Source organism: Drosophila hydei, unplaced genomic scaffold (genome assembly GCF_003285905.1).
Source record: "Drosophila hydei strain 15085-1641.00,03,60 unplaced genomic scaffold, DhydRS2 tig00000211-arrow-pilon, whole genome shotgun sequence".
Taxonomy (NCBI): domain Eukaryota; kingdom Metazoa; phylum Arthropoda; class Insecta; order Diptera; family Drosophilidae; genus Drosophila; species Drosophila hydei.
In genome coordinates this window covers 2,365,533-2,509,711 of record NW_022045685.1, presented here as the reverse complement: position 1 = coordinate 2,509,711, position 144,179 = coordinate 2,365,533, and the positions used below count along the sequence as shown (strand labels likewise).

Sequence of the window (144,179 nt, the reverse complement as noted above, 5' to 3'; positions counted from 1 at the left end):
CGACCTCATCTGCGCGAACGTATCCCAGTGTGTGTGCGTGTGTGTGTGGGCTGTCTGTCTGTTAGCTATTTGAAGCACATGCTACCTGTCCGTGCGTTGGCTCGTTCGCTCGTTTGTCCGCCCGTGCTGGTCTGTGTATTGTAATTTATTATCCTGCATGGCAAAAGGGATTTTCATCAATTAATCATGCTGACGATTCAGCTGCAGTTGGACAACCAGAACAACACACTGCTGGCCTCACATTAAATCGGCCGAGAGTTGACCCAAAGATGAGTCTATGTATGTTCCGTAGCTACGTACGAAATCCGCCCGTAGTTAAATTACGGCTATTAACTCTTTTATCTTATTTACGTTCAATATTTGAGCATTTTAGAGCAATGCTGATGTTGGTCTGCAACTCATTAAGATGGCTATCTCATTTAGGCAAGACTTCCGCCTGCTAGATATTAAATAGATGTTGATGAGCGTACACGGTTACCCACTGCATAAACTTCTTTTCATATAAATATATATATATGTATTTTAAGACTGCTTCGAGTATATTCAAAAGATATCAATCACTGCTCCAAGTGAACTGAAAATCAGACCAGACCTTTCGATTTGAATTTTGAATAGCCAACCAGCCAGCTCTGGCTTGGCTTGGCTTCTGGCAGCGTCCCAACTAGAGAAACCACCTACGCCCTCGGCCCTAGCCGGAGGTGACTGTGCATGACCCGGCTGCTTGGAGTGCGGGCATTAAAGTGATTTATGGACTGGCCGGCACACTGCCAAAGAAGAGGCCTCCACGCATAGTCGTGTTCTCTAACTATTTCAGCCAGAGCTGTTGCTGTTCTTTTGTGTTCAGCTTTAAATGCATCTTTGGGCACTTCTCGGTTGCGCTTGCATCAATTATTAAGCTGACCAATGCCTGCCTGCTGTAAAAGCACAGCAAAATTTGACTGAGTTCTTCGATTAGTTTATTATGCAAAATTTAATTTGAATAAACAAGCAATCAATTGCAGGGGAAAAAAGGGAGGGGGTGTTGTTGGTGCTGGGCTGTTATATATTGTTTAGCCATTTGTATTGGCTGCAAAGACCATAAACGCCTTGATTGACTGCGCTTTAGTCATGCTTGCATGAGTGTGCATGTGCATGTGTGTGTGTGTGTGTGTGTGTTTACCTGGCTATGGCATTGACGTTTACGTTTGAAAGGTGCAGCCAGAGCCTGTTTGAACGCTAAGCTGCACAAGGAGCATGCCCACGAATCAAATAGCCTGATCCGGCCGGAACTTGGCTGACTTGGCCAGTCTAAGCCAGTCCAGTCCAGCCCAGCATTTCCAGCTAATAAGCTGACAAAAGCTTTGGTCAAGGCCTTTACACATTTTGCTATGTGATTTATTTTCAATTTTATTTAGTTTTTGTTTTTGGCTAAACATTAAATATATTTCTTTCATTTTTTCTTTTATGTAGGTAAATAACGAACATTCACTGTCATTTAGCTATATTTATATATATATATATAATATCAATTACATTTGGTCATTTATTCACAATTTGTGTGATGCAGTAATTAGTCAAATAGCAATTATCAAATTCAGCAAATGCAAAGTATTTGAAACCGAAAGAGCAACAACAACAACAAATAAATTCAGTTAAATAATACAACAAATTTATCGCATAAACAATTATCGAAACACAGATTTTTAAATATTTATAAATTATATAATTGATGGTAATTGCATAAAATAAATTGGAAACTAATCCAAAGTCTCTGATTCAATATAAAATAACTTAATCTATGCAAATGATATGATTTGATTGTAAAGAAGCTTGAACGGAACCCATGAGATGTGGGTCTTCAGGGTCTACTGTTTGCGTACAAACAGGCAGAAGGAGGCATGGCCGAAGTATATAAATATTTTTAATCAGGGCGACGATGCTGTCCGTCATTATCGTAGATTGATTGGAATATGATCTGGGACTCAGGGTGTCTTCTAGTCTAAATTAAATTAAAATTTAAGATATAATAATGCTTAGATTACATCTCGTCATATTGAAATTTACGCATTCATTTCGTTTTTAGATTCTCATATTTCATATCTAAATTCTTAGCCAGCTTCGTAGCTTATGTGAGCTATTAATTTGTGGGCTGCTGCTGCAACTCAACGATTCAAGCTGCTGCGGCTTGTAGCAGCTAACGTCTGGTCTGCAATGTGATGTAATGTGACACCAGCTGCTTAATGTTTTGGTTAAAAGCATTTTAAGTGAAATGCAACACACATACACAGAATGAGAAAAAGAGCCAGAGCGAGAGAGCGAGAGAGAGAGAGAGAGAGAGAGAGACAGAGAGAGAGTGTGTGTGTGGCAGAAGTTGGCTTGCCATGAAAGCAGCTCCAGGTTCACTTTGCTATTTTGGGAAAACGCTGCTGTCGCTGCTTCCATTGCACGAGTACAATAACTCAGCGCCTTTTGCTGGCCACAAGTACAAGGCAGTGCCGCAGCGCCAGCAAACACAAACGCAAACGCAAACTCATCAAGGCACACACACGCACACGCTGGCAATTTGCTTAAGCGAAAGGTTGCAACATATGAGGCAAAAAACGATGCAACAAGCAGCAACAGCCAGCACAGGATGCCAACGAGCAGCGAGCGCGGCGACCAGTTTCACAGTGGTTAACAGTCAGCTCAAGTTTCTTGCCTAAAAAGTAGTCAAACTTTGGGCCTTGTTAGACTTTGCTTAGAACTGTGAGAATCTTACAAAATACGATTCAAATTAAAAGAGGAGGCTCGATAGCCTTCGATATGGACAAAGTAACATTTATAAGTTAGTCTGGAAAGCGAAATTGAATTTGAAATGTTTTCTTTCAGCGTTTGGCCACTGTGCAATGCTTAAGGCGCAGCCCGAGCAGGATGTTGCATCGACAAAAAGTAGCGACTGCACAACATCATCATTCATTTGCGCTCAGGTGCGTTTTTGTGCGCACTTCTGACTACACACACCCAACACACACACACACATTGTAAAGCTGGTTTCGTTTACCATTTAGTTGTGTTTGCGTTTGGTTTGTGGCGGCTGTTGCATACCTCCAGGCGCGGCGCATTGCCAGACAGGGCATGCAAGTCAGCGCCTTAGGTAAGAGAGTAACTCCCATGCATAACTCGCCAACAACAATTCCGAGGACAGAGCACATTTGGCGGTTGTTTGTCATTCTTACAACTTACAACTTATGCCACATTCTGCTTGACTGTCTGAGTCGCCGTCTCAGCGCTAGCTCCGCCCAACCTTGACCTTAGCACGACTTTACTTAGTTCTATTAGTCGCTGTTTGGCCATGGCAAACATAGTCGAATATTTTTGGTTACAGCTGCTGAAAATGTAATGATCACCGAAGCTCCAGCTAAATACATATTTAACCATTTGTGAATCTAATTCAATAAGGCGGGTTTCTTTCTCTACTGACGAACATTCAATATTTATACTTCAGTTCTTTTATTGGACGAGCAAAGAGGCATAGCTGTGTTTGAAAAAACTTATCTATTTTTATATTGCCTTGTATATTTTTAAACTGTGAACCAGATTCAAATTTAAAAATAATTCTACGAATGGTATATTAGCTTGTCGATCTTATAAAGTTCCAGTTGCTTTATAATCTAAGCATGATATGATTGAGGTAGATAATTTAGATAGTGTAGCTTGTGGAAGCTTTTAGAGCGGGCCATAAAAAAAATACAAAAAAATAACTTAATAAATAGATGAGATATGACTATCTATACCCTTGAGATAGCCTTTTTTAGTTGAAGCTCGTCGTCTTTGCGCCGCTGCTCCTTGGCAGTCAGCACTTGTTGAATGCTGGGCAGAAAGCCGAGCCTTTCGTATTGGGCATAGACGCGCTGTTGCAGCAGCGGCTGATAGCGCCAGATGCTGTCATCTATGATTGGATCGATGAGGCGCGTCTTGTTGTCCGGCTCCCGGTAATGCTGCAGCTGGGCATACTTGATGGGCACTGATTTCGCTTCGCATTCACCGTTTTCTGCCCGAAAGAGTGGAAAGTGATTGTGCAGTCCAATCACATAACGTGTGGAGTGCAGGCATTTGACTGCCGCATACCGATCACAGTGCTCGGCAACGCGTTCCACATGCTGCAGCATGTAGTAGAAGCCGGGCAGCTTCTTGTAGACCTTGGGCCGTTCGGGGTAACTGGGGAAGTAGACATTGCGAAAGCAAAAGCTGGCCCATTCGTCGCATTTCCAAGTCTCCCTTTCATAGTCGGGCACCCTGTATGCCAGCTCGACGAGGTCCGACCATTTGGTGACATTGCCCAGCGGCATGATCACCTCATCAGTGTCGAACACGCCAATGTAGTCGTATTTGTACATGTTGCGATAGAAGCAGTCGTTGTAGGGTATCATTTCGTTTAGTATACGATTGAAGCCGTCAGCATCCATGGCATAGTGTTGAAAATGTGGGCCCGAGTGCGGTTCACCGCGGGCCATGGACAAAGGGCGCACCTCTACAAAGCCTGGACTCGTTTCCATGTAGTCGTTCAGCACTCGCGTCATATTTGGATGCATCTGTGCATCGTAGAAGACCACCTTTCCGGCGCCCAGCAGACGCATCAGTTCCAGCCATTCAATTAGCCGCCAAGACAAGTCTTTATAGATAAAGTCCATGGCCTTTACGCAGACCATAAAACGCAATGGTTTCTTCTGTAGCTGCGTGCTATTGTTTTGCTTGGATTGCTGTTGAGGAGGATCTGTTACAGCTGTACTCGCCTCGTCCGGTTCGTAAACAACGCGCACCAGATTCCTGGCCTTGTCGCAGCGCTTCGTTACCAACGAGACCATTTCGGGCGCCTCCTGCGCCTTGGTGTCGTTTGTTTTCGGCAAGCAGCAGCTGAGGAGCGTGGGATAGACCATGGTCGAGCCGCCGCCCCAGATCCAAATTATCTTGTAGTCTGTCACATTCACTACAACGGGCTCGATGCGATTCCTGAACCAGAGCTGACAAAAGGTTTCCGGATGCTTTACAACGTCACGCTTGCCATAGTGATTGATCATGGTTAGCACGCGGACCAGCGGCGCCTCGATCATCTTCTCTCTGTTGTCGTAGTACGCACCAAAGATGTGATAAGTGAGGTTAGCATTGTTCAAGGTTTGCCAATAGTCGTTGCTGAAATCGATGCCCAATGCAGCAGGCACTTTGCCGCATTTCGGCTCGCCTAGCGGTCGACGGTGCAGCTCCTCGAGCGGAAATGAGGGCATCTCCTTTCGTATCAGAGCCAGTCGCTGCTCCCAGCTGGGCTCTGGAACATGGCTCAGTTCAATTACTTAATTAAAGATCATGACATTGTGACCTACCGTCGCTTTTGTCCACTAGCAGCTCATCGATGAAAACCATTGACTGTTCCGGAATATCCTCAACGGAATTGTTGTAGCCGAAGAGCACGAGCACGATGAACAGCTTTATGGCGATGATCACGAATAGTATTTTGATTAGGCGCACATGACTCGCCTGCATATTGCGCTCAGTTAATGTCCACTTAGTCCGTTAGCTGTTGGATAGATGCGAACTGTCTGGCTCCTTAGTCAATTGACGCTCAACGTTCGATGTTTGACCTACGACAGCTACTTCTGAACTACGGTCGGCAGCTCCGCTCGGATCACGGTTAACTCTCAACCAAGCTAACTTTTGCAGCGCTTACGTTGACATAGTTGTCTTAACGTAATATTTGATAAAACTGTTTTGTGTTGGGCACAAGTAAACACACCAACTGCACACTAATAGATATGCTCTTGTTTTTTATTTTTAATTTTTTTTATTAACAATTACCTGCTGCTCTATCAGCTAGATCCGTCCAAGCACTTAACTACTTCCACCCTAGGTAACATTAAGTTTTTTCATTGTCTTTTATACTATGATATTCATATGACATATTTTCATTATCTCTTCTAGACATTACCTTATGTGGAGTAACTTCCTTTCGCTTACAATTTATTGTCAGGCACAGGTAGATTTCAATAGCTCAAAATCGATTTGAAATCCACTTTTGTTATTCTATTTTCTAATTGTTATAAAGGGAAGCATATCGAAAACCATTAGCTAAGGTTAATATAATGACTTTTGATTCACATATACTTGAACCCAAGAGACACAGAGATACACCCAATGGCACTAGCTGATGTGTATACCGATTGATATGCGTCTTCTTCTCTCCGGCACGTCTCTAGTCCAAGACGCGGCTTATCGCAACACTCTGTTTCTGCAAGCCATTCAGCTGTACTCATAATTGCTACAACTCGAGCATAAGCACGTTCTTCAGCAACTGATGTGCTGTATCTAGGCCAAGCTACCAATCGCATGTGTAATTCCTGTAGCCATCAATAGAAGAGTATGGCCCATGCATATTCTCATGACGTCAAAAGTGGTTTGGCTTTCAATCGAGCTTGCAGTATAGTTGACAGAACAAAAGAAAATAACACTTGGGCAAATAAATAGCGTCCACTTCGGGCGCTGTAAGTTAACAGTCAACGCTCTGCTGTTGCATGCCCAACACCGACAAGTTGCGTCATTGCGTGGCAAGCTGTCTGCTGTCTGCCAGTTGGCAGTTGCGTCTCGACTCGCACGGTTGTGGCGGACGCGACTGCTGCGAAAGCCACTGATTGCGCCCAAAATTATTCAGATGCGATTAGATTGGTTACGTCTGATAACCTAGATAACCACCCAAACTTGATACATTCTTGCCTATCTAAATTGCTATTTAGGCTGCTGGCCTGACAGTTTCAAGTTGTATTGTTTTATAATTATCCGCTTGCTGCTATGAGCATTGCAATTTCCACAGCTCTCTTGTCAGCATCGAGTAAAAAGTTAGCTAAAGTATAGCAAAGATGCTTGGATAAGAGTCTGTGACTTCGGCGACCTGGACGCTGTGACCAGCTCCTGACGGCAAGTTGGGAGGCGGCCGGCAGCAAGATCAAGTTTCTTGTTTGGCTAGCGGTAATTGGGTCAGCATAATGCATTTTAGCCAACATCAAACACAAAAACAATTATTATTTGTAAAACTTTGCCGCATTAAATCTAAATGTTAGAGTATTCAATATTTTGCCTCTATAATTGTCCCGTAATAAAAGTCTCAAATTTGCTTAATATGCTTCTTCACTTCACAGCAATATTTGAAGAACAAACAGCGAGCCCCAGAAACAAGAAGCTTTTGTACTAATCTTTATTGAGGTCGCACTATTTTCAAAGAGGAGCCTATAAAATATTTATACAGATGTGCGCTTTCATAATTATGTTCGCAAAGTGGAAATAATTAGATGAGCTAAATACGGGTTTTTGGCAAAGTTAATTGATTTTTATAATACCGTGTTATTTACGGCGTATTTTTATGTACTTCAATTTACATATCAATTTGTTATTGCAATTGAATATTTATGAATCACATTGCACATTGGCCCATACATAAATATATGTTAAAGCCATATTTATAATAAAATAATTGTTTCTCACTTTGGCTGTTTAATGTGCTTTTTATTTAATTACATATATTTTGTCTCTGTAATTTTCAATCAGTTTTTCACACTCATTAATATTTATGCGTTTTGAAAAGGTAACCCAGAAAACCTAGTAAAGTAGGTAAATAGTAAATAACAGACAAGTCGGGCGTTAACGACTGCATAATACTCAGTTGAATTTTGTGAAGTCAGGAAGGAGCCTGTAAAATTATTGAGCTGCATCTTTTTGTCTTAAAAGTAGCTGACAAAAAAGTGTCTAGTGCAAAAACTGTGCAATTTATAGTTTAAGCCGATTTGTCGCATCTCTCATGGGCGTTGATATATCCATTATATATTTTTTGACCTGGGTTGTTGAAACGAGTTTCAATAAAATGATTTCTGATATACCACATGCAGTATTTACCGATTTGGCACGCCCCTAGTGGGCGTAACACTCTATAAGGCATGGGTACTCTCGAGTATATATTCAAAATTTCATATCTCTATCTTATAGCAAACGAAATGGCTTGGCTCATGCGGACAGACAGACAGCAATTGCACAAAATTAAAATTGTTACATGAATATCACATTTGATTGTCAAAGAAAAAACCACTAAGTGTCAAAATATCATTAGAGAGAACGCACAAGAGTCATATAGCCGAGATGTGCTGCTGCATGCTGTCCCAGTCTTAGTCTCTCCATCTGACTCGAGCTAATGTGGACAAAGTCCACAGCTACAGCATCCACTTCAGTGTATGCTGCTTATAATTTAAAGCTCAGTGATAAATAGTTGTTTGCTTTATATGTTTATTTACTAAGCCTGGATAAGCTGGTGCTGTAAATGTCATCACTTTTGACTGTCCGAGCCTGATCCGTTTACCGCTGAACACTTAACGCCGTCATAAAGTGCCGGCAGGGCCAAGAGAAAATGCTAAAACATTGCACAACAGACATAAAGTGCGCAAAGAAGTGCGCAGCTTGTGCCAGATTTGCTTTTAAAAAGCGCGCTGGGATTGAAATTGGCTCCCAGGCCAAAGACAGCTCGCAGTCTTTGTCGAGGGCCCAAGCGCCATCCTGCCAAAGAAGTCCAACCCCAAACCGAACGCAATTCCCCCAACCCCAATCACAATTCCCAGGAACACTCGCTGGCCCAGACCTTCCAAGTCCACACGCTTGCACAGAAACCTGCTCCTTAACTCCGAGCAGTCACAGCGCACTTACAAATGCGCTTTTAACTTAAATGACAGTCCTAGGAGGGGCGCCGCCTGCAGCGCTGCTGCGAAGCTCTGTTGATACATGGAGGGGTCCCAGCCAAACGAAAGGCAAAAATACGCACTGCTATTTTTTATTTTAGACATTTCAGCCCCCGCCGCCACACTACGAGCCTCATGTATTACAACGATTTGATGTAAATATTGTATTAGTTGGGGGCCAAAGTGTTGAGTAAATTTATTGGCAGCACATAAATCGCTTTTCGAATGGACGAGGCGTTGGCGTTGGTGTTGGCATTGGCATTGGCGTTGCCATTGCCACACCCACAGCCATTTGACAAAGTCGCTCTCGAACCGTGTGGCCACTTGCCAAATAAAAAATCAGTCAATCTCTAGATAAGTGGCATGCGGGCAGTTCGCTGTCAAGGACTCAGCACACTTCTCCACAAGTGAGCCGTGCATGTAATAAACGTGCGAAGCTAATCTTATAATTAGCGCTGAGCCAGCCAGACACACAGCTGGCATCGCACAGCTGGAAAAAATGTAAAGTTCTTAGCTTAGTTTCTTGTGAGACTGGAACTGCGGCTTACTGCGCGTATTCTAGTTGCAAAGAAGGCACATAGAAGCCAGCTGACCACCATAGGTAAAACTAAATTTAAAATGCTGAATTGGGTGCAGAGTGCCGCTAGGAAACTCTCTTTAAACAGCAAAGTCATCAAGCCTAATATATTAATTAGAAGGTAACATTCTCTGAACGGCATACTTAAACCTAGATGAAAGCTGTATCTGCTGACATGCAGAGCCATTAATTACTTAAACCCAACTGCGCTACGAAGTCGAAAAAATTAAAATACGATGCCAAAAATAAGATCAAACACAAAATCGAGTCAATATTTATCTTAACTGGCTCAAATATGCAAAAGACATTTACTTGACGTTAGCTTATTATCATATTTCCGTCTTTCTTTCACTCTTAGAGAGTTCTGAGTAAGAGTATGCAATATTAAGATAGAGGTCATTTAACATATCTTGTATAAAGAACGCTAGCTGCATGGATTTACATACTAAACAAGTTTCCCTGGCGTTTGCCGAGTTCTTTTTGAAGTACAAGCGTTTGCACTTTCTTGAAGCTGAAGTGGGACTGTTCACCTTTGATTACAGTTTCTAATTAAATTTCAGCTAATTATTAGCTCATTTCAGTCAGTTACGTAATATTTGTGATTTTGCTTGGACTGCACCAAAGGCGAAAGTTAATGAAAAATCGTAAACAATTTTGATAAAAATACTTTAAGCATAAGCATAAGTTCAATTGCAATAGAAATTACTATTAGATCTAGTTAGTTAGTGCCAGCAAAGGTATGCCATGGTGAAATGTGTCAGGGGTCTGGCAGGTGCAGGAGCGGGAGCATACTTTTGGGAGTGCCGATAATTAATAATTTTAATTGAAAATAAACGAACTCGTGTCACATGGCCATTCAATTGCAGCCTAAATTTATGCTAAAAATGTATGCATATTTCAATAAAGAACAAAACAAATGTAAATTCAATTCAATTATGTGTAAATAAAACTTTATATTCATATATTTAAAGCTTTAGTAAATATGTGAGCCGCCTAATGCATTCCGAAACTGAAATGCAAATCGCAAGCGTAATCCAAGTCCCAAAACACCAGCCCCATTAAATGAAATATTCAAATGTTGACCTGTCTTCAAACTACTTTGAAATGCGGTTTACACTTTTTTGGCTCAATTTTTGGTCATGTTGATGTCGTTGTTGTTGCTGTTTTGCTGTTGCCATAGCTGCTGCGCCAATTTTAATTAACAAACAACATGGCTGGCTCGTGTTGTGTTGTTTTGTTTTGTTTTGCTTTGCTATTTTTTTTCTTTTTGTTTTGTGTTTTATTTGTAGTTTTGATGTGTTCTATTTTGTTGCATGGCTGCTGCGAGTCAACGCCTCGAGCTGTGCACAGCGTGAGAGCGAGAGATGCTGTGTTTTCTCTTGATTTAAAGCTTGTGTTTCATAACTTCTGCAAAACCTTCACATACTTATGAGCTGCCGGAATATTGGTTTATTGTTGGTATTTATTAAATACGCACAAAGATTCAAAAATCATTTTGTATGCATACCAAAGGGGCGTGAGCTGCTTTCAGCAAATATTATCAGACACTATTCATATTTGCAAAAGATTTCCGATTGATTTTCAATTCATTTCGACATTTCATTTATCTGAGCAGGTCGAAGCTGTCAAAAAACATTCAAAGCATGAATTACTCTTTAAGGATATAGGCACAACAAGCTCAACTCTTGATTAACAAAGGTGAATCAACAGCTTAAAGCTGTGATTAAATAAGCATAACAAAATTTCAGCTGGATTTGGATATGATTTGAATTATAATGAATTGTTTTTTTAGAGTTACACAAGTTTGAGTCATAGTAAAATAGAGAAATGTACTCTTAATATCAATGAAACGAACTTCATTGAATAGTAAATTTATTGACATTAATGTTTAAATATGATTTCAGATATGACTTGATATACAAATCTAAGCGCTGTGACACGCCGCACATTTGTAGCCGATATAGCTTCACAGCTTAAGCACAAAAATAAACTATTTGTCATGGCTAAAGGCAAGCAGAGACTGTTTCTGCTTGCAACTAGCCCATTAACTGACATTTGACAGCTGATATACGAAAAAGAAAGAAGGTACAAGCAAAATGTTTCAAAATATGCATACTTAATAAGCTAAATTGAAATATACGTATGTGTGTCTATAGTCGCTGCTTAGTATTCAGATGTCGCATCTTTGGGTATGCAACAGAATGTTGCAACAGTATTGGCATTTAGCAGCACTGGATTTGGCTTCCATTTGGTCATTGCACAAATATTTGTCAGCCATGTTCTAGGATTTGTTGCCATGCCTTGGACTTTGACATTTTTCATTTATCCTTTGGCTGCCATTGCTTTAGTGGTTGTTGTTGCTGTTGTTGTTGTTGTTGGTGTTGATTTTGCTTGTTCGCCCAATAACCCCATTTAAACTTATGACAGCCGGAGCCAAATGAAACTTTGCTCTTTTGCTTTAGCTCAATAACACTCGACATGAGCAAACAAAAATGTTGCCATTAGTTAAAGTTGGCTTACTTTATCCCATTCCCACGGCCATTTCCTTCCGTTTGCCTTTTCTTCAGCTTTTTTCTCTTCTTCTTCTTCTTCTTTTCCTTATTTTTTGGGTCCAACCGAGTGCCATAATAAGTTTGGAGCGCAACTTTGCACAGTTTTTGAAGTGCAGCTAATAAGAAATTCGTGAAGTGTTGCTCCAGCGTGTCGACCAAGTGTATTGAGTGTGCGTGTGTGTGTGTGTGTATAGAAATGTGCGTGTGTGTGTGCATGAGGGTGTGTGTAAATATTTATTTTGAAACTCGTCAAGTTTTGCGTGCGATTGGAATTGAAATTGGGCTTTGCCCAGGACTCGTTATCCAACTCAGCATTCCGGAATGTGCAGTTTTTTCGTTTGGTCAGCTTTCAGCTAAGGCCATTAGATATATCCTTTAAAAAGGAGAATGTATGGTCTGATATTTCAATAGGCTGAAAGTCTAAGTCTGCACACAATAAGTACTTTAACTAATCAGCTCAGCTCAGCCTGGGCAAGCTGGGAATAGGGTATGTGAAGTTCGGTTTAGAGCAACACAGCCATTTGGCTACAGGGTATTTGTTAGTGAGGCTCACTTAGCAAATTCAATTTTAAGTGTTAGATTCACTTAGCTTTAGTTTCTTATTCAATTTAAATTGAACAAAAAATAAAGCTCACGGCTCATGCAATGAGCTCACGTCTGTGTTTCAACTTCTGGATCTGGTCTGTTAGGGTATAATTACTGCTACAAGCTTCGCAAAGTCCATATATGCCAATCAAATTTAATGAATACATCTAAAAAAAGGCTACTTTTTGCCACACCATTCGAGCAGGTGTCGAGGGAAAAAAGGTTGAGTTTTTTTTAATCTAATAAATTGTTGGGCGTCAAGAGTTTTGTAATTTGACGTGACGTTTGTGAAGCTGACGTGGCTTTGTGAAGCTGGGCTGAAGTCTAAATCAATTTGCATGAAACATAAGCTAAACAAATTCTTCTAATTGTTATCTATTGAATTTGGAAATGCTTAGCTAATGAGTCCGTTTCAAGTTGTTCAAGCCAATGCTCAGTATATGTCGAGTTCGCAACGACACTAATGTCACTACGATCAAAGCAAGGCCAGATGACAATGCTCTATCAGTCTCTATTATCACATGGATCCATGGACAATTGCTCGTTTGTGTGTTCTGCAAACGGGGCTGAAAATCCCTTGTGATTTGTTGCTTGTAGTGTGCGACGCTCAAAAAATCAATCACACAGTTCGCTTTCTAGAACAGAAATAACATCGTTCGCATGTTGTGATAATCCTAAAATCAAAAGCAACAAATTTGAATTTGGAGCAAAGTACAGAGGAACACAAAAACGGCAATTGAGATCAAGTTATTCGCAGGCAAAGGCAAGTTGAAAATCGATGGATAAGTCGATCGGGACCTCACAAATAGTTGGGCAACTGTTAATTGTTTGCTATTTTGTTCCCCGTAGAGTTCAACGAAAGTGTGCATCATGTATCCATCTAACTTTTACAAGATGAAAAACTTTGCCAATCCAAAGACCATGTTCAAGTCGTGCTCCAACAACGAAGAGTTCTCCACGACGCCAGTGCAAAGCTGCTCACCCACCAAAAAAGCGAATAAACCGGGCTCAGCGAGTGGCCGCAGCGGCAGTGGCAGCAGCAGCAGCGCTAGTTATAAGAGCGTCATGAATGCAACATGCTGCAGCGGTGGTAGCAGCGTATGTTCACCGCTATCCACACCTCGCTCCGATTTGAGTGGTTGCACCACAGACGGCGGGTACATGACTCCATTGGCGCCCGGAGATCCAGCTGGTACGGATACAGTCAGCTTTGGTGTGACTGGCAGTGAAACAGAACAATTGCCAACGGAGCCGCATCATCCTTTAAACAGTGAATGGACGCTGTGGTATTTGGAGACAGATCGCAGTAAGAGCTGGGAGGAGATGCTGCACGAGGTGGCCAGCTTTAATACGGTCGAGAACTTCTGGAGCCTCATAAATCATATAAAGACGCCATCAGAGATTAAAATGGGCAGCGACTATTGTCTGTTCAAGAAGGGAATACGCCCAATGTGGGAGGATGAAGCCAATGTGAAGGGCGGACGCTGGGTAATTACCCTCAACAAAGGGAATAAAAATGATTTGGATAACTTCTGGCTGGACACAATGCTTGTTTTAATCGGCGAAAGCTGTGAATATTCGCACGAGCTGTGCGGTGCTGTCGTCAATATACGCGGCAAGAACAATAAAATCTCCATTTGGACAGCCAATGGTGGCAATGAAGCAGCTGCCCTCGAGATCGGCGGCAAGCTGCGCGATGGCCTGCGCATGGAGAGCGCATATGTGCTGCAATACCAACTACACAAAGACACCATGGCCAAGCAGGGATCGTTGGTCAAAACCATCTATACGCGTTGACGCAGCGGCCTAGTGCCATACGTCGACCACAAAAACAAAAAAATACAACCTTACCCGCACCAAAACAAATGTATCACAAACATAGCACACTTATAATGTCCAATTGGATGTCAGTCCTTCTAATCATCAACTATCCATCGATTATAAAAAAAAAACACAGCAACTGAAATGTTCAATCCACATCATCCCAAAATCGTCAGTCTAACAAGAAGGCTGATCCCAAATGACGGCGACTAAATTCTCAGTCCATAACCGTAGTTCCGAGTTCATTTGAAATTTTTCAGTTGATATTCTCAAAAATAAAGCCCAAATTGTTAATTATCATAAAAATTCCATGTCGATCGCAGCAAATCTTCTATGTCAAGTACATATGTAATTGGTTACAAGAAAACTAAGGAATACTGAAAATAAATTATAATTAACTGGAAACATTTTCATTTTTATTTCTATATGTGCTTAGCTATCTTACTAGATATAGTATATAAATAAATATATAGTATATATATATAAATAGATGTTTAATATTCGGCAAACTCTCGGGATCTCAACAGCTCCACAACAGTGAGGGGCAGGAAACAATGTATGAGCTAGATACCTTTTGATTTTCTTAGGACACTAGCACTAGAAGCCTTACAAGCATAGACTAATATCTTCTGTATTGGTTGGAGGAGTAACTGCATTAAGCTACCCAACTTTGAACTAATTTCCTCCGAAGGCACAGATAAAAATGCCTTGATATTTCCAAGACTGTGAACGTTTAAGGATTGGATAAGAGAGAGTCCTAAAAGTTTACTCCACGCTTACTTGCAGTTCGCCAGAGATCACATTGTCCTTGCCAGTTTTGAACATCCTAAGAATTGATTGTCTTTATTATTTAAGAGAACAATTAGTATTTTAAAGCATTTGAATAAGAAAGTTCCACAATTGGCTCAACTCTCTGCTGAAACTTCACTGGCTAGATTGGCTTCCTTTGTATTAAATTTAATGGGATCTCTATTCTCATATCTTCATAAAATGATCTTAAAGCTGTCGATGTCATTGGCAATTGAAGTACATTATTATTATACTGTTATTAACTACATTTATCAAATTACACAGATCGTTTCGTATGCATTATGCGTGCGTGCTCTACTATTTGTTGTGTCAATAAGTTAGGCAAGCTCCCTACAGTTTTGCTTAGGTGAAGGCAATGCATCTGCCAATATATGGCTATGCTAACATGGCCTGCCGCTTGGCTCGCTTTAGTTGTATTTTATTTTTACATGTTTTCTGTTCTTTTTTTTTTTGGTTATTTGAACTGCTTGGAGCTGTTAGGGGCCACGTCGTTAGTTGGACTTATTTGGCGCACGGCGTCGCAAAAGTTGGCCCCGCTCAATTGTTTGATTTATTGACGTTTATTGGCAGTTGGCATTTTATTGTGACTATTTTTGTTACCGCATAGAACTGAGCAGTGACGGTGCGGGATCGGGTCAGGTGGTAGCCAGCCGCCGCCGCCACATGGTTTCTGCCGTATACGCTTGCCCGACCGACCCCCTACCCAGCGTCTCCTTTTCCGCTGTTGGTTTCGGTTATTGGCACTGGAGCAGCGACGTGCCAGCCACGGGTCACCCACAAGCCGTTGACCACTTTACTTCTATTTGATTGCCTTTTTTTCTCGCTCTCTACACATTTGCTTGAGCTTGTGTTGTTTGCTTTGTTCGCTGAACAGCGAATTGTGGTTTATATATACGAAGCAATTGTGCAACATTTCCATAAAAGATTGCCCAAGAGTTATTGTTGTTAATGGTATTTAATCCTGTTAACTGTCAAATGCACATTAACCCACTCTCGACCACCTTTGACTTTAATCACCAGCTTTATGCAATGCAAGCGATATCGAATTTCGGGCAATAACGGAATGTATAACACTAGCCAACAGGATTGACTTTCCAGCGAAGCTCGTTCAAATTGTCGACGCTGATAAAAGCAATATATATATATATATTGAAAGGCCTTAATTAGCTTAGATATTTATCGACACGATAATACTGATTAAAATTAATTTTGATCCTAAAAACATCCTTTCACGACAGCTAAAAAGTCTAAAAGTCCTTCGATGTGTAGATTTATATATCAGTATATATATTATGTTTGTATTATTGGGCATTATAGGCAAGCAGTACGGTCCCCTCAATAGCCGTCTCGGTCAAAGGTCAACGCGTAACGCGCAACGCCTTGTGTATTGCTGTATCTGTGCCATAAATATATGAAAGCTTCTATGTTTGGGGCCAGCGAGCAGCATATTTGGCGCTGATTTATGGCATTTAATTTCGTTTTATTGCATACACAGGGGGTGGCAGTAAATTAGTTGTAATTGCGTCCTTGTCCAAAAAAACGAAAAACCTGCCACAAAATTGATTAAAAACGCTTTAATCCAAATGCCAAATCGTCTTGCTGCAAATGTGTTAGATCGAAACATCTAACGTGGCTAGCAGCATACGATTTCAATATTTCATGCACGTATGCTTACAGGTCTACTCATTCGGAATATTTTATAATAGAGTTAGCACTTCAGCTAGCTTTGGCCAAATACAAATAGGAAACGAGGCGGCGTCAGCTGAAAATTACAAGCACTTGTAACTCTTGAAGCCTCTTTGAATGTCACCCTGAAGTAGCGAATGTGAAGAGTTAATTCTTATATAAGCAATGATTTGGATTGGTTTGAAGTGTTAAGAATTCCCATTGGAAAGCGAAAGCTTTACACGATCAGCAACATAATTCAATGAAAGCAAATAAATCTAAATATAACTGAATACACATATAAGGATATATATTTTTACATATAATATATATATATATATATATATATTAGAAGCTGCGACGTCAAGTGAAGCACAAACGTTGCCGATTTTAGCGTGTGGAAAATCGACAAATATGCAAAATAGCGCAGACAAAAAGGTGTAAAAAAAATAGGGAGAAAGAAAGAAGAAAAGCAAACCGACGACCGGCCCCAGCTACCCGCACACCCCCCACAATTTGAGCAATTGGCAATGGCAGATCCACGGCACAGAAAATTTACCCGTGCAACTACACCCCAGACAGCCAGCTAACGGGTCAGGTGGCTGGCAGCCCCACAGGTAGCATTTGTGTTGTAAAACGTCGATTTACATGCGTGTTATGTCCTGGCAAAGCGAGAGGCAGAGCGGAGTAGAGGGGGTGGGGGCTGCTGCCAGTGGGCGCTGATGCCCAACGTATTTCAATTTATTTATTTTTATTTGCGTATGCAAAATAGTCGGCTTGATTTTGGTTAACACACGCACACCCACGCACACACAAGTACTCACAGCATGAAAGTGCTTTTCCATTTGCGAAAGCGTGTGATAGAGATACGCGTGTGCCAACTTAAAGCTGCAGCATTGAGTTTTAAAGAAAGTTTTCCGACTCTAACAGGCTTATATTTAGACACTCGTCTATATCGTTCAAATATTTCTTGCCATTTATCAAATTATAGAGACAAGAAAGGTTTATCTGTCAGCTGCTGGCAGGTTGGTCAGTTGAAGGTTAAGTGAATATAGTATCTTATAAATAAGTGTTATTTTTTTAATATTTTTGAAGATTAGATCTACTCTATAGAACGTTTTAGTTGAGGTATATATGCATAGGGTTTTATGTGTATTAAATTTTGTTATATTTTTTTCATTCATGAGCCATGCGCTTTCGGCTCCTTTGTCATAGAAACTTATAACGACGCGAATTAACATTAAGCGTCTACTGATTGAGATACAACACTTTATGCTGAACTGAGGATACCGGAGCTAGAGCTATCTACAACTTGGAAGGGAATACTTAGAGCGACTCGAAGAGGAGTAGATGAATGACTACTTGAAGCTACAATCAGGTATGAAGAACCGAGCTTCGTATTATTTAAAATTCTTATATAATATTTATAGCTTATAATTTCAGCAAGCGCAATGCTCTCCCGCAGTAGATCGGTTAACAAGTCATTCCGAATCTTCAATCTACTCTATGCTTAAAAGTCTCATTCTCTTCTCTTATGTTTACTGGAAGCTTTCTCCTGCAATTACAGTTCTATTGCCATCGACGCTCAGCTAGTCAGCCAAGCACAGTGCGCAATTGGCAAGCACTACTGCCAGTCCCAAAGCAACATTAATCAATTGTTGGAGAACGAATGCTATATGGAAGTTGAGACAAGCTATTAGAGCGACAGATTGAGACCGAGCAGAGCATTTGGCATACGTCAAACAGGCGATACATTATTGAAATAGCTTCCGCTTGAGGCCCAGCGCTGACTTTGTGGGTCCGTCTCCGTCTCTAGGACACTGCCTAATTATGTGGCTCAAGCACACAGCAAGTTAATGTATGAAAATTGGTTGTATTGGGCCGTTGTTCGAGACTACATTGACGTAGTCCTGCCTTGCCTTGGCATGGCTCCTAAATACGTAATGACATGGCTGGCAGTCAGGCATTGGTGTGATTACCTTCTGGGACGAATGGTGAGCAACGTTCCGAAAGCTGTTTAGCATTTGACTGACCATTGACCCCATCACCTGCCCTGGGCCGAGTTCAAGCTGCAATTTGGCCATTTGACACATCTTGACAAGGCCAACGTGTTGCTCGTCTCATTTGGCTTTAAAACTTTTTCATATATCAGCTAGTTAAAAGTATATTGTTGTTTAGAACTGGCGTGGACTGTAATTCAAATTTGAATTGATTCAGTACAAAAGGGAAATGCTAAAAATTCATATAACAAATCAAAGTTTTGCACAACTATTTTTATGATATATATATATGTATATACATATAAGAAGATTAGACTGAAAATAAATACTCTGCAGTCAGATGACATGGACTGTGCTTTGACTATCGTAAATTCAATACACATACATTAAATTTATTATATATATTTAAGTAAAAAGGAAGAGGGAGAGAGGCAGAGAGGGAGGAAGAGAGAGAGCCTGCATCAACTTTTTATTTTTAAGGCGAAGGTAGAAAAAGAAAATAACTGATATTCAATTTCACTTGGAAAGTAATTTAAATGGCTTTAAATATTGCTAGAGTTGTGGCATCAAATACGTTCGTATTGGTACTCAAATAGTCAATAATTGGTGCGAAGCTTGACTCTAAGATTAGTTTAGCCAAGCAAACTGAACTGCATAGTGCATTGTTTACTGATATCGGTAATAATAATCGCTGTCAGTGCAGCGCCATTGAGTGACCTGGCTTAAGCGCAGCCGTTGATGCGATATGAATTTTATCAGGCCGCAGACCAAACCATTTGCAAATTAACATCGGATCCTGGCAGCGGGTCTAGCCAGTTTGGCTGCCAACCAACCGCAACATGAAAATCCGCTGCCAATTTAAGAGGTCTGGCGTATAAATCGAACGGCGTCAGCTTTCAGATTGGATGGACCCCAAAAAAAACCCCAAACTTCATTAAGGGCAAATTAAATGGATTGCATTGCCCTGATCAAGATAACTAAGCCGACGTGAGGCATTCACGTCGTTCCTGTTCATGTCCAAGTCAAAGCCCATGTCCTGATTCCCAGCTTCCGTTTTCTTGCCAAAGTGCACTGGCAAATGTTGACATTCATTGTTGTTGCTTCTATTACTGCTGCTGCTGCTGCCGCCTTAGCTGCTGTTTCTTTAATGCGCTTTCCCTTGTTCTGGCCACGCTCGTTCCCCATCTAAGGCTCAATGCTATTCTACGTCTTCGTCTCGTCTGTGCCGCATTCGTGCGCTGGATTTTGTTTTTATTATGATTATTTTAACTGCCAAGGCAAAGGCAAACATACAACACAAGGACCTGTCTGCTTAGCAGCAACAGCAAACGCAGCAGCAGCAACAGACAGCGAATGGGTTTGGGATTGGGATGCGTAACTAGCAGAGCAGCAGCATAAAATGCAATTTTCACATGCCTGACAGCAGCAACTGGCGAGGCTAAGGAGGAGTCGATTCGGGGGCAAATGAATTTGGCGTCAAGGCAGCGAAACCAACAATAACAAGTGTGAGTACTCCAGTTTGAGCTGACCGACTAGAGGATATTCCAAGACTTCGCTGAATCAATTCCAAGTTTTTGCGTCTCAAAACTTCTCAACTTCCATAGCTTTTTCGTAATGACTGCACTATTAAATTGGCATTTATGCACAAGCTTCTTGTAGTACGAACAATATACCCGTTCCTCAAGGCTGCGGGGTATCGAAATGAAAACTAAAAGCCAGTAAAGTGAAATGCAATAAAACAAAAAGAAAGGGCAACAGCAGCGTCTACAACTGGGACTGCAGCTGCGACTGTCTTGTCTTTTGGATACGAACTGGCACTGGCACTGGCACTAGCAACTAGCAACTAGCAACTGGCAACTGAGAACTGTAAACTGCGATCTGCGCGGCTAGAGGCTGCTCCGTGGAGCTGTTGCAGCTGCGACAATGCCGTTGCCCGTCAAACGTTTGGCCACGACCCACGAAGACCTCTCGACCTGCACACGACACGGACTGCAGCAGAGGTTGCCATACGCCCACTCGCCCACCCGCCATGCATTTACAGCGCCATGATTCAAATTGTCGCCTTGGATTATGGATTTATTACGCGTCTCGTTTTTAGTAAGCTGCAAGCGGCTGCAATTGTGCATGCTGCATGCAATTACTATCAATGTAGCAACCAGGCTGACGACGAACAAGACAACGCAACGCCCTGTCGCACACAGCCACGCCCCTGCCAGCTCCGCTCAGCCCCGCTCAGCAGCCTTGTGAGCAGTGCGCACTGTGGACTCAGAGTAACCCATAAAAACATTTATATCGAATTCGAAAATGTGTCACTAATTCGCGTTGGCAACTTTAGTTGCTTTCGTTTTGGCATCTCATCCTTAGAGCTTGTGTGCATGTGTGTGTGTGTGTGTGTGTGTGCGTGTGTGCAAGCGTGTGTGTCACTTTGATACTTAGCCTTGTGCTGGCGCCTGTTCTGTGTGCGACATCTTGAATAGCAATGGAGCTGCTCATACAACGAATGAATACATTCGAATGCAGCTTAAACACTCTGTTGACTTTAAGCACAAAGGACCAAAATGTGTGTTTGAGATATATATATATATATATATATATATATATATATATATATATATATATAGAAGCACAAATGTATTCTTCACATTGAATTGTTCTATTAAAAGTGAGAACATCTGAGAGCGGACACATATTGAGAATTGAGCTTCAAGCTAGCTTGTATGCAGCTCTCTTTAATCAGAGCAATCAGCTTTAAGTTTTCTTCAAGTCTTCCAACATATCTTAGCACTAGCTTGATCAGTTCTGGCTAATCTCTTGTACAAACTTTCTAACTTGAAAATATTTCGTTTCAAATCTGATTTCAGCTAACAATTGACTCGCCATTTTTCTCATTAATTTCGTGTATTTTAATATTTTTCAATTTATTATATTTTATATATTATAACAGCGAAAAAACCGAACGAGCGAAAAGTAAATGGAAATTCGCATTGTATAAATGCTTTAGATGCAAATAAAATGTGTGTAAATACTTTTGACAACTGATATGCATGATTCCAAAGGCTTTAATTGGTTATATGAACCGTTCTATTGTCCAATTTATTTACTTTTTTATTGTTAAGCCCCAGCCCAGATCAAATTCTGTGAAAAAGAAACAAAAGTAGAACAAAAAAAGTCTTCTATGGTGAAATATGTAAACAAACCTTTGACACACATAAATATATAATATATAAGCATTATAAAAACATATTTGAATGAGCTGTTTTTTTTTTAAATCTATGAATAGTAAATTAAGCGTTTTTTAGCTCTATATATTTATTTATTTTTTTTTTACATTTTATGATAATTTGGTTTTATTCATTGTTTACAAAGTCTAACTGGAAATCCATTGAAAATGTCACTGAGTCCAAGTAATCTCAGCTTTTGTTGGTTAATTTGTGGGAACTTCTTGCCAGAGAATCATCCTGATAGCAATCTATATTCAGTAGAAGAAACCTTGCTCAGCTGCATTCTCCTCAATCATTCATCTGATCATTTCCAGCTAACACTAAAAAATAGTTTTTAAGCAGCTCAAAGGTGTGCATACCTGTGTATAAATTAAATAAAATCATCATTCAGGTGCAGAGTTCAGTGCTATGTGGCGCATCTTCATAAGGTCGTACACATAAGGTTTGCTTTTATCTTAAGTGCTTATAGAATCTTCAATAAAGCTAAACAAACTTTTGATGGCCATTATTTGGCCAAGGTCTCTGGCCAAACACAAAGAAAACGATATTAGATAATAACAATAAGATAGTGCTTAGTCAGGAGATTGCACAACACAACTACCGGGTCGACCCTTCGCCGGGCCCTCGGGTCCAATGGGCGATGCTGTAGACACTGTGAATTAAGCAAACTCATGCCCATGCTTTATGTCACATGCATCATGTTGTATGACGCATGCCGCGCATGCCGCATTCCGCATGCCGTATGCCACATTTTCGTGCTTGCGTCAAGGCCTCAGCTTGTGCCCAAATCCGACGACCAAAACATTTAAACAAAGCATTTGAAAGCTTTTCGTAATTATTATTATGTATTATGCATTATTTGTGTACAAGTGTAAATGTTGTCAACGCAAAAAACAAAGCCAACAAGCAGCAAACAGCAAGCAGCTAACAGCAAACAAAAAAGCAACAAGCAACTGCGAGCATCAACAACATTGTGCAATGTGTTGCAGCTTTTCGAATGCTCTACACGTTTGGCCATCTCAACTGCTTCACTCCAACTGCAACACAAGCAACACATAAAGTTTGTTGCAACAGGCTGTGCCACTTATACTTATGCTTTCAGCAAATATAAAAGTGTATATTGGTTTTGAGGAATGTCCCTTTGCTGTCCAAATCTTTGCAAACGAAACTTGAAACTTTTTTAGCTGACTTACATATGTAAACGCCCACTGTGGGCGTGGCAAGTGACGCTATTGTAGCTACAGCTGCGAGCTGCTAAATTAAAATATGTAAAAAATAGTTTAAGAGTTAGAAATTGAGTTGACTGTGGAAGTTCTTTACAGATCAGTTCAAAACGTCTTGATCCACGACTGCTTCAAGTGTCGAAAATCTGAAGTATCTCTGTAGTGATTAGCATAAATTGTATAATATTATTAGAGCAAATCAGTTAAAAATATATGTTTTTGCTTATTTATATGTAGGGCTCTTCCCATTGTCCCTAGTCAGTTAATGTCAGTTAATCAGGATTGACAAGCAGATTAATGTCATAATATAGAATCATAATAACAAGTGATTAGTGTATTTAAATGTATGTATATAGTATGTAAATATTATGTGTATTATATATATGTTATATACTATGTAAAGGGTGTTTATTTCAGAGCTATACACCTTTGAGCTGGCAATTCATTCCTAATTGATAGCCGATTTAACAGCTGATAGCTGATAGTTTTATTTTATTGAGTTTGGCTTGACATCTTATTATAATTGCAATGTTTAAAAATTATTAAAATTCTTATCAAAATTTTATCGTTCGTTTTATGAAGAATTGAATTTGTATTGAGAATAGTCCAGAAGCATTTGTCAAAACAGCATTCTATATACTAGCCATGGTAATTACACGATCAAAAGTATAATTAAACATTAATGTCATAAAATTTTCTATTCAACAAAGTATAATTTGTTGATATTTAAAATATATTATTTTACTTTATTATACTTTCAACTTGTAAAACACTAAAAAAAAAAGCCAATGCATAAGCACTTACATGTTTCTAGCTCGCATGCTTATGGCACATGTCCGATAGATTATCGTTTGTTAAATCCTATATTACAAAATGATATGTTTCAGAACATAAACTCACATTGACTTAGTCCACATATTTGCATACCCATTTTAATTATAGAAGTGTATTCAAACAACGACGCCCCAAAAAAATGAACTACTCATTCTGATTGCTGTTGTCGTCGTTGTTGTTGTTATTGCTGTTATGTGTTGTTGGAGTTGTCACCGCGTTGCGACTAAATTGCCGTTGACAACGCTGACATTTCAAATTTAGACGTTGGCTGACTGTTGACCGCACATTAAAATGCGCTGTTTGTGTGCCACGGCAAGTCGGGCTGAGGCCCCGACCCGTCGTCCAGCAAATGTCAACTCCTGCGATGCGAGTGCCGAACACTTCGCCCATCACCCATCACCCCTCACGCCCGTGTGGCCCATCGCAGTCCCTTAACTCATTTAAGTGGCATATACCCCACAGCCTACAACTCACTCAGTGACTCAAATTTTTTGCTACATTTTGTTTATTTTGTTAATTGTCATTGCGGTCGTCGTTGTCGTTGTCGTCGCTGCCTCCGCCTTTAACCGTAGTCGTACAAAAAATTATGTAAAAATATTAGAAGAATTTCCGTTTCGCAAAAACGTGTTAAAAATGTTTACAGCATCGCAAAGGCAGCAGAGGGAAGGTGCGTCGGGGTTACTGACGGGGCCATGCCACCAGTTCGACCTGCACGAAGATGCAGCAGTCGCAACAATGGAGTTGAAGGCGTCACAGATTAATTAGCGTCTCTGCGATAAAGCACGTTGCAGTCAAAGCCGCCCGCCGTCCTATTCAAAGAGCCAACGTGCACAGCCCGGCCAAGATAACCACTTCGGCTCACCTGGAATTTGGAAAACCATTTGCAGCCAGAAGCAAAACGCCAGCAACACTTAGCACAGTCGAGGCATACGAAATACTTTAGTATTCACTTAACGAAACAGTGGCTGAAACTGTTCAAATCTTGAATGAAAATTAAACTGAGCTGGATACAAAAACACAATGCTTCTAACTCGACTCAATAATGATGAAGAACTCAGATCGTTGGGCTATGGTCCCTAGAGGAAGTGTCCAAGACGGAAACGAAAAAAGTTGAGAAACGAAAAGAGCTTTAATCAAATTGAAAAATCATGAAGATAAAGACAATATGTTTATTGAGATGAGCAAAGCAGAGTTGAGCAGCGTGACACGTAGTTCCATTCAGTTTGTGCGGTCAGTTCGGGGGGCGCTTGGCTGGTTAATGTTGGAGCAATGATAAATGAAAGCAATATCCACGTCATGGCCATAATTCTCCAGGATAACTACGACTGCAGCGGCCTGTGAGGTCTGCGCAAATCGCAGCGCGTGCTGATTTATCTAACATATCGCGAGCAGCGACAGGACGAGGCGCAGTCTATGGCAGGTGGAGTGGGGCAGGACGCTCGAGCGACTCTCGACTGAGAAATGACGTCTAGACGTTTTTTGTTTTCGCCCAAAACAATGGGTCACACAGCAGCAGCATCAAAGCGATTGCCAGCTTTTTATTAAAGTTGTTCATTTGGCTAACATTTTGCTTCTGCTGCTGCCACATCCGCGGGCAGCTGTCTATTTCCTTGGGTTCGTTTATTTCATGTTTTTTTTTTTCATTTTTTTTGGTGGCTTTTTTATTTTCGCCATTTCTTTTCGTGGCATTTTGCTTAATTTTCGTTTGCTCGGCGCGGTTGTTCCTTTTTTTTTGTTGGAGTCCGCCTAACTAAATACCTGTATAAATATTTTATTACGCAAATGAAACAAGCATTGTTTGCATTTTATTTGTGTGCGCTGGGAAGCGCAGGTAACCGTACCACATCCTGCAACAGGATGGCGTCGTCTCTAACGAAACACTGCGCCATGTCCAACTGCGAGCAAGACCTGGCTAACTGATGCTGCCGCTCTGCCTCGGCCACTGGCGAAACGGAATGGCCGCATAAAGGTGACGGCAACCGCCCCAAAGGAGAGAAGCCGATGAGAGCACGTGCCGTATCCGGCCAACGTTCATTTGCATGCTGCCAGCAAATGGCAATGTGTACTGGGGGATTGGACATGGTAACACCAGTGGGACCGGGTCTGGAACTGGGACTGGCACTGGCAATGGTCATGGCAACGGGAGTTGGAATGGGGTCGCCTTGACCACAAACACAGTCAGCGCAGTAAGCCACAGGAAGCACAAAGAATATACAAGAGATTCCTCAGAGTCAGTACATATACATAAACTAAACTAGTAAATAGACGGATGTGTGTGTGTGTGTGGGTGTGGGAGCGGGAGCGGGAGTGTGTAACTGTGGGCGTGTAGATGTGGTATGGGCGTGTATGTCAAATTATTTTGCAGTGCATTTTAATAGATAAATTTACTTTAAAATGAGCTAAATGAATGAATATCAAATGAATAAATATATGAATGAATGAAGAGATTTAGTGAATAAGAAATTGTAGTAAAAGAAATTTACATATTTTTAAAAATTACATTGAAATAAGCTGAATAAATGATGAATATCATATGAATTAATATATAAGTGAATGAATAAATTTAATGAATAAGAAATTATAGTAAAAGAAGTTTGAATACATATAAAACATACTTTGAAATGAGCTGAATAACTGAATTTTGTATGAATAATTATATGAATAAACTTAATGAATAAGAAATTATGGTAAAAGAATTTGAATATATTTTAAGCTTACTTTCAAATGAGATGAATGAATATTATATGAGTATATATTTATATGAATGAACTTTATATGAATGAAACTTAATGAATCACAAATTTTAATAAACTAAAATAGTTATGAATCACTACTGTGAGTATTCATTGAAAAGCTTGAGAGCAAAAATTAATTTAACACTAAAGTCTACTTCTATAAGCTATAAAATTTCTAATGATTAAAACAAATGTTTCACACATAAATTTAATGAATTGTTGCAAAGTGCTGAGCACTGGGTGCTGTTCGGATTCGAAGCACATTCACTCCAATCAAAACGTGTACAATGTGCTATTCATTTGATTTTAACTGGCAGCTAGCTGGCTGTGAAAAGACAAATTGACCCATTGTAATCAAGTTAAGTGCGATCCAGTACTGGGCCTATTGGCCAATTGGTCACTGGCCACGTAAATGTGTTAACTGACAGACAGAGGAACCCGTTGAAAGGGAGAGCGAGATTTGAGGCAGAGCTGCTGTTAATGAAGATTACGTCTAGTTCTTCACTTCGAACAAAGCAAGCCACATTAAAACGTCTGTAATATAGCAATTGAATAACACAAATTTATTTGTATGAAGAAACTACCTCGTCATGCGGAGCAGTGAGTCTTGTGCAGCACTCGATATTTGTTATTGACGATTGACTTTATTGCAGTATCATATGGCCACGAGAACAGCGAGGCGAAACAGCTGATGCAGTGGGTCAAGGGACTGGTGTACAGTCCCCGCTGCCACAAGCTAAAGGATCTCAGCGATGGTGTGGTCTGGTGTCGTCTGATGGGGAAACTGCGCCCGGGCACTTTGGCCAGCGTTTTGATCATAAATCGTCCAGCGAACGTCAATGATTCGATGCACAACTATATGCTGCTGGAGTCGGCATTTGGCAAGGCCAATATACCCTGGTACTTTGATACCGGGGCACTCATTGCCGGCGACAGCAACGAGTTGTTAAGGATGGCCAAATGCTTTGCCGAATTGAGTACCACACGAGAGACTGCTCCGATGTCTCACCCGGTGCCACCGTTCAAGGCCAGTCGCCAGACACGCCGTCCAGCCGGTGAACACGAATCACAACGCTATTTGAGCAGCCCGCAACCTTCAGCAGAGGTAGGTGCAGTTGAGCTTACCGAGATCGCAGGGCAGCCCCAACCCGACGATGACCAACCGCCGTCTCCTACCGGCGATGTGCTGCAGCTGAAACAGCAAATCCAAGCCATGTTCCGCAACCAGCAGGCGGCAGTGAAGGCCTATTTGGCCGAAGAGCAGCCAATTACCCCTACTCATCCGCAACAAGGCAACACAATGTGCTTTTGCAGTAAATGTCAAAATCAAGGTCAGGATGTACTCGATATCAAATCCATAATTGAAATCTGAAACCGCTTTCCTTTTAATGATGATCAAGATTTTATTCGATAGCAAAATATATTAAAACTGTAAAACTAAATTTAAAGCCAGACGTAAAGTAGAATTTGTAGTCAGAAATTCATTAATCAGAATTAAATTGAACTTAAATTTCCCAGAATCGAGAGTTTTTTCCATATTTCTCCAACTGTCCAACTTATAGATAAACATATCCAATAATTTCCCTGAATATTATGAAATTGGGTTAAACATGGAAAATATAACACAATTACAGTCGTAAGCGGAGTGAACAAAAGTTAACGTCAATTACGGCCATTATATGAGCATAAAGGCACACGCTATAAAAGCTGAAAGAGCAACATTGCGCATACGCCTCGTGTGACAGTCGGCCAAGCGTTTAGTTTGCTGTGTTGAGGGGGTGTTAGCAAGTCTTTGATCTGCAATCAAACAGCGAATTGCCAACAAAAATTAGGCTAATGAAATACTTGTCAAGTGAAAGTGACAAATCGACAAGCCGGCTAAATAGAGCGCCAAGCGTGTCTCTCTCTAGTTGGGGACTCTATCAATAGCTTGAGCTTCAGCTAGTATAATTTACCTGCCTTTTTTTGTGATGCGCTGTTTATTTATTTATTCGACTGCCAAGCGAAATGACTTTACACTTTATTTATTTATACTGGAGAATAAAAAACTTGAATTTATACAATATTTTTTTTTGGGTCTTAATGATGCAAGTGGAGGATCCCATTGGCGGCCCTTTGGGTCATGGCAATTGAACAATTTAAAAATAAAGAAGGAAAGATTTCTGATTGTTAATTGATTGGAAAAACTTGAGGAGCTCGGGTGAGTGGCAGCAATTCATCAGCGGCCTCAAACACAAGGACGGGGCTAGCATATTTTTTGGCCTTAATGACTGCCAGCAGCAACAACAGCAGCAGTAGCATCAATATGAGCAGCAGCAGCTATGCTCTTGGCCATTAGCTTTGCCCATGCCAAGTGTCATGCAAGCCAAATGCATTTCCAACTCATTTAACTCGCCTGAACGTCCTGCTACATCTTGTGCCTTGCCTTCGTGGCACTCTTGCCTTGCTCTGCAGTTGCACACAGTCATTGCCATGGCCATTGGCAGTGCCAGTGCCAGTGCCAGTGCCAGTCCCATTGCCATTGCCATTGCAATTTTCCAACAATTTCATTTTCATATTTTTTTATTTCGTTTTTCCGCTGCTGCCGAAATATATGCGCGCTTTGCTTGATTTTCCATGAATTTTGATCACCTAGCCGAGAGTCTTAATGTTGGCAGTCTGGCACTATGGACTCCACTGCAACTGCAGTGTCCGTTGCACTCTACCTTTCTCTCTCTCATTTTGACTAGCTCTCTCTGTCTTCTCTTTGCTTTAAATGCATTCAACATATGTGCATAAATTTCACACGTTGCGCGTCCGCCGCGCCAGCCCTTCATGCATTTTACATGCACAAAAGGATTTTCAGCTCGGCATACTTCAATACAGAAAGTCAGTCAAGCTACCGCCAGGCCCCACCCGGCCGTCGAACGTCTTTTTTATTGCAAATATTCTGTGGTCGAAGATGCCACTGCCACTGCTGGCAACGGGTGTAGCTTGTTTGTTAATACGACAACATTTAATTTTTAATCGTTGCATCCGATTCACAATGCGATTGGAGCAGTTGAGCTGCGCGGTGTCGGGTGAGCGGGATGGGGTCGAAAGGGCCGTTCGTTGGGGCAACTTCTCGTAAGCCAATGCATATACATATGTTTAATGAAGAGCGTTGCACGCACGAGTTATCAGTGGGTGGCGGTGCAACACATGACCCATTCCGTTTGTCCCAATTGCACATTCCAACTGTTTCCCACTTCCATTTGCACAGCCACAGTGCGAGGCAGTCCGAAAGCCGCAGCAGCATCCAAAAAATTATGCACTGCAACAAGTTAGGGAGCAGCTTCACCGTGTATTCGTAATATATATAGATATTGATAGGTCTAGTAATACATGCAATTTTAACATAGACGAATCGATATCGCTATAAATAAATATAGTTTGCTAATGCCTTTCTTCGACTTAAGTTTTTGTCGCAGTGTAGCTGAGTAAGCCGCCGCTGTCTGTGCATTCCGCTGACTGAATCTCCCTCTCTCTCTTTTTCATTCTCTGCACATATGCATTTAAGGGTCTTTACGTACCTACCAATAAGTATATATATATATATCCATGCGAGCACATATGTACATATGTTGCATATCCACGCATACGTGGCTGAAGCTGCAGATAGATATGCAAGGAGTCCTCTGACGCTGCAGCAAGTTATTATAACAGTTCATTGATTTTCAATTTTCAATGCATTTCATTGCGAGCATTTTCATTGTTTGCTCCTCTTTTTTTTTTGGTGTCTGCCAAACCGAACTTCTGACATAGGGTTTCGGGGGCGGAACAATGAAAATGGGCCTGCGTTCAGCAACGGCAACAAATTCCCATGTTGCGTTCTCACTCGCATACATAAATTCATGGATAGTTTATTTTGGCAGTGCCAAAGTGAAAAAAGCAAAAAACAGAATAAATGGAAATTAAGAACAACAAATTTTTGTAAACAAAAAAAAAATATGAAAGCTGTAGTCGGGGTGCCCGACTAGGAGATATCCTGAATCCAGTCCTATCTGCGTTTTTTAATATTTTCCAAAGCTTGTATCGAGCATTTAAAAAAAAGGGTAAATAATAAAAGACATTAGGTTAAAACGAGACTCGAACACCACACATAAATAATTCGTTTGGGACATTAAATATAAGTATAAATATATATTATATAGGTACATAGTAAATATAGGCATAAATATTAATATATTTATTGTTTTATATATTTTTTTTCCGTTTTTTTTCTGATTTTTTACAATTTTTTTTTATTTATTTTAGACAATCTTTCTATTTTTAAAGAGAGAAAATTGTCATAAATATTAATTTTGTAATACATCAAAATCTTATTTAGCAAACATTTGTACACGCTATTGCTATTTAATATATTAAATACATCTATATATACATTTATATAGATGATACATTTATATATATAATACATTTATATATTTAATACATTTATATATTTAATACATTTATATATTTAATACACTTATATATATAACACACTTATAAATTCTTCTTTTTAAATATTTAATATACATGTGCAAAATATAATGTTATAAAAATTAAAATTAAGAGAACAGATTTACTGCCTATGACAAACACTGAGAACATTTTGCAAGCTTAGTACTAAACAATTTGAAAGAGAACATGGCAGCATTGGTATTTGAATCTTAATTTAAAAATGATATGATCATTATCGTTAATGATAATTACCAGTTATAATCATGTACATATATTATTATGTACTTAAAAGATCATTACTCTTAATAATCATTATCGCTAATGAACATTATGACAAACTTCATTATTATAATAACAATAAGTGTTTAGTAACAATAAATAAGAGTAAATACTAAATATTTTACATTGTTAACAATTAAACAATTTAAACTTAACAATATATTTAAATATTTATTAAACAAGAAAAACCTTAAATATAATTATTTAAACAAATACAATATTTATTTTACTTAAACAATTTAACAAATTAAATTAAATTTATTCACCACTTTCACTGAACTGCACAACGACTGACCTAGTCCAGGTCTTGAACTTGACTGATCGTGCACAGCCGCTGCTCGCCCTTTTATACCCGAAAGTCGCTCAACTCCAGCTGAGCTCTAGAGCCCTTTTTGAGTGGGAGTTTTCACTCATTTGGAATGAAGTTGGAGGCAGAACGAAAGACTAACAGACAGAGCTATGTATATACACACAACCTATCATTCTCATCGGGAATATATATGCCATACAGATATACTCCATATATATGTGTATTTTTTCTGGCTGCTGTTGAGCACATTTATTAGTTGTTTACTCATTTTATACGATATGAAAGACACATAAATATATGCAACTATATAGGCAACTGTGAATCAGGCTGGTCATAAATAAATTTTATATATATGTATATATATAAATAAATAAATATATTTATATACATATATATTTATTAATTTTTCATTTATTAAAACCAAAATCTTCTTTATAGTCTTTGACAGACAAACGCAAACAAAGACCCATACTGACTCTTCTTGTTATATATATATGTATATATATATTATATTATTTCTCAGCTGTTTTCTTATATATATGAGTATAAAATAAACGTTCTACAAAAAATATTGTCTCTAACTCTTATTGATGCTAACATACGGAACTCGGCTTGTTGTCCTGATCAAGTATCAACGAATCCTTTTGTCTGTTACGTACATTTTAATAAAATCATTATACCTTAATTGCTCATTTTCAATGGGTTCAGGGTATAAAAATGAAAAGCGAAAAAAAAGAAGGAAGGAATATGTAAATGGTTTCATTTGTGCGTGTTGTTGTCTGTGGGCAGTTTTAATTTTCCAGCAAATGGCGAAAAGGCAAAAATATTGTCCTTGCTGATTGACTGCGGCTTAATAGACTTAAAGTTTAATTTATTCCAGCCTAAAAGTAAGCGCATGAAAACCAAATTCCATGGAATATAACAACAATAACAGAGAGAGAGAGATTAAGAGGGGTGAGAGAGAAAAAGACAGAGGGAAAGTGAAGGGGACAGAGAGAGATAACGAGTGAGAGAGAGAGAGACAGAGAGAAGTGAGGAGAACAATATGGAGTGCAAGAGACAGACAGAGACAAAGCAATGGAACAAGAGAGAGTGAGACTTGTGAAAGAGGGCGAGAGGAAATGAATGAGAAATATATGTAAGGAGAGGCAGAGAAAGGGCTGGAAAAGGCCACAGGCAAAGCAGAGACAAGGAGCACAATGTCATAGCTGCAAGGGAATTAAGAAAATATAGATAAAGAGAGACAGCCAGATCACAAGTGTTTTCAGGATTTATACAGTAACACGATTTGAATTAACTAAAATGCAGATTTCAGGTGATGTTAAGGATAATTTAAAGCATAGATTATAGCGGTTTAATCTTAATAAAGGAGATCCAAATGATAACAAACTCGTTTCGGAAGAGCTGTTAGAAACACGCTCGGCGCAGGCGTAGAGCGCGGGTTTTCTTTTTCTAGCTGTCACCTACATTTGCTCGCTCGACTTATGCAATGCGAATGGGCCAAAACGAAAGGCAACTAGCTCTACGCCTATATCATTTATTTTGGGCAGCTTATTATTTATTTAACATCATCTTTTCGTCGCACAGGTGAAGCGACACTTTTGTCCGGCGGCTTTTATAAATGAATCTTGCCCGCTCAGCGCGCGAGACTTGTGATTGGTCATGGCTAATTAGTAGCACTTTCCCGGGCCGGGCCAGAGCGTAATTGTGGTGGCCATGACTTTGTTTTCTTTTTGCGGCCACTTTCAAATTCGGCCAGACAAAAGCCCATACGCATTTGACAGCCAGACAGCGTATCACCTTGAAGATCGGCATTCAATTGGACACCTTTGCCAGACTATAAATGACAATTTCTAAGCAATTTCTATGCGGAGACTAGCGCCAAGAGCAAATACCAATTGCCGGGAATCTATTTGACTTCTGCTGACATTCACGCAGCCAGTGTGAGAGTAACCATGTAAATCTGTGCTAGTTTGCTCTCTTCTCTAATTTTCATTTTCCAACTGCCATTTGCTTTCAAGCATCTGGAGACTGACGTACACGGCGCTTCCTCTGCAGTCTCACGGAGAGCGCCAGGTGCCCCGCCGGGCCTGTCAAAGTGTGGAGCATTGATACAATTGCTAACTTTATTACCATATTCATTAAACTTACCTAGTTGGAAATGAAACCAACTTCATGTCAACGCGAATTATTTTGAAAAGTGCTGCAAAACTTTCAAATGGAAATGAGAAGTCAGAATGAAGGCGGCAACACTTGACATCTAAGAAAGAAGAAGCAAATTTTTACTTTAAATTTAGTAAAAGCCTTGATATAGCAGATGATATGATCAAAGGTGTATAGAGAGGCAATACTCTGGCATAGCTTGGATATAAGCAATGAGTCAACATTAGAAAGAAAAACGCTCATAAATTTGAATTTTGTGCACTTCATAAAGGTAAAACTGCATTCGTTCCAGTCGCTGCGCCGCTGGCCAGAGGCCGTGTCGTGTCCTGTCAGAAGGCGCTGAACCATTTAATGCGGCTTGTTACCGAGGGGTTGGCTTTATATAGATGTTTGCTTATGCACGTGTGCATTATCTTTTAGTTAGGGTGGTTTCCTGTGGCTGTGCCAGCTGCTCAGCTGGGCATAAGTTAGGAGGCAGCGCAGTTGGCGTTGGAGTTGGAGTTGGCGTTGACCCGCACGGGTTGCCTCGGTCGACCTGCTCCCTACCATGGCGTCATCAAATTAGCGCTTGTATCGCTGCAATTTCAATTTGCAACGTCAGTCGATACTGCTTCTGTTGCAGTGCCAGTGCAAGCTGCAGTGGCTGTGGCAATTGCACAAAACTCGCAGGCAGCGCTTACTCAATCTAATTTCGGGTTGCTTTGTCGACCAAGCCGCAAAATGAAGCGCTTATCGCCTATCCACAAGCCCCGACAAGCCGACAATCAACATTAAAATGATGATAGCATGGGAGCCACCGCCCACACACGCCGCCCCCTCACTGGGCAGAGGTGAGGACCCCCAACCAGCCCCGGCGACGTACCTAAGCAACGTGCGTCAATTACATTTTCGGTTGGCATTGTGAAATGTTCGATTTGGTTACCAAATTGACGCCATGCCCCCGGGTGTTGCCGCGAGCATTGCCTTTTGCACACCGCGCTTCCAGCCAGCACTCCGCACAATACCAACATTGATTTAGGGCCTTGCAGCGCCAACGACAACGCGAAAAGTGCATTGCTATATATTCAAATTTATATATATGCAATATTTGTTTCTCTTATTTCTTATTTTTGCTCTTGCTTTTGCCTTTGCCTCTGGCAGGCTGTTAGCTATGCGCATATTAAAGTTGTGCTAACAGAAAATCAATGGCTTTTAAAGCTGGACAAATATTTTTCGAAGACTAACGAGATTCAAAATATTCTTTTAACTCGCATTCATACTGCTTCCATATGGACATTAAATACTTTTGCTAGTTGTTTTTTAGCTCGAATATCTGCAGTTGCTTTATGTCCTGAAGCCAGACATCTAATATCTTGATAAGAACTAACTACTATAGGCTACTATATCATTGATAACGGTTCGATTCGATTCAATACAATTGAATTGAAATTTTCCACAAATTCTCAACGAAATGAATTTTATGAAAAAATAATTCCATAAAAAAAACTTTTTCAATTTTTAACTTTTTTTTATAATTTTTTTTCTGTCGTCATTCGAATCCGCTTAGTACTCATTCAGAAATATATTCGCAGTAGGTGTTAACAGTTATATGAATAAAAGATTGATTTGGCTTTTGAAACAAAACTTTTAAAGCGCAAAATTATAAAATAACGAAAATTGAATTTCAAATATTTCGCTTCGATTTAAATTGGCTGAGCCTTTAAGCAAAAGCCTTAAGTGTTATATATTTAAATCTATTAACAGGCTTACTTTGAAGCCGTTTTGTTGGCAGTCAATATAAGACAATATCTATTATATATACTATATACTATATATATATATACATACCTGAAAGTCGACATAAAACTGTCTTCGTCAAAGAAAGTTCTGCTGAAAATTTTCATAAGTTTGTGTTTTACGTTCTAGTCGCTGGCACAGCTTGTAGCCAGCTTTAAAGGCTCTTTGCAGCAAATTTGTGGCACACTAGTGAGTGCAACTTGTAGCTGCCACCGGCTGCACCACTCTAAATGCCATATAAATATATATAGTCTATATATCTATGTGTGTGTGTGTTTGTGTGTGCTGCATGGATGCCTGGCGGCGACCTTAAGCCATCTTAGTCCAACAGCATGTTGTCTGTCCCAACACCCCGCTAATCCCTGCGCACGCCCCGCTGCTCGTCAGCTTCCAATGCATTCATAATGCATGAGCAAAGCTACTGCCCCGTTGGATTCGCAATAATTCAACTTTTGCCATCGACAAGTTCCATGCATAAAAAACTAAGCGCTTCATCATTTAAGAGGCAGCCTAAACTGGGGGAAAGGTGTAACTTTTTTGTTGCTGTTGTTGTTGCGGCTGCTGCTGCTGGTGCTGGTGCTGGTGCTGGTGCTGGTGCTGCGAGCGCTTCTCCATTTGCCAGATTTCCACACTGCCCGAGCTAACCGATGCCAACACGCCCACAAAAACGCCCCAATAATATTTTTTGAATGCAACTGCTGCTGCTACTTTTGCTGCTGTTGCTGTTGTTGCTGGCAACTTTTTTGGCTGTTGTCGCTACGCAAAAGTTGCTGCTGGCGCTTTCCAACCTACGACCTCCACTGCCACGCCCAGCTCTTGTCTAACGGAATCTGTGTGTATCAGTGCCCAGGATTTATGTGTTTATATTGCGAGTTTGAAGTTAGTTTGGCAGTCCGCGCCTTTCTAGGGCAACAGTTGTTGCTTAACGCGGAGCGGAGATCGGGGCAAGGGTGTTCGGGGCGGTGCAGGAGCTTTGACTCCTTGGCATGGGAATGCGGTTGCACAACCGGCGGACGGGGCGCATAAATTGTAACCATGTTTATGTATTGCATTGCAAAAAGTGTTGCAAAAAAAGGAGATGAGCGAGAGGAAGAGAGAGTGCCGGAGAGAGTGAGAAAACAAAGTTTTGGCGGCACAGACAAGTTGCCAGCTTTAACAGAGCGGAGTATGGGGCCGGACTGTGATTTGTTTGAGTTATTCTCATTTTTGCGCTGCCATTGAATAGCTCTGATTGAATGCTGCGGGCTGTCCATTCGCCAAGTTGAGCACTGGACCATTTGGTCGCATCGCGTCAGCACGACTGTCGCTCTGATTGTGCGTGAGGCGCATTGATTTGGCAGCTGGGGACGCTGATCCGTTGAAGTGTGCTGCCAGTTGCAGCGCAGACATTGAACATAAAGGAACCCAAGCTATGAATTCAGTTCAAGCCTTCAATGAGCGATGAACTAACCAAAGATGATTTTTCAGAGACAAGAAAACTCTTTCAGTGCAATTATATTTTTATAATATAATATAATATAATATAATATAATTGTTAAATATTGTAATTCTTTTAATAAAATATATTTATATAAATATTCATATTCGACTACATTCTTCATGTGCTTTTAGATCCAGCTAAAGCTCGACTGGAAACCTATAACAAACCGAAATGTCGCACTGGATAAGATTCCAATGCATTGCAGATGTTAACGAATATTGTAAATGAATTTTAATTTTGCTTTATACACATGCAAATATATTTCGTGTTTTTGAACTTTCGTTGGTAACGTGTAAAAAATTTCAGAGCCCTTTAATATGTAGACCACACAAAAATCTTGCTTTGCTTTCGACAGCAACAGAAACTAATGGGAAACTGTTGTCAAACAATAAGAGAAAAAAAAAACAGCCAAAGAGTAAATACGATCATGCACACACACACGCATATGTATATACATATATATATATATATATATATATTTATATATTTTACCAATAGAGCAGCACAAATAACTTATATAATCGAAGCAATATTTATGCATATGAAAAATTGCGTTGGGGAAATTTTTAGCATATTGCCTTGCCTCCAGCAGCGATAGCAGCTTATTTCGCTATAAAATACAACAACAGCAACAACTACAACAACAACAACAACAACAAGAAAAAGAACACATGGCACATAAATCTTGCAAGCCCCCGCCCACCCCCTGCTGGGCTCCATGCAACCGACGCTGCTCGCTGCGCACAACCCTTAGCCACCTGGCAAGTGGCTCTTGTCGAGACGAGGTGCTAATGTCAGCCACTGCCTCCGGAAGTGGCTGCGAAATGTGCGAGCTGCGTCGTGTGCTGTTCAATTTTAAATGTAATTTCTGTACCATGCAGCATACAAGCAGCCAACCCAGCCATGATTCAGCCCCTACCACGCGGCATACTCCTTTTTTTTATTGGCACGATATTGAAAATTATGCGAACGCGCGTGTTTGACTAAAGCGATTTATGCACTTCGCCCGCCTGCGCTTGCGAAGCTGGGGCTGCTGGTGCTGCTGCTGGCATATTCTCTCTGGTTTGGGTAATCGTGCAACAAGCAATTCTGATTGGAATGTAAACTGCCAGTGCTTATCAGAAGCTATCGCTGCAATTTTTATCAAATATTTAGGAAAGAAATAAAACAAGAATTCGCCGCTCGCTTGGCAGCGACTCGCAGATGCCCTGCAGCCCATTTTATTTTTACACATAACTTTTCCGTTCGATAACTATGATAATTATCGATCTTACATCTTGAGAAGTACGTGCTTAAGATAGGGGAAAGAGGCTCGATTTTAAAGTTGAGTTATTCGGCAGCTTTATCGTATTCTTAAATCTCTTACCAAGCAGGTTAATGGCAACGGAGTTGGCTTTGGTAAGCCTGGAAGTCTCTTAATGAACTGAAGCGGCTCCGAGCTCTACGTGAATTTATTTGATTGAGTGCAGTTGCAGATCGTTCTAAGCGCTCTATTTTAAAACATTTTTATAATTTTACTGTTGGAATAAATGTAATGTTAATGAGATATCGATAACTTATCGATAACACTGGCACACGTTAAGCAAAGCTTACAGCACTTAAATTAAAATTAATCACAATTGAGATCGATAACTTATCGACAAGCGCACGGGCGCACTTTTCATTAAATTTTGATTAAATTTCTATAATCTGTTATCGATATATTTTCTTTGAAAATCGACTCCATTAACAAAATTTCATAACTGAGTCCAATTATTCAATTTACCATTGGGCATTATGCATCAGCGATCGATTTCGTGCTCATTTTCATATATTTCGTGTTTTCCTTTTGATTTTTGTTGACTGCGAGTGGCTACTGCAGGCCATTTGCGCTGCTGCAACGCCAAATCTAATGCCCCCATTAAGTGTTGCAGTTGCAATTGGTGGCAACACTTTGGCCAACGTGCTCGCAATTAAGCCAAATCCAAGCGAATGCCTCCAAGCAAATGCTGGCGCGATCGAAAAGGGCCAAAAACCTAGACTTGGCTTGCAACACATCTGCCCCAGCTGCTGCCCCAAACCGAGTCGCCGTCAAGGTCTGCGTCTGCCATTAAGCTCTAGCGATCGTCAGCGTCCCGTTCAAACGACTGTTTAACGAGTGGGACAAATGACAACACAGCGCCATCAATCAGTCACTCATTCAGTCCGTCATTCAGTCACTCAGTTGGTTAGTCGGTCAAAGAGCTGCAGCCCCAAAAAGCGCATGAAAAATTGAAGTTATTTAATTGATGGCGCGGCAATTGCAACAGCATCTCCGAGGCAGCCAAAATCAGAGCAACGATCATCAACATGACTGCGCGTCTGTCTGTCTGTCGGCTGTAGCCAGCAACACCTGTACTGTGTTTTCTTTTCTTTTTTTAACCAATTGATGCTCTACCTTATTTTTGGAGCCCGCATTCAATAACAAAAACAATGCAGCTGCAATTTGAGTTATCATTGAGGAAGCAGCGCTCAATTATGCTTGTGATGGGTTTTTTTTTGACTTAATTTTGGATGGGGGCAACTTATGAGTGTGAGGTTTGGTGCCCTTTGTGGAGCAAATGCATCATTGCCCAATGCAACTGGCATCAATGAGGCCGACGCATCACTAAAACAAAGTACAATTTATGGCTTGATTGTGGCAGCATTAACTGAAGAACTTTAAATTTAAAGTTAAGTATTTGCGAGTTTGACAGGAGATTCGGGGTACTTACAAATTAATATGAATTTATGTATATATATATACATACATATATATATATATATATATATAAATGAAACCAATATAAATGATTATTTTTTTTTTATTTATTTTTTTATATTTCAACGAATTTTTATATTGACTTTTTTAACTAGAATCACAGCAGTTGTGCTAATCTCTCAGTACATTCTCTTATAACTGAACATTTGCTTAAAAAAAATCCTGCTTAAAGCTTAAAATATCTAAGCAGAGTATCTCCGCTACAATAAAATCGCGCCTTGTCTAATAATTGTTCTGAACTGCAAAGGTATTCGAGGCTCTGTTAACTTAGGCTCTAAAATTTAATTTGAAGTAGAGCTGGTTTAGATAGTAGAGTCTACAGCTTTAAGTTAAACTAGTTAACTCGTTTATTAGATTTAAACATGAATGTCATATAATTATCTACAACATAAAGCTCGTTGCATATTGCAAAAATATTTATTCATTTTATTATGTTTTAAGCTTGTGATCTCTTAGGTGCGCTTGGTTATAAACTTATTTACTGCTGTTACCTTAACTTAGCATTGCATTTTCTAACTAATGTTAGCTTTAGCTCACATCCTATGCATATTTCTTATTAGAATACGAATATTTATGACTTGGCCCGAATATAACTCAATGGCCTTTTGCACTCTGTTTGGCTTTTTGTGTTAAACTTTCTTATATATATATGTATAAATATATATGTATATATATATATATATATATATATGAGTCTGTTATTTTATGTCGTATTTCGTTTTTTTTTCGTTCTTGTATTTTCTTATACATTTTGTGAGTGTGTGTCTTTTTTTTGTTTTTATTCTTTGGCACTGTATCATTTTTTCTAGATTTCTGCACGGGAAGAGAGCTGAAAAAAAGTTTCTTTGGCAAAGTTTATGTGCCACTTGCAAAGATTTACTGGCTAAACTTTTGCATTTTGCATACACAGGCCATAGATATCCAATCGTATATGTATAAATTAATATGTTGCTGGTCCAGCGATGAACTAGGCGTCGGTGGCAGGTCCAGCGTTGATCGGGTATTTATAGTCTTAATCAATAAGTTGCTGGTCCAGCGATGAGCTAGGCGTCGGTGGCAGGTCCAGCGTTGATCGGGTAATTATAATCTTCTTATGATGATTATGTTGGAGGGTTTGACTTCACCCCCTTTTCTATTAACTGGCCTTGTGGCTCAGCAATGATCAGAAATATAACAATTCGATTACGGCGGTGTGCCGGAGTAGTGCGGGTTTATTCTTCAAACTTCAATACAAAACTGATTTTTAGCTACATAGAATATTTCACTTAAGCTAAGCCAAAACTCGCATCACACCACAATGTCATGGTCGGCAAGCCGACTCAGCAATCTTAGGCAATAACGGAAACTCTTGCAGTAAACAAAAGTATCTGGTTACCGCCGCTGACCATTGCAGTTATAGCGCGCTGATACAAAGTATGCAGTGTCGCAATTGCGAGGGCTGTTTCTTAACTTACGAAACACGCGATAGCGAGGGTTGATTATAAACTTATGAAATACCCTATATTAAATGTTATGTGTTAACTACTCCCCCTTCAAGTGTAAGGCCGCCCTCGGCCGACCCAATTCCGGCGACGACTTCTCGTAATTGCTTCGCAGACTTCCTTGCGTCGATGAACCGCCAAAGGGTGAGGCCAATGTAGATTAAAGCACAGCATATAGCTCCAATGATGAATGCCACACGATAAGCTTGATCAGTTCCGGCGTCTTTCTTGAATTGCTGTATCTCCTCCAAATTACGTTCATTTAAACGATGAAGATAAGGGAGGCTGAGGACATCTTGGCTGGCAGTGATGTTCAGCAAGGGAGAGTTGGCAATGCCCGGGACTCTATTGCGTACGTTGTTGTGGTTGTAAAACAGAGTCCCGTTGATCGCGACTCGGTCCCCGAACGTAATGAGATGCGTGCCGTGTACTTGGATTTCAGTGCCGTTATCCACCTGGATCCTTGCGAACCCGTCGTTAAGAATGATGATTCCATCATCTACGTGGGTGATTATTTCCAGGTTGCTCGGCTGGATTTCACAGTGTGCCGTGCCACCTGCATGGAGCTCTTTGGCACATGAACTCTCTAATGCCAGACGACAAAAGGTGGCTCCAGGTGAAGCGGTGCAACTCTGCAGTGTGTGGGTTTTTCCATCGCATTCGGCTATGATGTTGTCAGGCAATCGCAATATGAAATTCTTGTGAATGACAGGATAAATCGTAATTTTTCTGCAAGCTTGTTTAATCTTTGGGAATTTAATTATAAAATGTATAGTGTTAATGGATTGAAGGACTTTTACGGACGCAACGGACATAAGATCTCCTATGGGAGTGTTGGTGGGTTCCTCTAGCCAAATTGATTTCAAATCTGAGTGGTCCAAAATGTTTGGGCTAACAATGTTAGCCTTTGCAAGAGTAATAGCAAGCATTAAATTTTGCAACTCCATTACCAGCATTCTATTTCTAGACAATAGTGTCTCGAATAAATGGCTAGTGTCAACTTGTGAGTTTTTGGCTATCTTGAGAATCTTATTGACAGTGAATGTCAACTGGTTAAGCTGGTCTTGAACTCTAGTGTTTATTTCTATCTGTCTATTGTTGGCATTTACTAGCTGCCTTTCAGTAAATCTAGTCTGCTCTAAATCCCTGGCATCAGGTGTACCCGCCACAACCTTCAGTATGGACCCTAGGAAATCTAAACTTCTGGCGACTCTATGATGCGTGCCTAACGCCTCCAATAGGTCTTGTAGATGTACCGTGTCCACACTCAGAAGTTTTTTCATGTGGGATAGCGGGAACATGTCAATTAATTTGACCGTTTCTTCCACAATTCGCACGTATTCTGAGAGGTTTGCCGAGTGCCTAACGTAGGCGTATTCTTCCCATATCAAGATTTCGCCGTCGATGATGGGAATGTACTTGGCACGCGAGTAGTCGGTGACATGTGCCGAAGCCACTGATAAGAAAAGGAGTACTATGGATCCCAACCTGTGAAATAAGGTTGTTTCCTTTCTTTTTAGCAACTTTTTTTTTTTTAAAAGGTTTGCCCACCACCAAAAATGTTTAATAAAAACTATGCCAAGTGGCTAAAAGTAAATTGAAAAACTATATCTAACTTATACAAGTTTGCCTAGTGGCTTAAAAATAAAAAAAAACAAGAGTCATCTTAGGTTGTCCTTGTGGACCACCCTCCCTCTAATGAGGACCTCGGTCCCCAGGTCTGCATCCACGGCCTTCTCATCACATAAAGGTGTGAGTTTGTTTCCGAGTCGTCGGTTGGACTTGACCAAAACTTTGTCACCAACGTCAAAGACCCTATTCTGCCGATTTGCGTTCTCCCTAGCTCTAAGCGTCATCTGAGCGTTTCTGATCTTTTCTTGTATTTTCTCTTGTGGCTCATCTGGTTGAGCCTGAACCACATCAACTGGTCTCTGGTCGATGACCGAATGGATCGACTTATTGTACTCAGTTGTAGCCAGTAAAATGACTTCTACCGTGTCACTTATGCCCTTATCGATCTTTAGGCATCTGGCTAGCTCCAAGAGAGTGCTGTGAAAGCGCTCAACCTGTCCATTCGAGATGCTATGCAATGGTGGTGCATTTGAAATGCTGACCCCATATTTGTTTGCGAGCATAGTCACGATGGTCTCTGAGTTCAATGACGGTTCATTGTCACAGTAGATGGATCTGGCTTTTGGATAAAAATTCATCAGCTGCATTAACGCTGGCTTCAGATCCACGATGGTTCTTGAAGGGACCGGTTGGACAATAGCAAACTTAGAGAACTTGTCGATGCAAGTGAGAAAGTATTTCCTGTCAGTGGAGAAAATGTCTATGTGTAACATCTCTCCTACATGTGCGGGTATCGGAGTTTCCCCAATCTCTTGTTTTTTGGGGTGTCTATCGTATTTAGCCCTAGCACATGTTTTGCAATTTAGTACTATCTCATTGGCTATTTTTGCCATCTTTGGAAAGTAGTACTCCGAGAGTACCTGCTTAATATTCTCTTGTGCAGCCCTATGGGCCCTATTATGTTCGGCCGTGAGAATTTCCCTTCTTTCTCCAACTGCCAATACGTCCACTACGCGATTTTTGCAGTGCCAGAACTTTGTGGCCGGGTATCTTCGAACCAATGTATCTTGTATCATTGCAAGCGTGTGTAAATTACAGTGGAGAGCATTCACGCATTTGGGTGAAACTACATCTTCGAGCTCGTCTAGCAGCGATTCGACGCAAGTATAGTTGACCAAGTGGCGTTTCTTATTTCCAAAAAGAATAAAACTTCGTTTTAAGGGGAAACGCGCCTCTTCTATAACTATTTGGTTTTGAAAACAGTTCAAGGGCTTATCTGTTGTCTCGATGGTGTTGGTAAGTGATACCTCACTGTGGATCGTTGCTGCGCAGGACTCAATCTCTTGTTCATTTACAGCGTTGAGCTGTTGTCTTGACAAGGCATCCGCAACCAGATTGTCCTTGCCAGGTTTATAGAAGATACGTGCATTAGACTCGTCAATGCGCGCTTTCCACCTTTTGATCTTCGCATTTGGATTGGATTCCGAAACTGCGAAGGTCAAGGGTTGATGGTCAGTGAAGACATTAATGTCTTTCACCCCATACAAATAGTGCCTTAACTTGGCAAGTGACCATACGATGGCCAATAACTCTCTCTCATTTGTTGCATAGTTAACCTCGCTGTCCTTCAATGTTCTTGAAATCATTGTTATAGGACGACCCTCTTGTGACAAAACTGCACCTATGCCGTGAGCCGAAGCATCGGTCGTTAGATCGAATGGCTTCTTAAAATCGGGGTACCTAAGCATTACATTCTCGGATGACAAAATATCGCGCAATTTCTGAAACGCCCTTTGCTGCACTTCAGAGAATTGAACTTTTATATTTCTGGACCTATGTTTACTGACTGTTCCATTTTCACCCTTCAAGATATTCGAGATGGGTCTTGCTATAGCGGCGAAGTCCCTAATGAAACATCTGTAATAACTTGCGAGGCCTAGAAATGATCTGACCTCGAACAGTGTTTTAGGTTCTGGATACTCTTGTATTGCCCTAACCTTTTCGGGATCCGTCGTGGCGCCAGTGCTGGTGACTATGAAACCAAGAAAGTTCACGCTTTTCTTAAAAAAACGTGATTTTTCGACGGAGACCCTCATGTTTGCTTCAAATAAGCTTTTTAGGACCCAATCCACGTGTTTAATGTGGGATTCCTCATCTTCTGAAAAGATGATTACGTCATCGACATAAACATAGCAGAATTTGCCAATCTGCTCTCGCAGTATGTCGTCGATGGTTCTTTGGAAGATGCTTGCTGCATTCTTTAATCCAAAGGGGAGTCTTTTGAACTCGTATTTCCCCCCGTTCACAGAGAAAGCGGTTTTTTCACGGTCGCGTTCAGCGAGTATGATCTGGTGATATCCAGACTTGAGGTCTAATGTTGAAAAGAATTTGGCTCTTCCCAAATTCCCCAATATCATTGATATATTTGGTATAGGGTATTTGTCAGGCACGGTTCTTTCGTTAAGTTTACGAAAGTCCATTACCAACCTCATTTTCCTATTGCCTGCTTCATCAGTACCCTTCTTGTCTACTACCCATATTGGGTTATTGTAGGGAGAGACGGACTTTTGAATTATATCATTTTTTAGCAGATCTTTGATTTCTTTGTTAACGAAATCAGCTGCTCCCATTGGATATGGGTAAAGCTTGGCATAGATCGGTTGCTCATCTGTGGTCCTAATGGTAGCCACGACTGATGTGTTATACGGCAACGCCTCGTCTGGGTCCGCAAAGGCCTTTTGTCTAGCTTTTAGCATTTTCAAAAAAGAACTTCTAGCTAAAGGGGATGCCTCTGCACAGTCTACATTCGTGAAATTTACATTTTTGCACGTGTGGAAGGTGATTTGTTCGACCTCCGTACCCCACTTAAGTTGTCCTGAAGCTAGACAAAGCGAAGCAGCTGCCTGCTTTAGCAGGTCAAGGCCTACAATCCCATCAAAAGTTGATAAGTCCGGCAGAATAAAAAAGGTTGCCTTTAACCCAAACATTGAAACAAAGCATTTGTGTGTGATTTGTGTCTCGCCGTGAATGGAATGAATTTTAAAGGGGGACTCTACCGAGCGGACGCCTTTCAACCCCTCGTGTGGCCGAATGAAATTCTTGGCCGCGCCCGTGTCTATGAGGAATCGCATGTCAGTCCCTGCTACTCTTCGTCTGATGACGGGTAGCAGGGATTTGCTCCTAAAAAATTGAGGGCTTCAGAGTCATAACTATCGTCATTGATTTGTGCCGCTGCGCTAGAGGCGGCATCAGCATACGCCTCTGCCCCCTGTCCCACGTCTTGTGTGACGTGATTCAGCCTCTGCTGATTCCTCTGACCGCTTGTGCGGTCAGATGCGGGGTGCTTCCTATTCGCGTAAGCAGGGGCCTGAGTGGGCTGCAAGACCCTTGAGAAGGAAGGATCGACCTCCATGGGCACCGGTGCGCCATTATTATTGTGCTGCCTGCTGCTTCGTTGGTCAGACTGCACTGGGGCCCTGCTTTGCTTGCTAAAGTGCGGATTCTTTGTACCGCTAGCTTGTGTTTCGGCTTGCTGCGAATGCCTCTCCTGTTGGTGACCCTGTGCTTTTGCATGCGGCTTGCGCTCTTTGTCTTCTAGACTTTTTGCGAAGTTAGCCGCGAATGCGTACCTTTCATGGTTTGACTCGACTTCTTGTGCGAGAGCTAGTGCTGAAGGCAAATCTCTGGGCTTTGCTGCAAAGAGCACGTCTGTAAGACTGCGCTTGAGACCCGATATGAACACACGCAACGCATCGTCGCGGAATTTTTCACATAGGCCCTTTGCTAAAGTCGGCTCATATGACATGTTAACTTTGTTAGTGAGAAGAGCGAGTTTCTTCTCCACCTCATCGTAATATTGAAGCAGGGACAGGCCACCTTGCCTCAAGGTACCTAATTCCTGTTCAATGACATGAATTGGTCTCTTGTCACTGTATGTGAAATCTAGGCGATTTATTATCGCATCAAAATTCAGTACAGTACCAAATGAGGCCAGCACCGCGTCTGCGGGGCCCCTAATCTTGCTTCTTATAATGATGACAGCCTGATAATGACGAGAACTGCCATTATGTGGTCTGAAGATCTCGTAAGCGGCTAATGCTGCCTGCCTCCAAGATACATAAGATTCCTGTGCTCCTGCGAACTCAGGTAAGCACTTGACGGCATCTAGCGGCTCGTCACAGTGAATATCGTTTCTAATTTCTATAGCAGAATATGCTACTACTTGTGGGGTGGCAAAGCTTGTTGCTGCTATTTGTTTAGCTAACTCATTAATTCTTTGAGTCAATGCTTGCTCCCTCTGCTGGTTTGCAGCGGCCTGTTCGGCTAAGGCATTGCTGATGGCCGTTCTTACTACTTCCCTAAGCTGATCTGGATCCATTCTATCTGATGGTGGAGGAACTGCCGGTATAAGTCTTGTAGACGGAACTCTGATACGAGTGTCACAGTCGGAATCTGAGTCGCTAGATTGCTCGCGAGGGCTTCTATATTGGCTGAACCGTGGCATGCGCAGGCCAGTGGCCGCGAAAAATTAAACGGGCCGTCAAAAGATGGGTCGAATTAGACACATAGAAAGTAACACTAAATATTTTTATCAGCCTAAATTCTCAGAGCAGCCACTCTCACGTATTTCAGAAACTTGGTTCTGATTATTATAATCTAATCTGTTGCAATACGAAATACTCACTAGTACTAACAAATTTTTTATGAAGTAAATTTAAGAAATTTTGTGTTTGAAAAAAAATGTTGGCTGGAGTATCCACTTACATGATTTAAATTCCAAAAAAAAAAAAATTTTTTTTTTTTTTTTTTTTTTTTTTTTTTTTTTACGTTGGGCGCCAATTAATATGTTGCTGGTCCAGCGATGAACTAGGCGTCGGTGGCAGGTCCAGCGTTGATCGGGTATTTATAGTCTTAATCAATAAGTTGCTGGTCCAGCGATGAGCTAGGCGTCGGTGGCAGGTCCAGCGTTGATCGGGTAATTATAATCTTCTTATGATGATTATGTTGGAGGGTTTGACTTCACCCCCTTTTCTATTAACTGGCCTTGTGGCTCAGCAATGATCAGAAATATAACAATTCGATTACGGCGGTGTGCCGGAGTAGTGCGGGTTTATTCTTCAAACTTCAATACAAAACTGATTTTTAGCTACATAGAATATTTCACTTAAGCTAAGCCAAAACTCGCATCACACCACAATGTCATGGTCGGCAAGCCGACTCAGCAATCTTAGGCAATAACGGAAACTCTTGCAGTAAACAAAAGTATCTGGTTACCGCCGCTGACCATTGCAGTTATAGCGCGCTGATACAAAGTATGCAGTGTCGCAATTGCGAGGGCTGTTTCTTAACTTACGAAACACGCGATAGCGAGGGTTGATTATAAACTTATGAAATACCCTATATTAAATGTTATGTGTTAACTTATATATACGTGTGTGTGTGTGTGTGTGTAAGTGTGCATATATTTTGTTTCAGTTCTTTATTTTTTCTGTGCTCTGCTGACACGAAATTCAAGTTGCGAGAAGTCTGCACACTGCTGTCACATAAGGTGCAAAGCGAAGTTGAAGCTTAAGCTGCAAAACTTTTGCAGACAATTCAAATCATGCGTGTCCTGTTTCGGCAACAGACAGAGCGCAGCCTCCTGAATAATGCATGTGCCTCAAGTCCTTGGCAGCCAGTCACTGGCTGCTACTGATTTGGACACTTGATTAGGCAGGCGAGAAACTCACTGTGACAGAGCGGACGACAGAGTTCGAGCTGAGCAGGGAACAACTGGGAACAAAGAACACAGAACAGAGAACAGAGAGCTTTGCAGCTTGGACAGTTGACACATTCGGAATTGCAAGCTGATCGCTCTAAGGCGCTGTGCACCTTTTTTGGACAAGACACAGCTTAGCAAAGGCATCACCGCTTCAAAAGCTTTTGACTTTAATTAACTTGAAAGCTTTCAAGACGTTAGCTAATGGGAAATATATTTATATCTATTTTATTAGTATAATAAAATTAAGTTCTCCAAAAGCTCCTGTTCCTAGACAGCTTTGAAATACTTGCAATGTTTAATCGAACGCTTATGATCGATAGATAACTGTGATTAGCTTGAAAGCTTTCAAGCTTTTAGCTAATGGGCAATATATTTATATTTATATTTTATCTATAATAAAACTAAGTTTCTCAAACAGCAACTGTTTACTGAAATACTTACAAGTCTGACTTGATAGCTTTTAGGGCTTTAGCAACTGGGCAATATATCTGCCCCTATATATGTTTAATCCAAAGCTTTCAATTAATAGATTATTTTGATGAGCTTGAAAGCTTTCAGGACGCTTGCTAATGGAGATTGTATTATCTGCCAATAAAACTAAACTATATAAGCTATAGCAAAATAGTCTCGAGTGCTGTAAACACTTAAACGAAAAGCTTCGGCTTCAAGCTTTTTAAAGCTTCTAGCGTGAATAAGTGTTTTGTAGGTTTGCTCTACGGCAAACTATTTTCAAATATGTTTAGCTTGGTATCGATTGCATTTGCCATCACATTTTCCCATGTAAATTTGTGAAAAAAAGGCGAGAAGAAGAAGCAGCAGCGGAGCTAAGCTAAAAAACTGGCAACGCATGCGAAAACACTTTTGTCAACTGGAAAATAAAAATAAAAATAACAAAAAATCGAAGCGATGGCGACAAACAGCAAACAAACTTTTACCTCCCAACTCTTTGGCTGCAGTTGCAATGGCAAAAATAACAGCAGCAGCAGCAGCAGCAGCAACGGCAACAACAACAATTGCAAAAAGTTCATTTACGTAAATGCGAATTCGGCAAGCGCTTCGCTATTGTGAGAAATTAATCAGCAAATGGATTTTCAATTTTCCCATTAACACTCGGCAACCAGAGCTGCCCCGAGCTGTGGCATCTTCAACTTTGACGCCCCCTTGCTGCAGTCAGCCTCAATGCTTTTACACTGTCCGCCCCGCTCTTTGTTTCAAAATACGTTAAAAAAGGCAAAAAACAGAAGAGAAAAACTGACGCCAGAAGCATATGTAATCGGAGTTTGTGTCGGGTTTAGGAAATTGCTTGCATAGACCCAAATGACAGGCAGCAAATCTTCTTGTCGCACAGCCAAATAAATATAATTAAGTAATACCATTTTGAGAGAGGAGTCGTATGTGTGCTTTGCCCCATTCCAAAATCAGGAAACAGGTTGCAACAGCTGCCGCATCAGGCACTCCATCGCCATCTCCAGCTCTAACTCGATGTCAGCTACGGCTTCTGGCTACTGGGTTTTGGGTATGGGTCAAAGTGTTTGCTTGTTGTGCACACACACACACACACACACACACACACTCACCTGGCCGAAAGGTGTTTGTGCTTGTGTATTTGGCTTAGGCTTAGCTTTTGCTGCCGCTGCCGCTGCTGCCGAGTGTTGTTAGCTATTATGCAACAGCACGCGGATCATGGGCTGCAGGCGTCTTGCCACAAATGTTGCATAACACTGAACGCTCACTGCAACTGCAGAATAGTCAAGGTTTCGTTGACACACCAAAATGCCTTATCATTAATCTAAAACATATACTTAAGCTATGATCGTTAACAATAAACAGAAAAACAGAAAAGAAAAGTTAACTTTGACAAGCGAAAGTTCGAATACTCTAGCAGATCGCACTAACTTGGCTAAGTGAAGATGTCTGCAGAAATTGAACTGAATAAAAGCATTTTAGCCAAAAAGTCTTTTCTAACAACTTTTAGCTAAACTTATCTGATCTGATATAGGCAAGAGCACAGTTTAGAAAAATATGTCAACTATCATCCCTTTTCTAGATATACATATATATATATATATATATATATATATATATATATATATATATATATCTAAGATCAATAATTGAGAAGATAAGTTTATATGACAGAGTATTCTATAAAAGATTTTTTAATTTAAGCTGAAATTCCTTTGATGTATTATGAGTTCTGATAAGCACATATATCATATATCTGAAACAATAAGCAAAAGAAGATAAAAAGAAATTTATGATATATGCATCTATATATAGTAAATATAATATATTTCACATTTCCCTTACACTTTTCGTGTTATATTCGTTATGCCCCGCATGTAGGGTATTTGAGCATAATCAATATGCATAAGCAGAGCTGTGATTGATTATAGCTATACACAGATATCTCTATATATATATATATATATATATATATATATATATATATATAAAACGATGATCAAATGCTTGAGTCATACGCAAATCACGTTTATCAATCGAAGGGAAATTCTCAACTCTCATCTGTCGAGCTTCGATTTCGTAATGTTAATACATTAGTTCGCAGTTCACGGACGAATCATAAATAAATTGTGTGGCTGACAGCAATTAGTAACTCTGATAAGCAATTGTCAAGTGCCATATCAGTTATTGTGCCTAATTTATAGAGCATTTATAGCCGATTTATGATTAGGCGTCAATGATAAGGATTTACAGCTATATCAATTATGATTGGGAGCGGAGTTCTAGGCGTGGAAATCAAATTATGTCAGACAAGTCAAGGAGTTCCACAGACCATAGGCCGAACAATCAAGAGCAATTTTTATCAGCCCCTAACTGGCTTTTGTAATTTGCTGTAATTGAGTTGTTTGCTGCCGAGCTGGATGCTTCTAATTGCATTAGATGTGCCGCAGTGGCAACGACAAAGGATTCGCTGAAGGTCAGCACTCAATGGGCTTTTAATTGAGTCAAATGGGTAATTTAATTGCGCCAAAGGATGCCGCACGATAGCAGCCAAAGGGCGCAGTTAATGTGTGGGCGTTGTGGGGCACGTCGGCTTGCCACAGTCAGTCTGACGGCCACTCGCTGGCTCGCACGCACGCACGCACGCATATTTTGGGCTTAAACGACGACTAGGCGAGTTAATCTTCATGAATATCGCGACACTTTATGAGGCGACGATAACAAAGAGCAGCCACAACAAAAAATTAAGGCGGCTGGACAATGCGGCGTATGAGCAATGCGACAAACGACCACGTCACGTACCTGATACATATGTCAGATGGCATCACTGATAGCGAGCCTCGAGTGGCGACTAGCGTCGTCCCACATCCGTGATATATGCGTTAACCGATCTGTTGCGACAGCTCAAGCAACTGGGTCGCTCGCTTACCTTTCGTCAGTCTGTCTCACTATATATCGTGCTATATGCGCACACCTGTAGAATGGCATTAAACGTGGGATCTTCGTAGCGTTTGTGCCGCGGAAATCATGATATTGTCGGAAGTCACGTTAATGCTGAGACAAGTGCAGCTTGAGCTCAGCGGCAATTCGATGCCAAGATATTCTTGAAAACATTGTCCGGCTTTGCCCGGCGCGAACCACTCGAATTTTCCTAGAGACGGATATGCGAGTAAGGGCTTTAGGTTTATCTCTGTCTAGCGTCTCTTCAGATTTTACAGCTCGCCAGCATTTCGATAGAAGATATGCTTATCTACGCGATAATGCCCAGGTGGCACGGCATGTCTTGAATGAAACTGCTGTAAATGAATTCAGTTTCCATTCAGTCAGCTCTACAGTTGGAGATGTTCAAAGACATTAGTAAGTAAGCAGAAAAAGAACAGCTAAAGCGGCTCAATTAATTGTTAAAGGAAGACATTTATTTTTGATCTCAATTCTAATTATTTGTGATGCGATCTAGGAGCAAATTCAATTGGCATTGGCCTTGGAACTTACGCATATATACTTGAAGTTGCAGGGTATCTCGGGAGTCGAGTCGTGTGCCTCACATTGTCTGCTCTATAAGCATAGAGCAGCAGCATTTGCTTTTTTATTTCTATAAACTTTCCATAGAGAACTGAGTCACATGGCTCCGGTTTCGCTCTTCGCGGATGCTGGCACAATTTCGACTTTGCTTTTTGGCCGCTTCTGAAAACTTTTGTCAGCGAGTTGACGACTTTTTGACATTTGTCGCCGTCGGAGTTATGAAGGAAGCGACAGCCAAGAAACATCCTCATTTTCAACATCATAAACGTCGCCTTATTAAAAGTGCAAAAACTTTTATATTCCTGCAGCTTGTTGTTGTGCGCGGCCCTGGGCGTTTGAGTGTGGGCGTGGGCGTTGCTGGTGTCTAGGCGGCGAGCGCGTTGCGATGCACAAGTTGGGTGCAAAACTAACCAAGAAATTATTATCAATGTACGCATAATTCATTAAAACGTGCAACTTTTTTGGGGCCAGCTGCGTGCAGGGGGCGTGGCTAGAGTCTTTGGCTGCCTGCTGCTTACTTGATGACAGCAACGGCGACATGCGCTGATGATGATAATGTCAAAGTGCACTTTGTTATTATATCAGGAGGCGCGCACACACACGCGCACACACACACACACACACACACATATGAGTCGCCAGCGGAAGGAAGAAACTAAATAACTTTGTTAAAAGTGCGCTCTGTTTATGCACGATTCTCTCTATCACACTTCTAGTTATTCTCTCGCACTCTCTCTCTCTCTCTCCCCTTCGCTCTCTGTATCACTGTTTTGCTCATTCACACTGTGCGTGTGTGTGTGTCACTTGCGGTGCACTACAATGAAGTTATCGTCCAAGTTTTAAGCGTGAACTTTTTGCCATGCCAGCAGCTACGCCTCCACTTCAGCCAACCCCTACCCCCTACCCCACTGCCTCCTGCAGGAACCGCAGCCATTGCATTGAAAATTGGCCGCCTTCCTTTTAGCGGAAACCAGGACCCCCATTTGCCTCCAGCCGCCCCATCATAATTCGCTATTAGAAGTCACTTAAAAACTTTTGCAAGTTTTCCATGCAGCTGCCAACATCGTTGTCAGACCGCCTACTGCCACGCCTACGCTGCACACAGCCCAAGCACCTATCCATGTGCTCACACAGACGCACATATCGAGCCAGCAGACCGAAAAACTTTTAGCTTCGCTTTCGTTGCTCGAAAATTATATTAATTGCGCGGCATGCACTTTTTAATTGAATGATTGTAGGCATAATGGTGGGCGTGGCAGAGCAACTTGAGAGCCACAGTGTCAGGTCTAGGGTCTGCGCCGAGAACTAAGAAGTCAGAACACTTGCGCCCTGCAGACATCACAAATACTCTGCTTAATTTTCATTATGGCCATTATCGATTCTCTATATCGATTTTCAAATATCGATTACAAAAATTTTATGCTTCTTTGAATCATTCTCTTCTCTTATAATCTTTATAATCCATGCATACAGCAATTATTGATAGCTATCGATATTCATCTTTTATCGACTATCGAAAATTTCTATTTTTAAGATTTATGATAATTATTACATGATTTGTGTAGGCTTACAGAGCTTGATACATATTGGATTCTATTTGCATAGTCTTTTGGCAGCATATCGTAATAAGTTTTATCGATTATCGATTGTTATTGATTATCATACTCTATTTTTCGTGCTTGTATGCATATGTATATCTTATGTTTAAGTTGGGATTATTAAAAGTATTCAATATTGGTATTTCGTTATGCCTGTTATCGACTATCGATTACTATGGCTTATCGACCTTTAGCTATTTCATATGAATATATAATTTTTTAATATATATTTTAATATAAATTTTATTTAACTCACCTAGGCCTATCGCTGATATTCCATATTTGCATTTTCTAAATAATAATCGTAATAACTGTTATCGATTGTCGATTGCTATTGCTTTTTGTCGTGCTTATATAGCTTAATGCTTTAGTTGGAGCTATCGATAGTCACATGCTCAGATTCTGCACAAGTTGTAGGCATTCGATAGTCACGAACTATCACGACGAATAAATACAGCAGATTATATTTAATGGCTAACGTTAATAGATATGTATTAAGCTCTCGGGACTTATCATCTATGGCAACCGCATGAACTCATTAATCTGCTATATAAATTTATATGCATAACTGTATCTATATGTATATATATATTGATTGAATTGCTATAGCATTAATTTGATATTCAATTTGGCTATAATGTTACCTCGTTTATGCATGTGCATGGCTAAAGACTCGATATTTGTGTATGAATCTTAATGCAATATTGCGCATACGCCGCGTGTGTCGTTTAAATTCGATTTGCCAGCATTTCAATTAAATTAATCTCCAGCTAACGGCTTCTGCTGCTGCTGGTGCTGCTGCTCTGGCTTGATAGATGAGACGGTTCTCCAAAGTATGCAATGAGTGTTATTAAATGCATACATAATTGCATTTTAAACGCGCACAAACAAAAGCCAACCTGTCAATGCCGCCCGCCAGCGTCCTTTTGCAGCGCGCCAAAGCTGAAATCATCATTAAAGTAATTATAGCTGTCAACGCGACAATGCAAGGGGCAGGATGCACAATTTATCCAGATGGGAAATGACAGTTGGATGCAAGACAGGCCCATAAAGGTAATTCGCCGCGTCTCGCATCCCTGCAGCTGCCTATCGTCTAAGCCAGAGCCGCGCTACCTGGCTGAAAGCCAAAAGACAAAAGTTCTTATATATTTCTGATTGTCGCAGTTCTATCAAAATGCAGAATGTACAAAGCTTTCATATTTAGCTCAACTAGCAAACCAGCTTTAATGAGCTTTGCAGCGATTGTATTTCACTATCGAGTCTATTAAGTCTATAAAGTTTGAGTTTGCTTGTACTTTACTATCAAGTTGTTTGAGGCGAGCTTTCAGAGAAAGCTGCTGAGTAAGGATTATTGCTGCAGCTTCTTAGCTTATCTTACAAACCAGCTTTAATGAGCTTTATATCTAGTTTTAAGCTTTGGCTTGTCTTTCACTACTAAAACGAGCTTTCAGAGAAAGCTTTTGGGCAGGGATTTTGGCTGTGGCTTCTGAGTTTCAAGCATTCAGTGAACTATTTATCTATCTCTTGGCATAAAGTTCTTTATCTAATCAAAAAGCCTCAAAGTGTTTGTGTTTGCTATTCGAATGACTCAGAAGCCCCATTTGCAGTTTATCTTAGGCAAATTTGCTTAGTTTCCACTTGGGCGATAATATCTCAGTTCTCTACAGCAATTAAATACTTAACTACTCTTTACATGACAGCCGCAGAGCAGGCAGCCGAGCAGACCTATTTACATGCCGAGTCTCGGGTTCCGCTGCTCCTTCTTCGCTTCTCTTTCATTTGCATAGGCGGCTGTAAACGAAAGCAAAAGCCTCAAATCAAAGTCCAAGTCCAAAGTCAAAGTCAAACCACTTTTGGCACTTCACTCGTTCTTAGGCCTGGCTTATACAGATCGCTTCTCTCTCTCTCTCTCTCTCGCGCTCTCTCTCTCTCTGTCTCTCTCCCTCTTTCGCCGTGGCAACTCTTTGCTCGTTGGCGCTGCTTCGCCTGGCTGCACTTCATTACCGCTGCAGCCAACAGAGACTTTGGCCCCAAAAGCCTTAACTATAACCTACCTTGCACCGCGTCCCGCATTCCTGCGCCCTTGCTCTATCTCTCTGCCGGCTGGCATAAGAACTTGGCGCTCTGACTGATTAACGTGATTTGCTGATGAGTTTTGGTGCTGGCTCAAACTTTTCCATCTATCTCTCTCTCTCTCTCATACTCTGCCGCGCACTCTTCCTCCCTCGCCTGGGTTTGCCGCTTTGTTGTTGTTGTTGTTGTTGTTGTTGTTGTTGTTGTTGTGTTTACTCTTCAACGCTTCTTTGGCTTGTTGACTTGTTGTTTGCTGTTGGCTTTGTTGCTGTTGTTGCTGCTGCTGCTGCTTTTAATAACTCTGGCAAGCGTAGCATGACGCACTGCGTCCCAGCTTCGGTTGTTCTTGAGTTTTAATTGAAACTTTGCCGTTCCTCACGCGTTCAGCCGAGGCGACGGCGGCGGCGGCACAGACTATAGATAAAAGTGTGCGCGAGCGAGAGGGCAAGAGGGACATAAACTTAGAGACACAAACACCTATATGTGTGTGCGTGTGTGTGTGTGTGTGTGTGCATAGAGGGGTGACTTTCTAGGCTGCATCCAAATGTTAATGCTTTTGATGTTAATGAGACGACATACTTACCGGGCCGATGTCTGGCTTGAATAACGGGATGAAGCCCAAAACAAAAAAATAATAAAGAAAAGATAGGGGAAAAAAACAACTCGTAACGGTACTTGCTGTAGTTGCCCAAAAGCCGTGATTGATGTGCTTTGATTGATTGCCTCCAAGTGGACAAGAATTTGCACTCAATTTCAGCAACTTTGCAACTGCCACGCCCCCCTGGGCGTTGGCTCAACTGCAGTTGCATGTCAAAGTTGCTCTCAGCTGTCAGTTGGCTAAAATTAAAAGTAGAAACTGGAGCTCCACTGCAATTTGCAGTTACTCAAATTCAAAAAGCACAACTGAGCTTGCTCGACTTCAAGATACCCTAACAATGAGCCCAAGCTGAATAACCTTTAGTTTGCCTGCTACAAAACGTGTGCAGCAACCGTTTAGACCCCATTTAGCCATAATTGAATGCAGGCCAGCTAAATACAACTATTAAAAAGTCCAAATGAACAGCAAATAGTTGGAGCGCAAGTCAAATAGCTGAACTTATCAACGAAATCTAAGCGAAAATTTGCTGGCTTGCGCTTGACATTGAAGTTTGGGCCGTACTCAAGGTCGACAGCGACAACGACAGCAACAACAACAACGGCAGCAGGTGCGTTGCCCAACACATTGAAATGCATTAGCCAGCGCTGAGAGCAGCAACAACTATTAATTACACAATATCTACATATAGAGTCAAAGCTCAATCCCTCCGCTGCGGCTCATTCAAATTGTCTATGTCTATTCAAATGCTCAAAGTCAAGTGCAAAAAAGAAAAACAACAATAAAAACAAATCATGCGACATCGACTCATTAAAATGCTGAGTAAACGCGCCTCGCACCGAGCTACGCGCCCCGAGCGGATCATTAAACTAACACACACACATACACATCCACTCGAACATATACATATCTGGCTCTCGCTCGCACTCGCTGCCTGCGGCGCAATGCAGCGTTTAATAATGAATTTAGTTAAGATTGCAGCTTAACTAAATTAATTATCAGCCATCTCTACGCACTATATTGAAATCTATTTAATTTTGCATCAGCTCTGGTTGCCTGTAATTGTTTAACACACGCAGCTAACATGCCAGCGAACATGTTTGCTCGGTCGCAATGCTGTAAACACCTGTTACTTTACAGGTCAAACATGTTCCATGCTCGACAACAGCCATTGACAACATGGACATGCGCGCATGCGTGTTTCAATAATTTGTGCGTTGCACTGTGGAATGCGATGCTTAGAATTACCACATCCGTAATATGCACGGGTTTCGCGTTTGTTCATTGTCTCAATACTTATTCAGTAGATTATTGCTTAGAATAAACTTATTGTCTGCTTATCGGACTACAGAATCGCTGCAGTCGCAGATAAATTGCGGGAAACAATTGAATAGAACAATGCGCATTAAAATCACGCTTAATAATAAGCAGTGAAATGAAATGTATATAATTGCATTTTATCAGTTACTCGCAAAATCATTATTTTTATACATTTAATTAAAGTCAATAGAATTGCCTAACAAGAAGTAGCCACTTCTAAATACAGAAGTATTTTATCAGTAACTAAAAAAATCTTCAATTTTAATATTAATTAAAATCGATCGAGTTGTCAGATAGAGAATAGCCACGACCAAGCAGCACATACGTGGAATAGATTCGATTCCGTTTTGTTGCTGCTCGCGCCACTGTGCAGTGTCTGCCAGCAACATGTTGCGACAACAGCGCTGTTAATCCAGCCAGTTCGTTTAACAGCGCGTCGTCAACCTCACGAATGTCTGTTAGAGTGCGACGTTAGTCTTTTGCCGGCATTCAAAGCGAACGCGTGCGTTACATGTCCGTCGCCGTCGCTTTAGCTGTTTTGTAAACGGTGCACAGTTTGCGTAAATATTTTGTTGTTAGTTTGGCGCGCGTGATAGATTCTAGGCGCTAACGGTTAACATTATTGTTGTTGACTGAGTGAGTTGCTCAATTAAAAGCATTATTAAATTGTCTTAACATTGTTTGCGGTCCGCGTGGCCCGCAGGACAAAGACTAACAACACATTTCTGTTAGTTTTTTTGCGTGTATTTTTTTTTTTTTTTTTTGGCGATCGAAGCGCAGTGTTTGTATATGAAAATATAGTTTCAAGTGCATTTGTTGCTAATTTCGCTACACGTGAAGTGCTACATACACACACAGGCACATACGCGCATGTTTGCATGTGTGTGTATAGAGCGTGTAAAAGGAAATCCCAAAGAAGCAGCAAAAACAAATTTTTGATGTACAAGCAAATAAGAAGAAATACCAAGTTGAAAGAAATTTAAAACCGGATTCAATACAACAACAAGAACGACTACAACTACAACAACAACAACAGTAATAATAACAGCAGCAGGCAGAGCGACAGCAGCCGATACAACAAAAACAAATTTAGTTTTTTTCTCTCTGCTGCTACGCACAGCAGTGACGCCGACGCAGACGCTGACGTTGACATCTATCCTCAGCAGCATCTTAACGCAGCTGCTCCGTTGACTGTGAGGCTTTTGTTGTTGTCGCTGCTGCTCCCGCTGCTGTTAAAGCGGCAGAGCAAGCGCAACAGGAGCAGCCGCGCCGATCGCTGTGCAAGAATTAGAAGCAGCAGAGGCTGAAACACCATCAGACTCAAGCAGAAGGTAAGTGCACACATACATTAACATACTCGCACACACATGGAAGCATGTGCAAATGTTTGCTGTTGTTATGTTAGTTTATGTGGGCAGCACCCAAACGGTCCCAGGCCACAACCGAACTGAATATGTGAGACAGGCAGATAGATAGAGAAGGAGAGAACAGAATCACGAAAAGGAGACGCCGATGAGAGCGGGCAAATGTTAATTCTCTTGAATGAAAAATTGAGCGAAAACTTTTTAATTTAAAAAGAATTCTGCTTGTAATACATGTTCGATGCAAGTTTTTTATTGTAAAAAATGAGCAAATCAATGTGCCAAGCGATCAATTGATATAATATATAAATAAACAAAGAGATTTTTAATTTCTATCATATTCAAGAATAAATCAGTGGAGTAAGCGTCAAAGCTTATTTGTGGCGTTTAAAAGGGCATTGCACATTCGCCGATAGCCGATTGAAAGGAGTGCAGAAATCCAAGACCTAAAAAGTGCTCGGCCCTTCACCCGGCTTAAAACCCAGTGCTAACCGCAGCTCGAGGCGGTCGAGCATATTCATTCATAATTGTAAATCAATGCAAATATCGGTCAACATATTTATGTATGTGCATACATGCATATGCATGCCTCTATATACACATGGATATGTATGTATATTCATATTGTCAGGTGTCTGACATACTGCGATGGCGCCATTAAAATTGCTGGCATAATGAGCTAAAAAGCTAAAAAAGCCAACCCATCTAAGTACTCTACATATGTGTATATGTATGCATGTATGTATGAATATATATATATATAAATTTACATATGATTTGTTGGCATTGCACTCTTTACACACTTTTGTTTGTTTGCTTTTTTATGTCTCTGTGTTTTGGTTTCTTCATTGCTTTCGATTCTTGTACAAATATATATATGTATATATTTACATATGTATTATTATAGTTTTTAACCTTTTGTTTGCAGAGTTGAGTGCTAGAAAGGGTCGCGGGTATTTTGAATAATCGAAGTGCAACATTTAGCTGCAAATACGACGAGATTTACATGCACATTTCTCTGTAATAATTGACTTATTGCCATCAGTCATGATTCGATATCAATTAAATAAGAGAAACAACGGAACAACTGAAGTCTGCAGTGCTGAAAAAGTCTTGCTCTGATCACCAATCAATCAGTCACTCTAACAAAATGTATATATATATTTATATATATATATATATACATATATGGATATAGAATCTAGCAGAGCATAGCATGTAATATATGTATATAAGAGCTTGCTGCTGGCAGCGCAGTCTAAAAGAGCCGCTAATTGAATTAGCACTCAACGTATGGCAGGGAAAGGCAGTGGGGCCTGAAGGGTAGTCCACGATAAATTGGATTAATGCAGATATAAAGAGAGCAGCAGTAAAGCGAGGGAAGAAGAAGAAGCTATCAAAAAAAAAAAAAAAAAAAAAAAAAGAAAAAGAAACGTTGTAATAGCATTTTGTTAGCATTTCAATGAAACAAATTTCTAACATTTGCTCACAGAAATGCCAATAAATTCCAATATGCATACGAGTGGACTTTAGATACAGTGAAATCAGCTTTGAGCGTACGAGAGACAAGGAAGAGAGATAACAAGAGGTACTGAAAGAGTAAAAGTTTCAACTTTCAATTGTTTTTATAGTTTCGTCTTGACCAGGCATTAAAAAACATAAAAATTTACCTTGAATGAGATCAAAATTATATTACCATATATAAAAATAAGTATATATAAACTGTACTTTCTACTGTTAGCTGTTTGTTTTAAATATTATATATATGAAATTACATATTGTTAAGGATACAAACCGACTTTTTGCATAACAAAACAATTAGCCAGAGAAAACCTTCAGAGATATTCGCCTCAGATACTCCGCTCTACTCTATGCTAACTTTAAATACATTTAATTCTCATTCAGATATCTCGCTCCCTTCTGCTCTTGCTCTGCTTGCTGTAGTAGTTAGAACCAGGTCAAATGGACAATTCCATAATCAAATTACAAATAATAGACGTGTTTTGTTTGTTTTTATTAGTATCCATTTTCTTTGAATTTTCTATGTTATTTTTTCTACTGATTTCTATTTCCCGCTATCGGTTTTGCGATTAAAAGTATTGGCCACACTGTTTGGCATGAAGTTGTTGGACTATTTTGCTAACTGCTGTAAGCTTGGGATTATTTTATAAACTTCTAAATACCTATTTGATGCAAGTTAAATCGTTTGCCTAGGTTCGTAAATCTTTCACACTTAAATAATTGATTTCTAAGATTTCTTCTCTTTATAAATTTATTATTTTGTTTTTTATATATCTATCTATTGATAGTAGGTAATTTATTAATATCAATGGCTATAATTATATAGATTTTATTACATACAATATCAATTCAGCTATTAACTTATAAATTATATTTATTGAAATATTTAATTAGGATTTGATGATGACTTGAGATGATTTGATTAAGAAAGGAAAGTATACATAAATAAGAGAAGGTATAATACTCGATCGTGTTTTGCTATAGCCAGGATCTTATGCAATTCGCTCATCAATTGTTTCACTTTCAACACTTTCAAAGAAAGTGAAAATCGTGCATATGCTCAAAAAAATTAATGTATATATATAATATACATAAATATATATCTATTTATATATATATATAAATATATATATAGATATGTTTACGTCTACGTGTATGAAAGCCAAACCCAGGCGCATAATCAGCATCAAATTTAACTTTGACTCTAACATGGGCATCAGCGTTGTGGGCCACTCCCTCGTGTAAACTAATTAAATGAAGACCTGGCCAATATTTGTGATGTATTTTTGAAGATTGATTAATGTGTTTATGGTTAGCTGCGGCTCTTGAATATCTCCATTGGTTCGATAGAAGCACATGACTCTAATGAGTGGAGTCATTCGATACAATCGCCACATTTTCGTGTCTAAACGTGTTCGTGATATATTGTTCATTTTCTGCATATATACATGCATTGATTGGGCCAATGCAGTGTACTCTCATGCTTATGGATTATATTACATTATGTCTTTGATTTCGCCAATGACACTTCTGTTTGTTTTGTGAAACTGCAGTTTGGCAATCCGGAAACAATGAGCCACAAAAGTTACGTCGCACTATCGACTCTATATACATATATATATATATATATATATATATATATATATATATATATATATATATATATATATATATATATATATATATATGAAGCAACCTTAATTGAAGTTTCTTTTATGATCTATGGGGTGTTTGCCTTTGCCTTAGAATTATTATTTTTATTTCATTTGTTCGCGGTGTGGCATTTGGAATCAATTAGACAGTTGACGTATAAATTTTATTGCATTCGCTGATAACAGCTGCTCCAAGACCAATTTGCGTTTGTATAGACATTATATATATATATATATATATATATATATATTTTTTTTTTTTTAATGATCAAATGAGTTATAAATGCTTGTACATTATAGTATTCAAAATGGTTGTTTATAATTGTAGTTGAAATCGCTCAAAAATATATAAAAATGGATTTTTAGCGAAACTCGGCGGACGGATCACCCTGCTCTCTACTTCTTTTTTCTTTCTTATAATTTACTACTATTTTATTGAACATAAATTCTTATCGATTTTCAATTTCTCGTTGGATTTTATTGTTTGAGTGTAGCTAACTGCTTAGCACTTCCAAATTCGTTGAGATATCTTTAGATCTTTTAAAGATCAGCTATGCTCAACACTTCATGCCTAATCGTGTGAGCTCAACACGCGCAGTTCTAATTCCCAGACCCCCAATGCAACAAGACAGCAAAACTGAAAAAAATGAAAAAAAAAAACTTGGCAACCGCAAAACCCAAATTACGAGCAAAAGGCGAAAAACAAAAACAAAACCGAAATAAAACATTTTCTTTAGCTGATTTGTTGTAAAATGTGCCTATTATCATTTTTGGCTGTTTCATTTTCTTAGCGCTTTTTCAATTGTCTGCCATTGCATGGCTTTTTTCTCCTTCGGTGCGGTTCGGTTCGGTTTGGCTCTGTATTTTATATTTAGCTGGTTGCTTCTTGGGTCTCTGGGTTTTTGTCCGCTTCTTGCTTTCGAGCAGCTCACGAAACGCATTTGCCGCAAGAAATAACAAGCAGAATTAGAGAAGCAGCAAAAAAAAAAATGTGAAAAATGAATGCATAGCGTTTCGTGTGGCACGATCTGCGATGTGGAAGTGGAATGTGAAGCGACGAGGCGCGTTTTATATATAGAATTGCAACTCGATGTCGGGCAATTGTGGCATTCAAAGAGTCAAGCATCGAGACGATATCGATAGGCATTGTTGTTATACTTTTGCATTGCTTTCGATAACTTGCAAAATGCTGCACTTATCGATATGATTATCGATCAAGCAGATGAGCCATAGCATTGAGTATTGTATCTCTAATATCTTCGATTTAGTTTATAGCTAATATGTTATCGATTATTATCGAGCTCTACACAATTCTGATTAAAATACATTCCTGTATAAAACGGATATATAGAAAAGGTTTGGTGCGGCAAACGAATTGCCAAAACAAGTCTGCATATCAGCCCATGAATACCTATCGATAAATTATCGAACCTGCGACTGAGCAAACAAGTTTCGAGCTCGCCCTTTGAAAATGTTGTCCCTCTGGCAAACGTTGAAAACTTTTCGGTGCTGATTTTTTTCTCGCAGCTGTCGCCAACTCTTTTTGATGCGATTTTAAGTTTTTGCCGCCATCAACGTCGCACAGACGAACCCACCCTTTTAGCGAAACAGATGGCCAACATGTGGGGAACACGAAGGAGTCGCCACACGTGACTAGTGAGAGCTACACGGGCGTGTGTGCGTTTCGGTGTATATTGTCCCCTTGTGGCAGCAGTCCGATTCGCGAATTGCAAGTTGGAGTGCTGCAAATGCGACGCGCTATACCCTGTACGAGTTGTTAGAGAGGGCATTTCAATTGTGACTAAAGGAGCTTAAGATAAAGCTATCTCTGACAATCTATTTCGATTAGCTCAAGTCTGATAACCTGTATCGATATGCAGAGACGAGCTAACCCAAATAGATTAAAAACAGAACAATTAATAGATTTGTTCACTTGTGATTATTATAGACATTTGCATAGTAACAATATACCCATTACTCATTTTCAAGGGGTAGCTTGCATAAAAACCTTGATATGATACTGAAATATGAGCCTGCTGAGAAAGGAGCTCTGAATGCATGAGGGTGAAAGAGAGAACGAGAAAGAGAAAAGGCGAGAGAGAGCTAGAATGAGAGAGGGTGAACGTTAAAGATAGACAGTCGAATTAAGACAGAGGCAAAGATAGTGAGCGAGAGAGGGTGACAGAGTATGAGAGAAGGAGAGCTAAAGACAAAGGTAAGAGAAAGGCAGACAGACAGAGACAGCGCAAGAGAGAAGGGTCAGAGGTGAGATAGAGACAGGCGGAGGCAGCGCAAGAGCGAAAAGGAGAAGACAAAAGGAAGACAGACAGAGACAGCGCAAGAGAGAAGGATCTGAGGTAAGCTAGAGGCAGACAAAGACAGCGCAAGAGAGAAAGAGAGAAGCAAATAACTTAAGTATTCTGCGCTCTCAATAAATCTATTCTAATAGCTACATCTGAAGGTATAGTTTTGCAGGGTATTTGGCAGTCGCTTGGTTGCGAGAGCCTTGTTCTTACTTGCTTCTATTTGTGTAATTAAAATAATAATAATAATGCGACGTCGTCTGAGGTGGGGTCGTCTGCACGTGTGCGTCTCGAGTGGACGCACCAGCCAAAGTGTGTGCGGTGGAGCTCGCTGTGGCGGGCCGAGGTGTGAACAATTTGGTGGCACATGTGTGCGCGTAGTTGTTGTTGTTGTTGTTGCTGCTGTTGCTGTTGCCATTGTTGTTTGTTTGTTGTTGATGGGATTGTTTTTTCGCTTTGTTTGTTCATGCATTTGACTTTAGTTGCTGTGCTTTGGCGTTCGTTCTACTTGCTTTCTTGTTGGCATTTGGAGTGCACACGACTTGGCAGTAGTGTGTGTGTTTTTTGGTGCTATTCGTGTGCAGCTCCACAGTTAAATTTATTGTAAATGTATTCCAAGAACTGTCAGGCGAAACCGAGAAAACAATGATCTTCAAATATGTGAAGCGATCTTTCAAGCACAACGAGTTGCAAGACGAAACTAGACGCAGCTAATGGAAAACCGTTGCAGCTCTATGCAGATTTCCTTGAACTAATTGACTCTACTTATTTTGGAATAATTTAATTCTTTGTGAATTGAGGCTATGAATGGAATCGACTTTATCGTTTGATCGCTGATCGCTGATATCGTTCGGAAATGGCATTTGGCTTATCAGCTGTGTAGAGAAACCTTTAACTTGGCGCAGATCTATAATTTATAGACCAGACAATCTCCTCTGAGTTGCGTTATGTTGAGAGCCAGGAACAACAGAGAGTATTTACAGTAGATGTCCTTAAATCATAAAGTCCTTAAATCATAAAGCTGTCAGTTCTATTGATGAGTTTGGCGCCTGAGATTGCTGATTTTGCATGATTGAAAGGCCATAGATCCAAGTGGAGTCACAGCAGTCGAAAGCAAGAAGAAAAGAAAAAGAGAGAAGCAAATAAAAAAATTGCTAAGACAACCGGTTTTTTTTTTTTTTTTTTTTTTGTGTAGCTGTTGTTGCTGATGTTGTATGCCTTTAACAAATTCCTGCAGCATCTGAACTGAAACTCAAAACGAAAAAAAAAAAAACTAAGAAAAAAGTAAAGAAAATACTAAATTTGTGGCTGTGTGGCAGCCGAACAACGTGCAACAACCACAGCAACAACAAAGGCGACGCATGTTTCGGCCCAAAGACAAACGCAACAGCAACAGCAACAGCAACAGCAACAACATCATTATCTTCATGTTAAGTTGAACGAGTTATGTGCGAAGCCTGGGGCATGCCTCATCCTCATCATCGTCATCAAGCATCGTCATTATCGTTGTCAGACTGTGTGTGATGTTAATGAGGAGCACTCTTGAATTAATTCTGCTTCGCTGTTGTTATTGCTGTTGTACAGCTCCCGGGCCATGTTGCATGTCGCACACGCACACGCAGAGACTTGTAAAAAGGGAGCTGCAGCTGCAAAACTCTTTGCATAATGTTGTGCCTCAAGTACTTGGCAAATCTTGCTTTTAGCGAGACTTCGGTTTTTCATCGATAATCGATTTCTCAGGGTCAGCCGAAAGAAGAAAATATCGGCAAATCGAACAGCACACGAAAAAAATGCCAGATTTCTCCTTAGAAATGTTGAAGAAAAAGATGTACAGCAATGCACACGACTGCGCCATACTCTATGCTGCTTAGGCAGAAGCAGCCTTGCTCTTGAAACGAGATATTTAGTCTTGTTGAAAGTTACGTTTAAAATGTTGTGAATCTCTGCATTTGGATTATGGTTTTTCTCGATTTTCCTCTCTAATTGTGTGGGCAGAAGAGTGTACAGAAACCACAAGAGCACCTTTCCCACTCGCCCTCTCTCTCACTCACTCTTTCTGCCCCTTTCTATACTTGCAGTAGAAGAAGCAGAATTGAGCTAGCCAGAGCCGGTCTCAGACGCGTTCGCATTCCCACTAACAAACCCATTTCCATTTTCATGCCCATTTCCCGTCTTGTGTGCGGTTCGAGCTGCCTGCGCATGAGTAGCCGACTGGCTGCATATACACATGTGTATACAGCTATATATATATATATATATATATGTGTGTGTTTGTGTGTATCTAGAACAGGTACCAGATGAGTTGCTATGGCAATTGCTTTTGTTGCTGCGGTTGGCAGGAGGAGTTGAAGTCGGAGTTGGAGTTGGAATTGGAGTTGGCGCTGTGGCTATTTCTTTTCCTGTTTTGTTCCTGGTTGCTGGATGCTGTCGCCTCAGTGTGTATATGTATGTTTTGCGGTTGCATGTCATGCTCTATGAGAGAGCGAGAGAGAATGAGAGGGGTTTTTGGCACATTTTACGACTAGTTGGCTGGGAGAAAGAGAGAGCCAGAGAGGAAGAGTGTGACCTATGACCATATCTGCTCGCTGCCTGTTCCAACTAAAGCTGAAAAAAGTGTCAGAGACGACTTAATGCCTTGTTCTAAGCCATGCTGAAATAAGAAGAAATCGCGTCTGCCTATGGAAACTCAGCTGAATTAGACTAAGATTTTATGGAATAAGCAACAAATCAATTTGAGTTTCTGTTCATATATTAATTCTAAGATAAATTAGAACTGAAATACATATGCTGGCACAGTTGTTATCTCTATAGCTTACAATTATTTTAATATCTGAATGCAAAAGTGGGATAGTTTGCTTCCACTTGTTAAGCATTTTGTTGGAGTTTTGCATTTATTTCAATAATACTTATTCTGAGAGATTTGTTGTATATTCTTATGTATTTCTTTATCAATTCTTGTCTTGATCGCTGCTGCTTTGCATGATTTATATGCCGTTTGGTTGAGCGCTTAAAGCTGTTGCCGGCGATCCATCTAACCAAAGCACTCATGCCGCTTTTGGCCAGAACCTTTAACAACAACAAAAAGAAGAAGCAAAAAGCATCTAAGCAAAACGAAAAAGAAAAAAGTCATTCGAAGGCAAATTGCCAAAAAGCTTTTTGCTGCTACTGCTGTTGCTGTTGCTGTTGCTGCTGGTGCTGCATCAGTCGCTTCAAGTGCAGCAGCCTCCTGCCTGTCAATGCGACACGTTGCCTAGCCCCGCCCACTTATGCTCGGGCTGCAGCCCACCCAGTTTTATGCAAATCTACGTGAAAATATTCAAAATATTTCTTCTTTTTTTTTCGCTTTGCGCCTCACTTCGTTGTTGCTTTCAATTTCATGCCACTCTTTGTGGGGGCGCGCAGCTTCGTTGCTGGCGAGACAACAGCTTCCAGCGCTGCAGCCGCTACGCCCCATGCCCCGCTGCACGAACTGCAGCTCGATGCTGTTGCTGCGGCAATTCATCGCTGGCGACATTTTTCGATTATTGCGCATACTTTCGCCTCGTCGCTTATTTCGTGTTTGGTTTTGGGCTCCAAAATTTGTCAACGCCTGAAAAATGCAGCGACAAGAGAGAGGAGCTGTCGCCGCGCACCTCTGCCACGCCCGCGCCAGCAATTTTTGCACGCGAAAAAAAAGCAACTGAAGCAGCAGCAGCACAAGGAGAAGAAGAAGCAGATTATATTGACAGCGTCGACGGCGGCGTCGTCATCAGCATCGTCAGTGGTTGCTGCTGGCTTTTGTTTATGCTGCGCCGTCTGCGCCGTCGAGAGAGAGATGGGAGCTTGGACGGCGGGGTAGGTGTGGCATCTGGTGGGGCGTGTGTCACTGGAGCTGCGGCTCGGTCTGGGCGGCCTTTTGTGCAATGAAGCAAAACGGTTGACGCTTTTTTGTTCGCTTCTTTTTGCGCGCTGTTTCGTTTGTTTCTTCTTTGAAATTCATTCCTGAAGCGAGCTGCCGCCCCCCGAAACGGCTGCTGCGCCAAGCCACCTTTTCGCCCCGTTCAATGCAACGCTGCACCCATGCAGGCCACTCGCTGCCTGCCGTTCACGCTCCACTCTCTGTTGCTGACAGCGTCTTTATAAAGTTTCAGGCAGCTGCTTTATTTACTCGGCTCGTTCACATCTTTTGTGCCAATGACAATTTCATAGCCATCGATTTATAGCTGTTAAATGCAATGAGCTTTACAAATTTCCTTTCAGTCAAATTCAAGTGAAATGCGCCGAGTGTTCGAGATTCCTCAAAGCAAAGAGTTGAGTTAAGATCGTGCGATCGTGTCATCACTTCAAAAATACAAAATACAAAAAAAAAAAAACAGGAAATCATCTAGTTTTTTGAGCTGTTAGCTGATACCACGATCAGGCCGCATTTGAAGAAGTCATCAACAATGTGGAAAATTTAGAAGATCAGTGAAAATCTGTGGCATAATCAAAATCAGAATATTCGATTGTCAATCAAAATGTATAAATATTTCTTAAAACTAAGCATTGGTATCAAGGTCCCTGGTTAACGATTTGAAGCCACAAGTGCCGGCTGGACTACTTCAAAGTTGTTGACGCCTGAGATCGCGGATATATGCTGATCAGTTAGATCAGTGAGTATCGCAATATTAAGAGACAAAGTATCGTAAGTTGTGGCCATTACAATGTCGCTGTTAACCGATCGCAACAGCTGGCGTGAGTTTAGCTTTTTTCGTATTCATGCAACGAGGAACAGCAGCAGCGATCACTCAAGTGGTGCGATCATTGAAATCACAATCGATCAGCATGTAGCCATCTGCTAACTTAACACTTGAAGTCCAAGGCATATATATTTCAGATACATATCACGTAGGCATTGACCTCAAACTGAAATATTTCATAGACGTCTTGGTGGCTCGGACACTATGCAGGCCAATTGCCCAATTACGAGCGATGAATGTGGTCCGAACGCTGCACAAGCCACCCAATTGGATGAGTTGTTGCTTATGATTTTGGCTTATTTGTTGTATTTTGTTAGCTTTAATTTCGGTTTTGTTTTGTTTTGTTTTGTTGTATTTCGAGGGCTTAATTAACGCACGACCCAAGGCCTGAATGGCCAAATTTCGTGTGTGCTTTGACCCGTGCGATAGGCCAGAAATGTGGCCAGCAATAGAAAACATATCTGTAGCACCTATTAAGCCAACATCCAAAAGGCAAACGCACAGTTAATGCGCTCGTGAGGCCAGTAGATGATACCTATGCGAAGATAGATATATGTATATATATATATATAGCTGCTAACTTATAGATACTCAGATATATTTGTATGCGATGAACATTGCACAAGCGGCAACTACATTAACGTAATCATCTTGATGATGATGAATAACAACAACAATTACAATAACTTTATCATCCAGTATCTTGTGCATCATCATCAGCAACAGCAACAGCAACAGCAACAGCAACAGCAACATCATCTTCATCTAGTTCATTTTCTTCGACCACATTTCGCAGTCATAAAAGAAACTTTTACTTTTTCGTTGCAAATAATGCAAAATAATTGGAGGCGCAAACAATGCAGAGCTCTTGTCGTCTTCGTCGTGGTTGTTGTTGTTGCTATTGTTAACTGTTGTGTTACCATTGTTGTTGCTGTTGTAGGCACGACCCAAAACGTTTAATTTGCGGCCAGCAACAACAACAACAACGCCAACAACGACGACGACGACGAAGAAGAAGAGGCAACTCCAATTGCCAATTCGATTTTTGCAATGTAAAATTGTAAATAAACCAACCGCAACGAGCAAGCAATGCAAAATATCTTTGTCTACTCCTAATCATGCTCAGCTCTTCTGGCAACTGCTGCACAATCCTCGCACAACTCATTAGCCAGAGCAGAGGCAAGCAACAACGCAGAGCCGTTGCTTAGACAGCGAAGACGTTGCAATGCTGCCAGCTCCGTGCAGCTCATTGGGGCACTCCTCTGTGCCTTGGCTCTGCCGCACGTTTCGGGCCGCGTTGCAACTTAGCGCTCCTGCCGGCGAAATGTCAGAGTGACAAGCTTTTTATTTGCACAACATGTCGACAAAGGGGGGACGACAACGACGACGACGACGACGTGGACCCGGGACGGGCAACGTCGGCAGCCGCAGAGGTGAGCCGCATAAATGGCAGGGCTCGCCGCCAAGACACAAACTTTGACTGCAGCTACTACGTAATTTGAAAAGGCAGAGGCGGCAACCTTGCCAGTTCAAGCCAATTTAAGGAAATGTACTAATAACTATGGTTAGTCGCTTAGTTTCGCAGTAACTCAAGCATAAATATGTAAAAGAAATGTTAACAAAAATATAGCGGTGCACATTTGAGTTCGATAAACGATAGGTTTTACTGTTGCAGCACCTAAAACATGATCATTTTACTACTTTAGACTAGTTTATCGATAGGTCTACGTGAGTCTGTTTTGATATCTTCTATGATTGCTACAGTTCATTGCTAACTGCATTGCAGCTTGCAACGATCGAGTTTTATCGATTTTAGTATAGTATGCTCAACGAATGTAATTGTGAAACAAATTTTTACTTGATACAACTACAAAAAGCTTTCGATAAATTATCGATAACAGTTAACTACTTTAGGTGCTCAATTGTTGCCGTATGCTCCAACTTTTTAACCACCTTCGATCACTTTGTAAAATTACAAATTACTTGCAACTGTCGAAACTTTAGTTATTGCTATCGATAATTTTCGTAACAAAAGATGCTTCGATAAATAACAAATTTGAAGCCATTTTCATAAAATGTGCTCTACTTTAAGCCACAATCTGATCCAAAGCTCCCGTTATGCTATTCCGTTTTGCTTGACCGTCGCCCACTGCTTGAGGCAGAGCAGAAACAACCAAAATATTTTTACTGCACAACAGCTAAGCGGCTTATCAGCAGCGGCAGCAGCAGCAGCAGCAGCAGTGGCAGCGGGAGCAACAGCAGTGGCAGCGGGAGCAACTGCAGCCAAAAGGCAAACAGAGCGAACGAGTCAAATTGGGCCGATGCGGGGCGTTGTGGGGCGCATTGCCCACTGGGCAGCAAAAGAATGAAACAAGCGGCGCACAGCGAAAAGGGGCGGCGCACAACGGACGACGGCAGGCGGCCAACATGCTTTTAACATTAATTTAACGTTTTGTATATGCCGCCAACAGCAACAGCAACAGCAACGGCAACGAGAGCCAGCGACCAGTGACAGCACTTTTTTCACTTTTCCCTCTCTCTCTCGCTCGCTCTGTCTCTCATTGTGTATGACTCTCTCTTTATCTTTACTAGCTGCAGCTGTATTTTGTATTTGTGTGCGTTGCGTGTAGCTACAAGATGTTTGTTTGCCCTGCCTATGAATAATTTGCATTGGACGTTTGTCAACGGCAACACAACACGGAGAAGCTGAGCTGCCGACTTAAAAGCTAAAACTGAGGCCCATTTTCCCATTTTAAAGCTCGATACCCATCAAAACTTGGCTGCTAAATGGTCATCCCGGCGACAAATTAAGAAAAATGTTGGCTTAACTTGCTGAATCTATTAACATTTTGGGATTTATTCTTTGTCTAGGCGCGACCGAAGGTGTTGCTTAGGTTTGGCTTAAGGCTTGGCTCTTGCTAAAAAATAAATAGGAATTCTGTGTTGCATCTGGTTTGCATAATTGCTGCAAAGGCGGGGGAAGACGTCCATAACTTCGATGTCTTTTAGCTATATACATGTGTGTAGGGTGTAGGGTATCCACAAGTCGATTGCTTTCGCTTGGAGCCGTCTAACGTGTTCCATTTGCCATTCTCTTAGGTAGCTCCTCGGGCGTTTGGCTTCAATTTTATTCAGCTGCGGCTGCGTTCTGCGGCTAAGAATTTTGCCTGCCTTTTTGCAGCCGCCGTTAATGGTGTTGTTGTTGTTGGATATGGGATTTTGGTTTTGATAAATCGCTTTGAAATTTATTTTCGCCCCCTCATCAGCCAGCTGAGTGACCGAGCAGAAACTGGACTGTGCAAGTGTCGGGCTGGCCATTTGTCTAGCTAACAGTTTAACGCCTGCCACGCCCACAGCCGGACAAATGTTGCGATGTCAACCGGTTCAGAATCAGGTTGAATAAGTGGCCAAAGCCAACCAACCCTCCCCGGCCACAGTCTGAATAGCCCACGCTGTCAGCGTTAGCCAGAACTCTGGTCAGCTTTTCAATTGCCAAGCCTGTTTACTGTTGTTTGTATCTGCAACTCCTGATAAGGGCAGCTGCTTTTGTTTATAATTGTGTAATTGGAGGCAAAGGGGCGGCATCAATTGAACAGCTCGTAAATAAGGCGTTTTGTCCAAAACTCGTCTTCAATAACAGTTACATCATGATTTAAAAGGCAGCCCTAGCAGCTGCCCCTAGCCTAACCCTAACCTTCCATTGGCATATCAACTAAATCGCCTACGCATGCTGCATGACAACAGTAGATACAATATCTCAAAGATATTTTGCTTAGCGCCCATGGCAAATAAGAAATAAGTATCCACGGCACAAAGGCACAACAACAAGGACAAATATCTGCTGGGCTGAAGAACGCAAAATACTCTATCAAATGTCAAGCAAACATAATGATTCTAGGACAAGGCACATTTCGATAGGGAAGCTTGACTTTGGAAGCTTCGCCAAGTGTTTAATGAACTCGAAATGGCCCGTTGGTAGTGTATAGGCAAGGAAATGCGAACAACGGCAAAAGGTTCAAGACAATTTATAACAATTCGTTTTCATTTACATGAGCATGGACATGGACGTGGACAACGACATGGACGACGACGCCCTCAAAAAATTTGCACTATTGAATACTTTGTAAGCGATTTTGGCAATAACAAATGCTCCGTCGGTCACTAGGGCCAATAGCAAATTGGTTAGCTACTTATGTATTACACATATATTACACATATTATTACTATTATTATTTTTATTATTATGGAAAATGTAAATGAATAATACTTGAAAATCGAACGAAGCATCCGTCTCCATGGCAGCCCGAGGCCAGCTATTGCCCATTGTGTGACCCTCATTCGGTCTCCGATGAACCAAAAAAATAATAAATATATATATATAAATATATGTTTGTGTACATATACATATGTATGTGTATAAAAAAGGACTGCGACTCAGCAGTCAAGAAGATAAACAGCTTTTGATTGCGTTTCGCTCTTGTTTCGGTTCTCCCCTCTTTCTCAGATTTTTGCTCTTTGTGCGTCGGGTTTTTTTCAATTCTGGGCCGCATCCCTCTCGTTGTCGTTCAGGGACCCCGACGGGATCGCCCCTTGTCAATGTAATTGCATAAGTGTAAAACGGTAAACATAACTTTATATATGGCATTCAGCGCCTGTGGTGGCAACGGGCCTATATATGGGGTATTCCCATTTCCTATTTTATTTATTTTTTCCCTTTTTTTGGGCTAGATAATAATTGGCTTGTAATTGCGTGTAGCAATTAGTGATAAGGTCCGCTCAGTTCCTGTCGGGGTTTCTGATAAGCCAACAATAAAACATTTACTGCTTCTTACCTCGCCCTCTCCCTTTCTCTCTCTCCTACGGAATCGACTACAATTGAAGGCGATTTGGAAATGACTTGGGTTATTGATCTAATCAAGAAACGTTTAGATATTTATAGATCTTGTATAGCAACAGATTAGTATACATGTGTTAGCTCAGACTGTTGTTTCTGTTTCACTTTCCCTCTCTCGCTCTCTCACCTCGCCTACCTCTCGCAGGTAAACAAAGCTTGATATTCATACTCAAATCTCTCACAGTTCATCAGTTTTATATGTGGATTTATATTATCGCCTATCTCTTACTACATCGATTCGTGTTGTGAATGAAATTTTTCAATATTTATTTACTAAACTGCCCTAAAAGCTTAGCAAAGTGAAATGAACAGACTTCACACTCACGCATCGACTGCGCTTAATGCGCACTTCCGTTCTCTCTCACTCTCGCTCGCTGCTAATCAAGCGATTACAAACTGTATTATTGTACGTGTGTGTGCCTGTGTGTGTGCGTGACACATAAATTGTTTATATGTTATCGCTTATCGCCTGTCACTTATCGGTTATCGCTCTGCTTCCTCAACCGCTCTCGCGCTGTTGCCCAATTCAATGAATATCATGACGAAAAATGAAAGTGGCATTAATTTATACTTATATACATATATACGTATACGTATACATATATAAATGTTATTTATTAAACCTATTATTTGGTTGTTATTAGTTGCTCTCATTGTTGTTGCTTTTTTGCTTTTAGCGGCTTGCATTTTAAATGCCGTTAATAGTTGTTATTGCTTTTTGCCAGTTGGCTGCTGAAAGCGCTCACCAAATGCCGCCTAATCAATTTATAGCATCCCCATTGCCCCATCCTCCAACCCCAACCGCTACCCGCCTGCCGTTCACGCCTCAATCTCCACGCGATGCGCAGTGGATTGCATTTGAACGCTTTGCCCCAGCAGTTGCCCCCTGCAGCCAGCTGCAGTTTTAATTAAGTGTTTAATTAATGATGATGATGATGAAGATGATGATGATGCTGTTGCTGCTGCTTCTGCTGATGCTGATGTTGATGCTGATGATAATGATGACGATGGGCATCGATGGCTGTGTCGTTTGACCACGTGATGTGGGCACCCTGGACAGCCGACAAATGCCAATGAGTTTTGCATATGTGAGTGCAATGGGATTAACAGATGAGATCAGGATGACCGCAGCTGCAAGCTGTATGTGTGTGTGTGTGTGTGTGAGTGAGTTGATTAACTCACTTTAGAAAACATCAACTGAAACAGTCTTTAAATTTAAATTACAAATTGTGTTTAGATTGCGAAGCCATGAAACAAATTGTCGTGGATTTGAATCAATTCTTTGGTTTTTTATATATTATATTGTGATTAGATTGCGGATATATATAGACTTATATAAATTCGATTGATATTCGAGCTCGAAATTTCAATTGTAATGCAAATTTTCTTTCTTGTTTTGGCACTCTCGTTAGCTTTTCCCTTGGCCTAGTGGGAATTCAGTTTCTTTTTTATTTCTCTCTGTTTTTTTTTTTTGGCTGATTAGCGAACCTTTTCAGCTCATTTCTCTGTCCCCTTTCACCTCATCGGCGCTTTCTGCCAGTCAACCTTGCCACACATTTTCGTCTTAATTTTCAGCTGCATTAAAAGCAAATGCAATTTTCACTTTTCAGACAACTTACAAACGCCCATGGCTCAGTGGATGCCAGACTGACTGACTGACTGACTTGTAGTCAGATTTGTGTGCGCGCGTGTGTGTGTGTGTGTGTGCGTTGTTTGCTTGCTTGTTTGTTTGTCTGTTTGCCTGTTTGTCTGTTTTTCGGCGCTGTTTGCTTTCTGTGCGCACGCTCCGCTTGCAAACATTGCGCATACGCCGCGTTGGCAAAAGTAAAATCAAAAGTCGGCATCTGCTGCGTGTGTGTAAAAATTGTGAAAAGCGTATCTGGAGCAGAAAATGTAATGTGTCTGCGGCCCGCCGGCAAGCCAACTGTACTTCTTATCCACTGCCGCTGCCGCAGCCTCTGCTTTTCTTATTTATGTGCATAAACCTCCATTTAAATTATATTTCTCCCTTTTTTTGCTTACATTTTCATTGCAATTAATTAAGCTGCGCACTCCGCTCACGTGATAGCCACACAGAGTACATCAAAAGATATTGAAAGACGGGGAGTGGGAAAGGGAGAGATCAAGAGAGCGGGAGAGCTGTCCCAATCCGATCCCGGCCTATAGCTAAAACTGATAAGACCCAAGGCAGCGATACTCAAGTAGCTGCTCTGCCTTACGCCACGCAAATAGATAAGATTTCTTATTTTTTTTACCAAGGTCAAGCAGAGAATTGACGCACCTGCTGGTCCATAAAAACAATTAGTCAAAGCTGTTTTGAAATATTTAACATATTTTTCCATAATTTGTTGTTCGCTTAGCTTTTATAGACTATCAAATGTCGCGTTGTGCGATAAGATCCCGATAAATTGGGGCATATAAAAAATGTCCTCACGGAAAATAATAGAAAAGATAAGCGAGAAATTTGTAAGCAATTGATTAAATGTTATACAGAAATCATTGGGTTAGGCGCGCACTTATCATGAAATATGTCGACGAGTGGCCGAGCCAAATTCCTATTCATTCAAGAAAGCTGCCTTAAGTCTGGTTGATGCGTATCTTATCTTGTGATATTTCAACTATGATTTAACTATTCACATGTGGCTAATATCATTTGCCTTTTGTTTTACAGATCGACAACAGCAACAACAATAACAAGCTAGAGCAAAGCAGTTGTGGGACGTGGCTAATTGCAAGTAAGTCGTCAAATGTAATTTCTTTATAAAAGTAGATTATAAATACATACATATAGATATATATATATATATATATATATATATAAATATGTATAGTATATTTAAAGATAGACATCAGCAGTGGGGTCTCTGAGTAAAATGGGCAAGGCCGGTTGGCGCGCCAGCTAGTGCTACAGGAGGGGGCCAGCAGGCGTCGTGAAAATTTTGCCTTCGCCAACACTTCATGTAAATCGCATAACACGACAGCCAAGGCGATGGCGATGGCGACAGCTTGCTTGACTAGCTCAAAGTCCAACAGCACAGCAGCTACAACGTCTAGAAATGAACAGCAATAACAACTGCAACGACAACAACGAGTCGTCTGACTTGTCAGATCGCGTGCCAAGAAATAATAATGAAGAAAAATCGTGTTACTTAGGCCTGGGCCGAGGCAGCAGCAGCAGCTTCAGCACTTTATGCCTAATAATCATGCCAACAACAACAACAGTAACAATGAACAACAATTGCAGCGACAGCAACAGCTACAACAGCAATCTCCTTTAACTTCTATTCAGCCCCCTATGGCCCTGCGGTTTGGTTTGCTTTGTTTGTGTTTTTTGTGTCATGCGCCTGCGTGCCGTCTGATTAGCGTGCATCGAGATATGCCCCTCATGCCACAGCCCCTGTTTGCATTTACTTCAAATTACAGCGCTTGACAATGCCCGATTTGCAGCGCATCCGTTCGTCATGCCAATGAAGCGCCTAATGCAAATTAATCCACAGCTCGAAACATTGACGGGACCTAAGCCAAGAAGTTGCCAATGAAAAGAGTTGCGCTCGAGTCTATTGTTAACTGCTTTGCCCAGCAGTTTATAGATTAATTTTATCGAAAATATTCCATTAGCAGTTGTATGGCTGACACTGACTGCTCTTCCCTAATATAATTCGATATTATTGTTTTAGCTAAAGGCAGAAAATTGCATATTTGCAAATATTTAAACATTCAAAGCTGGCATCAATAAAAGTAGAGAAAAATAACTAAATCGCAGCCTGCGGCAAAATGTCGGTCTTCAGGGTCTACAGTTCGAATGTGCGTGACTGCCGTTAGGCGGATGACGAGAGGCATGCAGCCCCCACTAATGGGCTATTAAGCGTTTACGGGTAATTGAGATGTGTGTACGTCCACAAAGAATCGAGCGCATAGAGGTGGATGTGTTTAATGCAAATATTAATCAATATTTATGCATGATTGGGCATCGGCTACATCCGTATATGGATGTTATTTTCAGGTAATTGAAATGCATACTTATGCTATTAGCTAAATTAATTAGTGACCGAAAACAAGGCTGTAAAACAAATACTTTCATGATGCCAAATAGCTGCGTCTTGCCACTGTATCATGTCTTAGGCAACCCCAGGCAGAAAGTATGTTTTAAGGTAATTTCTGTTCTTTTCTGCATTACTAATTAGCTTTTCACGGCAAATTTATTGTTCAAAGTTTCCGTGGCTTAGCTTAGGCAAATGCCAACAGCCCGCAACACTACGGATAACTTATTGGACTCACGTGTCTAGATAGTTATCTATTCGCTACCCAAACACCTAATCTCTTTCTCTTTGCCTCCACTCTCTCTGTCTCTTTCTTCCGCTGCCTCTCTCATTTCGCGCTAAATCACAAACGCAAAAACCACATGCGACACTAAGCCTAAGTCGCATTTAAGTCCTTGGCGCCCATCAGCAGTGGCAGCTTCTCCGACCCGCCACAAAAACTATTGCCTGGCTCATGCGTCTCATACTCTGGCTGGGCTAGGCAAACATCGCTGCTGATTCTCTCCACAGTTTTAGCAATGGCATCGAGCACCTGCGTCTAGGTTGTTGCCAGTCAACCAAAAAGCCATTCAAAAATCCCCAAAACAACTTGCAACAAACGAGCTGCGTTGCGGCCCACAGACAACATGCTAATTAAAAGCTACTTTTGCCAGCCGCATTAATATACACACAATACACACACACACACAGGCACAGACATGGTGTTGTTGTTGTTGTACTGTCTGCAATGCCAGCGGATTAATGAACATTTACGAGGCGGGCCGCAACACGGGAACAGGACGCCAAGTGCCGGCTCCAGGCTTCAAACCAATCGACTGTTGTTGTCCTCGTTGATGTCGTTGAATGACAACAATTTGCATTTGTTTCATTTGAAATGTGTATATAGACATAGCATATATCAGACAGGTTGGCGGTGGCACGTGCAGCACAGGAGCTCGGCAGCGGCGCTCGGGAATGGCGGAGCGGTCTGAGCTGAATGTCGGTCTGTCTGTCTGGCTGTCTCTTTGTCTGTCCGTCTGGCTGGCTGTCTGGAAACCCTTAACCGCACTGGCAAGACACAGCAGGCGAGCTGCGGCTGCTAACAGCTCGAATGTTGGGGATGGGTCGCAGCCTTGGGGCGTCATTAAAAATGTCTTGATAGGTTTGCGGCTTTGATTAAAATGCGTTGTCGTTGCTGCTGCTGTTGTTGTTGTTGCTGCTGCAACTGATGGACAGACTTGACAGGACATTTGCTTAAAGACTCTTGGATATCGCTTGAACTTAAATAACAATTGACTTGAATCACAATTGATTTGCAATTCAGGCTAACAGACAGACTAGCTGATGGAGTACATACATATATATCTTGTCTCGATCATGACAATGGGCTGAGGCAATACAGTCGTCTGTCTGTTTCAGCTGAAGGCTTGATATTTGAATTATATGTTTCTGTATAACGTTTGGAATTAAAGTGTATCATTTCTTAATCGATATCTCAACTCGCTTTCCATTTATCGATATATATCGAACTTGCTTCTGAGGCATAGCTTGAATAGTATACCAGCTATGGACACCAGGAAGGAACTTACACTTATTCTATTATGTCTTATCTTAGTTACTTTAACGAACTCCATTTAAACTTAAAGAAAATAAACGTAGCATGTTTGAAAGAGAAGTTTATCGCAAGTTTCAGGGTGTCTTTTGGTCGTGTACTCCCTATTAGAGCGCACTTACTTGTCTAAGAGCATTCTAGCTTGCTCTTAATGAGGGGTTCGGTGCAGCCTCGAGCTCATCCGGTTCATAATAAGCTTAAAACGGATTCAACTCAGACTTGTGTTTCACTATTCCATCTACAGCTGTTGAATCCACGGAAACTTGTGAAACTTTTGCTTACCTGCCAATGGTTGTTAATTTAAATTTGGCTTTCAGTGCAGCAGGAACGACATTTATTGTCCTTATGCACATACATATACATGGGTCCATTGTCACCAGGCGTTTGCTGCAAGCTCTTGCGGAGCCATAAATTCACAAGTTAAGAAATAATATTATTTCTTTTATATCCACAGTTTTTTCTTTGCTCGCCTAGCCCAGCCTCGCCTCGGCTCGCCTCGCCCTGGCAGCCGGCGCGACGGCCTCGGCGCATTCGTCTCTGTCTTAACATTTTGCAGTTGAACTTTTTGACAGTCATAAATTTGCGTCTAACATGAATTCGACAGCAAACTTAGAAGCCAAAGTCAGCTTAGATATAGTTGTTTTCCCTCGTTCTTTGCACATTTTCATTTTACTTTATTTTATTCTATTTTCCTTTCATTTTTTGTCTGTTTGCTTCGCGCATGACTTTTTGCGATGTGCGCCGTAGAATAAGTCAACTTAAAGCTAACAATTTTCCAAAAAAATAATGAGAGCTCGGAACCTTTTTTGTTAAATCTTGTCTAAAAGAAAATCGAAAGTTTTCGCCAACTAATTTGAACAGCTTTTTGTTACAGTAACTTATGCAGCTGTTAAGGTACATGTTAAGTTAACATGCAGTGCTTGCTGCTTAAAGAATTGCCAGCAATTTGTGTAAATGTTATTAGCTAATGACAGACCAGCAATATTTCTAAGAGTTTATATAAATATCTTTTTGTGGGATTTCCATTTTCAGCTTTGTATTGTATTTTGACAGTTGCGAAATGCAGGCAGTCAAGGACTTCTAGTCTAGCGTTTGAATTGAAAGTCAATTCAATGGAAACTGGTTGGTTACCTTTCTTTGCTACCTGACGGCTGGCACAGTGGTGGCGCCACATTCAGCTGTCCCTTTGTGCCACATGGTACATATCATTTATTTAGTCGTTGCTGCTACCTCTGTTTAAGTTGACTCAAGTCGTCTCGAGTCGACTTCATTCCTTCCATCCTTCCATTTCTTACTGCTGCTGCTGCTGCTTCCTTAATACGTTTAAAAATAAGCATACAAGGAGGCTTGCCCTGGGAAGAGGACGCGACTGCAACGCGGCGCGTCGCTACTTGAGCGTACAATGTGCCTTGCCAAGTACTATATCTTTGACTGCATTATTGTTGTAGTGGAAGTTGCTGTTGCTGTTGCTGTTGTTGCTACTGCTATTGCAATGGCATTGACTGCTTGAGTAATTGGAACGCATCAGGATTGAGTAAGCGACAGAAAAGCAGAAACAGAGAGAAAGCTGCTTAAGAGGGACAAGTGAAATATGTTGAATCAACTAGTGTTCTATTCAGTAAGACTTTCCATTGAGCATTTAGATTATAGAGCAGCAGAAAATAAAATACATTGAGTTGATTACATTCAAAGAGCTTGTTAAAGTACCCCACAAAGTCAAGAGATGGATTTCGCCATAGCTTTAAAACCTGAAGAAGCTCAAAGATATAGATTGAAAATAATAAATTTATGAAAGCAAATTAAAGTTGTTCACTTATGGAGAAAACTACTTAAACTTAAACTAAATCAAAAATCATTTTCATTAATTTAAACAAATACTTTGCATTAGCATTTAGCCTTTTTCCAGCAAGCTGCAACTTTAGTTATACTTTTTGAGTGATTGAGATTAGTTGCAATTTCTGTGTTAAGCTTTCCTTTAACGGATTAGTTAAGCGCTCAAGCAGATTTTCTCCTCTGCAAGTTTTCCACATTTTGTACACTTAAAAACTGCATTTAACGAGATTCGCAGATAGTAGTCGTATTGCCAGCCGAATTGAAGCTAAACATTTTTGTATTGGGCAGCGCTCTCGACGAATCAATATTTATTCATGCCCCAATGCCATAAAACTTTTGATACAAACGGTAAACAATGAATGCCACAGTGTGAAGCACACAAATGCACGTGGGGCGCTCGATGTTGCTTTTGCTGTTGCCGTCGTTGTTGTTGTTGTTGCTGCTATTCCTGTGGCTGCGGTTGTTATTGTGGCTGCCACTGTGACTATGACTGCGACGATAGTGCTATCTCTCTCTCTCTCTCTACCTGTCTCTCTATCTCTGCCACTCGTTCTCCTGGGGACAACAATAGCACCGCAAACGTTTAAATAATCAATGAGTGTTTTCTGTCTCCATTGCTGTGTGCGTGTGCATGTGCGACTGTCTGCGTGTGTGTGCGTATCTGTCTGCTTGCGTGAAAAACGAAACTATCAACTGGACAGGTGAATCGAACGTTCACTCATTCGGTTCAGTTGATTGGTCTCCCGTATAAGCGCCTCTCATTACTCATTTGTTATTATTTGCTTAGTGGCCGTTGGCATATAAAGTTTTCAACCCACACACACGTGTACACACACACGCACACACGCTTTACAGAGAGCCTCGACACTCTTAGGTATTATGGCAAATTATCAAATTGACATTAAAAACGCTCATCTGTACGTCATTTCAACTTGAATGTGCAATGGAGAGAAACCAGTGCCAAGCCAGAACACCGAACTCGACTCGAACCTCGAGAATTGACGTTGATGCCACTTAAGCGCATTTCCTCAACTATACACCTACACAGCTTAGAGTGCTATTGTGCATGTGTGTGTGTGTGTTCGTTCAGCATTGCAGCTTACTTACGAGCACAAGTGTCAGCACGCCCATAAGTATGAGTATCAGTATGAGTATCGGAATGAGCATGAATACAAGTATCTGTTTGAGTATGAGTATCAGCATGAATCACAGACACACAGGTGCAAACACGTTTTCACATATCTGCCCTGTGTAAAGGAGAACGGAAATTTGTGCTGTAATTTGTAGCACATTAAAGGAGCGAACATCTCTGTACGTGAGCTAATCAATATATTCCCTAGCTGCAATTGCAAGCGAGATCAGAATCGAGATTAAAATTAAGCTTGATTGTGCCATTCCCATATACTTAGGACAGGTCAGTTGCTAATGTGAAGTTCTTATACACACTTTTAGCATGGCGTAGTCGTTTGGTTTTCGTTGGGGCATGAATATTTCGGCTTACCCAAAGTATTGTAAGCACCAACAATTGTAACATTGGGCCATGCGGGCATCAGGGCTGCAATCGGTTTGGCAAACGTAACTTGCTTTTTTATGTTTTTCCTGTGAAAGGAGAGTTTGTGGCAATGGCAATGAATTCAATTCAGCAAGTGCCACATTGTTGCAATATGCAGTCGAATGGAGGATTGAGAGCTCAAAACTTCTTATGCTCCATAATGTTGCAGGCAGTAAGCAGCCAGTCAGGCAGGCAATTGCCACCTTGGCAAAGGCAGCAAACAGCTTGCCTACTTTGCAGCGCAACAAAATGTCAAACTGTAAATAAGGAGCAAATGCCAAGGGCAAGCGGCACGTAGCGGATATATTCGAACGGGTAGAAAACGTGGCTAGCTGGGTGGGTGGTCGGCTGTCCGGCTGTCAAGCCTGTGTTGACACTTGGCACACCAACTGGCTCGACTGTGACTCGATTATAATGATAAAATCTAATTAAAAAAGTTGAACTTAAGATGTCAACTTAATTTGCGAATCTCAGCTATCGTTAACATCTCTGCCGGACTGCTTCAAGTTTAGCATTGGATTTGGACTCTGCTTTAGCTTCAGCTTCAACTTGGGCTTCGTGTATTTCCTCTGTCATGACTGCCAGCAAACCCGTTCGACAGCCGTTTGCCATTTCACTTTCTTTTGCGTTGAGTCGTTTTTTTGTGCATTCTTTTCGCCACTGTCTGACTGCCCGTTTGGCTGTCGCGCTCTCTCGCTCTCTCGCTGTCTGGCTGTCTGTCAGCACAAACATCCTAATTACCAAGTTTTTGCCCAAGTCTCTGGCCCAGACGCTGATCCAATGGGGAACGCGCTCATCGAGAGCATGGCTCGTTGGGTCAGTCGAGCGGCATTCGCCCTACTTTACATGTTTTGATGTCGTCTCCGTCTCCGACTAATTACGTTTGCGCCCATGGACAAGCGTCACCTAATGACCCAAAGCTGCCAACAATGAGAGGCCAAGGCAAGGAAAGAAAGAAAACTTTTGCTTTGTACTTTACGCACTTTTTTGATTGCGAACCACTCGCCTCCTTCTCGACCCCGCCAATCCCGCCCTGCAACTTGAACCAAGTGCAAATGAGTTGTGCGTGTGCCATGCCCTCGAGCACATTTCTAATGACCTTCATTACATTGAGTGGTTCGCCTTGCCCTCCTCCCAGACACTTGACTGGCTGGACAAACAAAAGGCGGCGCAATGCAGGAATAGGTGGCAGGACGTAAGTATGACTATGATCCTTCCACGAGTGGCAAGCTATAGAAAGGCGGCATGGGGTATCTACATGCACGAACGCTTCGACAAAGAAACTGTAGCAAGGCCTGAATGTAACTAAGTAGTTGGCAGCGCAGTGTGGATGCTCTCATCGCTGTTGCTGTTGTTGTTGTGTTTGCAGTTTCCGTCTAATAGCTTTGAAATGAGTTTCGCTTCACGTACCTAGTTTGTTTCGCTGGCCAGTCGATGTCGCTGCCCGTCTCATAATGCAAAGCTCATTAAAAAGCGTAGCTAGACAGCTGGACAGACAAACGAAATTAGCGGTCAGATAGTTTCGTTGAAGCTATTTACGAGTATATTGGGAACACAAGTGAATTACTTCAAGTACATTGTCTACAATTTTTATTTAATGATATATTCAAGCATGAAGCACTAAAGTGTGTGCCAGTTCGACTAACAGCTACCCTAGGCAGGTTGACAGACAGAGGGATTTGCAACCCTCTAACAATTTCCATGCCTATATACATATGCATGATACGTGATAAAAATAATTTATATAAACAATTGACCTGATTTTTAGCTTTGGCAAGAGAAAAGCAAATATTATTGGTGCTTCACACTAAATTATTATGCATAGTCATATAAAGACAGTTTAATTGAATTAAATTGTGCGACAAATTGTCATTTGTTCTTAAAATATATGAATAAACATAAAATTAAATTAAAAATATATTTAATTAATTATATTTATTTTTGCAAAAGTTAAATTCCAACTGGTGTCAAAAATTGTTATTTTAAAGCATTTTTAGATTAATAGAAAAGTATTTGCTTCTCTTCCTTTGCTCTGGAAATGAAGGATTTTCGAATTTCCATTGCCTGTGATCAGCGCTGCAAATAAAACAAATAAATGCGAAAAGGTGAAATGCAAATGTTATTTACAGCACACATTGCTCATACGCCATGTGAGCGTCCAGTTGCTTTGCCCCCCTCTCTCTCTCTCACTGTCTCATTCGCTGTGCTTCCGTGACTCACTCTCTTAAGAGTCTGATTCCTATGAGTGCATGCTCTTTGTTTTATTGAACGTCCTGATGTGCTGGAACTGGGTGCTGCTGATGCTGTTGATGCTGCACACTTTGGTCCAGGTCCATTTCGGAGTGGCGACCACTTTTCGTGGTCGTTTGAAGTTTTTATCCTTATTTATCTTCATAAAATATTCATGCACTTTGCTTTCGGCTACTTTATATGGGTGTATGTTCTATGTGTGTGTGTGTGACTGAGTGAGTGTTCGTGTCTGTTGCTTGTAAAACCACTTGAAGTGTAGTGCTGAGCACTTTCAGCAGGTGACCCGGTCAGCTGGGATTGAAGCTCTTCTGCCACTTTGGCTGCTTTTCAATTAAAAATTGTTTTTCACTACATTTGAGTTGATTGATTTTTAATTGATTGCAATTGAGTAAAAGCAGTCCGAGACAAAGAGTGTGTGAGCTTGAGCTTTTAAGTGCACACAGTCAAGAAGCACACACACGCGAACACACACAGAAATGGAAAACCTTTTAAGAGGCCGCCCCGCCTTGAATAAGTTTTTGCCGCAATGCTTATACATTATTGACGAAGCATCTGGCTAGCGATACAACGTGGCAACGCCCGCAATATGCCACCCCAGCACCGACTTGAACCAATCCCCAGCCGCATACTCCTATAGCTCCTATAGCGTTGCTTAACTGAATGCAAATTGCATGGGTCACGTCTGCGGCTTTAGTGTCTCATAAATTCTTAACAAGGATTTGGGCCATTTAAGTAACAAAAACCTCAAAAAACGTAAAGTATTTGAATACAATGGGAGCTCTTTTTTTCTGCCTTTTTTTTTTTGTTGAATAAAAATTAAAACTAAAGCGGAATGTTGTTAAGTGAATTTTAATTTGGCTAAACAAAAAGGGACATGTGTGGTGCATGGGGCTGGGGTGTCAATGGAGTTTTAAAAGTCATTTGGAGACCGGGAGGGTATGCTCTCTAAGCACCGGATGTGCGCAAGGGTTGTCGCTGCGACAGACTTGTTCAAACTTCGCAAAACAGCAATAACAAAAACAGAAAGCCAACCAAAAAAAAAAAAGCGTTAAAAGACTTAAGCAAAGCGGACGCCAGCCATAGCCACAGCCACAGCCAAAAGGTAGCACAGCCAACCAGTTAGGCAGTCAGGCGGGCAGCCAGCCAGCCAGTTCCCCCTGGTTTGTCGGACAACCCTTTTCTGATGAAATATTAGCAACAAGCTGGCAAAATTGAAGTTAAACAAACAAAGTAATAACAGCCATCGGCTGCCGCACAAGGAACAACAGCTAAGCAGGGCTTCCCCTGGGCTGGCATAACTCGCATATCATTTGTACGGGGGTCACTGCCTGAGGCACCATATACCTCGCTGTGTTTGCTGTACAGGGTATTAGCAAATTGTCACGCATAGCAGCAGATGTCCATATGACTTATATGTTCTTAAGCTGGATTAGGTCGAATCGAATCACTATTTCAAATAGTTGCCATAAAAATTTTAGCTTTAATACGAGTTTCTTTGGCGAAAATATTTTCTACCAGCAATATCCAATGGCAAATTTGTATTATCTAAAAGCTCTTTAACGTGTCTATCCATAATATTCAATATTTTAATAGTGTATCTCGGCTCAAGTTGTGCATATTGTAAGCGAAACTTTTATTCATAAATAAATGCAAAAATACCTGAGGCTGTTTCAATCTGTGCACGTTGACCATCTCAATGATGCTTTGCATTCTTTACTCTGGTAGTATAATAATTGCGAGTTGAACTTTTGCCAATGTAAATTGAAGCGTTTCGGCTTAACAAAAAGTGAACAAATTTACCATTTAATAGACATAAATGCATGTTGGCATGTGCTTCAATCAAATGTCAGGTGCTTTGACAGGCTGTTAATTGTACAGTTCTGATATTTTATAAATATCATGTTTCGCTTAAAAATACCAATTTCACTGGAAAAGCAACTCACAAATAAACAATAAAAGTGTCACAATGGAAGCATGCATTAGTAGTCGTTGGTCGACCAAGAAGCACTGACTAAGAGAGACTGATTGACTGACTGACAGAAGGACTAACTGACTAATTGATTAAGCAAGAGTTTGCCTGGCCAACAAGCAGAAGACAAATTCACTGATCAATTGCTGTAAAGCGTTTGCTTAAAAATGTGTCCGCCAGCGATGCAACAGAACTTTATCTAACAGAGCAGCGTGTAGAAGACTTTATAGTGTCAAGTCTGTCAGACGTGCTTTCAGTTTTCCTATTGCAGACTCAAATCGAATTTGTTCATGTATTATCCTAATCTGCCATCGTTTTGCATATCAGTTCTGTTGTCTCTGGACGGGCTCACATGGCGCATGAATGATACGCAAAATGAGTGCGACACTTGGCAACAACTTTAACAAAACTGTGCACACTGAACAAAAAAGGCAAAAGGCGAAAGGCAGAGCAAAAAACAACTGTGTATCGAGGGTTATGTGTCCCTGGCTGTTACCTGAAATTTATGGCAAAGCTGTCAATACAAGAGCGTGTGTGCGTGCGTTTGTCTGTGCGTGTGTAGCATTTCTTTGATTTTTTTTCTTTATTTTGGTGCTTTTTGCTTGTCTGAATTATGACAGAGTAGCAGCGACTCAGTAAAAGTCGAAGCCCAATACTGGAAGCTACGAACCGATAAGTTAGAATGGAGAACACATGTCCCTGTCTGTTGCCCTGCGCCTTGTTGCTGTCGTCGTAGTAGTAGTTGTTGTTGTTTTGTTAGAAAATTGTTTTTGAAATGGCTAACAAGCTATTAGCAAACAAACAAAGGGCTATTCATGCTGATGACGATGTGCTTTAGAGGCACTCCAAGCACCGTCTTCTGGCACTGGCAGCTGTTGCATGGCACGCCTCAGAAAGCGACACTTAAACGTTTTATGGAAACCAGTTCTGCTCTCTACGTATATCTTTAGCATCAATCAACAACTATGAGGACAACAATTCATTATCGGCCGGGGGATGCTGTCGCTGCCGTTCTAGTTGCTCGGTTGCCGCCGTTAGCTTCGACCCGGTGGTCATGCCACACCTAGGCAATGATTTATGATGCAAGCAGCAACAGAGAAATCAAAAATGTGGAACGCCATTTAACTTGTTGTCTGGCTCGAGAAAAATAAAGCATAATAATGCCAGAAGAAAGCATAAATACAAGCAGAAACTGTCAAATCACATCAAGCCATATGTTGCAGCAAATTTAATTCATTTGGCCTGCTACTAGTTGTCATAAATCAAGTAAAAGTCGTTGCAAGCGCGTTGCCTCCTTCTCTATCTCTGTCTCTCACTTACTCACTCTCTGCCTGTCTCTCTGCTGCTGCTGCTGCTCGTTGCAGCACGAATGTAGGCAATAGTTTTTTTGCCTTTCCGTTTTCTATTCGTCCACATTACGCATACGCCGAGTTGGAAGTTCGAAAAACTGTAAATCGAAAAATTGAACTCAACTGGGAACAAGCTGTGCCGGCAACGCGACTATTGAAAATTGAAAAGAAAAAATGGCTGTGGGGGTGCAAGGTCTAAGGCATGTGTATAGCGCGCATACATAGTGAAAGCAACAAACAGGAAAATCAATTAATATGTGCAGCTTCAAACAGGAGCGCACGCATACAACCACACGAGTTGCCCTTCAACTCCGCCCCCAGCCCCAAACGGCATACAAAAATTTAATAAAAAGCCAAACAAGCATCAAGCAACAAAAGCTAAGCAAAAACAATACAAAAGGATATTCACTCTTCCCTCACACATGTGTGTGTGTGTGTGTTTGGGTTAGGGCTTGTTGTTGCTGCTGCCATTATGGTACTTCTCATCGTCTCCTGCCCTTTGTCCCATCACCCACTTGCCACTTATACTTTATTAGCTGCCTGCGTTTGGCTGCTTATTAAAAATCGCAAATGGTAAATGCGGCAACCGCCTCTGACCAGAGCAACAGAGCGCTGCTGATTATGAGCTTAGGCGGAGGCTATACAAGCCAGCAAATTCCAGAGGCTTTTCCCCCTGCCCCGACGCTGCCTAATGCCTACTCATGCCAGCGCACAGCTTCCACCACGCCTCCCACACTTGGCTGCCTGCTTATATGGCTTACCTTTTTGGGTGGCCGACAAAACAAATGACAACCCAAATTATTTTGACACCATTACCAAAAATGTTCAACACACACACACACACACACACGGAGTGGCGCACACTCAAGTGGCAGCCAGACTCTAGGCGAGGCGTGGCTGTGGGCGTCTGCGAAGGAGTGGCAGACATGGCAACATATTGTGCCATGTTCTATGCATCAAAAACAAAAACACACACACATGCAAGAGAGAGAGAGAGAGAGAGAGACTCGCACACGCTCATGGAAATTGCTGGGGACGTTGCTGCTGCTCCTGTGTATCACTGTCTGTAGCCCTCGACCTCCCACGCTCTGTGCTGTCTGCCCGTCAGATTGTCCTTTTGTGGCTCCTGAATACGCGTCCCCCTAATGCCAGCCAGCCAACCAACCAGCCAGCCATTGCCCGCTGCCCAGCGCTCCCGTCTGCCATGCAGCCGTCCACGTGGCCGACTGGCCGTGTCTGGTCGTGTTGTACGTGCGTGGCGTGCGTTCTGCTGCAAATTGCCAGTTAAAATTTCTGACATGTCAGCAAACGGTGTCTGCAGCGCCAACTCACCGTGGGAGCGACTGACTAGCTGCAAGGATGCACAGCATTAATACTGTATCAGACAAATCTGCAAGACAGTCGAGCTGTGCTCAATCTTCAACGCAATCTGTAAGCTATCGTTTTTTTCTCTCGATAGATGTGTCTATCGAAGTGTCAGCGTTATTGGTTGTTATTCTTATGGCTCGCAGCGCTGTTGCTTATTAACACAATACAGCAATTTATTGCTCCAAATATGCAGAATAGTCAAGTCTTGTTATCGATAAGTTCTATGAGAAATTGGCAATTAAACTACACTTTAAAGTGTAAGCTCAGTGTTATCGATAAAGTGTGACTATCTAAATGTCAGCTAGCTCATGGCTGATCGAAGTTGACAGTATCATTATCGCTAGATCTGTCGATAATTAAAGCAATATCAAACCTTAAACGATAACTGACGCATACAACAATTTGTAATTTTCAATGATAAATCTTCAACTTGTAAGATTCATTTAAGCGGTAGTGAAATATGGATATCGACACTGATATCGATTAACAACACTCTGTGAAGCTTCGTCACTACGCACTAAGAACAGGTGCCATATGGCTTTATATTGCGTGTCAGATGCTCGCCCATTGTGCCTACATTGCGATTTAGTATATATATAAGTGTGTGTGAGTGTGAGTGTGTGTGTAAGTGTGTATGGATGAATGCTTGGCTGGTTAAGTGGTAGCTGCTGATGGGCTGCTGCTACATGGGCGACGGTGCGGTGCCTGGGCAGAAGATCAACAATGGCACGCTTTGTCATACGAAAAATGGGCGACATGCAGCTCGGGACAGGGCAGACGGGATTGGTTTAGAGCGAGGGGCACAACATATTCAATAGATGTCCCGAGCCTGGCTGGTTGCCTGCCTGCCTGGCTGACTGGCTGTCTGGCTGGTTGTCTAGCTGTCTGCCTGCCTGCCTGCGTGGCTGCATGGTTGGCTGTGTGTTAACAGCTGCGGTGCAGGGCATTGACAAGAGTCGTAATTGAAAGGCAGCTGCCAGAGACTGAGGCAACATTTTGTATAATATGCACATGGAAACATAGTCGGATAAAGGTGTTGCCTGCACTACGTCAGCTCTGATGTCTTTGCCCGTTATCTTTGTTACAATGTTAGTTCAATATAACGTATAATTTGAACAACTTCCTCGCCCCACATCACAAATCTCATTGAGTGGAAGCTGGCCCAGAGGCCTGGAATCAAATTCGAGTTCCACTGTAATTTATACAGTTGTAATTTATACATAACAATAAAGTATTTAGTTATGATAAATATGATTTATGGGCCGTAGGTGCTAAGCTGCAGCTCATTAACTCTTATGCTGTCGATAGACAATATTTACTAATGCTGATGCCGACTGCGGGCCAGTTAATTGTCAACGCCTGCGCACGACCTTCTGGCTATAAATATATATATTTGAAATTGAAATTGAAAACTAAACGCTTGCCAGCTTGCCATAAATATCTATAAAGGAAAAAAATAAAATAAATGAAATAAAAGCGAGTATAAAATGCGCAATGTACGGCGCGCATTTCAAGGGCATTCGATATAATTTTGAACGCGTGCCGCGGCATACAAAACTTGGCAATTGGTAAAGCAAATAAAAACATAAAAAGCCCAAGACTGCATTCCAATGCTGGCCATAATTATGAAGCGGGGGTGAGGGTTAAATGCAAGGATGGTCAATGCTTTGACCCAGCTACAACGGCTGCTGCTCAAGTATGCAAAGCACAAGGCGCAAGCAATAAAAATAATAATATGAAAAAAAAAAACTGACTGAAAAATTAAGGCGAAAAGCCGAAAAATCGAAAAACCGAAATGACGCGATCTAAATGCCATTGAAGTGTCAGTTTGGCCACGTTCGGGCCGGAGTTCGAGTTCGGCTTGAAGTATGTTGGCCATAACGCATTCGAGTATCAATCTGTATGCGGTTCAAGTTGGGTCACTTGGCCTGGCCTAGCATGGCCTGGCTCGGCCTGGTCGGCCAGCCAATTGGTACTGTGAGTCAAAAATGTTGTAAATTGGTATTCAAATGGCAGTTAAAACTCAGCACTCGACTCTGGCCGTGCGACAACTGACAAGCAAACACAATTGACAATCGAGTGTTGTCCATTGAAAGCAACTGCCAAAAATAAGTTGAGATTGCGAGCAGCATGTGACACTTGGCTTTTGGTCTTCAAGTTGTTGTCCGCATTAACTCGAGTGCCAGTCGAAGTGGCAACATTTAAGGGTCTGTTTTTTTTTTTTTATTATTATTATTTTCCCATTATATTGCTGTCAAAGTTCATGTCAATTGAGCTGAATTGAGAGCAGCGCATTTGACATCAAATTTGTGAGTTTGCTTAGCAAGCAATTTAGTTTGACACGGCCTGGCCGCTGCTGTGCCCAACAATTTGCAATTCCATTCCATTTTCAACAGCTTAAGAATTAAATATCGGCTTTCAAACCAGTTCAACAATATGCTAAGACAAGCATTAGCTCTTGCGCTTCTCTGACCCTAGTTTTTTTTTTTTTTTTGGAGCGCTCATCTTTCACTCGATATGCATATGAATAGCTGACGTTCCCTATGCTAATTAGGCCGACGAAATCACCATCAGCCGTATCACTGGCAACATTATCAATAAACATCAGCATCGAGCCCGGTCCTGCCATGTCACAGCCGGCGCTCGCCAACCCTCCGCTGAGCTTGAGTCCTATCTATAACAATTTTCCCATTTGCTGTTGTTTGCATTGTTGGCTGTCAGCCGGCGATTTGGCGCACATTGATAAATGATGCATTGGGTAAACTGAGCTCAATTCGACGCTAATTTTCTGTGACAAATTTCAACAGCTACATGTCAATACTTATAGTTGAGTCGCATTGAGTCGACTCCTTACTCCTTACTCGAGCTCTTACTCTTCACTTCAAGTGTAGCCTGTCTATTCAATTTTCCCGCTGGGGAAGTTTGCCTTGATTGAGGCACTTACGGGACGCACTTAATGCCAGCTTGACATGCAACTAAGGTATTTACGCGACTTATATATTTAGACTCCAATATATATATATAAATATATATATAGATTCAGTTCTTTCCAGCCTGCGCACTTACACTTGTTATCGCTCCATCACGGTAGCTGGTTTATACAAATCTCAATGCCCATAAATCTATATAGCACTTATATAAATAAATAAATATATATATATATATGTATGTATAACTTCAGCTAATGCTAATCTATTTTGTTTTCAGCTTCTGTTTCCGTTTCGCCATTGGCAGGGCCCAAAATTAATGGTAATTTCATGCTGTCATTGCGCAAAAATCAACACGGCCCCCGAAGCGCCAGCAGAACAAAGCACAAAGGTAGGTAACTGGGTAATTAAAAGTCTATTAGGGGTAGCTCCAAACTTACAGCTATAGAATACATCCCATTACCAAAAAAATAATAAAAAAGAACACCTCATAGTCTTACATTATGGCCTACTGAAGGGGGTTCATTGGGGCGCTCTGTGTATATGTTTCTTCTTTGGCCTTTGTATATATGGCGAAATGTTTGCCAATGAAAATAAATTGGCAAGACGAGCGCCTGGGCCCGGCCAGGGCCAGGAGTTGGACGGTTGTTGGGGACACTCACTTCTTTGGCAACAGAAAATTGCAAAGTTGTCAGCGCTTTTTGTCGCAGCAAACTCAATCAAGAATTTCAGCCAAAATTGTGTCATATACAAAGATTTAATTAATATCATCGCATTCGCAATTTGGGCATCATTTGCATTCCAATGGATATTTTGCAGAGGACAGTAAAAGCATCAACGAATATCTTATTGTCTGCTTAAAAGTGATGTTCAATTTGAGAGGAATAAAGCTGTTTAAATGACAACGGCAATGAGTAACACTATTGCTTTAAGTATTTTCAAGTAACAGGAATGTCTGCTCGGAAGTCTATTGGGCAGCGCAGAGGTGGAGCCTATGAATAAATGATTACTATAATCACCCGATAGCCTTGACAATGGTTTATCTTCAGTTTCGACCGTCAGTTCATTTGGCTTTTTACCATATTCCAATGTTTATTATTAACTTTGATTAGATCATCGCTAGATTCGCTTAAGACGCAGCTAATAATCAGCTTTAATGAATTTCATATTACAATACACTCACACAGCTACATACCTACTCATACACACGCTCATATGTATCGAATTGCTTTCTCCACACATAAACACGTTCTATCTAACAGAGCAGCATAGCAACTAGGTTAGTCGTCGTACATACATATGCATATAGTATATTATCGCAGCTCATAACTCATGTGATGTATTATGAATGGCTCCGTGGCAGAGTTTAATTGAAATGCAGTTTAGCTTTTAGCTGAATCATGACTCTCCGACTTCATGGAGTTATGTTATGCTGGCTCGTGCTATTGCACACACCTGTTCCTTATCTGATTTGTCATGGACTGCGACGGCAGATTGCCTGGCGCTAATTAATTAGCTTTATGCGCATAATTAAATGGTGTATACACAGATTCTTTTTGCTTTAGCTTTTTCCATTTTTTCATTTGCTATTTTTTTTTTTGTATTTATTTATTTTCGTCATGTTTGCACTCACGACGACTCGACTCGGCTCGAGTCGACTCGAGTTGTTGGGCCAAAAAGTTTTGCCAGCCAATTTTTCATACATCTTGGCCATAATGGCCAGCAATTACGTCGGCCATCCGGCTGGGCTAAGCTGGGCCAAGTTGGCCAAGCTGGCCAAGCTGGCTGGCTGCCTGAGCTGGACGAGTAGCAAGTCCACTTGCTGATGATCATAATCGTTAATACATAGTCATAATCGTAGCTATGCTAGATGTAGTCGTCGCTCATCTGCCGGAAGTTGGGCATACGAAAAATGTTGTTGGTAATTAATGCCGTGGCCTGGTCCGGTCAGAGCGCGTTCAGCTTGGGCTTTTGATTATTTGATTTTCACGGTTAGTTAAGCGACTGAAATTATTTTCAAGCAATGTGGAAACTGAATGATTGATTGATATAGACATTTATGGACGGACATATGTTGAAAAGGATTACCGAACCGACAGGTAGGCAGGAAGTTGACGAAAATTCTTGATTAAATTTAATAGTTTTAATTAGTTGGTATCATCAATATACAAATTAACATTATCAACAGCTGGCATCATTATCGCCACTATCATTGGGATGCTTAGACCGAATCGTCATACGATAAACCGTTTATGCAATTCACACTCCCAGCATCCACAGGCCAAAAGCAGCCATCAATTATGCAGCAACAGTTTGCAAATGATTATTAACTTATTAATGTTTGCATTGTTTTTTAAATACATCAATGTTTAAATGACAACCGAATGTGGGCACGTGTGTGTCTGTGTGGTTATCTGTACAATGCATAAAATTAATATCATGTTTTTCTGTTTATTTTTTGTTTTTGTTTTTTTTTTATTATATTATTATTAAAATTTATATTTTATCATTATGTCGTGGATGGAGTTTACATTTTTTCAATCGTACGCTTTGTTAATTGCGTTAAGCCCCAGTCAATTATCAAATATACAAACCGCAATGTTTATAACGATGATAAAGCCAACGATCATGATGTTGTTGAAGGAGAGAAGGGGTCGTTGCCAGAGCCAGCGGCTTGTTCAGATTTTTAATTATAATTCCATGACGTTAACGACTTGTCTGTCCGTCTCTCTCTGTCGCTCTGTCTGCCTGTCTGTTGTTATTTTAAATAGTTTTGCCATTGCTATTGCCATTGTTAGTTGTTGTCGTTGTCGACAGTTGACATGGCGAGCTTTACAGTAGCTGACATCATAAATTGGCCAAAGCAACAGATGCCCACATACGGACAGTTGCCAAGCTTGCCGGGCGGGCGCACAACGCCTAGGAGACTGCGAACAACGTTGACCATGACAGAAAAAGGCGCCAAGAGTAAATAAAGAAAATGCTGAAAAATCTAAGATACTTCGCCAGCACAAGTAAAAGAAGAGGAAAAACGTAATCTTATAATCGCGATTAAATCGCTTACTCTGCACTAGCGAAAGTTAAAATGTTTCAGAATTAACTTTAAGCTCATCAATCATGGTACAAATAAATTGCTGTAAGGGCTTGAGGAGCTTCAAACTGAAATATAATATATGAAATGATTATTTTTTGGTTATGATTAGAAATAATCGAAGAGGAGGCATAAAGTCGAACTTAGGACAAGCTTTAAAGTAAATTTAGACATATTAATAAAATTGCTGATAAGTTATAAATCGAATATAAGAAAAGATTCATAGATAATTAAGCAAAAATATTTATAAATAATTGAAAACTCAAGCGATAACTGTTTGTATGCCATGAACAGTTAAGTAACAACAAAAGAAGGGGCAACAAAATCCAATCAGAGCTCACAAAATCAAATACAATAGAGTAAAAGAGAGTGAGAGAGAGAGAGAGAGTTTGAAATAGTTAAATAACTGATGATGGCAACAACCTTAGCTCAGCTTCGAGCAACAGATACAATAATCAGCGACGTGAAGCTGTGCGTTATTTTTATTTTTATTTGAATTTGAAGTTTTTTGAACCCTGGACCTAGGCGGAAGTCGCAGCACTTATGACTCATTTGATGGATAGATGGAGATAGAGACAAGGCAAGGCTGCCTGTGCGAGCAGCGAGAGTCCCAGATACAAATGCGGCTTTGGCCATTTTTTTGTCTTTCGGTTTCTTCGTGATTTTTTTGTTGTTCGGACTGACAACTTGAAGCCGCAAACAGCAAGATATTTTTAGTGGCTGGCCCTTCAAAAACGTTTTAGGAGCTGTGTGTCTGTGTGTGTGGGCGTAATTCTCACCCACTTCAACACTTCATTTAATAAATGTTGTAAACACGCACGAATTGAATTATTTATGCTTAGTTGTCATAAATTCATTTGGAGAGGGTCGCAGGGGTGGCACACCCACACATATAATGTGTGTGCGTGGGGGAGGGGAGGAGCTTCTGCTGCTGCAGCATCACAAAAACAGATGTGCGGCAATTAAGCGAACGCCAGAGCCGTTGACTGACAAACGCACTCAAATGTCAGGCGGCGCCTATTTTTAAGTTGGCTTATATGATTTACGATAGCAGCTAGAGTTGGAGCTGGAGATGGAGGTGGTGGTGGTGGTAGAGATGGAGAGGTTGGTTTGTTATCAAGAATTCGCCTACAGTTGAATTCTGTAATTAGAAATATGTTGCCGTCTGCAGCTGCAGTTGCCACTCCGAAGTGTGTTGGCAATTAAATTATGCGCTGCTGTCTTTTCGCTGACCCATTTCTGCGGGGCCAATGCTCAAAGGCAGGCAAACATTGGGCGAATGCCAGGCAGCGCGAACGGATGCCAACATTACTGAGGCACTGGGCTAAAAGGATGCCTCAAGAACTCAAACAAAAACATTAGCCCAAACCCACCGCCCTCCCCCACACCCACCAGCATCTAAAACTTGCAACGTTCTCTGCATTTGTCTGCCGCCAACTGAAATGAAAATGAAAATGGAATTAAGCACACAAGTTTGCCTAAGTATGTAGCAAATGGGCGTGTGTGTGTGTGTGCGTGTAGAATTCGTAGAACTTGTAGATATTTGTGTACGTATTGCTTTAGCTCTGCACTCGCTAGATACTTGCCACACATGCCCAGGCGAGTCGAGCCAAAGTGTTGCAAAGCGCAATGCAAACAAAAAGTTCAAGTATCCTCACAGTGTCTTATGAGTGCTTTGTCTGATTGTGAGAGTGCACGCGTGTGTGTGCATGTGTGAGTGTGTTTAAGTGTTTAAACTGTTACTCTTGCCGTTGTTCCTGTTGTTGCCTTTACAAGTGAATTCACTTGCATTCTCATTGCCACTGCCCATGCCCCTCTTCCGCTCGTCTCGCATTCCGACTGCTAAAGTCGAGTCAACTAAAATGGGCCGTTTATGTGCTTATATTGTTATATTTTCCCGACATGACTTTCGGCTTGTCTAACCCCTCGCTCCCTCACACTCTCCCTCTCCCTCTCGCTCTCGCACTCGTTCTCTGTTTTGCTATTTTCCAACTTGCACTTTGTGATTTTTCTTGAAATTTGCATGCAAACGCAACCGACTGAGTGGTCTCCTCCTCTAGATTCTAGACTCAAATGTGAACTACAAATAATGCAATGGAAGTCTGACGAATAATTCAAACAAAATACTTGTAGATAATAAAGAAAGTGATAGAAGGAACTCATATTTGGATTATATTTGATAACATGATCACAATCGTAGCTAGAGAACTGATTGTTAAGCCTCGCAATTACTCACTTTCGCTGTCGCCGTCTTTCGCTCAACTCCACCTCTCTCATTTCTGTTAGCCATTCATAAGACAATGACTCTGTCAGGGACTCAAGACAAAGGCAATCAACAGGCAGATAGGAGAGCTGCCACTGAAAGCAGCAGCGAATTAATCTCTGAGATGGCAGCGCTGAGAACGAGGCCGCCGAGAAGCATATGGCACTGCGTGCCTAGAGGACTTTAATCATTGAGGGGCAGCAGACAAGTCTGCCAGACTCATGAGTACAGAGACAGAGAGCCTTGGTCCGCCTAACCATCTAGCGCTAGCCGAGCCAGCCGTCGTTGATGCTCGCTCGCGTCCGTATGTCTGTCAGTCAACGAATGTGTTTTGAATTATTGCGTTGTAAATTCAAAAAGGATAATGCGCCCGGTAGGGCTTCTGGATACTGGCAACAGCTACTCGACGTGGGCCTGGAAAAATGGCAAAACAAAAGGATGTTGTGACAAGGATTTATTAGTGTGTCCTGCGTCGACGAGCACAGGGTAGACGCGTCCATTGTCTTGCCCTGCCCGTTGTCATTTATGAATTTCAGGGTTGATTTGAGGCGCACACACACACAACATTTGGTTGAGATGTGGGGTCAACTGGGAGAGAGCTGCCCACTCAAGTGTCAAAGCGCAATTATTGCTCATTGCAACGCTTACAGCTTCCGAGTTCAGTGTGCGCATCGCCCACATGAAGCAAACAGCAGCAGCAGATCCTGAGTCCTTTTAGCTCGACTCGAGTTGATGCGGCTCAGCTGCGATTTATAGCATTCAATCTGTTTTCGAAAATATGCTCCGTGCGCTCTCATCCTGCCTTATAATACTCTTATCAAAGGTATTACCGTCTGCCCAATGCTTTAGTAATCCATTGAAGTAAGCTTCTTCATCATCGTAGATCGTGGGGAGAATGTTTCTAAGAGTAGAGAGTAGAGAGTAGAGAGTAGAGAGTAGAGAGTAGAGAGTAGAGAGTAGAGAGTAGAGAGTAGAGAGTAGAGAGTAGAGTGTAGAGAGTAGAGAGTAGAGAGTAGAGAGTAGAGAGTAGAGAGTAGAGAGTAGAGAGTAGAGAGTAGAGAGTAGAGAGTAGAGAGTAGAGAGTAGAGAGTAGAGAGTAGAGAGTAGAGAGTAGAGAGTAGAGAGTAGAGAGTAGAGAGTAGAGAGTAGAGAGTAGAGAGTAGAGAGTAGAGAGTAGAGAGTAGAGAGTAGAGAGTAGAGAGTAGAGAGTAGAGAGTAGAGAGTAGAGAGTAGAGAGTAGAGAGTAGAGAGTAGAGAGTAGAGAGTAGAGAGTAGAGAGTAGAGAGTAGAGAGTAGAGATAATCTAATCTAATCCCAATGCATTCAAGGGTATTTAAGTTTCGCTATTTGTTGACAAATTTTCGCTCTTGCTTGCCTTTTGCTTCTTTCTGTTTGCTGCAGTTTGGTTTAATTACATAGAACATTTCATGGCAAATCCTCAGTGACAAATGTTTTGTTTTGCTGCTCCTCTTGCTCAGCGACAGAGAACTTTGGCTTAATAGTGGAAGAGTCTTGAATGCGAAATTTAATCTATAAAGCACTTTAGAGCAGGTGACACGCCTAATGTCTTCTGATCAGCGTTAAGTTCATAATACCCCTTTGCTAAGAGGGCCAATAGAGCATTTGGGACACGCAAGCTGCTGTCTGCTGCCTGCTGCCTGCTGCCTGGCTGCCACTTGCTCATCCAGTTAAGCAAAGCCCCAACTAGGCAACAGAAAAGATTTGACTAATTTATTTAATGGCCCGGTTATTACACGAACATGACGCTGAGCTGAATACAGAAACTGTTTTGGGGCGACGGGGACGATAGAAGCAGCTGGAGCTGGAGTCGGCCTCCACTTGGAAGTTGCTTGCATTTACAAGGCATTGAATAATGGCCAAATCTGCTGCAAAAGTTTTATTGCACTTGCCAAATTAATTTGCCACAAAGTAGAAGGCGCCAGACGTGTTGTTGTTGTTGTTGTTGTTGTTGCTGGTGTTTGGCACTTTGCTAATGTAGACTACTTGGCAATGGTAAATGGTAAATGGTAAATGAAAATGGAAATGAAAATGGCTATGCCAAAGCGAATGGAAATGACTATAGAAAACACCACCAACAACAACAACAACAACAGCAGTAGCAGTAGCAGCATCAGCAGCAAAACGAACTTGAAATGTGGAAATGAAAGCTAAGTTTGAGGTTGGTTTCTCTGCTTCTATTTATTTTTTTCTTTTGGGTCTACTGGGATATATATTTCCATCCGCTCTTAAATGTGCGTTCATTAATTTAATTTTTCATTATGCAGCGGCAAATGAAAAGTGTCATAAGACCGTCGCGGCTGGCACCACCATGGCCATGGCCCATAAACAAAAGGCCAGAAAAGCGAACTCAACCGAACGAACTGTGCGGGCCAAAAAGGCAGCAGCACCTTTTATTTTAATATTTGGTCATTAAAAACAGTTTCCAGACTCACTAAGCACAAGATGACGGACCCAAAGAGCTCGCTCCATAACCAACCAAAATGCGTGCAATCCACGACGTTTTTGATTTCGTTTTTTACGCACACACACACCTATGGGAGAGTCTGGTTTTTTATGATGACAGCGCAAAATGCCGAGAAAAACGCGTAAAGGAAAAACAAATCGTTGCACACGGCAGCAGCAGCAGCAACAACAGCAACAACAACAATAACCTTTAACGCCCCAACAATTAAGGCTAAACGCTTTTATAACATCAATTGGGGGCGGGGCGAGCCGAAAACTTTGGAACTGCTGCCGGGGTTTGGAAAGTCCTCAGATTAATGACACTGCGCGATTTTTACGATTGTTTCTTCAAGTTGCGGAAAAAAGTTACGAGGCATTCGGCTTTTTCTTTTATACATATATATTTACATATATATATATATATATATATGTATATATATTTTTTTTTTAAATTTATGAAATTTTACCTTTTGGCCAAGCAATTTGCTCCATTTACATTCCTTATTATCCGACTGCCGCGTTAAAAACTTTTAATTTTCTTCTCTTTCTTTTGTTTTTTTTTTTGGATTTTCCTTTATTTTGTTGCTTTTGTTGGCAAAGAATTTGTTCATCGTATGCAAGTAATATAAAAATCGGCATACAAAAGATTAAAACAATCCAGCTACGGGTCAGAGGTAGCAAAGTTATCATTTCTATGCAGGCATTGGAAGAATTTGGTGTGAGAGACAGTTGGGGCAAGGCACATACAAAATGCAAATTTGGTTTATTCGTAGGTCGTTAATGTGCGTAAGCAGAAGACGTTACGGCTAAAGAGTATAGGATAAGCGTAAAGGAAGCTTGTCATTTCATTTCATATTTATTTATTTATATATATATATATATATATATATATATATATATATATATATATATATTTGATAAAGTATTGAAAATTTGTAAATGTTTGCTGCCCTAAGACAAACTGATTGCTGTTGCGCCGTTTCGAGCATAGAATTGCATATTATTTATTATGTCGCAGCAGCAGCAGCTCAGTGGACCCAGCCTCAAGCCCCTTGTCTATGTTATCCACATGGAGAGAATTTAATAAATTCATCATCTTTCATTTAGTTGCTGGAGCCAAGTCTGTTACATGGCTGTCCCTGGCAGAGCGAAGAAAAGAAAGAAATAAAGCGGGCGCAAAACGAAAAGCGAAATAAAAAAATGAAAAAATTATATAAATGGGTGTTGTACTAGAAAGGAGGGGGAAAGAGAAGGTGAAGGGCACGGAGAGGGAGGGGGGGGGGGGGGGGGGGGGTCGCTTGGCGGCAAAGAGATGAAACATTTTCGCAGACAACGTGCACCAACGAAGATGAGCGCAGTCGGCGCTGCCGATGGAGGCGTGGCAGCGACGTCGGAGTTGGCCGAAAAAAGCAAAAGCAAAATCGTGACTGTCATTTCAACGAAGCGAAGTTATTTTTCATGACAAAGCAGCCGAGAACTCAGTCCTCCGACTCATTTCGCCAGCCGGCGGTAAAGCAGATAATGGCGACAGGGATCGGAACAGTTGTACGGGCCAAGCGCTGCCAGCGGACGGCTGGTCGGGGGCAGAGTGATAGCTGCACGGGCGACATGATGTTCTCGTTGTAGCTGGCGCTGTTGGCCAGGGCAGTGCAGGGCGTTGCGCGGCTGAGCATTCCAGCGTTAAAATACCTTTTACTGGCACATTACCAGCAACGCGCGACTGCCCAAACAGCGCGCACAGCGGCATCACACTAACCATCCAGGCACCCACCACCCGCCACCCGCGAACTAAGCCAAGTCACCCAGCCAGCTGAAGCTGAAGCTGAAGCTCAAACAAAATGCAGCGCAGTCGACGTCGCTGCGTTTTTCATGAAATTATTACGACTTTGGAAATGGGGTCGTACAAAATGTCGTTACGTTCAGAGACTCCCGCTCACCCATGCTGCAGCATCCCCATATCGCGCTCCTTTTGCCTCTTCCGTTACCCTTTTACATCTCCCCCGGGCTCAGCGTTCATTTTAGTTTATTGTATCTACCGAAAATGTTTGGAAATTGGTTAAAGTTAAAGCCGAAGTCGAGTGCTGGCAAACAAACACTGTGTGTGGGCTCATGAGAGTCTCTTATAGTATAAGAAAACATGTCAAAATCTATTTACCGCTTTACTAAGGTCGAAACCAAATTGTTAACATGCTAAAGATCAGCTAAGAACAGACAAAGATAGCAGGCCAAGGTGCAAAGAAAGAGGCAAAGAGATAGCAAGAAGATTGATCGGAGGTGGCAGATTAAGATACAGCACAAGAATGAGAAGAGTAACCGAGCAAGGTAGAAAGAGTGTGAGGCAGAGAGTGACCCAGAGAGTATGGGGCATCACCTGAATTGACCCACAAAAATGTCGCATCTCATCTTGGCTGTCTAGTCACCGAGAAATGTTTGTCGCGCGCTCGTAAAGATCGCATTAAAACGCTATAAAAAAGCGAGAGACACTTACTTTTATTTTTTATATTCCAGGTACTTGCACATAGCACACATATTGTCTTTCTTCTTCTTCCTCTTGCCCTTCTTCTTTTTCACTTTTCGTTTTTCTTACTATTATTATTTTTGTCTATTTGTTTTTTTTTATATAAAATTTTATTTTTTATTATTCGACTTTCTCGCTAATGAAGTTGGCCGTCATCGGCATCATCTTCATTATGGTCATCATCATTCGAGAATGTAATAAGCGTGAAATAATTGACATTTAAGCAAAGCGCACGCACATAGACAATGGAACCAAGACACAACCGCTGGACAAGTCTACATGGCAAAGCTATTCAAGAGCGCCTCCGCCCTTCCTCGCCGCAGTCCCCAGGCTGTGTATGCTTTGTAGGCCAACACCAGCGACCAGCTACGGGGCCCAAGAGCCAGCGCTTAGTCGTAGAATCATGACAGATGACCGCACGTACTCACTTCTCTCTTACTTTTACGGTCGCACGAACGGAACGCAGCCATGGAGCTGGAGTTGGATTCGAAGAGATGCGGACGCGCAGTCTGTAATTCTGGTGGGGCTACGTTTCTGGGGCATGAACCAAAAATGTAAAATAATAAGTTGGTTTTAAAATAAAACAAAAAACAGTCGCTGTGCCTGACCTCACCTCATCATCTGGCCGCCGCGTTTACCTATTTCTGTTGGCACTCTTATTCTTCCTCATCTTTTTTTTTTTTGGTTTTTGGTTTTGTGTCGATTTGCAAAGCGTATCATTTTTTTGTGGCTTGGTGTGGCACCTGTGCGCGGCGCGGAGGCAGCAGCATGAAACATCTGTCAATGCGACACGTGATGTGCTTGCGAAATTTTAACACACACACACATGCCACAAATTGGCATTTAAAGTGTGTGATAGTTGGGTGCCAAGGTAATCAGATTAGATCCCAAAATGATAGAGCGTCCGGAATGTCAGAATTATTGCGGCTGTGGCTGGTTGAGCTCACTAACTGAACTACAGGTACAATAATGTATTTTTAATGATTGAATATTCTTCACTATTAATCGAAGTAATGAAAGAAACAAGTTTTAAGCGAATTTAAGATATAAATAATCAGAAATTGAGGTATTGACAATCTGTAGATATGCCTAAAGATTGCTATATACAGATTCCTCTATTGATATATTACTATAGATCGCTATGAATATATCTGAATACATATTCAATGCTCTAACTTACAGCCATCTATTGATGTAGGCAACTTTTTATGCTAATTGTATCTATAGCTGTTGAAGTATATGTGTCTGAGTTGAAGAGCTACTTGTTCTATGCATACAAAATATCAAAAGATTCAGTTTATGTCCATACACACATAGTCATTTATGAAATCCCCTTTTCTTCTTTTGTTACAGTCAGCGCCATCAATGACCTCAGCTAACTCGTAAACGGTAAGTGCAAAATTGTCTGTAAAATGCATTTTAAACTCGCAATCAGATGCTGGAGCTGGGGCTGGGGAGATGCTGCTGTAACGCAGCCCTCTCTTTCTTGTCCCGTTGGCTATTACATAGAAAATAGCATAAAACACACTCAATGCGCCCCCAACCTCGACCTTAACGTCAGCGTTGGTCACGCCCAACGCCCCGTAATGCGGCGCCAACTAAATTGCTTTGCGGAGCTCAGCATCAGGCAGCTTTACCTATAAACCAAAATGAATGACTGAGCGAACGTCCCGCACCGCCGCACCGCAGCGCGCCGGCCAAGCGGGTGCGAGGGTAGAGCTCCAGCGTGGGGTATGGGACTGCAATATAAACGGCTGTGAATGCAAATAGATGCGTTGTGCTGCGAGTATATGCAAAAATCTCATGCTGACTGCAACCTCGTCATCAGCAGCATCATGATCATCAACAACGTCATCAACAGCAACAGGAACAGCAGCCGGAAAATGCAATCGCATCAGGCGGTCATAATATGGTCGATGAGTAGAAGGGAGAAAATGAAAGGGTTTAGGGGTTGACGTGTGGTCGCGAGCTGGCCCTGGCCTGCCTGACTGCCAGCCATGAGCCTCGAGCCACGGGCTAGTTGATGGTGCTAAAAAATGTTGGCCGCAGGCAATGTCATCATCTTCATGCTCATCATCTGCATCCATATTAACATTAGCACCAACAGCAGCATCATCGTGTGAAAATTTAAATGCAACATTTTGTTTTTATTTTCCTCCCATTGACTTTGACCACGCATAAAATCCGTCAGGTCCTCCGCATGCGGCGCCCTCCTTCGATGGCATTTGCCTGAGCTTTTATTAGAATTATCTAGGAGCAGTGAGCGGTGAGGCAGACAACTTTCGTGCTTATGTGATGAATCAATTCGTAGCAAGAGGAACGCATTTAGCGGTTGCATCCAATGCGACTCCTATCGCATTACGCCATCTGCCGGCAGTTAAATGAGTTAAGCAGACCCGATTACGGTTAGAAGGATGCTCCATTAGAGCAACAGCAACAGTAGCAACAGCAGCAGCAGCAGAAGCAGCAACAGCAACAGCAAGGGCTGCTAGGCACCACATTAATCCGACCCACTTGCGTAGGCAAACAACGTAATTATAAGCAACCCAATAGCTGACTATCTCCTGCCTCTGCTGTTACACGTACCTTGGCTGAAGGCTTGTTCGTAGTTGAGAGTTAACTTGGAGGTTATGTGATCAGTGGAATTAAACAGTTTCAATGTAAGCATAGGGATCAGCGCAAGGAATAACTTAAGTTTGGCAAAAGCTTTTATATAAACTTTGACTTACGATTGAAAAACTATCTTTTGCTTAGATTGACTAGAATAACTGAAATTATGATCTCCTTAAATGCATTGAGCTAAGCTTCTTATGCACAACTAAAGTGTTTAATTCTCAAGCTTTACGCTGCTTATTAAACTGAAAGCTCTTATGACTAGCAAGGCGGTAAAGTATATAAGTCTGAACATTAAGATAAACATCTAACTGCTTGACTCTCATTGAGTTAGTTTAATTTGTTAGTTAAGCTTTTGGTTGCTTGACTCTCAGTGGGCTGTTTAGATTAATCGCAACATAATCTAAAGCTCAGCTAGCTATTACATAATGTTCTAAACTCATCAGCTTTGTCAGAGGACTCGCAATTGACAACTATTAAGGAGGTTGTCCTTAATTATGGAGCGTCTGCCGCTTGCCTAATCCCCAATTGCCTGCAACACGTGCTAAATTTACCGCTTTGTCTATATTGTTTTTATTTTATTGTTGTTTATTTGCCGTTTATTTTTTCTTGCTTTTGCTTTTGCTATATTTGCACAAGCGACACCAGGGTCATAAATATTGTACGTCGCCTTTAATATGCAATAAGCTGTTGTATTTATTTACACAGCTCAACAAATGCCAATGATTTTTTCCATAACTCATTTGGCACATACAGCAACTAAGCACCCCAACCCCAGCCGCGCTCCCTTCACCATCCCCCTATCCGCTGGTTAACCACTTGCCACGCATTTTAAATCATGACATAAACACTTTCGCACATCCCAAGCAGCATCCAACCAGCCAACGCTGGGCAGCTATTTTGTTTATTTATTTGTCTGTTTGTTTGTTTGTTTGTTGCTGTTGCTGTTGCCAATGACTTTTATGATTTTTGTGGTCAGGGTTATGCAATTGCAGCAAGGGACACGAATTTAACTCATCAGCAGCAGAATACATATCTATGTATCTATGTATATATAGAAATATATATTTATATATAGAAATACACATAATTGATATTTGACACAAAATTTATGATATGTTTGCCAAGTAATTAGTTGAAATCATCGCACTTGCAGCAGCGCATGCAATGTCGAGTGATGGCGCTGTAAAACAACTGAAAACTGAAGCAGAGAAAGAGTCCAGCTCTAGTTGGATGTGGGTTAATAAACTTGCTTTATAGTGAAATCTTCAGATTGAGTTTCCACTCCAATTTTATTTAAATCTAAATAAAATAGATATGTTTCGCAACTGATTTTCTGTAGAGTATAATTTTCTTTGGAATTTGTTAACTTTAAACATAACTCTAGTTCTAAAACCAAATAGAGATCTCTAAATGGATGTGTTTGTTACACATACCGCAATGAAACGTAAAATACCTTCTGCCAGAGTATAAACATTATCTAATCGGCTTCAAAGAACGCAGCTAGAGCTTGGTCCTATCTGCCAGTGCAAATATTGTCACAAGCTGCCAACGACGACGACGACGATGATGAGCTGTGAGAAGGAGGCGGCAGACGTAGACGTCCAAGTTATCAGATTTCACTGCTAAACGGTAGACGAAAGATTTCGCAGTAAACCAAACCAAACCAAACTGTGCAACTATTTGCACAACTAATAATTCACTTTAGTGTTTCATTTAGTACAAATATTGATAATGCCTAGCACAAATGCAGTAAAAATCTAGCGTCCGGGCGGGACAGGAATGTGTCATAATGGCTCTTATCATGCACGAGACTATTCCTCTTTATAAACATGACTTGGCCAAAATTATTGTGTTCCGAAAACGAAAAAACTTAAAGTTTAACGTTTTGAATTCCCCAAAGACGCTGATAAATACCCAAAGCCATACAATGTACAATAATTTTGTTTGTTTAATTTTATTGTATATAAAAAAATGTGTTTTTTTCCATCGTTCGTTTTTTTTTTTGCCAGCTCACTGTTGAGTTCTCAGATTTTAGATCTAAGATCTCGAATCTTGGCATGCAAGTCATGCGGCGTGTTTTCTGGGGGAGGCCTCGTTGAGCATTTCAGATGTTTGTTATTGGGGTCTCCCCACAAACAAACACACACACTCTACAATATGTGCATTCACGTTTGTGTGTGGGCAAAATGTCAACATCATGTGGCAAGAAGAACTCCATAAGCTGCTTAGTGTTGTTAGCAGTTGCCCATTTTTGGTTAGCTGTGATGAGGCGACGGCCTTGAGAATCTCTTTTGGCTTGTTTATGGCCACGTCTAAGCGTTCAATTGCTGACAATGTGCACAAACGAACAGACGCTTCATTGAAAGCAGCTTTTCCCTTGATGATTGCCGACATTTCAAGCTTGACGCTGAGAACTGAATTATTTGCAACTTGTTACCCATCAGTCAACTTCAGATGCGCTGCGAACAGCCAAAGCTCAGTGTCGCACTGCAAGCCATGAATTTCAATAAACCTTTGATTCACTTTGTTTTCACTTTAGTCCCGGAATATTTGAATACTTAATACTTGTCTTTCACCTTCGAGCTGTGCATTTTAATCACTCTTTCGACACTATAAATGTGCTTATTTATAAATTTCAATTGGTTCCTGTGAGAATGGCGATTGTCGTGCTTTCATTCAATTTCAACTGGATTTAACTTTGCCTTGAGAAACAATTTCAATCTGAACTTCATCGATATGTTTCCTACCTCAGCTTGGCTAAAATCTCGACCAACCTTCGATTTAATGCTGATTCAAGTTCTATGCAATGACAACTATATAAGTAAACTGTAATGGCTTCAGTGTTGATTAGCTGTATTGCTTTCGATTAATTGAAAAATTCACATTTAGTGCACGCAGCTGATCGATTTAGAAGTGCAATTCATCGACACTCTTGAGGCCGTCTGCTTCAATCAGATTTCCATTTAATTTTTATAAAACGCCTTTAATCCATTTTGCTTATCAATCAGAAATGTCGCAAACAGGCGGCCACAAACAAATCTGTGCTAAGAGTCTCGCTTGAATGGGGCTTTCAATCAGTGCCATTGGACTCTTTCAATCAGCTTAAGAGGGTAAAAGACAAAGACGCCGGGGCGTGGTCAGCAGTTGTGACCGTTCGTCATTCACCTTGGAAATATCTTGCAGTGTACAGTGAAGCGGAAAAACCAGTAATTAAATGGCTTCACTTTTACGCTTTTTTCTCTTGCGGCCAAACAAAATATAAAAAGCAAAAAAAATACAAAAAACAAATAGCAGAAGATGAAGAAAAGCACACGCCTTCTTCATTTTCTTTCAGTGTTTGGCATTTTTCGCTTGCCAGACAAAAGCACTGTACTAACCCGTCCAATTTGTAATTGAAACTTTCATTTTCATTTTTTTCCATTTTTTTGTTTCACATTTTTAACGTTTTTCACTTTTTGCTTTGCTGTTCACAATTTTTAAGCATGTACCTAATGAAAAACCGGCACCAGCTCAAGATCTGTGAATGTGCAGCGGCGGTGCTATGAACCAGTTGCCATTGCTGCTGCACCGAATTGCTATGATACCCTCTCTAACCATCTGTCTGCTTGCTAATGGAAACGGACTCGACAAATTGCAATTATGTTTAAACTTAACTTTGTCGCATCAACAACGTGAAATTGAAATTAAAATTTAAGTGAAAATTGAAATGAAAGTGGAAAGTGTAGGAAAATGAAAACGAAAATGGCCACCCAAAGGGCGACAGGAGTAGAAAAAGAAGATATTTATTTGCCAGCTACTCATGTTTGCTCATATGAAATATGAATATATTGCGAATGTAACAATATTGAAATGACAAATGTCAAATGGATAATGGCTAATGGCTAATGGCTAATGGCACATGACAGACTGGATTGATTTGTAGACCTTTTAGGCTGTACATTTTTGGTATTTGCCTTTAATAGCTCGCTTGCTTTCACTTGTAGCGAGCAGTTAAATTGGCTTGAAATTTGATGAGTTTTCGAGCGCTACCGACGTCGAAACGTCTCCATGCAAGGGTGAAGAGTTTCGTAACGGGTGCCCCATGCACACGCGTCCGCTCTATCACTTAAAGGGGGATGAGGTCGTGGTAGGGCTCCCAATGAATGACATGCTATACTAATGAATGACAAGAGACGCGTTGCCCGTTAGTGCCTGTTACCTGTGCACAAATCAATGGCTCGACTTTAACAAATGATGAAATACAATACCTGGCCGCATGGCCAATAGCGTGGCCGTTGCTGCCGCAGCAGCAGCAGCAGCAGCAACACAAATAGCCAGAGACAGAGTGCAGCTAGTGTAAATGAAACCCAAGCCAAAAACTAAATAACGGGGCCAATAGCAGCAGTAGCAGCCGTATCAGAGGAGCCGAGATGGAGGAGGGGCTGGGAGTATCCGCAGCACCCTGCACATTGGGCATGTCAACTTAACCTTGTCTAGCGTCAAACGAGAGAAAAAATTAAGCGCAATAAATAACGTATACGCCGCATAAGCCAACACATATCATGCCTGTCCGGCGCCTCAATGATGGCAAAAAAATTGCCCGTAAATGAACAAAAAATAATTAAAAATGCATTTTTCATTAAGGCATTAAAATGCACAAACACACACACATATATACATACGCACACACGCACAGCAATTGCACATTCACAGATGCCGGCAATGCCATTCATTTAATTCATTTATCTGGGGGTTGGCCTGACCAGTTCATTGATTACAACGCCATGCCCAGAGCTGGCGTCTCTATATGGTGGGACACGCCGCCTGCAGCACTTCGGCCACATTTATGTCATTTGGAAATTATCATTAAAGCTCGTTGCGACTGCATGAAGAGGGACGGTCGGGGCTTATACAGCACAGATATGACCACTTCATTTTGCAAACAAACAGCAGCAGCAACAGCAACAGCAACAACAACAACAACAACAACAACAACAACAACAACAACAACAACAACAACAACAATGATAACAACATCAGCAGCAGCAGCAGCAACAACAACTTCAACTGTTTGGCCGGTCGACTTTGCAGCGGGCTGCGGCGCGTGACGGTCATTGAAACAATGCGCGAAAAAACGCATGAAATTAAAACAATAAAAGCCAACAACAACAGCAGCAACAACAATGCAAGCCGGCAACAACAAAATGTTCAGTTAAGTTTTAATTTTCACAAGTGTGAAAAATACTATTGAAAGGCCGCACACAAAGTGCGCCTCGGCAACGAGCTATTTCCGCCTCGGCAGCACGAAAAACAAAACAAAAAAAAAAGCCAAATAAAAAAGCAACTTTGCGAAACTGTAGAAAAAGAAGAAGCAATTATGCTGCCACTTGTCGAATATTTAATACACTTTACTTTGCTCCTCTCACGTAACTCCAAACTTTAGAAGAATCTTGGCGAATTTATCTGAAATTAATATGAATTCATGAAACAAACTCAACTCTCTTCCAATGGAAGACTTATATAATATACAGTATAGTGTAACTTTATAGTGTATAGTATATAGTATAGGATACCTGAACATATTATTGTTATGTTAACATGAATACTTTAATTATATATATTTGATAATCAATTTGTAAAACTCAAAAATAGAGTAAATTAAATAGTTTATTGCAATCTGCTCTAGAATGCTCGACTCTGGCATACCCTAAAACAATATATAAAATGATAATAAAATCGATAAAAATTGATTTTTCTATATTTATCGATAAACTTTTGTATATATATGCAAATTATATAAATACAGATCCATATCAATTAAACTACAAATTTCGATGAAAAGAAATTTTTATGTGTTTATCGATAAGCTGTTGTATATCTGTGCAAACTCAATAAAAAAATTTTTTCGATAGATATCGATTTTTATAGATTTGTCAGAAACCTTGTATTAGGGCAAACTATTTATTCCCAGTTTCATGACAATTCAACAAGAGAGTTCGATAAACATATCTATAAATATAAATGAATATAAATTCTTAAATTTATCGATAAACTATTTTCAGAGTATATCTATGCAAACTATACATTGCCAGCTTCATTCCAATTCAACTAATTCTATAAGTATCGATTTTCAAACATATTCAGCGCGAGTAAAATTCATCACATTTTTTGCAAACCATATATTTCTAGCTTCAAACACTTGACAATCTGATATATGATTATGTAAAAATTTATTATAGTTATTCTCTATAAAGAACATTTTTTAATGAAACTGAACATCGAAAGTACTCGCATGTGATATAAGTAATGGGCATAAAAAAAGAAAAAAGAACAAAAAGAAAAACAATCTCGTCATGAAAAGAATGGTGCTTGCTGTTGTCATTGTAACTTTGCTGAATTGCTTTTGGCCCGAAGTGTTTTAGTTATGAGCTTTTATTATAAGGCATAGCATAATCCAGTTGCTGTGCCATGCAAATGACCTGAAATCGCTGAAGTTTTCGAGTTGAAAATTAATCGAAATCGAATTGAAAAAGGTACGATTATGAAATGTAAGCTCTGCAATAATGAAGTACTTCACTAATTTCATTCATTGATAATAATTAATAAAAAATTACCTTCAAAGCAAACGTTTTTGAAATCTGTAGCGAAATAAAATCTCGTCAAATTTGCAGTTGATTGAATTGAAGCTGCACAGGCGAAAAGCCCCAAATAAAATGGCTGCCACATATGGAGCTGGAGATTGGCAAAAAGTGAATGTCTGGATGCTTGGAGTGCTCCAAAAGGCTGAGCTCAAGTCAACGTTTATTTCTAAGCTCGATAAATAACCGCAGTCAAATGAAAGTGAAATCTGAGCAGCATTTGTTTTTGTTTTGTTGTGTTTGTCTTTTTTTTTGGGGTGTTTTTGTTGTATATTTTGGCCATATTTGCGGCTGATTTGCTAGTCATTCGGTTGTCTTCTGCTCTTGGCTCGCGTTCCGCATTGCTTTGGGCTTATGCAATAAGCGATTCCCAACCTCAATAGCAATACCCCATGACAATGATGTGTCACATTTTGGCTGCGGATGCGGCAATGTCTGCGGCTGCGTCTGTGGCTTCCACTTCAATGTAGCTTTGTAGCTGGCATAACTGTAGCTGCAAATCGGAAATGAAATAAAAATGGCTAAAATCAATTTCCATTTGCTTTGACGAACAGTTGCAGTTGTTAATGTTGCTGTTGCTGTTGCTGTTGCTGTTGTTGCCGTTGTCGTTATTGTTGTATCCAAGTGAAGTAATCACAGTAAACAGTAAAGTCAATAAATAAACTGATGAGCACCAGGCTAACATTATTGTAGTTGAAAACACCAACAACAGCAACAACAACAACAACAATGGCAGCAAATACCAAAATCGAACTGAAGAAATGCCAATCATGCGCGATAATAACAACAACAGCACACAAAAAAATACACCAACATCAACAACATTTACCAAAGATGATGGCAAATGATGACACAGTGCTGGGGAACGTACAAAGCGAAGATCTACTCAAGCTAGCTTTTGAGGCAACATGTCGAAAATCAATTTAATGCAGTGCAATCAAAAGTTAAAATTGAACGACCGTGCAGCCAGCAAAGTTGAAAGTGCTGAGAGCACAACACCAAACAAACACACAACAGCAACAACAACATCGAGCAATTGCTTTGATTAGTTGCATAAAGAAAAAGGCAAAAGGTACCAGGATGAGTTATCTGAATAGCACAAACGATGACTTGACTTCAATTATCGATTGTCAACCGAAATCATGTTGAGCCCTCGGAAGCGATTTCATAATGTGCCTCTAGCAACGGCAGTGTGACTCGGCAACAAATAGGCCCAAAAGTTTAGAGCCTTTGCGAAAGTTGTGCCTAAGACAAACACACTAAAATAAATACATGCCTATATATATATGTGTATGTACATGCTTATGTACAGTGTCTTAATAATGTCTTTGCACAGCAGCAACCTTATTGTTTGGCAACTTTGTAAGACTTAAAAGTCAAGAGAAACTTAAAATAATTTTAGTACAGTTTTATTAACTAGTTAATTAACTTATATGATAAAATGAAAAAATATATATCTTTGGCCACAATTCTATCTCATAAGCAAATGCATTAAAACCATTCTTAAAAGCTGCGTAAAATTGTATATATATTTATAATAAGACAGAAGAGAATAACAACATTTAGGCATTATTATATATATATATTATTATATATATATACATATATATATATACGAAATTATCGTTTATTTTCTTTAAATAAATTTCGATACGTTTTTTATTAAAAATTAAGTTTTTAAAAATTTGCATTTCAAACCAATTTTAATTTATTAGTGACTTAAATGCAATATTGCTCTCTCTTTCTCTTTTGTTCTATCTCTCTCCCCCACATTGACTTTTACAATCATCAGTATAATCATGTATCAGTTTCATATCATTATTTGTGTGGCTGGATATTTTGTATTTAAGTCAAATTTTAATTTTAATTGGTTTCAATTTGACATGCATTTTCAAGCCATCAATATCTATTTGTAATTCAGTTGCTCTCAATTTCACGTACATATGTTTCAATTTCACTACGTTTCGCAGTTAAATTTTGAATGTTTAACAATGTTTGGAAATATTGTTCACTGTTAACTAGGGCGAATGCATTTTTGCCGCTTACATTTTAATGAACTTACAAAACTTACAATCAAAATGCCACTGACCATAACAAAGTCTTAGCTGGACGACCTTTCTTAAAGCTTCAATGTCTGGGCTATGTGTGACAGTGTGTGTGTATGTGTGTGTGTGCGTGTGTGAAAAGCTGTTAGGAATTTGCATAAACACGCTATAATATGCGATTATCATAGCGACATAGACTTGGTTTCGTATATGGACTATACACACGGCTGACCACGCCAACGCCACCTTCACTTTCGACGCGGAGTTGGCTGCTGCTGCTGCTGCTGGTTTTGTTATTATTTTTTTCATATTTCTCTTTTTTTTTGTTGTGGAAAAATTGTGTCAACAATTTGTTGGCCGAGCTGTTGCGCTTCGGCCTAACGAGCCACATAAACATTTGAATATTTCGGGCATGTGCAAGTGTTTCCGGCTATCACAACTGAATGTATTACATGTGTGGCTCGTTGGGAAACTGGGACGTGGCTGGGAGATGCGATTCCCACACTTTGGCACGCCTTAAGTGGCAAGTTATGCAATGTCTTCGACCATCCGGCAGCATATAAATCATAACTCTTGCTGCTTGGCGACGGCAATTGGACTTTATTGAATTGAATTGAGGCGAATTGAAGTGCGTTGAATGTTGACTTTTGTGTGCACATCAAACTAATTAGCAGTCAGACGCGCTCAATTATGAAAGCCCACAACAGCAGCCGGAGTAAATAAGTTGCACTTTTAGAATTGTTTGATTTATGGCATGAAAGTTGCGCGACCTTTTGGGGAATATTGAAGCTGCAGTAATTCCCGTTATAGCCTCGCTCTGGTTAACGTTGCGTATGAGTAATCGCTAAACGATTTACGGAAATTGCCATACGACATTTATTTAATTTATATTCTTCTGTTGCGATGGCGACTGCTGCTGCTGCTGTTGCTCATGTTGTTGTTGCTGTCGTTGTCGTTGCTGCTGCTTATGTGAATTTTTTGGTTAAATTAGTAATTAATCGATATAAATTAACACATTTATCGTTTCAACGGGGGCGAATCTCCGATTTCCGAGGTAAATGAGAACGTGTTTCTGCTGCCACACCGAAGATGGAATACACTTGGTGATATAAGGCATCGAAATAGGTTATATAGGTTATATATCTATATATCTATATATATATATATATATATATATATATATATATATATATATATATATATCTATAGTAGTCCGATAACAGTTGAAACATAAACTGTTTAGAAAATCTTCGGGAATTCTTATATCTTCGCATCAAAAGCCATCAACTAATCGAGTTGTTCTTCAAACGTGTTTCTCGCATATTGATGCTGCTCAACACGTGTGATAAAATTGTAAAACCCCTCGAAAAGCGTACAAATAAACAAGCAGAAAAACAAATCAAAAACGGAACGTCTGCCTGCCATCAGAAATGTAAATTTAAATTCCCAAGTTGCGGCTAAGGTGACTGAGTCATGATCTTTCGAAAAGCGCTTGGTAGCCGCTAATCTGTTTATTGAATTACGTTGCGTGTCTTATCGATAAACATACAAATGAGCAGCAACAGCTTGTTGTATCCACTTCAGTAAACCCATAACTCAAGAGGTATTATTTGCATCGATTCAGGATGCCGCAGAGTTCGCACTTCATGTTTGGGCGAATTCGCAACTCATTGAGGGCAATGTGTATTGAAATGTCTTACGTCCAAAAACCCATGTACTTGAATGCTTAACCAAGGAAACTAAAGAAACACATTTTTACAACACGAAAACTAATTGAAAGTTCTTGTAGAGAGATCACGTCTTATTTAACTTGGCCGCAATTCAAGCCAAATTGATTCTTGCTGTTTTTTCCACCGTTGCATTTACCGTTCAATACGTGTGTGTGTGTATGTGTATGTGTGTCTGCGCGTGTGTATTGGTGCATTAACTAACTGTAGTATCTGTGAGTGCCCCATTTAAGCATCTGTTTCAACGTCTTCAATCAATTGATTGATTATGAAAACCACGCACGCAAAGCATAATCAATGATGATTACAATGCAGACGACGATGACCATGATGATGATGATGATGATAATATGAACTGTTAGCATATTTATTTATTAATATGAAATAGCAGCAACTGTCGGTCCATGCCAAAGCAAAGAGCAACAGGCAACATAAATACAAATTGTTATTAATGTTTGCTTTAGTTTTGTTTATTTGTTCGTGCGATTTGTTATTTCTTCTTTTATTCATAAATACATTCATTCGTCTTGTCTTGCCACACTTGTGCTTCCTCTTCGCTGGCAACGGTTCGTGCAAAATATCAATTCGATTCCTATTGAGCACAAGGTTATTCTGGATGCAAACGTGAATGCTCCAGCGGGCATTCGGTTCGCTGTCTGTAGCTAGTTAGTTGCAGTTTCACCGCCACCTTGTTATAGTTTCAATTGATTTTTATATCATATGATATATATATATATATATATATATATATATATATATATATAAATGATCAGACCCGGTTTGGATCGTGCGTCGCGACTCAAATATGCTGGACCGGCGTGTCGGCCATGTGCCGAGCGAGAAACCGGCTTGACACGTTGCCAAAGTTAGTTTCATATTGTTTATTTTTATTTTTATATATTTTTTTTTCAAATGCCAATGGCTGCCGCGTTTCGCAGGCGACTTTTACTCTGCTGTGTTGTGTTAAACTTGAACTTGCGAGACGATGCGTAGCCAACGCAGCTTCATTGAATGCCAGCGTGTGTGTGTGTCTCAATTTGTAGCCAACAGCCCAAATAGCAGGCTGCCCACCATCACGGTAAACTGACCCATTGGTGAGGCCAAAAGCGAACATATAACTCCGGGCACGGCTATCTCCTTCGGTGGCGCGGGTGCGGCAGCTCAGGTAAGCTCAGGTGTCAGTTGCAAGATACCGAGTGCCCGGTTGCTCATTGCCCGTTGCCAGTTGCCAGTTGCCTGTTGCCAGTTGTCAGTTGCCAGTTGCCAGTGAGTTAGCTGGCTTTGGTAGTTGATACTCATAGTTGGTCAGGCTTGTGAAAGTTCAGTTCAGTTCAGTTCAGTTCAGAAAACTTTCAAGTGCAGCTGCTAAACTTGACAAGCTCTGGAGCCAAAACTTGCAAACGGATTCGTTAGATTTACCTGACTGTGCTCAGTGCTTGAGGGTATTCCATCCAGCCCAGCCAGAGCAGCACAAAGTCCTATCATAACTGTTGACATAGAAGACATGTCATAGCTTAAGGACCACCTTCAGTGGACCTAAGCTGCTTATGAATTATTTGGCAATAAACGTCAGCGCCAGCCATTCAATTGAGCTTACAGCAGCAATCGTTAGGCAAATATTATCAGCTTATACTTAAAATGCATTTAAATGAAATGAACAGAAATGCTTCGACTTGTTTGGCTGCTGCAGACGGCGAGTCTGTCGACAACATTAGCTGAACAATAATATCCTCAATTAAATACAACTTATGTCATACAATAATAATAATATAATATTAAGTTTTGATGCAAAACTATGTGAGGCAAAGCGGCAAGGGTAGCAAGAGCGAATGGTAAAAGAGAAAGATATCAATTGTGTATAAATACGTAAACATCATTAGCACTTGAGACTTTGTGGGCCTAATTTGAGAATCACAAAGAAAGGTGATAATTTCGAGTAGGATAATTTGAGCTGCGTAATGTAGAGATCAAGCCGACTAATCGAATCGAATGACATAATACAAGACGGCTAGTACAGGGCATCAGTAAGTCGTGCATATTTGCTTTTAGTTGATTTTGATTAGCAATTATCAGATTATTTACTGATGTGGCAAAGTCTAATGAACTCAAAAAGTCTATGTGGTTGTTGTCGCTCGGCTGGCTTGTCCCACACAGAAGAGCGAAAGTTGCAGACGCTCTGGCTTTTGTCAGTTTTTGGTCAAAGCTTTCGCATAAGCGACTGCGATTTAGTGTCACGAAAAACTTTGCCATTTCGAGCGTTTTGGCCAAGCTTATTGAAACCCGTTAGCAGTGCCAGTCACGGTCCATCCAAAGACAAAAGATCGTCGGATCGCTGCTTGATCGATGATCTTTTGCGCTCTAGCCAAAAGACTTTCTTCGCGGCAAAAGCGTTGAATGACCGAGACAAAACTGAAATGAAAATCGAGCAAAAATCCATTTGATTAATTGTTAAAGGCCAAAAAAATAATGCAGCTAAAAATGGAAACTCCATAAAGCTATATCTGGATTTCACAAGAAAAGTCAATGGATACGCATGACTTTCAAGTCTTTTCATATATATTTCGCAGTGTTTCGGTTTATTGTTCGCCTGTCTCTTATACAATTGACACCAACAGTAACTCGAAATGCATGCTGGCTGTGTGCATGCGTGTCAGGGAGAGAGTGTGTGTGTGTGGGTGGCTGTCATCGTTGTAGCGAAAGCAAAATTAAGCCATTAATATGCGTGATGAGGTGTTTGCAAATCCAAGACCAACACGCTCTTAAAAGTTTAGAAAATGCTCAAATTTGTGTTCATATCCACCTGAAGTTGATTTTTGATGTTAATTTTCTTCGATTCACATTCCATTTGTTTGAACTTCTGAACTTCCTGTGTTATGCATAAGCTGCCTAAGCAGCCAGTTCCGCCTGGACCCTGGTATACAAATTAGGCTTCACAGTAAATCGTGGTATAACATATATAATCAGTTAGCTAGTGAATATATGAGCAATCTCTGGAATAATTGATTAGCTATTCACAGTTTTTCATCAATATCTCAATATGTTGTCCGTTTGCGCAATCAAGCCAACTAGTCAATTAATTGTTAAGCTCTGCTAGCCAACAATACTCGTTGGCTTGAAATCAAAAATGAATATTCATCAGGCTTTAAGAACCTGCCATTAAATGCATCCAGTATCTAACGACTAGATTAGTTGGTTCTTTGAATGTTGCTTTGTCTATGTCTGTGTGTGTTCTCTGCCAAGTTCAGGGCAGACATCAACAACTAGATGTACTACAAGAACAGCAAGCACTTGGCAGAGGACTTGAATTGCGGACGCCCTTCAATTTTTTGCAACATTCTTTTTCGGACGCATTTGGCTGCACTCTAATTACATTTGAAGTGTGGCCATTGGCCAGCAAGAGCGAGCTAACTTATCAACATGCTCATCAACATCAACATCATCATCATCATCATTGTCGTCGTCATCATCATCATCATCATGATTGCTGCATACTTGAGCAATGAAAAGGGGGCTTAACTCTAGACCAAAGACTCTTGCCTGTGCGCTCAAGCATACGACTTTGTTTTCTAATTTGGCTTTAACCTTTACCAAAGAGTCAGCTCCAACTCCCATTATCCATAGGGCGCACACAAAAAAAAAAGAAGACATAAAACGAAAAAAAGTAAATCCCACAGCAACGAGAAAGAGAGAGAGAGCAAGAGAGCACGCAAATAAATGGTACAGTCAAGAGTTGTAGACATGAAAACGAGCCCCAAAAGTGGAGGTAATTGAACCATGGCATATAACCTTGACTTAACCGTGGAATTTTGCAACTCGTTGCCGCTTCGCTTGTCGCATTTCCTCTTTGTTCATCTCGCTCTCTCTCTCTCTCGAGATGTTGACCCCCGAAATAATAATGGTCAGGCAGGTGGGTATCGCCGCCACGCCCACCGCACAACTCGCAAAAGGCAAATGAAAAATTCGTGCATCGTTTGTCATATATTCGATTTAAGTTTTCGTTTTGCAATTGAAATTTTCAATTGAACTGTTGCAGTTGCAGTTGCTGTTGCAGCTTCAGTTTCGATTGCAAATTGCATTGATCCTTCCGATAGAAACTTTTCCTTTGACCAGCAGCAGCTGTCTAAAAAGTTTTAGTCACATGTTGCCAGAGTATGTGCGTATTTAAAAAAATAAAGCAAGCTACCTAGATATGGGATCTGTGGCATAATAAATGCTGAATGATATCAGTTTGAAATTCTGACGTTTGTTTTCAATTTCTAAGAGCAACACAACTAACATGGAAAACCTTAAAACAAATTATTATTGGCTTGACTTGGCTTGCAGCTGAAAGTAAGCATCTATCTGAATGCAATTTGAGTTGTAAACCAGTTCCATTTCGACTGTGTCCTGGCCTACGTCTGGTTTTTTGTATCATTAAAATGATTTTTGAAAACAAAAAATATTTGCTTCAATAGCTTATTTAGATTATTGACAATTCGGCTCTGCTTCGTGCTCGGCTGTTGAGCTTCAGTTCGTTGTATGCGAAAGCTTCTCGAAAGCTTTAATGTGCTTTTCAGTGGCAAATTAAAGCTTTTGGAATGCAAACGAGTAAATTGATATGATAACATTGAATTGAATGAATTCGTATCGCTATATCATTTCCTGGTGGAACAAATAAAGGCAAATACTTCGAATGCATTTGGTTAATTAAGCACAATTTGCAATTAATTGAAACGTTTTTGTGCTTTGTTTGTGCGGCTCTCGTGTGCTGGCTGGCACTCAACATGACATTAATCCGAGCTGTCTGCTGCCTTTGTTGCTGTTGCTGTTGCTGTTGTTGTTTACTGCTGCTGTTGCTTGAAGTGAGCAGACAGCCAAGTCAACGACACCTTGGGCCATAAAACGGTTCAGTTCCTGTTTGACATTTTCGGCTAATAAAGTTGGTCTCACATAGCGTACGCTACGAATGAGCTCCAAAACTGCACAGCTTCTGCCGACCCCGATGTCTCGATAGGCCCCCCCTTTGAGCGGCGCTTAGCCACTTGAGTGCATTGCACTTGACCGCATCGTAAATTTGCCAGTCATGGCTAGAGGCTGTTGCAGTTTAGCTGCCCCTTTTGGTGGCGTCGCCGACGCTTGCTGTCAACTTTTAATTTGTTTTAAAAACTTTTTGATTGTTTTGCTTCTGCTGTTGCTGTGCTGTTGCTGTTGCTGTTGCTGGCATGCAAATGCGCGCCCAAGCTCTGGCGCCACAGCGTCTTCTTGGTCTTGAATTCTCATCTCTGGTCATGGGCCTCTTTGCTCGGTGCTCGGTAGCTCTCTGGGAGGTTGCTCGGGGCATCCATTTGCAGTAGCTTGATTAAATTGTCTTGGCCACTCCGTGTGCTGGCTGTTATTTAAAGTTTTTAATTTCATTTTATTGACACTCGCTGGCAACACTGGCCATCCAGGGCTGCACGTTTGTCAGCCGCAAGTTTTTACCATTACAGTGGCTATTGTTGCTGCTGCTGCGGCTGTTGCTGCTGTTGCTGTTCTTGACAGTTGCCCACAAAGCCAAACAATTTCCAGCCCGTTCAAACCCTAACAGCAGCCAGCAACCAAAGGCTATCCAACAGCTGCCAATACGATATTCACACGCATATCAAACACGACGGCTCGATGGCTGAACAGGAATGTTCGTTGCTGATTGAGTTTGGCTTACCTGGTCAGAGCTGTACAGTCTTTAGGCTAACGGTTAACATATAGCATTTGCTTATGATTTGCCAACGAACCAGTTGATTGTCGCACGTGGCAACGTGCTCTTTGCTATATTGCTACGAAGGACATGCAACAGACGTGCTGCAACGGCAACAAATTGTTGTTGCAGGCGTTGGCAACAATATGCGAAATGTCGCTGACATCGCAACTTGCAGCAGTTGCTGCATTTGCCATGTGAAGTGTGGGAGTTAACTGAGCGAGTAGGAGCAAAGAGAAAACTACACGGAGCGAGAGAGAGACAGAGAGAGATGTGCACCTACACAGACCGTCTCGACGGCCAACTTATGTCAGCTGCTATTACAGTTACTGCTGTCGGGCCAACTTTTGCATGCTGTTGTTGTGCTGTTGCTGTTGCTGCTGCTGCTGTCCAACTAGTGAGTCAGCAGCAAGAGCGCGCGCGCGTTGGCATTCTAATTTGTTTATGTTAATGCAATAAAAACACTCAATTTGCGGCTGCATATTCGAACCATTTTCTTGCTCTCGTTGTTGTTGTTGCTGTTGCACTCGCTGGGCAAACATCACATATTGGCGACGTTATCGCAACGACAGCAGCAGCAGTAGTACTACCAGAAGCAACATAAAAACACAGCTAACCTTGTTATTGTTATTTAATTTCACTTTTTTGTTAGCATTGTTATTGCTATTGCTTGCTGTTGTTGTTGCTGCTGCTGCTGCTGCTGCTGCTGTCTGTTGTTACCGTTTTGCGTTGGCGTTTTTCGTGCTGGTTGTTTGGCTTGTTGCTGTTGCCATTTTATGCTGGTTGCATGATTTACATTGTTGGCGGCATTTTTTCTCTTTTTCTTGTATGCATACCCTGTGCCCATCAACATTGCTTTCAAAAGTGTACCAGGCTATCACATGATTGCTCAGGCATTATAGCCCAGCTTTGTCAGTCCACTTGTCCTTCTATTCTGCTATACAGAACTACAAAGCTCTCTAAAAATTCTATAAAGACTTGCAGTTCCAGAGGTCTCTTAATAGATTGCTGCTTTTTATTAAAAAATCAAACAAAATTGATTCTTAAGCACATCTTGCATGCTACGATCACGTCTGAACTATGCCATTTACAGGGTATAGCCCATGCATGCAACAGTTCCATGCGTTTACAAAGTGCTTACAAATTTATTGAAAGTAAAAACTGCAGATGTGGAACAGTCTGGCAACGCTGCCATCGACTGGTTATAAAAAATGAGAGAAACAAAAATGTGGCTGGCTGCGTCGCATTTGTTTCAATTTTTGCATTCAATTTTTGATGTTTGCAGTTGCGTCACATCGACAGCTCGCGAATTGACTGCTGACTGCCGACTGCTGCCTTCGTACCACTGTGCATACAAATTTTGCATGGGTTTATTTGATAAATTTTTAAAAATATTTTTTATTCCGCCGCGACCATGTCTAAAGTTGCCAAATCCAGCTGCGACATTTGCATTTGTCATATACAAAAAGGTCGGCTAGACGACTAAGGAGGGACAGAGATGGAGTTAGGGAGTGAGCGGGACAGGGCAGCACTGGGAGCATGTTGTGGCCTTTACAGTGGGTTGGCTGCCGCTGCTGCTGCACTGCCAGACAGATTTACTTTTTACCTACTACGCCCAGCCATAGCCATAGCCATGGGGCTGGCGAATGTCTCTATTATTTGCACACTGAAAGTTTATAAAAACGCCTATCCTTTTCTTTTACACTCGCTTGCGCGCGCTCTCTCTCTCTCTCTCTCTCTTTGTCTCTGATGTTGCTGTTGTTGTTGGTGCGCCCAGCTTTTTAATAAAGTCATTTTATTTACATTTGTGCTTTTGTTTAGTAATTTATTTACTTTTTTATGCCATTACATATATTTGGTGCTTGCATATTTGCTTTTGCTGTTGCTATTGTTGCTCTTGTTGCTGCTGCTGCTGCTGCTGTCAGTAGCCGAAAACATTTTAAATGCCATTTTAATTATATTTGTTCTTTTGTGCGTTGGCTGGGCGTAAATTCCACTTGGCTTTGGTCGCTCAGTTTGCAAGTTTTTCAATTAAAATGAAATAAAGCGACATAAATCAAGTCTCTCTCGCACACATATGTACACAAAAACGTTGCCTGGCAGTAGCAGTAATAGCAGCAACAGCAACAGTAGTAGCAGCAGCAGCAATACAAAAAAAAACTGTTTAAAAACTATCAGCAACCGCAAGTAACTTCATTTGGCTTGAGGCAAACGCTGCGTATGAGCAATGTCGAGAGCCGAGCCACAGTCAACACTCGACATCACCGAACAACCACTGGCGCAGAGCATCCGTCCCATTCGAGCAATTTACAGTCTGCAGCCTGACTGACATTTGCGTGCATTTGAGCAGCTGAAACGGATAACTGGGCCCACAATCTAGGGGCTTGGGCTGGGCATGCATATTGTAATGGTTAGCAGGATTTTTGGAACGGGACGGCATCTTTGGGTATGGCTCTGCTGAACTGGGCTGAACTGAGCTGAACTGAGCTGAGCTGAGCTACAGCTGCACTTGGCACAGACATTAATCAAAAGCAAAATCGTTCAACTCGGTTGGCCAACAAAAGCAAAAGAATGCATGGCGCATAAAGAACTTGAGGGCTTGCTCAAAATGCGAATTTATTTTAATTTCTTTGATACTTTCGAGCCACAATAAACAAAACATATGTACGCACGCATATATGTCTGTGCTGCTGACATGCTTGAAGCATTTGCTTAAGAAACAAATCAATAAATGACAACTCGACCAAATGAATATGTTAAGAGTCCATTTCAGTTATTTGTCTGCAGCGCATATCGTAAAAATCTATGTAATATTGAATAGGGTCAACTGCCAGGACATGCTCTGTGCACAGTCCTTGGAATGTCTTTAACTCTAAACCAATATGCGTAGGGTTGAATACGATTCGCTTGCTACTACTGGTGCCGTTCTATATCAGCTGTGATTTGTATAACTAGAACTGTCTTTTTAATTAGTTTAAAAGTTATATTAGTTGCCGAGGTGGCCTCATTCTGAACCTCAGCCCAGCATTCTAGCCTGCACGCCCAAAAAGTTGCAATTGACACACTGCTGCAACTGTAATCGATCACAATTGCAATTTTATTTATACAATTCCAAAAATTATGCATGCCTTTCATTGTATGCCGGTGATTGCTGCCTGAGGGCAAACGCTGTTATTTAATGGATTTCGATGACATTTTCAACATCTATTAATATTATATATTTGTTTGCAACTATTAAATTTTACTTTAAATGAATTTGTATCTTGTCAAAATTGTATTTAATGTACAATAAACCAAAGGCAAATTCGGTAAACACGCTTCACATGTGCTCGCATAAACAAAGCACATTAACTTTTCGAATAGATTTGGTTTTATCGTGAGCATGGAAAAGTTGAAGTTAACAGCGATCTATGCTGAACTCAGTTGAGTGAGCTAAATGGTCGAATGATGAACATGAGTGAATTGCAACACCTTCGCCTTCTATTCAACATATTTAGATAATAATTTACATTTATTGCCATCGAGAATTATTGTAAATTCCTCAATATAATTCGTATAGGCTACAAAATCAGTATATAAATATAGAACTAGATAGGCAGACAGGACTATATGGATTCGGCAAATGTTTGCAATCAAGAATTTACTCCATGTGTCCTTTTGCCTTTAACTAAAGCATTTCACAGATACACAGAATAAGTTATTAAATTAATAATTATTTGTCTTTGCTTCAGTCTAATGCCATTTGATAATGGCTGAGAAGTAAAACTTGGAATGATAAATAATTGGAGTAGCTTCAAATATATTTAGTTGAGTCGAAGTGTCAAACTTTACTGTAATATTAAAGTAATAATGAATGGAAACAATTGACGAAGATTTCCACATCAAATATTAATTTTAGCTATGAACTACACCTTGCTTCCTTAAGCAGCCGCTCAATCGATACCAGCTGATATCGGCCTTTAATAAGTCCAGTTATTGACATTCGGCATGCGGCTTGTGCCAGTTTTTTCTGCTTTTTTATACATTTTTTATAACTGTAGCTTTTGTTTATGACAAGTATTTGTGTGTGTGGCATGCATTGGCGACAAACACAATGAGCACTCGAGCGTGGCCTGGTTGGTTGCCGCCTGCCACCGCGACAACAACACGGCTGCCGCCTCCTGCTACCCCTTTGGCGCGCCAGTGAGTGCACTTATCAGCGCCAATTGCAATTGTTTTTAATAATTCACTTTCACTTTTGCGCCCGTAGCTTGTGGCCCCAAAACACACACTCACAACACACACCCGCCCGTACACACCCAAAAAACCTTGAACCGCATTTCTGTTTTCTCACCTGGCAAGCGGCTAGCAGGCAATTCAAGCTGGCTTTGGGCCTGACTCGGGCAGACAGTCTGTTGCAAACCAAAGCTGTGGGCCAGCTCTGGGGATTTGGACTGGGATTGGAACTGGGCTAAGCCCCGGCCTCGGTGGCCTGTTGCCACTTGACTTTGGCTTTTTGCATACGAATAGCCGATTGTAAGACTTACTGTGACAGTGTGTGTGCGAGTCTTTGTGTGCGTGTGTGTGTGAGTATGCGTGTGGCTGTGTTCTCTTCTTTGGCTGTCTTGCTTTTTTATCAATTTTTAAGAGTCGCACACTTGAAGTGTGGCAGCAGCAGCTTCCCAGAAGCCACCGCAAAGGCCAAATAAAAGTAATGAGCTTACAGCTAAATCTGAAGCCGAAAGGCGACTCTAGGCCATATTTTCGTAGCCTGATCTCATTGCAATGGAAATTCAGGGTCTAATGGGTTTGCTAAATGGTTTGTCACAGACTAAAGAAGGCCTGGCAGGCCAGCCTGTTCGTGTGCCCCACTAGCTCTGTAATGTGTTGCAGAAAAAATTGCTTGATCACATTGATCATTTATCTAATTTCATCTGAATCACTGCGAACAACCCGAACAAAAGAAAAATCTTAATTTTAATTCTTTGCTCTTTGAACTCTCTTTGCAGAAACTACAGCAAACGCGGCAATAACAATAAATCAGCTTAAGAAGTCCTTGACAAGCAATTGACGTCCGTGAAATTCGTTTGTGAGGTAACTAAATAATTTGTATTTCTTTTCCAATCAATCAAAAAATCCAAGTATTGAAAAACTGTTTGCAAATCAAATTTATTTAAATTTTTTCTTATATATATTTTTAAAGCGAAGTTTACGCCAAATTTTGCCTAACCAGTTTTGAGATTTTCCTTGGTATTTGTTTGGCTTTTTTCGTTTCACCATTTCCAATCTATTGCCATTTAATTTGCTTAGCTTGTTTTCACGTTTTCTTCTGCCCTTAAATTTTTCTATAGAAAATAAATTACGGTTCCTTTTGTTGCTTGCCAGCTTCAGCGTTCAATAAGTGTAACAACATAGACATACAGACACACACACTCATACACATGGAAGCCTGTGCACTTTTTATATTTTTAACCTGTTCAATGTGCCGTGCCAATTGTTGTTGTTGCTGTTGTTTTGTTCTTTTCCTTTGGTCATTTTGTCAGGACGTTAAGCCAAGTAAGCCCAGTCCGCAGCCCTCTCTCAAATGTCCGAAATGTCCAGTACATTTCTTACGTTTAACCTCGAAGCGAGAGTTTCACAATTTCATCAGGAGATATGTAACGCACGAGCAGCACAGTTGGCAGTTATATAGCAGCTTGGATTCGGATAAGTGATAGGGAAAATAGGCATAAATTCATTGAATATATGCATTTTTACTTCATGTTTTTTTTTAACACATCTGCAAAGCTTTATCGATGCCGACTTAAGCTTGTAACACTGCTAAGACTTAGATCTCTGAGGGTATTTAATCTTTGTTGTGCCGAAAAGAAAAACGTTCTTTCTTGATGTTGCTGTTTTGGTATCAAGAGAAATGGCCAGCAGCTACCAAAGGAACAACAACAATAGCAAGATGAAACGAGTCGTTTTATCCTTCTGACTGAGCTTAGAGCGGAGGGTGAGCCGCCCCCTAAGAAGCTTTCGACTGCATTTCTCTCATGGAAACTGTTGCCGTTGCCGTTGCCGTTGCCGTTGCCTTTGATTTTGATTTTGATTCGGTTGGCCATGAGGCCGTAGGTCGGCACGCTTTCGCATAATCGGGCGTATTATCTGCCAGCTTCGGCCTCATACATCTAATTTATGTGCCAGGCCGCAAGACACATCAGCAAGCCGAAACAAAAAAGCCAGCGCAATCGTCAGAGACTGAAGCGAATGTGAAATTCAGTTTGACTGGAGCTATGGCTGCTAACGGTGTAGGGAGCGCGCAAAGAGAGGGGTCAGAAAACGAGTGAAGTGCCGCCAAATGCTTTCATTTCATTAATTATGCTGCGAATCAAGAACAGAGGCCAAAGCCTACTACACATGGCGGGAATTTGTTGTAGAAGGTGAGTGGGTTCCACATGAAACTCCATTCAATTCGCCACATTGACATGCACATATATACAAATGTATTTGAAAAGCCCAATACCCTGTTTAGTCGATTCAAATAGTGATTAGCCAAGCTACAAATTAATAAACTATTCTATATAGTCATATCTTATTATGCGAAATGCTGATGGACTCGTTAGCGATATAAGCTATATATATTCAGTTGGATTCAGCATGCAACCCCCTATAGGGTACCTTGCGGGTCGTTAAGTTTTTGCTTGATGGCTTTTTGCATTTTATTTTGGGTATGTTTTGTTTTGCGGTCACAAATCTGTTTATGTGGCGACAAGAACAGACGCAGCCCCTCGGACGGTCGGTCGGTTCGTTGGCTGGTTGGTTGGTTAAGTCCTGCATCAGGCAGCAAACGTCTGAAATTCTCCCAGTAGCAAACGAGATGCCTCTCTCGCAGCGCGCTCACTGGTGGCTGGCTGGCCAAGTTGGCAGCGTACGTTTTGTGCATTTGACTTTTATATGAACTAATTCATGAAAAATGCATGCCGCTTGGCCCCACGGCTGCCCGCTGCTAGTTCCGCGTGCCACCAACAAATGAAGAAAAACTGGCCGCCATAAATCGTCGTATACGGCTCCGTCGCCTGCTCCATTGTCGACGACATTGCTGCACTGCATCAAATACGAATGTGAATGTGACGGCGACTGCGACTGCAAATGTGAATGGCAAATGTTTTATGTGTGAGTGCGAGTGTGTCTGTGTGTGTGTGAGTGTGTGTTGAATGTATGTTCTGGCTTTGTTCGTGTGGCAAATAATTAAATTAAGATTTTTATAGCTTAATTGGATGGCTGTCGGGCGCCGAGCGCAGTAACCTGATGAATGACTGCTTGCCAGCCAGCCCGACAGTAACATGGCCAGTTGCATTTGCAACTTGCAACTTGCAACTAGCAACTTGCAACAAGCAGCTTGTCATCAGGCAGCCAACAACAAAAATGCCGAACGCCAAGTGAAAGGCAACAAGTCTTGCGCAGCCAATCGACGCCGTGGGGGTGGCAGGGTCTCGGCCTGGCCTGGTCATTGGCCAAACCCATCAAACACTGTTAATTGACTTGACGTTAATGCGAATCAAAGTCTCGTGCACTGAACGAACAACTATTATTAGGTTTCAGCGACGTATTACATTTATCCACACAATGGTATTAGCTGTTGCGTAGACATATTTGATGAGGTCGATAGTTTCCTAATTGACTGACAGGTCGCCGGAACAATGGAGCATAGTTACTAATAGTACTTTGAGGATACCTCATTCAATTATTGAACCACGCAAAATCAAGGGATATATATATATAGGTCATACAATAAAACTTCTTTTCTCTGGCGAGCAATGCTTTCGGCTACCCACTAAAAGAAATAACAAATAATGCACTTCCAATAAATTCCAATTACTAAACAATAACAAAATTAATTACACTTGCTGTGGTTGCTTTTTTATTTTTAATTATCCTTTGCTATTTATTTTTTTAACTTCTTACATCCAGCACTACTATTTCTATGAACAGTGGGCTTGCAATACTTCGCTCAAAAACAAATGAAATCTGACCGAAAAAACTGGGACTTATTCGTAATTCTCTTGTTTGCATTCGAATCTCGAATGATTACTATATCTATGAATACAACTACGTGTAGAAAAAGCAGTCCTTAATCAGTATGAGCTACTTTTTTATAAGATATTTGTAATATAGTTGTTAAGGATTTCTGCTGCTGCCATCAGATCAATTTAGCTCAATGCTACTCGACTCGTATATGCAGTGCGTAGTTTAATTTATTTCAATGTAGTTTTTAATTAACCTTATTTTAGAGGTTTTATTTCCTTTTAACTTTCGTTATTTACTCTTATGAGCTAGTTGCGTGCTTTCTATGCGCTTCTCACTTATTCTTTTTACGCGTGCCGTCGTTGCAATGGCTCCTATTGTGGCCCAGCACTCAGCTCCCTTGGCTTTTAAATATGTATTTGTAAAGGTGTATATGCATGTGCGTGTGCACGTGTGGGTGTGTGTGTGTGTGTGTGTGTATTTTTGGTTGTGTGTAGACTTACCTAAGTAGTGCACATTGCTCGCTCATGTGCCACATAGCATTTGGCCCTAGGCCGTGGCATTTGTTGCTATGCTTCTGCTGCTGATTCTGTTGCTGCTGTTGTTGTTGTTGTTGTTGTTATTGTTGGTTTTCTTTTGGGTTACCTGGCCAACAGCATACCAACAAATGACTGGCGCAGCACAATCTGCACAGCATCTAAACTCACGACGTTGGCGAGCAGCAATCCTTGAACTTTTCGCATTTCCAATATGCATGCAGCCAAGCAAAATCCACAGCTCTGTGTGGCTGTTACTGTCGGCTGGCTGCTGTTGCTGCTGCTGCTGCTGTTGCTGCTGCTGCTGCTGGTGCTGCTTGCTGCTTTTGTGACTCATGACAACTCGGCCATGCCACGCTGCGCCGTTTGCAGAGGACGCAGTGTTGCATCTGCAGTTGCCTTTCATTAACATGCACTGCGACGGCGACGACGACGACGACGACGACAACGCCGACGACCATCAAAAGCATAAATTGCACATGCAAATCGCACAGCACAATGTGGGTGTTGGGTGGTGGTTGGCTGTTTGGCTGTTTGGCTCTTTGCTGCTTGATGGTTGGGCTGCGGTGCTGCCGAGCCTCGCTTTGTGTCCAGATCTTTTTTTTCAAGCGCTGCTTTCTCCTTTTTTATTCAAAGTTGAAATTCTTAAAAATAAAGCTGCAAAGTGCTCCAGTTTCAAGTGTGCGATGTGTCGATACCCTGTACTTGAGTTATGAGTGTGATGAGCGTAACAGTAGAGCAGTCTTATGCCAATCCTCGAAGCTTGTTCAGCTTCTCTTTCGATGCCAGCTGTATCTACTCAAAGTCACATAAGAATTATGAATAGCTCAGAGTGTTCTGGCTTGTAGCTGATCTGGTAACTTTAATGTTCAGGCTACCCGAACTTGAACTAATTATTGAAGCTACAAAACGAAACCGTCTTCAACTCAGCCTTTAGCCGCTTTGAGACTACAGGGTATATGAAATAGTCAACTGTGCCTAGCAGCAGCATCTACAGCAGCAGCTTTAAGCAAACAAAATGGCCACCCATGGCTACGGCCTACAGTGCGCCTGAACACAAATGCCAAGAAATTTGTATACGTACAGTGAAGCCTGCTTACATACAGATGTAAGATGTGAAAGCCGATGCTTTCTTAAAGTTGTCCATTGTCGGAAGAAGGCTGCATACAAATTGGAATAGGGCAGCTAATGCAATGTCGTAAATATACTTTGATATTTATATATATATATAGTGTTACAACAAATATGCTTTATAGAGCATGCGTTAGTCGTTGATTAGTGTCGAGATAAATGTGCCTTGTTGTTTGTCTGCGACTGACAGTTTTTGACTTTTCATTATGTTCTGTTGTTAGCAGTCTTTCCGCTGCAGCGCCAACAGGAATTCCTCCGCAAGTAACTACGTAATGCCAGCCAACGCATCGTTATGAAATGATTATAAATATATATTTATATATATATATATTTATTTATAGTTCCTAACAATGTCAGCTGAGACTTTCTGAAGACGCAATTCTCTATTGTTGCCATATCGGAGCATATTACGAAAAGCGGATGTGCATTATGACAGACGACGTGAGAATGAACAATTTCTTACGTCATTTGCTTACGTAATTGGGTAGGCCACATATTTGCTTTGAATTGGGACGTTAAACTTGAAGTTAACCAGAGTTACTTAGCATTTTGCAGCAACTGTTGACTTTTTGCCGCCACATTAGACGATTGCGGAGCATTAAGTGGGCAAGGAGGTGGCGATGGAGGATAGTGCACTGCGCTTGTCTTCCAATAGAAATTGATGTGCCACAATTTACAGAATCTCTCTCCGCAATGAGCTGAGCTGCTGGTGCTGCTGCTGCTGAGATACTGAGCTGCCGCATTGAAAATCTGTCTACTCTACGCTCTCTGTCTGTTTGTCTGTCTGTCTATCTGTTTGTATGCCGGGCTTGCCAAGTTTTCGTCGTCAACGTCTTGACAATTTCGGCAATGTGCGTTGAAGCGTTGCACGACGTCAGCGTTGGTGCTGCTGCCACGGCTGATGCTGCTGTCGGTGGTGATGGGGCCGCTGCTGCTGCTGCTGTTGCAACTGTCTGTGCTGCAGCATCCTTGGCGCATTGCAATCAAAGTCAGCGCACTGACTGACAGCGGGACCAACTTGCAGATACGCCGCTTTACGTTAACGTTTAAGTCCCATCCCGCCCGCCTCCCGCGCTCACGCTTCTTTGCGCTGGCCGTCTCTGTCTCTCTGCATGTCATTCAAATGCTGTTGACAACTCTGATGCCCCTCTGCATCTGCATCGCTTCTGATTCAGCTTCTAACTCCGGCTGCAGCGGCAGTCCAAAGCTGAGTGACTGCCGCTTTGGGGATGGCAGTCAGCTTTTGACTGCTTCCTTATGTTGTTAGCAGAAACGTGACAAGAAAATCAAACACGCAAAAATCTGCGACTACAACAACAACAGCAAGCACATTAACTGCCTTGTGCCCATGATAACACCACAGGACCAGGCGGCACACAGAGCACAGCCACACACAGTAAACCACAACAGGCACAACCACATAAAAAGAAACGGGCGACTAGATAAAGGCAGAGAGACAGAGAGAGAAAGAGAGAGAGACTGAGTGAGAGAGGGACATGTCTTGCAGTTAGTTAGCTGCATGTTCGCCGCGCAGATTTCTGTTGCATGCAGCTAAAGCCAAAGCTAAACATTTCGTGTCGCATTTATAGACAACGTGCTGCAAGTTTTTTTCCTTGTAGTTTTTCCTTCTCTTTTGCTGAGGCTAAACGCTGATTTGCTTTTCGTGAAATTGTTTCTCAATTCGTTGGCCAGCTCGTTGGCGAGTGTGTGTTGTGTGTGTTGTGTGTGCTGTGTGTGCTGTGCGTTGGTGTGCCATCTGTAAATTGCCACAATAAGTTGGCCGTCGCTGTTGCCAGGTTGCAGGATGAGCCAAAAGCAAGCGAATGGCAATACTTGTGAAATGCAGATGCTGCAAATGTGGCTGTTGGCTGTAGCGCTGCCCGTACATGAGGCTGATTGATGTGCTGCCCCTTGTGAGTTGGTCAGGCGTAGTCAGAAGGCCGCTGGCTGATTAGCTAGTTAGCATGGCAGCCAACTACGTGAATACGTAACCGAGTTACCTAAGCCGTCCACCTAGCTGAAGTAATATCACAGTGCAATATAATAATAAACAAACAAGACATAAGTATGTGTCCAATTAATACACGTGTGGCAATAACGTTTCACGTGTTGCCATGGCGTTATGCAATACGGCGTGAATTACGTTACGCTATGACGTAATGATTTTAATTTGGAACATGAATAATATTCAGAAGCTGTGTACATTAGACGCAGCTCAACTAAAGGCAATAATTACGTCATAGCTTACGTCATGACATTATTAAATAAACATTAAATGGCCCAGATTAACTTACTTAACCCAAGAAGCTACTTACGTCGTGACGTCTTGATGTGATAGAACATAATTCAGATTTTTAGTTGTAGAGTATAGCAATGTAAAGCAACTTTTACGTAATATAGCTTACGTCATGACGTAATAAAACCACCTTACATGGCTTAGATATTGACACTACAATACTTGCTATAAAATATCTGTGCGTCATATGGAAACGTAAAAAAAATTACGTAAGCTACAACGTAAGTGTGTTACGTTACGTTTGATTTTCTTATTTGCTGCATGGCTTTGAGACTATCTCCCGCAGCAAAGCAGCTTACAATCGCATTGAACGTAAGCTGTCTTCATGTGTAGACAAATCACGTAAAGTGTAGTACGTAAGCAGCATAAATGTCAAAGGCTTGTGTACTTTTTAGGCATCTTATGAATTTTGCTATTGACAAATACTTCCGCCACATCCTGAGTTGCGAGCTGCGTACAACAGATGCATAGCATCTGCAGTGGGAGATGCAAATGCAGCTGCAGCTGCAGTTGCAGTTGCAGTTGCAGTAACACAGAGTTGACTCGCCCAAACATTTGTATTAACAACGACATACATATATTCTGTTTGATTGCTGCCAGCTGGTGGCAGGGGCGGTCTTTGGGGGCGTGTCGGCAGCCTGGGCAATTTATATTGCGACATTTTGTGCAGTTTTCGCTTTGCATTTTGGCGGCCATTGTCGAGCAACAAGCAAATAACCAACAGACAAGCAACGACCGGCGACGGACAACAGCCAACAGACAACCGACGCCCGTTTCATGTCTTTTGACCGCATTGTTTGTTAATTGTTAAACATTTTAAATCACGGACAACGATTGCACTTCATGTTGAATTTATGAGCTACATGTGCATAAGTTTTTTCTTTCGTTTTGGTAATCGATTGCAAATGCTCTGCGATTTTTTACTCACATTTCTTTGGCATCGAGAAGCGCAATATGGAAATGTGTGTAATAGCAACGGCAGAGCTTGTACTTCTGTTTAAATGGAAAGCGAGTCAGCAAAACATAAAAAAAACGAAAGAGGCAAGTGGCAAGACGAAAGAGGAAAGAGGAAAAAGGAAAGCTAAAAAAGAGGAAATTGGAATCGGCACGGATTTTAGCTACAGCTCATAAATCGTTAATCAGCTTCGAAGGAAAATTTTAATTACAACTCGAGAATCGTAAAGCGAGTATCAGAAATGTTGTCAAATGCAAACGACATTGCCACTTTGACGTTAATCAAATCGGTCTATCTCTCACTCTCTCTCTCTTTATCTCTCTCTCTGCCTCTGTCAGCCACTCAATTACTGACTAGCAGAGGCCCGTTCCCTTGGTCTGTGTAAATGCGTTATTTCTAATTAAATTTAGCAATGTGTGTGTGTAATGTATCCGGCAGGCACACAACTCAATGTAAAAGATGAAGATACCAAATGTCAACTTATTGGGTAGCATAACGAAAAATCATTTTGGTATCAATCGACTGGCAGCCCGAGGGCCGACACATGCATGGGTGCGAGACAGATATTGGCAGGCTGGCTGGCTGGCTGGCTGGCAGGCGTTAGCAAATTTAAAACGTAGCCCGCCCAACCCCAAACTCCGAATCGTGGCACGTACGCAAATAGAAGGATGTGATGCGAATTAAAAACGCAAGCAGCGGATACGGATACAGATACAGATACAGATATAGATACAGCTGCAGATACGGCTAGAGCTAAAGATACAGATACAGCGCGAGATACAATCGCCTGGCTGTGGCATATGCGCACACAGATATGTTTCACTGCATATGTGTGTGCGTGTGTGTGTGTGTGGACGCATCCAATAGATACGCGTCGCAATCGTTGGCACGCACGATACTTAAGTTCATTTGCGCCACTTTGCGCCCGTGAATTTTAAGTGCGTGCGACTTCTTTTTGTTTCGTCAGCTTCTAGATTTTTTTTTAATAAATATGCCGCCAGCTTGCGAGCTGACTGACTGTGAACTAGAAAGTGATGTAGCTGTCAGATACATACATATGGGATCTGCTCATAGTTAAACGGCTGCTGCGCATGGCAAACACAGAACGGCTCGAACGGTTCTCTGTGCCAATTTCATTTCTATTTTCTATTGATATTACGCTTTGACTCTTTCATGGTGAAGAATATGCAGATATAAGTGGATATATGGATATGAACCAGTATATTCAACCGGTCATTGCTCAGGGCCGAAAACAATGGATTCAAAAAGCTTATTAAATCAGTCAGAGACAGTCGTAGCAAGAATGAGATAGAGCGAATGGTAGAAGTAGAAGTAGAGGTAGAGGTAGAGGGAGAGAGATCGGCTTTATTGATAATGTGGACAGCAGCTGTAATTATTCGATTGTGCCATAAATCTTTAAGGCACACACAAGAATGCTGTCATAAAATCCAATCAATGACAGTCGTAAAGCTGGGCTGCTGCCGTTTCAATAAAATGGAAACTGTTCTATAAAGACGCCCGAACCGAACCAAGCACTAATGAGTCAGACGTCCATATGCCAGCTCACACACATGGCCTCTGTACAGAGCTGGGAATGTGGAGACACTTTACAGTCGTCTGCTGAATATCAAATCATACAACACTGTTGCCAAGCAGAAAATAAGACAGTTACTATCCACATTTAGAAACATATTTCAAACCTATTCAATATATTTTCGAATGAGCTTAAATTCTTAAATGTCTTTTAGCTGCTAATCAAATGCTTAAGAGCTGTATATGCACGATATACACACGCTGTCAAGCAGGGGGTCTTCAGCTGAAAAAAAAAAAAAAAACACACATGAGGAAAACTCCAAGCACTCATCCTCTGTAAGCGGCAAACACTTGCAGCGAGGCATAAGTTTCACACGATCTGAACAGAGGCAGTGGCAGAGGGAGTGAGAGGGGGAGGGAGGGAGTCGAGTTTCTGCTGCAGTTCTTTTTGCAGTCATCCTTCATTTGGCCCCGAGCCCAACTTTGTCTCAAAATAAACAATGGAACGCCTCTGTGTTGGCAGCTGCCAGCTAGAGAGTTCCTTGCTTTAGTTGTCCGTTGGCTGGTTTTACCCTACCACAAGACCAGCCAACGCCACCGTCCCGCCCCCACTCCTGGCTCCGGACAGCACTCGACATTTGCGGCGTGATAAGCTTTGATTACATGCCAGACAGCAACTGATCAGCCCCAGCGACTGGTTCCACTCACTGTGGCAGTGCGAAGTCAGCGCTAGAGAGAGTGGCGAGGGCAAAATTCTATAAATATTGCTTGCAAATTGCAGTTGGGGCGACCGCGCTGCGGCCGGGTATGTGCGGGTGTGCGGGTATGCGTTGGGGCAGCAATGAGAAACTTGGCGAGTTGATTCCAAGAAATTTGCAGCAACAATGCCTTGTGACACGCATTTCCTGTTGTTTCCTATGCAGCAGGCAGGCTATAGAATAACTGCCACACAGAGAGAGAGGGAGAGAGAGGGAGAGGGAGGGAAAGAAAGACACATAAATAGAGTTAGAACTTGTTTGGTGGCTTTTGCGCGTGCGCAACACACATTTCCGTTAGCTCAGTCAGCAGCAGCCACCAAGTGGAGATCAATGGACGCGCCAGCAACGGCAGCTGCTGCTGCTGCTGCTTATCGAATCTAAGAGCAGAGCGAGTTAAGCATTTTTAATTGTTGGACGCTGTCCGGAGTACGAAGAGAACGCGTCTACAAATTGTAAAAGTCATTAAGGCTCATTGACCCATTTTGAAGGCAGCTGGCTGTCGTCTGTGCTGTCGGTTGAATAGTTGAATAAGTAGTTGAATAGCTGGGCATCATTAAAATATTCACAAACAGACACACATACTATATGTACATCTGTGTTCTCAATGGTCGAGCGACAAGTTGTCGAACGGTTTGGGCGCGACACATTGCCAGAAGCCGCATTCAAGATCGAACCTGTTTTGCCTAGCAAATTAGCAGCAACAGCAACAATTTTCGCTGCTGCTGCTGTTGGGGCAAATATTTTGTGGTAGCCAAAATAAAAAAAAAAATCGCATAACCGTAACGAGTATTAAATAGCGAATTGACCCAAATCGTTTGGGTGTTAACATTGTGCCTGAAATATCAAAGCGATTTACAGAACACCACGCGAGAAAGTCCGCCATTCAACTAGAAACAGGGCAACTCTAGCTTGTAAATGCTAATGCCTGACATGTTGCTCGATATGAATTTGGGTTAAGTGCGCACCAAGCGACTGCGACTCTGATTAATGAGCCACCTCTAGCCGGCCGTGCCTGGCTACTGAGCCGAGTTTGCGGAATATCTTTCAAATTCAATCAGCATCAGATTCAAATGTGACAGGCGAAAGCGACAGGTAATCAATGCCAAGCGTTAATGCGACTCAATTCTATTTAAAATATGTTTCTATTCTATTCTATTTAAAATACATTTTTGAACATGTTCGACAATCATTGGGAAGTTTCAGGACATTGCCATTCGAAAAGGTCTCTTTGATCTGCTTGACCTCGCGCTCATACTCATACTAAAACTATAAACTAAACAGTTAAATACATACATATTTACCGTGCCAAGCTGGCCCACATAGCTGGTATACCTCAGGGCTTGTTGCTATCTATGCAGAGTAGTACAACTGTTGACTTTAACTCTGAATGCAGCCGAGATGAGTTGAGTGCAAATCATCAGAGATTTATAACAACTTCAGGCACACACACAGGCACATATATACATATTTACTGCTATATTTGCATGGATATATATATATATATATATATATATATAAATATATACACTTATGTACATTTGCTCTGGTCCAGATAGAGTTTCAGATAGGTAGTCCCTGCATATTTCACGAGCCCTGCAGCCAACTAGCTCGAGGATGTGTTTGTTGCCAAAAATAAAAAGCGAAATAAAAAAGCAGCTTGTTGAAAGCATGTTGCAAAATATTTTGTATAATGTTCACTAACTCTTCAACTGTCTGTCTGTCTGTTTGCGTCTGTGTGTATGTGTGTGTGTGTGTGTGTTTGCTGGGCAAAGTTTTTGCGGCGCATGCAAATGAAATGGAAAACACTTGAGCAAAAACTCTAAGCTGCCAGAATGCGACCTGGCTCAGGGACTACGTCGGTCTGACTGTCTGTCTGTCTCTGAATGTGTGTGTGTGTTTGTTTGTTTGTGTGTATGCTTTGCATTTGCCTGATTTTGGGCTGCAGCAAATGTTGCACAAAGTTTTTGATTATGTAAAAATTGCATTAAAGCTGCGGGCGGTCGGGGCTATATAAAGGGTTTTAAGTGCCTGCTGTTGCCTTTCAAATGGCCAATCCCACAGGCAGGCAATCATAATGAAGTCTCAGGTGTGCCAGAACTCTCGCCAGACATTGTGCAGTGGCAACCAGCTAGGCAGCGAGACAGCGAGAGGGTGAGAGTGTGAGATAGAATTGCTTAAGCAGCAGGGCCAACAAACTATTTAGTTGCCCGAGGGGGTCTGGGCGCGATGGGTGGGCCAGGGAGAGGGGCGGGCGCCAAAGAAATGAACAGGACATGCAATTTGCTGGCCAAAGACTCGGACATGCGGATACACACAGTCACAGTCACAGTCACAGCCATAGACACAGATCCTGTCTGTCAATTGAAAGCGCAGACGGCACGGAACGTAACGGACAGCGACGAGAATGGGAATGGCAACGGATCGAGTTAAAAGTGTCGCCCGTTTGTCTGCCACTGTGGCAGCTCGAATGTCCGACAGTGGCTATTGTCATCCATTTGCCACAGACACTGCCACCACGTGCAATTTGTAGACAAAATTGAGCTATGAATGGGCAGCCGGGCCCAGCTGCAATCCAGGGGCACGCCTTTTGTTTATCACAACGCAAACGCCTCGAGGCAGGTCAGCGTCGGCACGCAAGTGCCGCATTTGATGCTACCATTGAGTTCTGGCAGCAGGCATGGCTCCTGCCATTCTCATAAATATTAGAAGTTCGCCCTCAGACAAAACGCCAACGTCAAAGCCAATGCCTACGCCAACGCCAACGCCTAAGCCTACGCCAACGCCTACGCAGTTGCTGCTGTCGATGTCGTGCGGCCCATACAAAGATGCAAAGGCCCAGATAGACAAACAGATTGTCGCCTGAAGTGTCGTATCGCATCGTCCGGAGCGCAGATGGAAATGGAGATGGCAGTGCTGCGTGGCTGACACCATTTGTGGCAACTGCAACCCCTTGACTGAGGCATAGCGTTGGCTTCTACGCCAAAGAGTCCTCCAGCCGTGTTGCCAGTTGACCAGGGACTATGGCAGCATGCAAATGATATTTCAGTCACAATGGGTGTGACAAAACTCAACCTATCGACTATAAGACATTCGATTTGTTATCGATCAGACTAGCCATATGTTATCCATGGGCCCACATAATCCAAAGATACAGCTCGTAGCTTAAAGAATTCAATGTCGATTATTTGCAATCATTTGTCAACACATGTCTCTCTATATACATTGATATATTTATATTGATGACATGTCCAATTTGATCTCTCACACTTATCGATGCGTTGATAGCCCGCACTCCCACTGTGTCACACTTTCAGATTGTTTTCCATTAGGCAGAGGCTTCATTCAGCAGTCCATCTCTGGCCGGATGGACAGCCGCCAGACCGGCCCGGTTGCTGCAGTGTGTTGTACGCTGTGAGAAATATTACACGCAATTTCCAAGTTGACATTCGGCGTCTGATGCTGCGCTGGAGGCTGGGGGAAACGGAAATGGCAGCGCGGCTGGCCGACATATTAAAAATGAATGACGGCATTTCATTAGTAAGCGGCTGACGCTGGTTTCGGTGGTGGTGCGTTGTGTTTAGGGTCGTTGTCGGTGTCGATAAGAAATGCAAAGTAATTTGCCACTGACACCGCGTGGCATCAATTTTAGTTGTAGCACCCGAAAGTAGGCCACAATTTATATATTGCCTGGCGCCTAACTGCGACTACTCAATTTTTCGTTACAGAGACGACGCGCAAGAAGCCAACACAGCTAGAAAGAGAGGCAAAGAGAAGGATAACGAGAGATTTCATTACACAGAGCTAGACGACAGAAGCTTGCAACAATGGCGCACTCGAAAGTCATACTGAAGATTCTGTTCTCGCTGTGCGTTTGGTCATTTGTAATCATTGGCCTGTTCAAGATGCATGGCACGAACCTGGTGCCACAGGACTACCGCCAAGTGCCACAGGACTATCAACAGCTGCCACTGAATGGTCGCAGTCTGCTGCAGAAGGATATGCTACGCTACGCTGAGACAACGTCCACCACCACCGATCACTTCGATCCCAGCGAGATACTCGTCGACAATCGCACAGGTGAGTGCCACTAGTGAGTGCAACTAGTGCCACATGCAGCACATGCCAAGCTATACTTACTCTGTTTGTTCTTCTTCTTCCTCTTCTTCTACTGCAGCCATGGACGATGATCAGCTGGTGCGCGACGTGGAGTCCAGAATACCATCCCTGCCGATCGCCTACTGGAGCAAGAACAAAAACTTTCTGCAGCAAAAGTCCGCAACGTGCGCCAAATACCCATCGATCTTTGAGCTCGAATTCAACAACATTTATTGGCAAACGATGCACACATCGAATGGCACCTTTCAGCTATTTGGCGCCTATTACGACATTCGGCGCGCCTCGCTGCTGGGGCCGACGGTGCGTATTCTGGGCATGATCGATCGGATCGAGCCCAAGGTAAAGACCTACTGTCAGTTCTGGTTCGACGGCCAGAAGGAGCCGTTCATTGTGAAGACATTCGAGTACAAGTACATTTGGTATAACAAGTGGGGCAACTACAAGCAGGGCATCTATCAGCCATATCTGATCGCCTGCCAGATACCGAAGCCCTTCCACGGCGTGGTGCCCAGCTCCGTGTCGATGGTGGAGAAGGAATGCGACACGGCCACCAACAATTTGCGCGTCATCTACAATCGGCCGCCCGATGATCACAAGAAGGGTTTCGCCGTCTGTGTCAAGGGTCTGGACTTTCTCTACGATGATCTGAGCGTGCGGCTAATTGAATGGATTGAAATGTTAAACATTTTGGGCGCCGACAAAATCTACTTTTACAATCTGCAAGTGCATCCAAACATAACCAAGGTACTCAGCCACTACGAGCAGGAGGGCAAGGTGCAAGTGATACCATTGACGTTGCCTGGCGGCCAGCCCAATGTGCCCGGCTTCCAGCATCTCTATCTGACAAAGAAGACCAACCACAAGCGACAGAACGAGGTCATACCTTACAATGACTGCCTGTATAAGAACCTCTATCTGTACGACTATATTGCGCTGCTAGACATCGACGAAGTGATTATGCCCAAGGGCAATTCCATACTCTGGTCCGAGCTGATGGACAAAGCGCGCCCGGAGTCTCTAAAGTTCAAGCCGGACGGCTATCATAGCTACAATTTTCGCAATGTCTACTTCCTGGACGATCAGCAGCACGAGCATGGCTGGCACAAAGACATACCCAAGTATATGCATATGCTGCAGCATGTGCATCGCGCTAAGAACTACACGAAGCCCAATCAGTATGTGAAGTGCTTCCACGATCCGGAACGTGTGCTCACGCTGCATAATCATTTTCCGCTCAGCTGCTTGGGCGGTGTCTGCAAGTCGTATCCGGTGGACACGCAGGATGCACAGCTGCAGCACTATCGGGCCGATTGCGTGAAGACGCTGAAGAAGAGCTGCGAGGAATATCGCGAGAATTCGGTCGAAGACAAGACGATTTGGAAGTATAAGGATGAGCTAATCCGACGCACCATCAAGACGCTCGAGACGCTGGGCTTCTTTAGGCGTAGCGGCGGCCCAGGATTTGGGGGCAGCAGCAGCGGACTCGGCGGTGGCGCCACGACGCATTCCACGGAGCGGTGATTCGCGCTTCTCGGCGGCTGGTCATGGCCCTGGCTGCCTGTGGCGCCCTACGTGGATCCAGCGGCAGCTGGAGCGATGGGCAACGAGGAGTTTTTTGTCTAATGAGAGCGAAATAGAAAGAGACAGAGAGCGAGAGAGAGAGAGTGAGAGATATAGGGAAAGTGAGTTCCTTGCCGCAATAGAGACCGTAAAAGCTACCGAGCCCGCAACTGAACTCAAATCCAAAACTTGAACCCGTCCCCCCCCTAGCCTAGCCTAGCCTAGAGCTCGATTTGTTCATTTTGTGTATTATAGAAAAGTTTATAATTTTTATTTTTATTTTTTTTTTTTAAATAGTTTGATAGTATTCTGTACTTCGTAGCTGCCCCTAATATATATATATATATACATATATGTATGTATATATAAATATAAATGTATATTTAGTTAGTTTATATTATACAGTTATTTTTGATATATGTATGCCCTTATCAACTTCTTACATATGCCCTATCAGATAACACACTCACACACACACACACACACTCTTTCGTATGGCTAGTGTAAAAAAGAAAGCGAATGAAAAACACTTCTGAAATCGTG

At 41.4% G+C, this 144,179-nt stretch overlaps 4 protein-coding genes across 4 annotated transcripts; 3 read left to right on the top strand and 1 right to left on the bottom strand.

Annotated features, from left to right (window-relative positions):
* Nucleotides 1-3,534: 3,534 nt before the first annotated feature.
* LOC111601912 lies at nt 3,535-5,586 on the bottom strand. The gene is made up of 2 exons (XM_023318760.2): nt 5,337-5,586; nt 3,535-5,281 (listed from the first exon to the last, which is right to left on the bottom strand). Exons 1-2 carry the CDS (start codon nt 5,494-5,496, stop codon nt 3,747-3,749), a joined length of 1,695 nt encoding a protein of 564 aa, XP_023174528.2. The 5' UTR covers nt 5,497-5,586; the 3' UTR covers nt 3,535-3,746.
* Nucleotides 5,587-13,055: 7,469 nt separating this feature from the next.
* On the top strand, nt 13,056-14,558 carry LOC111601893 (eukaryotic translation initiation factor 4E1). Its single transcript, XM_023318736.2, has 2 exons — nt 13,056-13,200; nt 13,287-14,558. The coding sequence occupies exon 2, from the start codon at nt 13,308-13,310 to the stop codon at nt 14,232-14,234; it is 927 nt and encodes a 308-aa protein (XP_023174504.1). The 5' UTR covers nt 13,056-13,200; nt 13,287-13,307; the 3' UTR covers nt 14,235-14,558.
* A 12,705-nt stretch (nt 14,559-27,263) lies between these two features.
* On the top strand, nt 27,264-28,260 carry LOC111601926. Its single transcript, XM_023318779.1, has 2 exons — nt 27,264-27,346; nt 27,400-28,260. The coding sequence occupies exons 1-2, from the start codon at nt 27,337-27,339 to the stop codon at nt 28,116-28,118; spliced, it is 729 nt and encodes a 242-aa protein (XP_023174547.1). The 5' UTR covers nt 27,264-27,336; the 3' UTR covers nt 28,119-28,260.
* Nucleotides 28,261-59,426: 31,166 nt separating this feature from the next.
* LOC111601906 lies at nt 59,427-143,962 on the top strand. The gene is made up of 7 exons (XM_023318754.2): nt 59,427-59,715; nt 77,505-77,568; nt 93,993-94,103; nt 105,401-105,436; nt 127,754-127,838; nt 141,686-142,037; nt 142,135-143,962. Exons 6-7 carry the CDS (start codon nt 141,785-141,787, stop codon nt 143,595-143,597), a joined length of 1,716 nt encoding a protein of 571 aa, XP_023174522.1. The 5' UTR covers nt 59,427-59,715; nt 77,505-77,568; nt 93,993-94,103; nt 105,401-105,436; nt 127,754-127,838; nt 141,686-141,784; the 3' UTR covers nt 143,598-143,962.
* Nucleotides 143,963-144,179: the final 217 nt, after the last annotated feature.

Bases quoted from the DNA above. Each gene is read 5' to 3' on its own strand.
- LOC111601906 (XM_023318754.2), top strand. From the start codon at position 141,785: ATGGCGCACTCGAAAGTCATACTGAAGATTCTGTTCTCGCTGTGCGTT. The intron at 142,038-142,134 runs GTGAGTGCCACT...CTTCTACTGCAG, and splicing joins ACTCGTCGACAATCGCACAG to CCATGGACGATGATCAGCTG.
- LOC111601893 (XM_023318736.2), top strand. From the start codon at position 13,308: ATGTATCCATCTAACTTTTACAAGATGAAAAACTTTGCCAATCCAAAG.
- LOC111601912 (XM_023318760.2), bottom strand. From the start codon at position 5,496: ATGCAGGCGAGTCATGTGCGCCTAATCAAAATACTATTCGTGATCATC. The intron at 5,282-5,336 runs GTAGGTCACAAT...GCCATGTTCCAG, and splicing joins GCTAGTGGACAAAAGCGACG to AGCCCAGCTGGGAGCAGCGA.